Source organism: Neoarius graeffei, chromosome 20 (genome assembly GCF_027579695.1).
Source record: "Neoarius graeffei isolate fNeoGra1 chromosome 20, fNeoGra1.pri, whole genome shotgun sequence".
Taxonomy (NCBI): Eukaryota; Metazoa; Chordata; class Actinopteri; order Siluriformes; family Ariidae; genus Neoarius; species Neoarius graeffei.
In genome coordinates, this window is record NC_083588.1 from 13,404,612 (window position 1) to 13,533,985 (window position 129,374).

At 42.9% G+C, this 129,374-nt stretch overlaps 1 protein-coding gene and 1 long non-coding RNA gene across 3 annotated transcripts; one reads left to right on the forward strand and one right to left on the reverse strand.

The window, feature by feature from the left end:
* The first annotated feature begins 32,044 nt into the window (after positions 1–32,044).
* LOC132869185 (uncharacterized) lies at positions 32,045–33,371 on the forward strand. The gene is made up of 3 exons (XR_009650911.1): positions 32,045–32,104; positions 32,989–33,058; positions 33,152–33,371. It is a non-coding gene; the product is annotated as an uncharacterized LOC132869185 (long non-coding RNA).
* A 9,775-nt stretch (positions 33,372–43,146) lies between these two features.
* nsfa (N-ethylmaleimide-sensitive factor a) lies at positions 43,147–100,657 on the reverse strand. 2 transcript variants are annotated; one of them, XM_060901282.1, is made up of 21 exons: positions 100,571–100,657; positions 90,864–90,949; positions 76,602–76,701; positions 73,593–73,632; positions 73,311–73,477; positions 70,792–70,899; positions 69,536–69,611; positions 69,301–69,456; positions 68,985–69,184; positions 68,642–68,807; positions 63,804–63,878; positions 60,345–60,532; positions 55,535–55,630; positions 55,249–55,405; positions 54,125–54,258; positions 53,095–53,161; positions 52,932–53,011; positions 52,710–52,844; positions 47,768–47,881; positions 47,591–47,646; positions 43,147–44,501 (listed from the first exon to the last, which is right to left on the reverse strand). In XM_060901282.1, exons 1-21 carry the CDS (start codon positions 100,580–100,582, stop codon positions 44,480–44,482), a joined length of 2,235 nt encoding a protein of 744 aa, XP_060757265.1. In that variant the 5' UTR covers positions 100,583–100,657; the 3' UTR covers positions 43,147–44,479. The 2 variants fall into 2 exon arrangements, with proteins under 2 accessions (XP_060757265.1, XP_060757266.1); XM_060901283.1 differs by lacking the exons at positions 43,147–44,501; positions 47,591–47,646; positions 47,768–47,881; positions 53,095–53,161 and having other exon boundaries at positions 52,757–52,844.
* Between the last annotated feature and the right edge of the window lie 28,717 nt (positions 100,658–129,374).

Below are 129,374 nucleotides of genomic sequence, written 5' to 3' on the forward strand. Positions count from 1 at the left end.
TGTGTTTGTGTGTGTCTGATTCCCACAGCTCAGCGTGAGGTCATAGGGATCAATTGCACCAGTAATTTAAGTCTCTAAAGAGCAAAGTAATACTAAACAGACTGTGTGTGTGTGTGTGTTGGGGGGCCGAAGGAGACAGTCTGCCTGGCTGCATTTAATCTCATCATCAGGGACCCCCACTTGACTTTACCTCTCTCTCTCTCTCTCTCTCTCTCACACACACACACGCAATTTTATCTTTACATGAAAAACAAATGTGTTGAAAGTTTTGCTTGACAGACAGGAGGTTCCACACACACTGTGTTTCTGTCTCTCTCTTTAGTGCAGCTTATTTACGACAGAAACTCTTTGTGTGTGTGTGTGTGTGTGTGTGTGTCTCTCTCTCTCTCTCTCTTTCTCTCTCCACCTTTCCTCACCCATCTCCCTCTTCGTCCCTCTCCAGGTATCTCGGAAACTGAAGGCAGATGCCTGTAATGCCTTGCTGCCTCATGAAATCCGTTGTCTCAGAAAGCTGTGTTGTGATCGCTTTGAGCAGTGACAAAAAAGTTAGAATCAACTAAATATCTTCCTATCATGACAAACTATTCGAGTTGAACAGTGCATTATATCACAAGGTCTCACTGACGGCATAATATTCATGACCACTTCTCTCTCTCTCGCTCACACATTTATCATTTCAGTGATGTCACGTCACCTCTGAAAACCAAACATGAAACACTGGCTTGACTGGATTCATACAATCAAAAAAAATAAAGTTCCGGCTTCATCATCTGTCATTTTGTTCAATATGTTCCTTGACTGGACAAATTGTGCATTATCTCATACTGCAACAACTTTTAGTTTCTCCTTCAAAAGCATTTTAGGGAGGGGAGGAAAAAAAACACCACACATGGCTGCCCAAGTAGATAATCCACTCCGTTCATGTTCAGTACACAACTAGGGTTGTCATAATACCAGAATTTTGACTTTGATACTCAAACTTGAGCATCAGGAGGTTTGAGACTCAGTTTAAAACAATGCTTAACCAGCTCATTATCTGTTTATTGCACCGATTAAATATACAACTTGTGAGAAAGAAAAAGAAAAACGCCTCATCAGTTTAATTAACTCGTTCGTTCAAACCTTTGTCCGCCCCCTCGGTGTCTCCCAGAGTCCGTCTTACTTTCTCCACCTGACACTCACTCACTTGGCATCCATCAAACTCAAGCTTTTTCTTTGTCTGATTCTCTCCTTCCACCTGTCTCCAGGTCTCTCCTCCTCTCTGTAATTTATGACCCGGTTCTTTAGCCACAGAAGTTCGAACTATGCTTTGAAAACACAATGAATAAAAGGTTCCAGAAGAATAGTTATGTAAACAGGCCGAATTAAAGTAATTCTGTTGTGCGCGTTACATTACAGGCATTTAGCGGACACTCTTATCCAGAGCGACGTACAACGTACCCAGAGCAGCCTGTGGAGCGAGGTGCACTTCAAGGGCACTTTAGCCATTCCTGCTGGTCCAGGGAATCGAACCAGTAACCTTTTGGTCCCAAAGCTGCTTCCTGAACAATTAGGCCATGGCTTCCCCATGCACACAGATCAAAATTTTTTGTATATTTCAGCATGCTTGAACGTTTTTTTCAGATTTACAAGATTTTAATGTACTCCTATTTGAATGAAGACATGTTTGTCTCTTTATTTCAAAGGTGGATATCAGCTGAGATCAGTTCTCGGAGATCACGGACCTTTTTATGATCATTATCAGTGCTGGAATCAGGAGTTGGAGCAGGACAAAAAAAAATGACATACCAAGAAAAAGTTTGTGGCACTCTAACTTTTGCTATCAAGTGGAGTTAGGGAGTTAAACAGCAAAAAGGAGAAGAAGAAGTTTTAATATCTGTAGTGTATACATGTATTCTGTCTTTGGAACCATGTACATGAGTCACCTATGGCATAAATCATGAGTTTTTTGTTTTTGTTGTGGACAATTTGAATGTTATTCTCCACAATCATTGTAATATGTGGGATTTGAATTCTAAAAACACTATGCATGGTTTTCCCCAAAGCGTTTTAGCGTATCGGGCCCAATACGCTTGCTCTGCCTGCCGATACGCTTTGTCGCTTTAGTTAAAGGAGTACGCCACCCCCAGGTGAAATTGAGTCAGTCCCTGCAATCCCTAGAGTTGGATGAGTGAGCCAAAGCGTTTTGTAGCCGACCCAGCCATTGCCCTGATCTAGAAACGCCCCGGTTAGCTTTAGCTTAGCGTAGTCGCTGTAATCCGGCGTGTCCACCTAGCATGTCGTTGCAAAAGTGAATCAAATAACTCAAGATTTTTTATAATTATTTCTCATGACCTGTACATTCACATCGAGTACACACATCAATGCAAATTAACACGAAGTGATTTACTAGACCAATTTATATATGGAACTATTTTCGGCCACAGCACAGGCAAAGCACCGCTGCAGGCGCAAAGACACCACGCAGCACCTGAAAATCCTGGTTTCCCTGGTAACACTGGTGTATTGACGGAAGTTGTGGTGCTGCGTGGTGTCTTTGCGCCTGCAGCGGTGCTTTGCCTGTGCTGTGGCCGAAAATAGTTCCAGATATAAATTGGTCTAGTAAATCCCTTCGTGTTAATTTGCATTGATATGTGTACTCGATGTGAATGTACAGGTCATGAGAAATAATTATAAAAAATCTTGAGTTATTTGATTCACTTTTGCAACGACAATGCTAGCTGGACACGCCGGATTACAGCGACTAAGCTAAAGCTAACCGAGGCATTTCTAGATCAGGACAATGGCTGGGTCGGCTACAAAACGCTTTGGCTCACTCATCCAACTCTAGGGACTGCAGGGACTGACTCAATTTCACCTGGGGGTGGCGTACTCCTTTAAAATCCGATACGCTTAAATTTAGACCGATACGTTAAATTTCCTACCCACAAGTAACTAGATACATAGGAGAGCAAAAAACAGATCCATTTACATATTGATTGATATTTGTGTGAAACAAGCGGTCTTTTTTTCCAACGTTTGTGTTGATTCTGTCAAAGTAATATGTCTGCGTGGTATGACGTAAACAAACTAATCTGTTGGCTATGTCAAGATCACGTGTTCAAACCGTCCAATAAAAATATCGAAAGAAAACGTCAGACATCCCGGAAATTTCAGATACATTATAAGCGATCTAATTGGCTGCCGATGTTGTCCCCCATCAGACGGGCAAAGCCGACTGATTTTAAAGTGCATATCACGGGTAAATTCAGGAGCGAGATCAATGTAATTCTCCTATTTTATATTAAACTTTGGTCAAATATCTGTAACATTTTGCATTTTGTGTAATTTTTTTTACTTTGTGCAATACCAGAAAAATTCAGTTGAAATCAAGCCATTTGAGTTGAATTGGTCCGCCTCTGAAAAAACTTGGCATTTGAATTTCCCGGCAAACATTGATTTTCGTGACGTCGCGTGCGGGACGCCTCCCTCTGAATCCTACGTCAGCCCTGGTTTGTTTATGAGAAAACGACCTGGTGGTTTTCTGCAAATTTCTTCAACGTTATCGCGTAATTATTAAAATGGTTAACAGATGTATCGTAGGAGGGTGTAGCAACACCAATCTTGATAGGATTAGTACTCATCGTTTTCCAAAAGACCGGACAGTGAGAGAGAAATGGGAGCGCTTGGTCTACACAGGCTGTGCACTGAAACCGTGCAAAGCTCGTGCAGCCTGCTGGCGCTTCCGCAGGTGACGTCACGAATCTGGCTCCAGACTCCCTTGGGATTTTTCCAGACACGTTTTATTTTACTTTTTTCTGCTGCAGACTGATGGCCTTGTGCAAAATTACCCTTCTGGATGAGTGTGTAAAGGGGTATACTTTCAAATTAAAAAAAAAAAAAAACGAAATTGGTCCAGAATATGCACTTTAATCACAAAAGTTTTGACCTAGTCTATCATTCATGAATGTGCTTATAAGTACATAATCTTTCTGCAAACTTAAATGTATGAATAAAGTTTTATTTTCCTTTAAATATGTTTTAATCTTAATCTAGTCCATTTAATAAAGTGCCAAAATTTAAAGTTTATAATATGCAGTTGTCTTACTTTTCTTTTCAGTGTATCTTAGTTCTACATATATTACGGTAATTGCATCAGAAACATTCTAAACCATTGCAGTTATAGTAATACAGCAACTGCTTTTAAGGTGGCAGTTCTTAGGTTCAGGTCCCTTTGTGATCAACAGGAGGTCATGATGATCGATTCTCTTCATTGGATTGCATAAGATGGAGCAAACCACTGTTCATATTTTCATGGACATTTTTGTTACAACACTACTAGATCATAGATAATTAAGGGATCCCCGTAGATTTTCAATCTATCATATACCTCAGTAATCTATTACAAAACAGTTTAACTTGCGTGTTGAACTTTAAGGCAAAATTTCAAATGTGTATACATTAATACTACAACCCCGATTCCAAAAAAGTTGGGACAAAGTACAAATTGTAAATAAAAACAGAATGCAATAATTTACAAATCTCAAAAACTGATACTGTATTCACAATAGAACATAGACAACATATCAAATGTCGAAAGTGAGACATTTTGAAATTTCATGCCAAATATTGGCTCATTTGAAATTTCATGACAGCAACACATCTCAAAAAAGTTGAGACAGGGGCAACAAGAGGCTGGAAAAGTTAAAGGTACAAAAAAGAAACAGCTGGAGGACCAAATTGCAACTCATTAGGTCAATTGGCAATAGGTCATTAACATGACTGGGTATAAAAAGAGCATCTTGGAGTGGCAGCGGCTCTCAGAAGTAAAGATGGGAAGAGGATCACCAATCCCCCTAATTCTGCGCCGACAAATAGTGGAACAATATCAGAAAGGAGTTCGACAGTGTAAAATTGCAAAGAGTTTGAAGATATCATCATCTACAGTGCATAATATCATCAAAAGATTCAGGGAATCTGGAAGAATCTCTGTGCGTAAGGTTCAAGGCTGGAAAACCATACTGGGTGCCCGTGATCTTCGAGCCCTTAGACGGCACTGCATCACATACAGGCATGCTTCTGTATTGGAAATCACAAAATGGGCTCAGGAATATTTCCAGAGAACATTATCTGTGAACACAATTCACCGTGCCATCCACCGTTGCCAGCTAAAACTCTATAGTTCAAAGAAGAAGCCGTATCTAAACATGATCCAGAAGCGCAGACGTCTTCTCTGGGCCAAGGCTCATTTAAAATGGACTGTGGCAAAGTGGAAAACTGTTCTGTGGTCAGACGAATCAAAATTTGAAGTTCTTTATGGAAATCAGGGACGCCGTGTCATTCGGACGAAAGAGGAGAAGGACGACCCAAGTTGTTATCAGCGCTCAGTTCAGAAGCCTGCATCTCTGATGGTATGGGGTTGCATTAGTGCGTGTGGCATGAGCAGCTTACACATCTGGAAAGACACCATCAATGCTGAAAGGTATATCCAGGTTCTAGAGCAACATATGCTCCCGTCCAGACGACGTCTCTTTCAGGGAAGACCTTGCATTTTCCAACGTGACAATGCCAAACCACATACTGCATCAATTATAGCATCATGGCTGCATAGAAGAAGGGTCCGGGTACTGAACTGGCCAGCCTGCAGTCCAGATCTTTCACCCATAGAAAACATTTGGCGCATCATAAAACGGAAGATACGACAAAAAAGACCTAAGACAGTTGAGCAACTAGAATCCTACATTAGACAAGAATGGGTTAACATTCCTATCCCTAAACTTGAGCAACTTGTCTCCTCAGTCCCCAGACGTTTACAGACTGTTGTAAAGAGAAAAGGGGATGTCTCACAGTGGTAAACATGGCCTTGTCCCAACTTTTTTGAGATGTGTTTTTGTCATGAAATTTAAAATCACCTAATTTTTCTCTTTAAATGATACATTTTCTCAGTTTAAACATTTGATATGTCATCTATGTTCTATTCTGAATAAAATATGGAATTTTGAAACTTCCACATCATTGTATTCCGTTTTTATTTACAATTTGTACTTTTGTCCCAACTTTTTTGGAATCGGGGTTGTATATATGTGTGTGTGTCTTACCGGACATGGCGTTGAGGGGAGCGCTCGCGCTGTAGCCCTGCTCTCCATACGCGCGCCGTGATTCGGAGCAACTCCGCGAGCTAACGGAGCCGAACAGCGCGCACACAAGTACAACACGCACGAGCTCCAGGTGCCCCAGGACCACCACTGTCTTCCTCATCCCCATCCTCATTCCCATCCTCATCCTCATCATCATCCACCATCCACACTCACACAGCGGGCTACTGAAAACTTTTCTCTTTGCTCATCAGTCTGGACGGTAAACACGGTGTAAATCGCCCTCACGGTAATAAAACACTTCCACAACTCTCACCGCACCGCACGCGCACTGCACCGGACAATAACGGGCCCTTCATCAGTTGGTGTTTTCGGGGCTTGTTGATGGCGAGCTCCTGCTGCTGCCGCTCTTTGTCTGAGCGCGTCAGAGATCAATTCTCCAGCATCCCTCCCTCTCTATACAGAACAATGGGACAAAGAGAGAGAGAGAGAGAGAGAGAGAGAGAGAGAGAGATGGTGGGACGGGGAGGAGAAACAGATGGAGTCAGATGTTTAATTAAAAGAAAATCTGAATTGCATTGCATCTGGACCTAAAGCCTGCTTTATGTGTGTGTGTGTGTGTGTGTGTGTGTGTGTGGTGTCCCCCCATTCAGCACACAAAAACCCATCATTGTGCAAATGTTGAAGAGGAATTGCCTTATAATATGGAAATCCTGGACATCAGATGAAGTAAAAATGTACTATATGTATAGATTTGTCAGGTTTTTGTTTAATACTTGTGTCAGATCAGTTATTCATGATGCCCTTTGAGTTCCTTAATTTACTCATTTAATATTAAATACAGTGGTGCTTGAAAGTTTGTGAACCCTTGAGAAATTTCTATATTTCTGCATAAATATGACCTAAAACATCATCAGGTTTTCACACAAGTCCTAAAAGTAGATAAAGAGAACCCAGTTAAATAAATGAGACAAAAATATTATATTTGGTAATTTATTTATTCAGGAAAATAATCCAATATTACATATCTGTGAGTGGCAAAAGTATGTGAACCTCTAGGATTAGCAGTTAATTTGAAGGTGAAATTAGAGTCAGGTGTTTTCAATCAATGGGATGACAATCAGGTGTGAGTGGGCACCCTGTTTTATTTAAAGAACAGGGATCTATCAAAGTCTGATCTGCACAACACATGTTTGTAGAAGTGTATCATGGCACGAACAAAGGAGATTTCTGAGGACCTCAGAAAAAGCGTTGTGATGCTCATCAGGCTGGAAAAGGTTACAAAACCATCTCTAAAGAGTTTGGACTCCACCAATCTACAGTCAGACAGATTGTGTACAAATGGAGGAAATTCAAGACCATTGTTACCCTCCCCAGGAGTGGTTTACCAACAAAGGCGTGTAATAGTCAGCGAGGTCACAAAGGACCCCAGGGTAACTTCTAAGCAACTGAAGGCCTCTCTCACATTGGCTAATGTTAATGTTCATGAGTCCACCATCAGGAGAACACTGAACAACAATGGTGTGCATGGCAGGGTTACAAGGAGAAAGCCACTGCTCTCCAGAAAGAACATTGCTGCTCGTCTGCAGTTTGCTAAAGATCATGTGAACAAGCCAGAAGGCTATTGGAAAAATGTTTTGTGGACGGATGAGACCAAAATAGAACTTTCTGGTTTAAATGAGAAGCGTTATGTTTGGAGAAAGGAAAACACTGCATTCCAACGTAAGAACCTTATCCCATCTGTGAAACATGGTGGTGGGAGTGTCATAGTTTGGGCCTGTTTTGCCACATCTGGGCCAGGACGGCTTGCCATCATTGATGGAACAATGAATTCTGAATTACACCAGCGAATTATAAAGGAAAATGTCAGGACATCTGTCCATGAACTGAATCTCAAGAGAAGGTGAGTCATGCAGCAAGACAACGACCCGAAGCACACAAGTCGTTCTACCAAAGAATGGTTAAAGAAGAATAAAATTAATGTTTTGGAATGGCCAAGTCAAAGTCCTGACCTTAATTCAATGGAAATTTTGTGGAAGGACCTGAAGCGAGCAGTTCCTGTGAAGAAACCAACCAACATCCCACAGTTGAAGCTGTTCTGTATGGAGGAATGGGCTAAAATTCCCCCAAGCCGGTGTGCAGGACTGATCAAGAGTTACCGGAAACGTTTAGTTGTAGTTATTGCTGCACAAGGGGGTCACACCAGATACTGAAAGCAAAGGTTCACACACTTTTGCCACTCACAGATATGTAATATTGGATCATTTTCCTTAATAAATAAATGGCTAAGTATAATATTTTTGTCTCATTTGTTTAACTGGGTTCTCTTTATCTACTTTTAGGACTTGTGTGAAAATCTGATGATGTTTTAAGTCATATTTATGCAGAAATATAGAAATTTCTCAAGGGTTCACAAACTTTCAAGCACCACTGTAGGTGTTATAATATTAATATAAAAAACCCAGAATAAACATTCTCTTATATTTGAGAATTGCACAATCAATTTGGACAGAACTTTGGATGAAATTATCATGTTTAAAATTTTCACTTTAAAGCTCCTCAGTGAACGGTGAACATATAGATATTTAATGTCGTGTTTTATGATGATACAGACTCTCTCTCACACACACACACACAGAGTTAATACTGTTATTAATATTTCACATGTTCATTCATGTCTTCATCCACTCTTGTTTCTCTGTCATGTGCACAGCCTGAGATACCCAGTGCACTCTGTTCAAACTATATTTTGCATATGAAAATGTTTAAAATATTTATAATCCTCTATACCTTGCATTCCAGGCTCCAGGTTCTTTTAGATCAGTGCTTGTAAAAGGACCAAGCAATTTCAAAATCGTGATTTATCCAAACAAACCACACCCATTCACTCCATGTTTCAATTCAATTCAATCCAATCCAATTCTATTTTATTTTTACAGCCCCAAATCAGAAAATGTTAGGATGGTAAGTTGAAATTGAAATGAAACCTGTAAACAATGATTTGTTCATAATCTTTAATCTGTATTGCACTCAAAACAATACAACAGATCGTTATTTGATGTTTTACTTCATGAATTGTATTCTTCTTTCAAAATAAACACATTTCAGTTTTGATTCTTGTAGCACATTTCACAGAAACCCTGGGATGGTAAAGCATTTACCATTTTATAATGTTTCCATTCCTTCTCACAACACTTAAAACATGTTTAGGGGCTGAAGACATCAAGTGATGAAGCGTGTTATTTTGTCCCATTCTTCCTGCAAACAGGTCTTAAAGTGTGCAACGGTACAGGGTTGTGATTGTCACATTTATTTTTCATTTCAAAATTCACCACACATTGTCTACTGGGGACAGAAGGAACAGGCACCCTCTTCTTCCACAGCCATGCCTTTGTAATGTGTACAGAATGTAGTTTTGAATCGTCTGGTTGAAATATCCCTGGAAAAGATATCGTCTTGAAGGCAGCACATGTTGCTTAAAAATCTCAACTTTTCTGCATTAATTCTGCCATCACAGAAGTGTAAGTTACCTTTGCCAAGGGCACTGACACAACCCCATACCATGATAGACCCTGGCTTTTGGACTTGTTGCTGGTAACATTCTGAACAGTCCTTTTTGTCTTTGGTCCAGAGCACACGGTCTTCATTTTTTAAAAAAAGGCCTGGAATGAAGACTGATTCATCTGATCCTGTTTCCACTGCTCCATGCTCCATCCCAGATGCCTCTGAGCCCAAGTCGACGGCGCTTTTGGACACAGTTAACATAACACTCCCTTGATGCACAGTAAAGTTTTAACTGGTATTTGTGAGTATAACTCCGTATTGTAGTGCTTGATAAAGGTTTGCCAAAGTAATCCTGAGTCCATGTGGTTCGATCAGCTGTAGATGAATGATGGTTCTTGATGTGGTACCAGCTGAGGGATCGGAGATCACAGGTGTTCAGCTTAGGCTTGGGCTCTTGCCCTTTACGCACTGAATTTCCTCCAGATTCATTTAATCATTTAATGACATTATGCTCCCTAGAGGGTGAAATATCCAAATCTTTTCCTATCTTTATTTGAAGAACATTGTTTCTAAACATTTCAATAATTCTCTCATGCATCTGTTGACAAACTGGAGAGCCTTAGCCCATCTTTGGCCCTCAAAGACCGCTTTTGTACTAAATCATGATTACAATCACCTGCTGACATCAACTGTTTCAAATCAAATCATTATTTAATTGATTTTATCTCATTACAAGCCCTAATTGTCCCTGTCCCAACTTTTATTGGAATGTGTCGCAGGTCTAAAACGTAAGAATAGATGTATCTTCACAAATTAAATGAAGTTGACCAGACAAAATGTGAAATGCTGTCTGCAATGAAATACAAGTCAAAGTAAAGTTAGAAATCACTGCTTTCTTTTTTTATTTGCATTTTCCACATGTCCCAACTTTTTCTGATTTGAGGTTGGACAACCCCAATTCCAAAAAAGTTGGGACAGTGTGTAAAACATAAATAAAAACAGAATGTGAAGATTTGCAAATCATGGAAACACTATATTTCATCAAAAATAGTACAAAGACAACATATCAAATGTTGAAACTGAGAAATTTTATTGTTTTTGAAAAATATTTGCTCATTTTGAATTTGATGTCAGCAACATGCTTCAAAAAAGTTGGGACAGGGGCAACAAGACTGGAAAAGTTGTCATTGCTAAAAAACACACCCCACACCTAATTTGGTTAATTGGCAACAGGTTATTTACATGATTGGGTATAAAAAGAGCATCCCAGAGAGGCGGAGTATCTCAGAAGTAAAGATGTGAAAGATTGCAGGGGCAAACAGTGCAGCAGTTTAAGAATAACATTCCTCAATTTAAAATTGCAAAGAATTTGGGGATCACATCATCTATGGTACAAAATATCATTTAAAAATTCAGAGAATCTGGGGAAATCTCTGTATGCAAGAGACAAGGCTGAAAACTGACATTGGATGTTTGTGATCTTCAGGCCTTCAGGCGACACTGCATGAAAAGCAGACACGTGTCTGTAGTGGAAATCACTGTATGGGCTCAGGAACACTTCAGAAAACAGTTCATGACTGCATCCACAAATGCAAGTTAAAACCAAATATAAACAACATCCAGAAACACTGCTGCCTTCTCTGGGCCCAAGCTCTTTTAGGATGGACTGAGGCAAAGTGGGTGGCACGGTGGTGTAGTGGTTAGCACTGGCGCCTCACAGCAAGAAGGTCCGGGTTCGAGCCCCGTGGCCGGCGAGGGCCTTTCTGTGTGGAGTTTGCATGTTCTCCCCGTGTCCGCGTGGGTTTCCTCCGGGTGCTCCGGTTTCCCCCACAGTCCAAAGACATGCAGGTTAGGTTAACTGGTGACTCTAAATTGACCATAGGTGTGAATGAGTGTGTGAATGGTTGTCTGTGTCGATGTGTCAGCCCTGTGATGACCTGGCGACTTGTCCAGGGTGTACCCCACCTTTCGCCCGTAGTCAGCTGGGATAGGCTCCAGCTTGCCTGCGACCCTGTAGAACAGGATAAAGCGGCTAGAGATAATGAGATGAGATGATATATAAAGAAAGGAAGCACAACTTTATTCATCACACACTTGTGAAATTTCCTCTCTGCATTTAACCCATCTGAAGCAGTGAACGCCCACACACACATGAGCAATGAGCACACACACATATCCAGAACAGTGGGCAGCCATGCTAACAGCGCCCAGGGAGCAGTTGGGAGTTAAGTGCCTTGCTCAAGGGCACCTCAGCCCAAGGCCATCCCATATTAACCTAACCGCATGTCTTTGGGGGAAACCGGAGCACCCGGAGGAAACCCACGCAGACAACATGCAAACTCCACACAGAAAGGCCCTCGCCGGCCGCTGGGTTCGAACCCAGAACCTTCTTGCTGTGAGGCGACCGTGCTAACCACTACACCAACGTGTCACCCATATATATATATATATATATATATATATATATATATATACACACAAAGTATGTATGTATATATTAGTATGTCTGTATATATATTAGTGTGTGTGTGTCTATAATATGTATGTATATATGTATAGATATAGTTTGTATGTATGTATGTATGTATATGGATGTATGTGTGTAATTATCGAATAAAATCGTCGATATATGGATATATGGAACATTAAAGACAAATCCATCAGTATTGTTTGTGATTTAGCTAGCATTTTCTGGAAACTTCTTTTTTTTTTTTGGCGCCAGATGGCAGCTGACCAATAATGCACGCGCACAGGGCCTGGTCGCGTTGCTGGGGGGAACTTTATAAAACAACCAATCGCAGCTTAGCTAGTCCTGTTCTGACCAATCAAATTTACTGACTTTTTAACCAATCAGAACGCATAATTTCTGAGGCGATTTTTCCCGAGCGCGATGATGACAGACTGAGAGCGGGAATTGATAGCATAGCTTTGTTCACCAGGAAATAATGTGTGTGTAGTTGTTGTTCAGTTTCTGCGATAAACTCTTTGGCTTGGTGGTGAGGGCCATTGAGGCGATGGATGCGAGCATACTGAAGGGAGAGACGGTGACTGGAAAAAAAAACAAAAGGTGTATCTGTCTGTCTACTCATCTGTTTATCACGGTTATGATTTTAACTTTTTGTGCTTTTGTTGTGTAATACATAGAAGGGCATTCTGTCGATTGCATGCCTCTGCCAGTTAAGTCACATATTCAGATTTACATCAAAATTTAATCCATTATTCCTCGGCCCATCTTCCCTCAAAATTGCATCAAAATCTGTTCACTAGTTTAGGAACAAACAGAAGCGAAAACATCACCTTCAACAAAGTTGGCGGAGGTAAAAAATATTTTAAAATTCTCTGAAATAGAGACGGCCTTTCGAGTTCATAAAATCGGTGAAATTTAGTTCCCTCTGAAATTTGGTCATTGTGAGATGTTTATTTCTGTAATATCTCTACAAAATATCAGATCATTCTGTAGCTGGGAAGTTATTTAATTTGAGGGGATTCCCGAGCAAATAATGCGCATGAAATCGCGCAGTAAAGTAGACCGAGGAAGTCCGTGTGCGCATGCGCAGGTTTACCTTCTTTTGGGTTTCACGGCAGCTGGCATCCACAGTGTTGCATTACTGCCATCTACAGGTTTACCTTTGACGGTGCACTGACAGTTCCATCATTCTGTCGCTAAACGAACAGCTGATGACACCGAGGTGCTCACTGACCGCCGATATTTATTAGTTTGGTCCTGCGTTTCCTTCGCATATAACATCTTTTCTTCTCGTTTTCTGTTACCGTGGTTGGTCTTTCACGTTCCATTCGCACGCTCTCCTTCGTTTTTCTCTCCTGTTTCAAATTTGTATCCCACAATGCCTTGGGCGAACGGGGAAAGCCTACCACGTCATGCATGACGACGTATCTTCAAGATACTATGCAAATTAAAAAAGGCAAAATCACAAAATTATTCAATGATCATAACATTTCAAGTAAAAAGTATCAGTATCGGCGATACTAGCCCTGTATTAACTTGGTATCGGATCCATACCCAAATTCCTAGTATCTTGCAGGTGTGGGCGATACTGGGAATTTGGGTATCGATCCGATACCAAGTAAATACAGGGCTAGTATCGCCGATTACTTTTTACTTGAAATGTTATGATCATTGAATAATTTTGTGATTTTGCCTTTTTTAGTTGATTATGATAAAACACAGGACAAAGATTTTAGGCAAATGAAAATGTTTTTTATTAACTAACTACAATATAAAACAATGTAACAGTATATTAATAATAAAATAATTCCCTTATCACCTTCTGCTACACAAAATTGTTTAAGAAAAAAGTCAGTAGTGCAAAATAACAAAAAAGCAACAATGTTACAAAAAGATAAATATAACAATGTAACAAAAATGTAACAATGTCAACACCACCACCACAAAAAACCTTCCATTGCATGCAAATATTTGTGAAAATTAGTCAGTAATAAAGTAACAAAGTCAGTAGTGCAAAATAAGTAAACAAAAGCAACAATGTAATAAATATAACAATATAAACAACACAACAAAAAAATACCTTCCATTGCACGCAAATATGTGTGAAAAATAAAGTCAGTAGTGCAAATCAGGTCTAAACTACAAGTGGCTTGTAACCTTTGGCTCTTTGCTCACAAAGCCCTCCAAGGAAGTATCCCTTGAGGTGCCCTTTTGGCTCTGTTCCCATGTTGATAACAGATTTAAAGGTTTTTGTTCAGGAACAGTAACATGTTTACATTCTTCCCTTTTATTGCACTTCTTCTCTGAGTTGTTAACTGTCCCGTCTTAGGGAAAGTCCTTTCTGCAGGTACGGATGTTGCAGTTACTCCCAGATGTTTTTTTTGCAATCTTGCTCAGAGAGGGAAATGTAGGTTCATTCATTTTCCACCAAAGAAGTGGGTCTCCATCCCGTGGAATTGGCTTCTCTTCCGTGTACCGGCGCATTTCAATAGTCGCATCAGTGCCAGCTGTGCGATGCTGCTGCGATTCCAGGATTTGAGTGTCAAACTCTGTCCATATCCCGCCTTTTGCTGCAGCTGGGGATGGAGAAGTTCCTGCAGGGTAGTGTGAGGTAGTTGCAGGAGCCATTGCTGAGGCAGTGCTGGTGGCAGAGCTTGTGCTAGGTTGAGGATCTGATTCTGAATAGACTGAGGACTGGCTCAGTGACTGCATTTCAGCAACAAGTTTTTTTTTTCCCCCCACTGTGTTAACATTTGCCATGTCCCGGAACCCAAAGTTTTTAAATCTTGTGTCCAGGTAGGTGCTGGTACTGAGACCATAGTGGGTTTCAATATTCCTGAAATGGTGCTGGCACTGTGCTGACAGCACAGCAGCTAGCTTGCTGCCTTGGGCCTCATGAGATGCAGCTGATCTAAGAAGTAATGTTACCAGGGGGATCACCTTTGAAACTGACACGTGTTTTTCAGATGATATCTCCCTCATGACTTCTTCAAATGGTCTCAAGGCATCAAGGGAGAGATGAACCATGGACCAATCCTCTTCACTCAAGCACAGTGAGCTCTTGCCAAGAAGGCAAAGTACAGTGGTCACTGCTTCCTTTTGCTCACAAAGTCTCTCAAACATGTAAAATAGAGTTACAGCATGTTTCAACTAGGGCATTGACGAATACTGAATTTTAGTATTCTTCGAATACTTCCCAAAAGTCGACTAATAGTCGAATATTCGCCGTTTTTTTTTTTTTAAATCCATGCGGCACTGCTGCTGCCAGACTTGGCTCTGACGCGTCTCGCCTCGTATGCGTAGCAATGCGACTATGTCAGAACCATTAACCCTCTTCTGAGTTTGCCTCTGTTAATGACCATGAAAACACAATGTAGGCCTAATTAAGATCAACATTGCATGTAAATTGTGAAACTAATCAAGCTATTAAACATAATGTCCACAGGTTGTATAAAGTTTATGATGTTTATTGAATAGCACGTTATCCAAATTGTTATTCAGAGTCAACAGAAAATGGCTTTAATGCCACATTTTTGTCAAAATTGTAATTGTTGTTCAGAACAAACAGAAAATATAGGCCTTAATAATCCATCACATTTTATCCAAATCTTAATTGTTATTCAGAATTGACGAAAAATATAGGCTTTAAATGTCTTAAACAAAACTCAGCCTAGCCTACTCACCACAGTGCAGCGTAAGGAAAAGTGCAAAAAAGCTGTAATCCACAGTAATGTAATCCAATTAACAGTTAGCATATTCGCTCTCGTCAAAGTCCTCTTCTTTAATAATCTTATTCTTGCGCTCCTGGTTTGCGTTCAAGAAAACAAGGGCATCCACATGAGCTGGGTGCAAACTTGCTCTCTGACGGGTAATCGTGTTCCCAGCCAGGGAGAAAACGCGCTCACTCGGGGTGCTTGTAGCAGGGACAGCCAGGTAGATTCTGGCCAACTTCGCCAGGCGGGGGAACTGCTTCTCCTTGCGGGCCCACCACTCCAGGGGGTTGCTCGTGGCTCGAAAAAATTGATAATGTCCTTAAAGCCATTTCCAGACACCGCAGCAAGCGGTCGCATATCCTTCACGATGAAATTCACTAACAGACCGGTTATTTTCCTTTTTCTTTGGTCGGATATCTGACGTGTGGAGAAGTCTCTCATTGTTGTCTGTTGGTGCTTCTCTCCGCTAACTTCGCCGCTGCTGTAGCTAGCTCCAGCCAAGTGTAGCTTCAAATGGTTATGCATTGTAGTTGTACTGCCATGGTACTTTATATTGCAGTTGACGGTTTTGTCTGTTTTTGTGAAGTATTTCCAGACTGTAGATACATGAAGGCGGGTATCGCGAGCAGCTTCAGCCATTGCTCCTTTCTCTCTTTCTCGTCTTGCTTGGCGCCCCTTCTGTCGCTGTGTGGACGTCAGGCGCACACACACACCCCACCCCCCAACGCTGCATGTCTGTGGTAGATCATTAAGATGCCCTTTCACCGTTTTACAAGAGCACCGGTCTACTGAAAAAACCGTAAAAAACAAAACAAAAACAAGAAAAAGACGAATAGTCGACTATCACGCACAGCGTCGAATAGTGGTTTTGGTGGTCGAATATTCGACTATTCCGATATTTGGTGAAACCCCTAGTTTCAACTGGTTGGATCAGTTTGTGCTCTGGAAACTTCAATTGTTTCTGTATTTCTTCGAGCTTCTCTGTTGCTTTTGTGCTGTGATGGAAAAAAGCTACAATAGCACTGCATCTGTGTTGGATGTCGAGAAGCTCAGGGAGGATCTTAATGGAGTCTTTCACTACCAGATTAAGGGTGTGTGCAAAACATGGATAATGTGCCCAACCTGCTCTGTGTACAGCAGCAACCACATTGGCAGCATTATCCGTGACCATAGCCTGAATTTTGGCAGTTATGCCCCATTCATCTGTGATTCTTTTTGATTCCGAGCAAATATTATCAGTACTGTACTTTCCTGAGAAACTACTGGTTTCTAGCACATATGCTTGCATTTGCCAGTTTTCATCAATAATATGGCAAGTGACAGTCAAATAAGCCTCTGTGGCTCTTGATGTCCACATATCAGTGGTCGATACAGCACTGTCAGCAGCATCCAGACATTTTATTTTTGAGTGACACACTTCATACAACCCCGATTCCAAAAAAGTTGGGACAAAGTACAAATTGTAAATAAAAACGGAATGCAATAATTTACAAATCTCAAAAACTGATATTGTATTCACAGTAGAACATGGACAACATATCAAATGTCGAAAGTGAGACATTTTGAAATTTCATGCCAAATATTGGCTCATTTGAAATTTCATGACAGCAACACATCTCAAAAAAGTTGGGACAGGGGCAATAAGAGACTGGAAAAGTTAAAGGTACAAAAAAGGAACAGCTGGAGGACCAAACTGCAACTCATTAGGTCAATTGGGAATAGGTCATTAACATGACTGGGTATAAAAAGAGCATCTTGGAGTGGCAGCGGCTCTCAGAAGTAAAGATGGGAAGAGGATCACCAATCCCCCTAATTATGCGTCAACAAATAGTGGAGCAATATCAGAAAGGGGGGCGGCACGGTGGTGTAGTGGTTAGCGCTGTCGCCTCACGGCAAGAAGGTCCGGGTTCGAGCCCTGTGGCCGGCGAGGGCCTTTCTGTGCGGAGTTTGCATGTTCTCCCCGTGTCCGCGTGGGTTTCCTCCGGGTGCTCCGGTTTCCCCCACAGTCCAAAGACATGCAGGTTAGGTTAACTGGTGACTCTAAATTGAGCGTAGGTGTGAATGTGAGTGTGAATGGTTGTCTGTGTCTATATGTCAGCCCTGTGATGACCTGGTGACTTGTCCAGGGTGTACCCCGCCTTTCGCCCGTAGTCAGCTGGGATAGGCTCCAGCTTGCCTGCGACCCTGTAGAACAGGATAAAGCGGCTAGAGATAATGAGATGAGATGAATATCAGAAAGGAGTTCGACAGTGTAAAACTGCAAAGAGTTTGAACATATCATCTACAGTGCATAATATCATCAAAAGATTCAAAGAATCTGGAAGAATCTCTGTGCGTAAGGGTCAAGGCCGGAAAACCATACTGGGTGCCCGTGATCTTCAGGCCCTTAGACGGTACTGCATCATATACAGGCATGCTTCTGTATTGGTAATCACAAAATGGGCTCAGGAATATTTCCAGAGAACATTATCTGTGAACACAATTCACCGTGCTATCCGCTGTTGCCAGCTAAAACTCTATAGTTCAAAGAAGAAGCCGTATCTAAACATGATCCAGAAGCGCAGACGTCTTCTCTGGGCCAAGGCTCATTTAAAATGGACTGTGGCAAAGTGGAAAACTGTTCTGTGGTCAGACGAGTCAAAATTTGAAGTTCTTTATGGAAATCAGGGACGCCGTGTCATTTGGACTAAAGAGGAGAAGGACAACCCAAGTTATTATCAGCGCTCAGTTCAGAAGCCTGCGTCTCTGATGGTATGGGGTTGCATTAGTGCGTGTGGCATGGGCAGCTTACACATCTGGAAAGACACCATAAATGCTGAAAGGTATATCCAGGTTCTAGAGCAACATATGCTTCCATCCAGACAACGTCTCTTTCAGGGAAGACCTTGCATTTTCCAACATGACAATGCCAAACCACATACTGCATCAATTACAGCATCATGGCTGCGTAGAAGAGTCCGGGTACTGAACTGGCCAGCCTGCAGTCCAGATCTTTCACCCATGGAAAACATTTGGCGCATCATAAAACGGAAGATACGACAAAAAAGACCTAAGACAGTTGTGCAACTAGAATCCTACATTAGACAAGAATGGGTTAACATTCCTATCCCTAAACTTGAGCAACTTGTCTCCTCAGTCCCCAGACGTTTACAGACTGTTGGAAAGAGAAAAGGGGATGTCTCACATGCCCCTTTTCCACCAAAGCAGTTCCAGGGCTGGTTCGGGGCCAGTGCTTAGTTTGGAACCGGGTTTTCTGTTTCCACTGACAAAGAACTGGCTATGGGGCCAGAAAAACCAGTTCCAGGCTAGCACCAACTCTCGGCTGGGCCAGAGGAAAGAACCGCTTACGTCAGCGGGGGGGCGGAGTTCTTAAGACCAACGACAATAACAAGACCACGAAAGATCGCCATTTTTAAGCGACGAGAAGCATCAGCTGTACAATTGCAAAGTCATCCATTATTATTATTATTATTATTATTGTTGTTGTTGCTGCTGCTTCTTCTTCCGCGTTGTTTTTGCTTCGATATTCGCGCCAAGGTTTATGCAAACGTAGCGACGTAACTGACGTATACAGCGACGTAATGACGTATACAGTGACGTAATGACATGGCTTCCCTTAGCACCGTGAGCTATGGAAAAGCAAACTGGTTCTCAGCTGGCTCGCAAGTTGAACGAGTTGTGAACCAGCACCAGCACTGGAACTGAACCAGCCCTGGAACTGATTTGGTGGAAAAGGGGTAACAGTGGTAAACATGGCCTTGTCCCAACTTTTTTGAGATGTGTTGTTGTCATGAAATTTAAAATCACCTAATTTTTTTTCTTTAAATGATACATTTTCTCAGTTTAAACATTTGATATGTCATCTATGTTCTATTCTGAATAAAATATGGAATTTTGAAACTTCCACATCATTGCATTCTGTTTTTATTTACAATTTGTACTTTGTCCCAACTTTTTTGGAATCGGGGTAGTACATTGAAGGTATTTTCTCTCCCGTGAAAAATGTCCTACTTGGAATTCTGTAGCGGGGATCAAGTGTCTTGATTAAACTCTTAAAACCCTCTTGTTCAACCACAGAGAGGGGTTGTAGGTCCTTCACGATCATCTCGGCAATGCTCTTCGTGATATCCATGGCTCTTTGTGAATTATCTAGGTGACATAACAAAATGATTAAGATAATGAATTCTGTAACTGTAATCTGCATGTAGCCTAAATAGGAATACTATTTTTCCTTCAACAGTTAACACAAAAGGGTTTTTATATTCAGCCATATTCATATTTCAGTTTTGAGACATATGTAAGTGTATATTTTTTAGTTTCAGTAAAACATTTTTTTTTTCAACTGGCTGAATATATGATAATAGTTTAATTAGTCTGCTGAAATTGCATCTCTGATCACCAATTACGCTGTGAAAATATTACTTTATGCTGGAGATTACCTGGATATTCCTGAGTTTTGGGTTGAAGAGTCTCTTCCAGAGACCTCTGTCTCTGTTACCCCTTTTCCACCAAATCAGTTCCAGGGCTGGTTTGGGGCCAGTGCTGGTTCACAACTCATTCAACTTGTGAGCCAGCTGAGAACCAGTTTGCTTTTCCATAGCTCGCGGTGCTAAGGGAAGCCATGTCATTACGTCGCTGTATACGTCAGTTACGTCGCTACGTTTGCATAAACCTTGGTGCGAATATCGAAGCAAAAACAACACTGAAGAAGCGGCAGCAGCAACAACAATAATGGATGACTTCGCGTTTGTACAACTGCTGCTTCTCGTCGCTTAAAAATGACTATCTTTCACAGTCTTGTTATTGTTGTTGGTCTTAACAACTACCCCCCACCCCGCTGACGTAAGCGGTTCTTTCCTCTGGCCCAGCAGAGAGTTGGTGCTAGCCTGGAACCGGTTTTTCTGGCCCCAGAGCCAGTTCTTTGTCAGTGGAAACAGAAAACCCGGTTCCAAACTAAGCACTGGCCCCGAACCAGCCCTGGAACTGCTTTGGTGGAAAAGGGGCATCTGTCGGAGGTCTGGCCTGGTTTTGGGGATCTCCCCCTTCCTCAACTTTTTTTGCAGTTCAGTGTTCTCTCTGGGGTGAACTGCTTTAATATGTTTAAATAAATTGGTGGTGTTACCACAGTAGCGAATAACTTTTCTGCACACGTCACATGTGGCATTGCCTTTGTCAACTGCAGTGAATAATGTCCATGTCCACGCAGCGCTTCTTTCTTTCCGCCATCACGGCCTGCTCTCAGTCAGTGCTCTGACTCCCCGCTCTCTGACAAAGCGGGGAGGGGCAAGGTGTGAGTGGCAGAGAGAGGTGCGCTGTTTACACAGACAGATTTAGAGAGAAACTACGCTGTGACGAAAGTATTGATCTCATCATGCTAGTATCGATTCGATTCCGATACTCACCTTGGTATCGATACTCTCGATACTCAGATCGATACGCCCACCCCTAGTATCTTGAATCGGGTCATGATGAAGCAGGAAAAAATGGCGGAGAATTTAGGGTCATGTGGCTTTAAATTCAATAATTGTTCTATTTAAAAAAAAAAAACGAATAAAATTGGAATTCTGTGATTCGAATTCAGTAGCTTTCGGTCCACTAAACAAAAATAATTGAGCGTCGGGGGAAAATTATTTTTATGACCTATAGGGCCTCCGATTTTCCGCGATCACGGAAAACGGACGGAAATCGCGGAAATTGGGGTCAGAAACGGAATCTACGGAGCCCCTCTGGTGACATGGGTGAAAAAAAAATATTCCGGGGCCACGAGTTAATAACGCGTGGGAACGAGATCCTATTCTGTGGCCACAAGTGTGGGGACGAGATGATTATTGGGTGGCCACAAATTAATAACAAATTAATAACGAGATGATTCAAGTTCCAGCTTGATGGGATGATGTCCAGTTTTTGAGCGGCTGTCAATTGTGCAATAAATACAGGATTTATCCTGTATGATGAAATCTATAACTTCCCCGAGGTCAGCATATTCTCTACGTTTGAGCCCGTGCTTTTTGAGCAGCCGAATTAAGAGTGTCTTGCTCAGAATTACTCCCTGTCAAACTGCAAGTGATTTAAGGATATCATTATAATTCTTACCTGGATTAAAATAAAATGAAATCAGATCAAACTTGTCCATATTTGCGGCTGAAACTACTGATGCCAGAAAGTCAGCCGTCTCCGTGATGAAATTACTAACACTTCTCGTGGCCACGAGTTATTAATTCATGGCCACCTAATAATCACCTCGTTCCCACACATTAAACAAGTCGTGGCCACGGAATAGGATCTCGTTCCCACGCGTCGTGTGGCCACGGAATATTTTCAAGCACAAAGGAACTCCTAATGCTGTATTATAATGGTGATCTTGAAGGCAGATTTTGAACAGTCAGATTTCCATTAGTAGTTTGCACCAAGGCTTTTCAGTTTAACATTATATAATAGCAACTGATTATTTTCATGATTTAATGGTTTATGTTCTTAAATAAGAAGTTATGTTCCGAAGAATGATTTTCTATATAAAGAGTTTGAAGACTTGTGCATTATTAAATGAACAATTTACAGGCAAAATGTAAATTAACCTAATAATAGAGTTAACCGTTAAATAATTTGAATCATTTAAAGTATAGGCCTATATTAAATGGACACTATCACACACTTTATGTTAGACCTGTCGTTGCACTGAAAACATTGTAAGCATAACAACGAATAGAAGTTTGAAAAACATGGATAAAATGATAACTGAGATTTTTATTTAAATGTACATGTATAAAGAGTAAGGATAACCATAAAAGTATTAATATACAATATAAAGTTTTAAAGAAAATAGCAGGAGCCAGTCAACAATCAAGTTAACAGCACTAATTAATTACAGTCTTAAATAAATGAAAGAAACACATTTTCAGTGAAGTGAAATTTAGTGTTGATTCTAAGGTGCATTAAGATATTAGAATGTGTACAGAAAGTTTAAAGCTTTAGATGAAGTTGTACTACAGCAAGCCAGTAAAGCAGGATTACAGGGATAGCTGCACAAGGACAACAAACATGCAGATGCCTCCCAACACCAGTTACCTGAAACATAAAATTTCATGCATTTATTACATGTACTTAAGAATTCTGATTCTGAATTATGTATTTTATATGTTGAAAATCTAAAAATGCCAATTTAGTTGTCATTTGAGCATATAACTGAAACAAATTATCTGAAACGGAATTAGCTATTCTCTGAAAAGGAATTTAATGTTTTTTGAAACGGAAAATAGGAAGCTCTAGACCTACAGCTGAAAAATCTGAAAGGCAGTCTAGCTTTCAGCTTCTAACCATTTAATATTGAATTGAACTCTAAAATGTCTCATCTCAATAAAACTAGCTCCATTGTTATTTTTGTTCAACCCTTGTTTGTTTAAATCCAGTGCAATCACTTCACACCTTTTTATTTCTTTTCTTTTTTTTTGTCTGGACAGATTGAGATTGGTCTGTTGGTGGGAAACAGTCAGGTGATCTTTGAGAAAGCAGAGAATTCCTCTCTGACACTTGTCGGTACGTTTTGGTTGATGACTGTTTTAAACGCGCGCTTGAATTTCACACACTGAAATATTGTCTATTTACGCATCAGGAAAAGCCAAAACCAAAGAGGCACGTCAGACCATTATTAATCCAGACTAGAACTTTGAGCGCATGGGAATCGGCGGCCTGGATAAAGAGTTCTCGGACATCTTCAGGAGAGCGTTTGCATCACGAGTCTTTCCTCCTGACATCGTCGAACAGATGGGTACAGTCAGTCTTGTTACATTTCAGCTCCTCCTGTACTCTTCACTATTTCGTAGCACTCTGTCCTCGTTGACGTGTTTCATAGCGAGTGTGCTTGCTGGGTCTCACTCTCTGCAGGATGTAAGCATGTTAAAGGCATTCTGCTCTTTGGTCCTCCTGGCTGTGGGAAGACTCTGATGGCGAGACAAATCGGTAAGATGTTGAACGCCCGTGAACCGAAAGTCGTAAACAGACCAGAGATTCTCAATAAGTATGTTGGCGAGTCTGAGGCCAATATCAGAAAGCTATTCGCTGATGCTGAGGAGGAGCAGAAGAGGGTAAGTAACAAATAAAGACAAAAAAAAAAAAACACTCACACACAATCAGCTAACTTCCAAGATTAGGTCACTGTTGGAAGTGTTCTTATTAGATTTGTTGTTTGGGGAAGTTTGGGATGGAACCTTCGTCTCCTTGTAGATTTGTGTTCATAAATTTCTCTTTCTCACTTTGTGGTAGTTGGGTGCGAACAGCGGGCTGCACATTATCATTTTTGACGAACTGGATGCCATCTGTAAGCAGCGTGGCACAGGAGCAAGCAGCACTGTGTCCATGACACTGTTGTCAATCAGCTGCTATCCAAAATTGATGGTGTGGAGCAACTCAACAACATCCTCGTTATAGGTACAACACGACACGCACAAACGCACATAACACTCCTCGAAAGTGTGTAACAGTAAGCAGTACTCCGATTGTATTCTTTGTGCACTGAAGACAACAAAGGAGCTTGATATCTGTCTGTCTGTACTTTATTTTGTTATATCGACAATGAGTGTTTTACTGGGAAATACGCCACTCTTATTTTTCATACAAACTACATCCAGGGCATTGAGTAACACACATTTTTCAAAATCCTCACTCGTGAGGAAATCGGTGCATTGTTTTGATAAATTTGGATACTTTTTGTTGGTGTCTATATCATGAAAATAAACTCACACGTTGGCTTGAAGATCTCATTCTCATCTCATTATCTCTAGCTGCTTTATCCTTCTACAGGGTCGCAGGCAAGCTGGAGCCTATCCCAGCTGACTACAGGCGAGAGGCGGGGTACACCCTGGACAAGTCGCCAGGTCATCACAGGGCTGACACATAGACACAGACAACCATTCACATTCACACCTACGGTCAATTTAGAGTCACCAGTTAACCTAACCTGCATGTCTTTGGACTGTGGGAGAAACCGGAGCACCCGGAGGAAACCCACGGGGAGAACATGCAAACTCCACACAGAAAGGCCCTCGCTGGCCACGGGGCTCGAACCCAGACCTTCTTGCTGTGAGGTGATGGCGCTAACCACTACACCACCGTGCCGCCCTGGCTTGAAGATATGAAGTTTATTTTCTCGTGTTGAAAAATTCATCTGAAATACATCGCGGCTCAAAGTGACATATTTAAATTATACTGGCTGGCGTTGAGTGATGCGAGTCGACGAGTTCAATATCCTGCTTGCTGAATGGAATATATCTGATATGTCACGAAAAAAAAGCCAGCCAATATTATATTTTATTTATTTATTTCATCTCATCTCATTATCTGTAGCCGCTTTATCCTGTTCTACAGGGTCGCAGGCAAGCTGGAGCCTATCCCAGCTGACTACGGGCGAAAGGCGGGGTACACCCTGGACAAGTCGCCAGGTCATTTATTTATTTATTTATTTATTTATTATTTTTTAAAAATTATTATTGTACACCCATTCCTTTCGAGTCTTGACAACCATGCAATATCGTAAACCATATTTAAAACTCATACTGACGTAATGCACATAGGATAAGCGAGATGCAAACAATATTGCATGCTATCGAAGCAAATGAATGAAACCCGCTAGAAAGAAATACAACACATGTTTTTATTCCATGGGAAAAGTGTCCTGTATGTATGATTGTAACAGTTCTCATGAAGGGGTGGAGCACAGAGGACGGCAGGACAGAGATCAGGTTTGAAACTACGATTTTTATTCCCACACTTTTCAGTGAACAAATTAGAACCCAGACACACACCAACACACAACCGGCATCTGGTTCCGGTATGAGCCCTCTGCTCTCTGCTCTCCCTCTTTAAATAGGGTGCAGACACTGGGAAGACACACACACAAACACAGGTTAAAACAGGTGTAGTGATTCTGCCACTTACCTTCCCTGACTCCGCCCTCCTGTCACAGACCGGCGCTTGGCCACGCCCCCGCTGCCACAAACCCCACCGCCCGACTCAGGCCGGGCGGCCGTCCGGCTTGCAGCCGAACCCCCCCCCCACGGGAGAGGAAGTCCGCCACGACCATCTGCGCCCCTGGCCTGTGGACCACCTTGATATTAAAGGGTTGGAGTGCCAGATACCAACGGGTGATCTGTGCGTTGGCATCCTTCATGCGGTGGAGCCACTGGAGGGGCGCGTGGTCCGAACAGAGGGTGAAAGGGTGCCCCAGCAGGTAGTAACGGAGGGCGAGGACCACCCACTTGATTGCCAGGCACTCTTTCTCTATGGTGCTGTAGCGCCCCTCACGCACCGACAGCTTCCTGCTGATGTATAGGACTGGGCGGTCCTCCCCCTCCACCTCCTGGGACAAAACCGCCCCCAGCCCTCTGTCCGACGCGTCGGTCTGTAATATAAAGGGGAGAGAAAAGTCAGGGGAGTGTAAAAGTGGCTCCCCACACAGTGCGGCCTTTACCTCAGAAAAAGCCCGCTGGCATTGCCCCATCCACTGGACCAGATCTGGTGCCCCCTTTTTAGTAAGATCAGTTAGAGGGCTGGTGACGTCCGAATAATTAGGTATAAACCTCCAATAATAGCCAGCCAGCCTCAGGAACTGTCTCACCCCCTTTTTGGTCTTGGGTCTCAGACAGGCCGCAATTGTTGCGGTCTTGTTAATTTGGGGCTGCACCTGCCCGTTGCCCAAGTGGAAGCCCAGATACTGTACTTCCACCCGCCCAATTGCACACTTCTTCGGGTTGGCTGTGAGACCCGCTCGCCTCAGCGACCTAAGGACGGCCCTCAGATGTTCGAGATGGCTCGGCCAGTCATTACTATAGATGATGATGTCATCAAGGTAGGCGGCCGCATAGGTGGCGTGGGGGCGGAGGACCCGGTCCATCAGCCGCTGAAACGTAGCGGGCGCCCCAAACAGCCCGAACGGAAGTGTGACGAATTGGTGTAATCCAAGCGGTGTGGAAAAGGCCGTTTTTTCTTGGGATAGTGGAGTCAAGGGGATCTGCCAGTATCCCTTTGTCAAATCCAGTGTCGAATAAAAGCGAGCCGTGCCTAGTCGATCGAGCAACTCATCAATCCGAGGCATTGGGTACGCGTCAAATTTAGACACCGCGTTGATGTTTCTATAGTCCACACAGAACCAGACCAACCCGTCGGCCTTGGGTACCAAGACCACCGGGCTGCTCCAGTCACTGTGGGACTCCTCGATGATGCCCATTTCGAGCATGGCCTTGAGTTCTTCCTGAACCACCTTTTTTTTTGTGTTCGGGTAGCCTGTAAGGGCGGCTACGCACTACCACCCCTGGGGGCGTCTCTATGTGGTGCTCTATGAGGTTAGTGCGACCGGGCAGGGGCGAGAACACATCCGAAAACTCGGTCTGCAACTGGGCGACCTCCGCGAGTTGGGTCAGGGAGAGGTGGTCTCCACAGGGGACCGGAGGGATACATGACGCCAGTGCCCCTTTTTGGACCTCCGGCCCCAGCTCTGCCTTCTCTGAAACCACCGACACCAACGCCACAGGGACCTCCTCATTCCAGAGTTTAAGCAGATTGAGGTGGTAAATCTGTAGTGCCCCACCCCTGTCCGTTCACCTCACCTCGTAGTCGACGTCCCCGACTCGCCGTGTGACCTCAAAGGGTCCTTGCCACTTGGCGACCAATTTGGAGCTCGATGTGGGCAACAGTACGAGTACTTTATCTCCCGGTACGAACTCTCTAAGGCGCGTACCCTTGTTGTACAGGCGGGTTTGCCGTTCTTGGGCCTGCCGCAAATTCTCCTGGGTTAGGTGGGTGAGCGTGTGGAGTTTTGCGTGCAGGTCCATAACGTATTGAATTTCGTTTTTGCTTTGTGAAGGTCCCTCCTCCCAATTTTCACGCAGCACATCTAGAATGCCGCGTGGCTTACGCCCATATAATAATTTGAACGGGGAGAACCCCGTGGAGGCTTGGGGAACCTCTCGCACTGAAAACAGCAAGAGCTCGAGCCACTGATCCCAATTACGTGCGTCCTCACTTACGAATTTTTTAATTATATTCTTGAGGGTGCGATTGAACCGTTCCACTAAACCGTCCGTTTGTGGGTGATACACGCCGGTGCGGATCGGCTTAATCCCCAATAACCCATACAGTTCGCGCAGTGTCCGTGACATAAACGTGGTGCCTTGATCAGTCAGAATCTCTTTCGGGATTCCAACTCGGGAGATAACGCGGAAGAGCGCCTCCGCAATACTGCGTGCTGAGATATTGTGCAGAGGCACTGCTTCCGGGTATCGCGTTGCATAGTCCACCAGAACTAATATGATCCATCTCAACTCTTTCAAACGGGGTCTTGATTAATGGTAGAGGGCGCAAAGGCGCTTTTGGAATGACCGCTGGATTCACTAACTGGCATTCGCGGCACGCTGTACACCACCTACGAACGTCGCCGCAAATCCCCGGCCAATAGAATCGGGCCATTATTCGGGCTAGTGTCTTATCCTGCCCTAGGTGTCCAGCCATGGGATTAAAGTGAGCCGCCTGGAATACCAATTCCTGGCGGCTCTTTGGAATTAAAAGCTGCGTGACTCGCTCCTTATTTTGAGTGTCCTACGTCACTCGGTATAATCTATCCTTCATAATCGCGAAGTAGGGGAAGGACGGGGTGGCGTTCGGCTGGAGCGGTTGACCATCGATTACTCTCACTTGGTCAAACGCATGCCGCAGAGTCTCGTCTCGCGACTGCTCTAATGGGAAATCTGCGAGGGATTCCCCAACAGAGAGAGGAGGAGCCTGCTGCTCCTCACTCTGATGCGGAGATGACGTAGACGGCTCTGTGACAGCTGCTCCCGCCAAAGCGACACCGGGACCTCCCCCTGTTAAATGGCAGGACCCACTCTTTACTAAGTGTGTCATTAAATCCCGAAATCCCGGCCAATCTGTCCCCAAAATTAAGGAGTGGGTAAGGTGAGGATTAACCGCCGCCTTCACTATAAATTTTTCCCCTCTGAAAAAAATGTGGACCGCCACCAAAGGGTAGCTGTGAACGTTCCCGTGCGCACACAACACCTTTACCCCCTGTGCTCCCCCCAATGCCTCGTCTTGAACCAGGCTTTGGTGGATTGAGGTCTGATTACAACCAGAATCCACCAACGCCTGTTATGTATCCCCATGAATACTCACCGGTATGCGATACGCTCTGGCCCGATCGAGGGCGGCTCCTGGCGCGTCGGGGATCCGAACCACCGTGTCCACCTCCATGACCGTGCACTGCTGTTGGAGGTGGCCCGGCTCCCCGCAGCGCCAGCAAGCTGGCCCGGGCTTCCTCTCCACACCGATGTTCTGGGGCTCACTCATCTGAGGGGGGGGAGAGACAGACACAGAAGGGAGAAACGGGAGGGCACCGCGGGTGCGGCGGGCCGGCCCAGGTGGCGCCGGCCCCCGCCTCCGCGGTGGGGGAATGGGGCGAGGACGAGACACAGGAGGAGAGGGAGAGAGAGAAGAGGAGAGAAGAGGCTGTCTGCTGTCCTGCCGCCGGGACAGCCGCCAGCTCGACTGCCTGATCCAGCGATGCCGGGCGGTGGCACTGGACCCACTCCGCGGTTCCTGCTGGCAAGCATGCGATGAATTGCTCCAGCACCGCCTGGTCGATGATCCCCTCGGCGTCGCGGTTGTTGGCCCTCAACCACCGCCAGCAGGCGTCCTGGAGTTGCTGGCCGAACGCGAACGGCCGGCCGACTTCCTCTAAGCGCGGAAGCGCTGCCGCTGCTGTTCCGGGGTGCGCCCCACGCGCTGGAGGATGGCCCGGCGAAGGTCCATGTAGGCCAGCCGGCGGTCGGCGGGGAGCTGTAGCGCGGCCAGTTGTGCCTCTCCCGTTAGCAGGGGGAGGAGGTGTGCCGCGCACTGCTCCATCGGCCACCCCGAGGTTTCCGCGACTTGCTCGAAGAGCGTGATGAATGCTTCGGGGTAGTCCTGTGGGCCCATCTTTGTTAGGGTGAATGGGGACGGGCCCACGGTGGGAGCGTTGGTGGACCCCACCGACGCGAGGAGGTGCCGGAAAGCCTGTCGATCTTCTTGTTGGGCCAACACCAGGGCCTCGAACCGCTGTTCTTGCTCCTTTCGGAAGGTGAGTAGCGCCTGGTGCTGGCTTTGCTGGGCCGTGGCGAGGGCGTGGACCAGTTCGGCGAACGGGGAGGACTCCATGGGGCTGTTAGGCTGCTGTGCTCCGGTCCCGGGTTTCAGCACCACTGTAACAGTTCTCACGAAGGGGTGGAGCACAGAGGACGGCAGGACAGAGATCAGGTTTGAAACTACGATTTTTATTGCCACACTTTTCAGTGAACAAATTAGAACCCAGACACACACCAACACACAACCGGCGTCTGGTTCCGGGATGAGCCCTCTGCTCTCCCTCTTTAAATAGGGCGCAGTCACTGGGAAGACACACACAAACACAGGTTAATTGACAACAGGTGCAGTGATTCTGCCACTTACCTTCCCTGGCTCCGCCCTCCTGTCACAGACCGGCGCTTGGCCACGCCCCCGCTGCCACAATGATATTTCCCGATATTCATTCCCATGATGTCACTCCCAGTGTTTTCCCGCTGACTTGACGTGCGTTGTCAAAATGGCAAACCGGATTAAAATTCTTTTGATTAATTTGCTTTTTTTTTTTTGCGCATGTCTATATATTATAAAGAACATTACACTGTGGAGCGAAAATATGAAGCTTCTCGTAGTGAAAAATATTTCACTCGTTTGCTTCACTCACTTGTAAAATATGTTTACCACGCAAAGACACACTTCATATCTTCACACAGCTGCGTAATATCCTTGATGTATGCTCCCAGACAGGGCATAACGTCGGTGTATTTCAATCCTTCTTACCTACTAAACATCAGTCGCTTAAAACTCATTACTAGGCTTGGGTACCAAAACTCAGTTCCAAATTAGAACTGGATCTGAAATGCCAATGCCGGATACCTGTGGGGGGGGCAACAAACCAACAACAACAACAAAAAATACCTTAATTTTGGGTATCAGTTATGCTTATTGGTTCTGAAATAACTACAATAAGATCTTATTGCACACCAGGGCTACATATCTGCAAGGACATACAGTGGTGCTTGAAAGTTTGTGAACCCTTTAGAATTTTCTATATTTCTGCATAAATATGACCTAAAACATCATCAGATTTTCACACAAATCCTAAAAGTAGATAAAGAGAACCCAGTTAAACAAATGAGACAAAAATATTACACTTGGTTATTTATTTATTGAGTAAAATGATCCAATATTACATATCTGTGAGTGGCAAAAGTATGTGAACCTTTGCTTTCAGTATCTGGTGCGACCCCCTTGTGCAACAATAACTGCAACTAAACATTTCCGATAACTGTCGATCAGTCCTGCACAGTGGCTTGGAGGAATTTTAGCCCATTCCTCTGTACAGAACAGCTTCAACTCTGGGATGTTGGTGGGTTTCCTCACATGAACTGCTCGCTTCAGGTCCTTCCACAACATTTCAATTGGATTAAGGTCAGGACTTTGACTTGGCCATTCCAAAACATTAACTTTTATTCTTCTTTAACCATTCTTTGGTAGAACAACTTGTGTGCTTAAGGTCGTTGTCTTGCTGCATGACCCACCTTCTCTTGAGATTCAGTTCATGGACAGATGTCCTCACATTTTCCTTTTAAATTTGCTGGTATAATTCAGAATTCATTGTTCCATCAATGATGGCAAGCCGTCCTGGCCCAAATGAAGCAAAACAGGCCCAAACCATGATGCTGTAGATCTGATACTACTTTTACTGATACTACTTTTGCAAACCACTAGTAAAGATAAACAAATAAGTGCCAGGAATCAAGTGTTGATATAGTAGTGGGGATATAGTAGTGGGGATGGCTGTGCCAGGCTAGTAATCTGTACTACACAAGGAGGCCTGCTGGTGGTCATATTTGTCTGGGTCATACAATTCTATGTTCTATAGCTGCCCTGGCCCCCAATCACAGTCAGGAACGACAATGTGGCCCCCAGAGAAAAAAGTTTGGTGATCCCTGTTCTGACCAATCAGAATAGGGAATTCAACAGGACTGTGGTATAAATCCAAATAAAAGCATGAAAATATATAATGCATGTTTTTCATGGTTCTAGATAAGCCACTGTGTGATAGTGGTGTTGACATGTGGGAGGACAGCAGAGTGGAGGACGAGCTTTCCCCTGAGGAAATTCAGATGGTATACATGCATGCGGACGCACAGTTTGAGTCACACAGTTTGAGTCACTCATCATGTGTGTATCTGTGTCCAGTTTGAGCAGGAAAATCGGAGGCTGGTGAGTGAGATGAATAGCCTGGTGGATGAAGTCAGGTAAAGACACACATTATACACACACACACACACATGTTACTGTGTGGAAGCGCCAAGTACTTTTTATTATAAGATATATTCTATCATAGCACTTTTTATTCAAGAGCTGATCTTAAAGCAGCCTGACAGACCTTAGTTAGGTTAAGGAAGCAGGTTTGTTGTAATTAGCAATCGGAAAGGAAAGCCTCAGATGGTAGGAGTAAGATCTGGATGGTGCCTGTAGGATCTGGATTGATGACTGAAGGCTCAGAATGGCAGGAGTAGGATCTGGACAGGGACAGCCAAGATGACTCAGGATGGCAAGAGTGGGACCTGGAGGGAAGGTTGGGGATGGCAGGAGTGGGACCTGGAGGGAAGGCTCAGGAGGAAAGCTTGGGGATGGCAGGAGCGGGCCCTGGAGGGAAGGCTCGGGAGGGCAGGAGCGGGCCCTGGAGGGAAGGCTCGGGAGGGCAGGAGCGGGCCCTGGAGGGAAGGCTCGGGAGGGAAGGCCTAGGAGCGGGCCCGGGAGGGAAGGCAGGAGTGGGACAGGAACAGGGTAGCAGCTTTGTGGGCATCAGAACAGGAACAGAAGCTTACAGTGCTTGGTTTAGCAGAAGTAAAAGCTAATGAGCTTTTGCGTAGTGGATGCTTGAGTGAGTGAGTTTACTTTTTAGCCAGGCTAATCTACACACTGATTTCTGCTTTGTTCAGAACGATATACCTTCCCTGAGCTGTCACTGATTTTGCTCTGAATAAATTAGCTCGCTATGTTAAGCTAAGCAGTGGGAGAATGATTGATAAAGGCAAATGTCATCACTTCAGGTCTTAATTGTTACCAAAACAAATGCCACTGAAGGCTTGAGTAAAGAAAGAGTCTCAAGAAAACTGTCCCTGTGTGTTTGCAGGCAGATTGAAGGTAAGGTGGTGGAGATCTCGTGGCTGCAGGAGATTTTTGCTGAGAAAGTTCTGCAGCAGGTGTGTGGGTGTGTGTGTGTGTGTGGGTGCATGAGCTGAATTAAGAGGCTTAATTCTTAACTAGAATTAAAATGTCTTTTGTGTGTGATGTAGGAGACAGAAATTGATAATATTCATCAGCTGGTTGTTGGAGCCACAGAAAATGTTAAAGAAGGCAATGAAGACATTCGAGAGGTGAGCAACACACATCCAGCATGTTAACATACAGACACAGCAGTTTTCTTCACACTGGTTCTACTCGGTATTACTGACTCATTGCACTTTGAACCCTGAAGATGTAGCTAGATGAGCCCTGCTGTGTGAAAACGGCCCGTTCTTCGGACGTTGATCCTTTAGTTAACTTGATTTGGATTATTGCCAGTTGGTCCCACAACAAGGTTGTGCCTTTAGAAGAATCTAAATACAGAAAACCATGAATGTGGGATGTTCCTCAGTATATTGTGTAGTTATTAAAGCCAGGTCATTTAATTGCTTTTGAGAGTCTGTGAATAAGCTTAAAAATGTTCTGCAGTCTTTAAAAAAAGTGTTCACTACTTGAAGAAGGAGCTTACCCCTGCAGTCTCCACTACTTATGAATAGACATCTTAATTTTTTCGCTCATCTGGGCACAGGCCAGGCCGGAAGAGCTTATGCGATCATGTGTCATCCGTCTGTCATTGTTGTCCGTCCACAATTTACAAAAATCGTTCCTCCTCCGACGGGATTGTTCGGATTTCGATCAAACTCGTATACAATGGTCCACAAGTGAGCTTGCATACAAGTTGTCAAGATGGTGGCGCCACCTGTCATATTTACGATTTTATGGGCATCTTGGCCAGTATGAGCTACAGCATCATCGAAGCCAATGTTTTTTTTTTTTTTAAACAGGGTCTCCGCGGATCCTTAAAAAGTCTTAAAAAGTCTTATTTTTAATATGTGTTTTTTAAGGTCTTAAAAAGCATTATATTTCGCTATTTTTTGAGCTATGGTATTAAATTTCACATGGGAGGTATTAAATTTCATCCGGGTAGCCTACGGTAAATGAAAAAAAAAAACATATGTCTGGATTTTTTTTCCGCGCTAACGTTATTTATTCAACCAGCGTCGTTTGTTATCAAGATGCTGAACAAGTAGCACAAGAGCCGTTGTGTGTCTAGCACTAGTTCTAATAGCGCAGGAACCACGCCACAGGGGGCAGTGTGTTCTTTTATCCATGTAGTAGAACCATTGAGAGTAGAGCAGACGAGGAAGAAGTGGTTGAACTTGAACGGAGATGGGGAAGTGTAAGTTTAGTAACAAGTGGCTTGAGGAGCCAAAATACAAAAGTTGGCTAACAACAACAACTTCAGAATATGAAGCGAGATGTAAGGTATGTCGGAAAGACATCAAGTTAACAACAATGGGCTGTAAAGCCCTTGACGCTCACTCGAAAGGGGAAAAGCATATGCGCTATGCTGCTAGTCGGGCAACAACAGTCCCCAGAGGCAGTTCGATCAGTAGTCAAACTTCCTTGTTTCCTCACTGTTTATGTTCATGGCAGTACCCTACTATTAAAATATCGAGAAGGCAGTTAATGTTCTGTTTTGTTAACTGAAGATCAATTTGTTTCCTCACTGTTTATGTTTACAGCAGTACCCTACTATTAAAATATCGAGAAGGCAGCTAATGTTCTGTTTTGTAAACTGAAGATGCACTTACTTATTAAAAAAAATGCTTTGAACTTAACCTAGAGTGTGCTTTTTTTTTTTTACTGCACATATTTGTTCCGCGGTAGTGGTCTTATTTTTTATACTCAGTGGTCTTAAAATGGTCTTAAAAAGTATTATTTTTGCTGGTCAGAAATGTGCAGAGACCCTGTTAAAAAGCTCACTGGCTGGAGGGCGATGAGCTATTGCCATCACACGCCGTCCGTCCACAATTCACAAAAAATTCTCCTCCTCTTTGAGTTTTCAGTGACTTTTGATTCTGAATTCTTTCTTTGGAAGATCTAATCGGTCCGCACAAAACTTACTCCCTGGTTTTGTGACTTCTCATGAGCAACTTGTTAATTAGGCCGATGAACAAATTTTCAGGAAAATTCCGACTCCTCCCTGAGTTTTCAATGGATTTTGATTGTTTTGTTTGGAAGGTCAAATTGTTGGCATAAGCAACTTGGCTAATTATAAATGAGTCTGGTTTCTCATGGTACGGCTGCGTGAGCTTCCGTGTCGCCGACGCTCTTTATTTAATTAGCGTTAGCATGAGAGTGTGAGTTTTATCTGGCACCATTTACAAAAGCATAATTGTCGGTTAGTGTCCTATCCAGCTGAATATGAATAAAGTAGATAAAGCTTGCATAAGTGTTATTTCAGATACTGATTCCGTATCTCGTGGCTACTTTAGTGTTAAGTGTGCGGACCTCACGACAGTATTTGTAAGGAAAAGACGGGGGGAAAAAAGAGAAACCTTGAGATGGCTTCTCCAGGCTTCATAAGCGAATCACTGACTGACGATGGTCTCAGTCTGGCCTTTTTCGGCGAACTGGGAGAGTGCTGTAAACTTGTCCACCCAGTATGCATGAAGTCCACAGGTGATGAATTAGAGAGGGGGGGGGGGAATTGGTGTGTTTTTTGGAATGATCTTGACCAGTAAATCCAGCATACTTTGTTATCTTGGATTTGTTAAACAAACACCCTGCCTGCAAAGCAAGTATTTATTTTTACATCTGCCACTCAAAACTGTTTGGGATTCATTCTCATGATCATATTTGTGAGAAGAAAGATTATATGTACGTGACATAAAAATCTAAATCTATCTATATTAAGCAGACCTGACAGTATGGTACTTTCCCACACAGTTACACCAGGCCCGGCGCCAGGAACAGTTTACTAAGGGGGCAATTAGAAATCGCAAGGGGGCAAATATTTTTCATATAGTGTGTAGTAGTGATGGCGGTCTGACAACGTGTTTCAAACAATTAACTGCGCCAACCACAAAACCACGGCCCCGAAGGTTGCTTTAGTCCGGGAAAATCATGTGACATATTACCAGGGCAGTTGCGCTTTATCAACCCCCGTGCCCACCTGTTAACCCTCCCCTCCAATTTTCTCACAGACACACGTTACAACCGGAAAGATGCCAAACATAAAACAACACACACAAACCTACAGGCAAGTCCTTTACATTTAAAATACATACAAATAGCTCCACGGCATGAAAACAAAACGTCAATGCAAGTCTAAGGTACTTGGCTCGGCGGCCAAAATCAATTTAAAAAAATCAACAGACCCCGCGGCTGCACCAGTAATAGCCTTCCTGACTCGCACCGAGTCAACGCTAACCACTTAATCCGCGATCCCAGTTTAGGCGCGTAGGGGACTAAACACTCTGAAGTGATGAATTTTCACCCCCGCTGCATGGGGGGTGACGTCAACGACACATATTCTTACGCTATTTGCGCACAAAGCGGACCATATATGAACACATACACCAACATAAATGGAGATAAACTTAGCCTACAAAGAAAGAAAATGGATTCACAATATTATGATTGAATTCGTTTAATTCGGAAGGGGAAAGACTACTCCCGTAAACTGACTGCATATTGCAGGATATTGCAGAGACAGTGCACTTGTAAGTGTACATGTAAAACCCCCGCCCGCCCGCACGACCCTTGTCCTTATCACAGGTCTGTGTGTGCGTGGCTGTGTCAGCATTTCACACATACACCCACAATAACTAGTAGTCCCCAGTAGTTAGGATTGATACATATGTCTAAAACAGGGTTAATATTAAATTCAGGCTTTTTGAAATAATCCTACCTTAATACAGTTGAATTCTACGATTGCAGCGTAAGAATCATAACAACCAATCAGATTTGTTCTACCGTGCCAGTTTTAGTAGTGATTTATGTGAAATGTATTTTTGTGCAATGCACAACCACTTAATATTTCGTATTTGAAAATGCAAATTATTAATACGTCTATAATACATTATATTTTCATAAGAAAACAATTAAGTGATCTGAGTCTCCGTTGAGGGGGCGGGGCTGTAGCCACGAGGGGGCGACGCCCCCTTTCGCCCCCCCATGGCGCCGGGCCTGAGTTACACACACACACAGAGATCTATCTATTGACGACAGAATGCAGACCCCATAATTTTTAACCAGGTTTCAGGATCCCATTTTAAAAACCTTCCACGCTCGTTAGAGTTTCATAAACTTAAAAACCCAATAACACATGTGAAAGCATTGTCTATTCTGAAGTATTACACATTAAAGTGAAAATTTTCTCCTTCGTCCTTCAGGCAATTAAGAATAACGCAGGTTTCCGTGTCTGGATCCTCTTTTTCCAGGGCCCTGTACTACGAACGGAGGTTAACCTACCCAGAAGTAACCCAGGGTTCCCCCGCTAAACTGGGGTTGACAAAACCTGGTTATCTTGTTTGGGGTTAAACGGTACTACGACGCCAGTTATGAAGTTGATTTGTTGAACCTGTGTTAACCTAATCAGGGTTAATGCGCGTTCACGTGAAAGGGGAGGTTATCAGCGCAAATCACCACTGTTCACAATGGCATGGTCGCCGTGCTTACGGAGGAAGAATGCGCTGTCATAATGCAAAGCTACGAGGAGTTCAAAACAACATTAAGAGCAAAATCTAACACAGCGGCTGCCAATAAGGAGCGGCAAGCATGTTGGCAACGAATTGCTGATCGGGTAAATGCGCAAGTACATTCTCCCTTCTACATGTTCCAGAACAGAAGTATAGGATGAGAGAGCTTCATGATCAATCACAAGTCACAGAAAATGGTCCTTCGACGTGGCCCCAGTCATATATAACTTGTTTAATGTCCGAAAAATCCTGAATAAAATTTGGTATGGTAAATTCATGGAGTAGCCTACTTAAGCTGATATGTGCACAGAGTCACATGAATTAGGATGACTGACTGTTCAGTCCCTTTGACTAAGTTGGTGTATGTCCTGTGAACATTTCAGAGGCAACAGCAGTGCCAAACGCACCTGGCAACAGGTGAAAATGAAATATAAAAACATCATTCATAATGGTGTGTGTGTGCGCGCGTGCAAGCAAGCATTCATTTGCCTTTTATTTATTCAAGTTTTATCTGTTTGCCTAATAGTTCAAATTGTTTTGTATATAGTTTATAATGTAGTTGTGTGATATTAATGATAATATTGTGGGAAAACTACTTTGCACGGACGTTCATTTAATTTATTCTATCGTCATTTTGTTTGTTCTATTTTTGTGTATTTTATTTATTTATGTTTGTCTAGTTGTATCTATTTTTCTAATAATAATATATTTTTTGCATTAATAGTTTGTTTTTTCCTATTAAAATAATCTTGTGTTCTTGTTATAACTTTAAATTATTTATCTGACTGTTTAGTTGTATCTATTTTTGTTACAATTTCAATATTTTTAATATAGAAAGTTTGTTTTTTTTCTATTAAAATGTTCTTGTGTGATAACTAGTTCTTGTGTTATATTTATTGTAGTTGTATCTATTTTGTATCTCAGACTTAAATATTTTTGTAAAACAAGTGTTTTTCTATAAAATATTCTTGGGTTCTTGATAACTATGTTCTTGAGTGGGTTCTTTTTTTTTTTTTTTTACAGAAAAGCCGTTCTGCATGGACATTCATTGAAGCCCTCATTGTTTTTTAATGGTTATTTATGAGCGTTTAGGGGTTACAATAATGTAAGTCTAGGTTGCTTTATATAAAAGGTATGTCCAGAAATATTGAGGTCACTGTCTAAGCAGAGGGATCTGGCTTCTTTAGACGCTGTCTTCTTAAAACTGAATAAATATTTAAAAAGAGCCAAATGAGCCAGTCTTTTGAACGGCTCTTTTCAAAGAACGGATCACAAAGATGCGGATCCCATCAAAGAGCCATAAATCCCATCTCTAATCTGCGCTCCGATATCGCACGGGTCATCCAGGTACGCTGGCATTGTCTCTAGAGGAAATGTCGGTGGAGAGGTGGTGTTTAAAAAGGGTGTGGTTAATCGGAAACCTCGGGTTAGCCAAGAACATAACCTGAGACGAGCAGGTTTGAGATGCAGCGCAAGTTGCCATGGCAGCATACCTCGGTTTGAACATAGCCAACTTTCGTAGTATGGGTTAATCGGGAAGTTACGCTGCACGTGATCAAGTTACTCTCGAAGTTACCCTGGTAAGCCAGAAAACCTGCTTCGTAGTACAGGGCCCTGGTCATGTGCTCCTTCTCTCTGCTCTTCCTGGACTGGTATGACAGCTAATACCTGAAAAGACAGGATGTGATGTCGCATGGGACGGTAACACCATGAAGATGCTGAATCAGACGCCACATGTTGAGAGTTGGAATACACAAGTGTTTGTATGTGTGTGGAGGGGGGGGGCATTGTGAACACGCGGACTTGTATACAAGTCCATATATATATATTAGGGATGAGCGAGTACAGCATTATCTGTATCTGTTAACCATATGAATTATCCGTATCAGTACCCGGAAGTGGGCGGGACCTAACCCGGAAGTGGGTCTGGTTGTCTTGAAACGGGCAGGGCTTTAACCAGTGTGTTATTTTAAGCATGCAATTGATACGGGTTGATTGCTGATTAGAAAACTATTTCCAGGACAGCATCAGCATTGAGCTTCAGATCAATGGTTTTGATCACGACAGCAAACAAACTATTTACAGAACAAGTTTTGCAACAATGAATACAACACATGTGGTTACAATTATGAAATGAACAAGAGTTTTCATACTCAATAACAACTTTTTTTAACTTTTTTTTATGATCAGTGTGGGGTTTTTTTTGTTTTTTTTAATTTATTTATTTTTTATTTCCACACCGTGTGTGTGTGTGTGTAGTTTAATTTATAATATTTATACCACTACTACCTGGAAAGTGTCAGACACTCAGCGCGTCAAGTAAAATAAAACTGGTTAGAGCCAACTGACGGTTTAAAAAAAAACTCTGACGACCGGCAGAGAGAGAGTGAGTGTGTGTGTGTGTGTGTGTAGCTTAATTTGTAATACTTATACCACTACTACCTTTATTTTTACATGAATTACAGCAAGGAAGTGTCAGACAATGTGTGAAGTCAGAAAAAACTGTTTTTAACCGACGGTTAAAAAAAGAAAAAAAAATCTCTGACAGGCAGAAACGCAATGCAAGTCGCTTTCTACCAAGCACCACGTCTGAACGAACCTACGTTTACCAGAACTCTACTGGTTATAAGTAAGTACAAGCTGAAATAAAAACAAACTTGAAGCTGAAGAAACCCGAAACGTTAACGGAAAAGCCCCGTGAACCGTAGAGACAGACAGCTGTTCTCCGTGTGAGTGAGCAGAGCGGTGTGTGTAGGGGAGGGACGCTGTGTGAGGATTTTCATTCAGTCCGAGCACAGATCTTGATTCATATTACTTGTATCTGGCTCAACTCTAATTAATATATATAAATTATATGAGAGACATATATGACGCGCACAGTCAACGGCCACTTTAAGAGGAACTTGTTGATTCTAAGATTCCTGTTCTCGGCTGGCAAGAGTGGAACCCAGTGTGGTTTTCCGTTGCATGCTGAGATGCTTTTCTGCTCACCGCGGTTGTGAAGAGTTGCTGTATCCTTCCTGGCAAAAAAAAAAAAAAAAGCTCAAACCAATCTGGCCCTTTTCCTCTGACCTTGCTTATGAACAAGGCATTTGTTTCCACCCACAGAACTGTCGCGCACTCAGTCGATGTTTTTTTGTTTTTCGCGCCATTCTGTCTGTGGAGTCTGGTGTGTGTGAAAACCCCAGGAGATCAGCGGTTTCTGAGAGACTCAAACCAACACCCATGCTACAGTGAAAGAAAGCAAGTCACACTCTGAGATCACAATTTTTCACATTCTAATGTTTGAAAGTTAACTGAAGCTCATGATTTGATGAATTGTGCTCCTGTCAAGGGATTGGCTGATTTGGAGAACTGCGTAAAACAGCAGGTGGATGGGTTTTCCTAATAAAGTGGCCGGTGTGTGTCATTTTTATGCCTCCGCCACCTTAAGGTGCAGGAGGCATTATGTTTTCGAGTTGTCCGTGCATGCTTGCGTCCGTCCCGAAACCTTGTGAACGCGATATCTCAAAGGCTAATGAAAGGAATTTCACCAAACTTTCACCATTTGTGCACTTTGGGACAAAGATAAACTGATTAGATTTTGAGATCAAAAGGTCTAAGGTCAAGGTCACTGTGAGGTCGAATGTCTGTCCGAAAACCTTGTGAACACAATATCTCCAAGGCTAATACAAGTAAATTCACCAGGTCAAGATTACTGTGAGGTCAAATGACCATCCCCAAATCACAACTTAATAAGGCGTGTAGTCTACCTAAGGCGTCGAGTTCTATCTATTTTTTTTTTCTTCCACCGTGACTGTTGAAATCTTCGCTGCTTGTACTGTGAATCTCCATAATAATGAGCACAAGGTGTCTGCTTACAGGTCAAGCAAAAATAAGACCTCGACTTCTCAAATATACAAATCAAACAGTATAAGGGTTGGCTGATGGAAACTTAAACCAAACCCGACATTATTTCCTGTTTTTATTCCATTTGTAAGAGCGTTTTGATGTTTTATTTGCGATAGAAATAATTCAAATGAGTGTAAACAGTCTAAACAGAAATGGACAGCCTTCTCCTGGTCAGAAATTGTAGTACAGTCAAAGCCTGTCTTTATTTATTTAAATAAAAAAATGATCAATTGGAATAAAACCAACCTGGAAACTGAAGTAAAATCTATAAAAAAAGTGAAGCTCCATTCAAATTTCAGTGGAGTCGCTGGTTGCGTTGCCACGTCATAGCTCCGGGGTCCCAGTTTGATCCTCTGGTCTGTCCGGAGTTTCGCATTTTCTCCTCCTGTTCACATGGGTTTCCTCCAGGTTCTCCAGCTTCTCACATTTCCCAAAAAAAAAAATGTACTGGCTATGCTGAATCGACTCTAGTTGTGAAAGAATGGAGTCGATGGACCAGAATGACTTCCTGCCTCATACTCTGTGATCCACCACGATCCTGACCAAGAAAAAACGTTTACTTGAAGGTAAGCGAGTGAGTAATTGTTTGGTTGTTTCATCATTTAATGTGTCTCTGTTTAGCAATGGCTTTCTTTCTGCAATAGATTTGTGACTTTTGCTTGCGATAATAAAGCACTTCAGTGATGTAAACCCAAACTCTAAGCCTTTCGTTTTCATAAAATCTGTGAAATTTAGTTCCCTCTGAAATGGTCATTGTGTGATGTTGATTTCTGTAATATTGCACTAAATATCAGGCCATTCTGTGGCTGGAAAGTTATTTAACTTGAGGGGATTAAAGCAAATCATGTGCATGAAATCGCTCACTTCATGCAGACAGAGGAAGTCCGTGTGTGTATACATGTGTAGGTTTACCTTGACCGTGCGCTGACAGTTCCATCATTTTGTCGCTAAACGAACAGCTGATCACACCGAGGTGCTCGCCGACCGCCGATATTTATTAGTTTGGTCCTGCGTTTCCATATATAACAATGTCTTTTCTTCTCGCTTTCTGTTACTGTAGTCGGTCTTTGACGTTTCATTCGCGCGCACACGCCTTCCATTTTCCTCTCCTGTTTCAAATTTATACCTACAATGCCTTGAGCAAACGGGGAAAGCCCACCACATGACGCATGACGTCGGATCTTGAATTGGGTCGTGGTGAAGCAGGAAAAAATATCGGAGAATTTAGGGCCACGTGGCCCTTTGAATGGCCGTGGAAGTTTGTGATTCAAATTTAGTAGCTTTCAGTCCACGAAACAAACAAAATTGGGTGTCAGGGACCGAAACTTGAAAAATCTGAAAGGCGGTCTACCTTTAATTCCCCCAGACATTTGACTGGGTAAAAGACATTCCTTCATCTTGAGTGACAGCTTGAGCCTGGTCTGGGTGGCGGTGGATCCAGTGCTTATTCTTGGAATTAGATCGGACATGACGTGGTTGGGCAGTGCGACTTATTTATTTTATTTTTTAAACATAAAACTTATTTATTCCCAGATTGCATCTAGAGACTTCCTATTCAACGCACTCAAAAAAAAAAAAAAATTGCACAAACTGAAGGCGATTTGTTGAATAACTGAGTCGAGCCATGGTCTGGGTCTGTGTGTTTATTGCAGTTATACATCATTAATATTCACAAACATCATTAATATTCACAAACCACATCTGTAAACGTCAAGCACGATATCACCGAGCTGTACACAAGCTAAATAAATAATTTACGAAACAATATTAACGCACACCAAACAACATACAGTCCCGGTCACAAGTACGTTGGATTTAGAGAGCGAGAAACCTAGCGCAAGACAGGGAGAGAGATTTCTCAGATATTTCAGAACGTTTATTTTATATACACTCATCAAAAGGCCGGGGTGATGAACACTGGCTTCAAGAGACGCACACGAGCGCTTGAGCTGGCTGTCTAAACCATTTGTTTGTCAAATACTTGTTGAAAGTTTTCCCATCTTACCACCTAAACGAACACGCACAGATTTGCCCGACAGGTCCGTCAGTGCCCAAAGATTACTCGGTAATAAAGCTCAGAGAGCACGTCCGAGCCGAAGTTAAATCATAAATTTAAATGAAAACCCCAGAACTTGAATACACTGATCTGTAGTTCGATATAATTATCAGACGTGCGAGTTGTTGAAGGATGATAATGCTGTTTAACAGCTCTGCCCAATTAGCAGTCTACTTTAATCTAATCTAATCGAACTAGAAATGTGCTCGTGTGCCACGTCGACGTTGTTTACGCAGTTACTCAGATGTCGGATAGTATAGAGAGCCGAGACTAATTAACCTTGTCGCATAACGACCAACTGTAGCGCATGAACACTGCTAGCTAACACCTAATAATTAACACATGCAAACAACTGCGATTCTTGCGACTTTTAAAGCAATGCGTTTTTAAAAAAAAAAATTTTGCCTCTGTGGTGTTTTTGGTAAAAAGATGAGAAGAAAGAGTCTGGAAAGCTCTACTGAGAGCTGCGTTTGGTTTTAAAATTGGCTTTTTGATGACTTGTTACTCAGATTAGATCGGTGTGGTGAGCCAGGTCAGATCAGATACAATGCGACCACGTTCAACTGTACACCACAATTTCCACTCCACTCCAAGTCATAAATGGAACAGTACATCGTCGGTGTGTGTTACAACACAACGACACACTTAGATTTCAAGGTTTTACTCACGGATTGCACATCTGTATGATCGAGAAGTTTGAAATAGACATTCTCACACACACACACACACACAATACAGAATAGTGTGTTTAGTGAGGAGTTTGTACATCTTGGTATTTTATTTATTTAATATCCAGAACAGTAGCTCACGAAGCACAAGACGCGACACTCGCACTGGTGTGTGAAAGAGGGGAGTTTACGATGAAGGGTCGAGAAGAATGACGTGTGAAGTCGGAGCTCCACTTGTTACTCGTAGAAGCCGCGATCTCTGAAGAGAGAAAGAAAGAAAGAAAAGTGGTCATCCTCTGCATCCCTTTTTCTACACAATTTTGCAGTTTCTTGTACAATATTTAAATCCGGTCATGACGCCTAATCACCAACTTCCTGTGTTTGTCATAAAACACAACAAACAAGGACAATCAATTCTGTGTAACATTGCTAGCAGTTGTGTTGTCGGACTCGAGACCGGTCTCAAGACCACTTTCTGAAAGTCTTGTTCTCGGACACGGAGGACTCAGGATTTTATTTCAAGACCACAACTGCAGGGATTTTACGAAATTGCCCAAACACAGTCTGATTTTATTTCTTAACATTATTCCTGTGATTGGTTGGAGAACTTCCTGCTTCAAATGCAACCAATTACGTGACTCGCTGCAAATCCGAAATTTTCATGACTGTTAACGGCCATCATCCCTCCCGACCCCATTCTCGCGCACTGGTGTTGGTCTTGACTTGGTCTCATCCCCTCAAATCTTGGTCTCGGTCATGACTTGCTCTTGGTTTACGTGGTCTTGCCGACAACACGAGCTAGCAGTGTTTGGTTCAGCTGTGAGGCTACAAACAAAGCAGTAGTGATGTAACGGAGAACCTGAAGCTCCGAAGCGTGTTTGGAAAACTACGAAGCAGTGATTCTAAGCTTGTCTCGAAGTGCCAAAGTCACCTGATGACCAAGTGACGACCAAAGCTTCGTTCTATCCGCACCCGTGTGACCGCGTCATGAGTGGTTCAGAAACATATAACCGGTTCAGACCACTGTTACCCCTTTTTAACCAACAGGGAACTGGTTCTTGAACTGGTTTTGTTCAGGATTCTTTGAACCTTGGTGCTCACGAGCGAAACAGCCCACGTATGCACCAGTTTTGAGCGAAACCACTCTAATCAAGGATGCATCATGAACAGAGGGCATTGCACAATTCACAACGGAAGTAAACCATCATGACAAGATCATGGAGCTCATTGATCACCTGTGAGCTTTTGTTCTGTTATTACCTCACCTGGGACGGAGTCCACCAAGGGGCAAGGTATTGTTTTTGGTGGGGTTTTTGTTTGTTAATGAGGTTACGGAAAAACAGCTTGACCAATCTTCATGAAACTTTCAGGATAGATGGGCATTGGTCTTAATATATTCTCCAACATTGAGTGTCATCCAACCAAGGTCACCAATAAGGTCAAAATTGTTCCTTCATATTCATTCAGATGTGTTCTGATTGGCTGAGAGCAGTACGGTGTGTGAAATGAGAATCAGAACTATGTTTGTTGGCCAAGTATGCTCATACTCAAGGTCAAAGTCAAGTCACCAAAAAAGGTCAAACTCGTTTTGTCGCGATCTCTTCCTTCATATTCTCATCCTAAGTGTTCCCAGGCGAGGTTTGTTTTGCCTGGCAAAGCTTGTTGCAGATGTCTTTGGTCAGTGATCTAATCACAATGATCTAATCAGATTATTTTCTATTTCTATTTCTACTATATCTATTCTAAAAGCACAGCTTTTCTGTGATTAGTCATCTTACCGGAAGGGATGCAGATGTTACATTCGGATGAGATTGCTTTCATCCACCCTGATGATGATGATGATGACGACGACATTTGTGAAAACAAACCAAGAACGTTAAAGGAGCAGTTTGTCATTTTTCACAAAATATGTGCAAGGTGGAATCGGAATGAAAACACTGACGAGCCTTTCTCGCTCTGAGGCAACCGTATCACGTCGATTAAAGTGACGCATGCTTTTTGTCCTGTCTGGAGGCGGAGCTTATTTCTGGGCCAGATTAAACTTCATGCTACAATCTGTGAGGGTCTTTTTTTTTTTCTGTGAAAAATGAAAAAAATATTGTCGAGTTTGAAAAAACTCCTCGAGCACATGTGATTTGAAATACATGTTTGGCACGCTTGAAACTGGTACAGGCTCTTCTGATTGCTACTTGTTTTGGGTTGTTAAATCCTTGAGATTTCTCTTTGCTCTCTGCTTAACGAAGGTTACTTTGACCAGGAATGTCTTCCTTCGTAAATTCATAAGACTATAATCCCTGATGGGTGATGCAATGGGACATAAATGTTGTTGGGTTTTTTTTTCCCAGAAAATAGTGTAGTCTAAATCAGTAATGTCATGTTTACGTTACCCTGTTTATACATGGATAACTCAGCTTCGTCAATCACGTCATCATCCAATCATACAGTTACAACACACTCTTGAATGTGGAAAAAGAAATTTTATATATATTTATTTATATTTAATTAGTTAATTAATTTATTTATAGATAGATAGATAGATAGATAGATAGGGCGGCATGGTGGTGTAGTGGTTAGCGCTGTCGCCTCACAGCAAGAAGGTCCTGGGTTCGAGCCCTGGGGCCGGCGAGGGCCTTTCTGTGTGGAGTTTGCATGTTCTCCCCGTGTCCGCGTGGGTTTCCTCCGGATGCTCCGGTTTCCCCCACAGTCCAAAGACATGCAGGTTAGGTTAACTGGTGACTCTAAATTGACCGTAGGTGTGAATGTGAGTGTGAATGGTTGTCTGTGTCTATGTGTCAGCCCTGTGATGACCTGGCGACTTGTCCAGGGTGTACCCCGCCTTTCGCCCGTAGCCAGCTGGGATAGGCTCCAGCTTGCCTGTGACCCTGTAGAAGGATAAAGTGGCTAGAGATAATGAGATGAGATTGTGTGTGTATATATATATATATATATATATATATATATATATATATATATATACACACACACACACACACACTCCTCCTGTTTGTCCGACAATAAACTGAGGAGCAGCTGTGTCTGTCTCGGTGACTGTTTGCTCCCAGATCGATCTATAAGGCAGAGATCTACATTCCGACATCATACTTTGTCAATTCAACCTCCTTCGATATTCGATCCAGACAGAAAACCAAACGTTATTCCTTTGCTGCTGAGAATCATCCGGCTGGTAGACACAAACGACGGATTTACGAATAAGCAGTACAGCCAAGGACCGCCCCCAATATCGGGATGTAACAAGAGTGTTTGTTTGTGAGACGGTTGATTTGATTTACAGCTCGTCAGGTCACACTGTAGAGGATTAGATTTCAGTAAAATATTTGGAGTACTTACGCTCCCTCGTCCCGCAGCAGAGAGAGGAATTTGCCGACACGGTACTCCTGATCCATCTGCAGACAAAAACAGGTATATAATCAATCAATCCACTGCAGATTAAACTCTGGGCTTAATGTTTGCTTGTCTGATTGAAATAGTGGTTTACTCAAGTTTGCGTAAAGATTCATAAATTACCTGCAGCGACATCTCGATGAGCATGAGGAGTTTCTTTATGCCAATCCACACTCTCTTTCCCTTCACCTGCTGGGCGATAGTTGCTCTCTCTGCATCCGTGAAACTGCCCAACAGCTATACACACACACACACACACACACACACACACACACACACACACACACACACACACACACATTGCTCATTGTACCACCTTTCTGAGGACCTTGCATTAACCATACTCTCAGAAAGAAGGTGACAAACTATCTTTGGGTCTTTTGTTCTGGAAAGATGATCAATGGACCAGAATTAAGTCTTAAAATGTGCAGTATACACCGATCAGCCATAACACTGTAACCACTGACTGGTGAAGTGAAATATTATTATTCTTATTATTATTATACATCCAGGACACTTTTTTGATGGAATAAAAACGAGTTCTGTCCCCTTCGAGCAGATTTCATTCATTTGATTTGACAGCATGCAATATTGTTGGCATATCGCTTGTCCTACGTGTATGAGATCACTCTACCCAATGGAGAATGAGCGTTAAACGAGCGTTGACTATATTCCATGGTTGTCAAAACAACATGACGCCACACTTTGGCGCTGATATGAATATTCAGTGAGACTTTTCTGCTGCTCGTGCGCAGAAGCATTTCATTCTGGTGGCATCGGAAGTAAACTGTCGCGGTTTATGTGACAGGAGCTCTTCTGTGGGATTGGACCATATGGGCGAGCCTTCAACACTGGTTGTCCTTCCTTGGACCACTTTTGGAAGGTACTAACCGCTGCATACCAGGAGCACCCCACAAGATGTGCCATTTTGTTGATGTTCAGACCCAGTCATCTCCCCGTCACAATTTGGCGCTTGTCAAAGACAGTCAGATCCTTACGCCTGCCCATCTTTCCTGCTTCCAACACATCAACTTCAAGAACCGACCGTTCTCTTGCTGCCTCGATTATCCCAGGACATTCACTGGACCTGTCAGTGGTCATAATGTTATGGCTGATCAGTCTATGTACACCTTTTCAGGTAAAAGATGCACTCGGGTACACCTTTACCTCCAGTGTAGTACCCTTTCTTTCTGAGAGTGCATCTGATCAGTGCTATACATACATACTTAGTTACTTACTTAAACCCTCACTTTAACCTCAGTAAGCAAAAACAAATGCTGGCTCTTTTCTTTAAGTAAAAGCTGCAGTTTTTGTAAAAATAGTATTTATTTCCATGCATATATTTTTGACACACTTCAATTGTAAAGACATTTTAATCCGTTATGGTCCTCATAAAAGGCTAAATGTGTGTACACACCCTCAGATTAAAAAAAAAAAAAAAGTACAAAATTCAATAAATGATAAAAAGGTTTTTTGTGGATTAATTCATTTGGTTAAAAGTACTGACTGCAACGTCATCTGAAATTTTAATCAATTTTTTTTTTTTTTTTGTGCGTGGCCTTTTCTTATGTCCCACCAGAACAATATCATGTGAACGAGGTGTGATCATTTTGCTGTGCTGAGAGTCACTTTCCTCCATTTTTTTGCATCCAAATATCCTTCTACTCGGAGCCAACAGCATGGCCCCACGGAAACAGCCGAACACGAGGAATTGAAATAATTAGTATCATTATGGAACTGCATCGCACCACCATGGCGATGCATGGAAAACATTGTGAGACTGCATCGACCTCAGAGAGTTTTGAGTCGCAGGGATGTAATTTGTAGTTGACCATCGCGAATAGATCTTTTCTCCGTTACTGCTTTTGTGTTGTCGTTTCTTGCACTGCAAGATCAGAACATTAGGTGTATAACTCCATACTCAGACTCCCCAATCCCAGACAAGCGCTGTTTTTTGACGCACTTTCTGGCTGATTCGCTTTCATATTTCCCTTTTCCTTTCCACTGGTGGGAGAGCGGAGTCTGCCATGTTTGCCCATGCCGGCTTGTTTTGGTTAAACGGCACATCTTGGGTAAATTCAGGGGCAAGATCAATGTAATTCTCCTATTTTATATTAAACTTTGGTCAAATATCTGTAACATTTTCTGCATTATCTGCAATTTTTTTTTTTACCTTGTGCAATACCAGAAAAATTCAGTTGAAATCAAGCCATTTGAGGCGAATTGGTCCACCTCTGAAAAAACTTGGCATTTGGATTTCCCGGGAAACATTGATTTTCGTGACATCGCGTGTGGGACGCCTCCTTCTGAATCCTACTTCAGCGCTGGTTTGTTTATGAGAAAAACGACCTGGTGGTTTTCTGCAAGTTTCTTCAACGTTATCACGTAATTATTAAAATGGTTAACAGATGTATCGTAGGAGGGTGTAGCAACACCAGTCTTGATGGGATTAGTACTCATCGTTTTCCAAAAGACCGGACAATGAGAGAGAAATGGGAGCGCTTGGTCTACACAGGCTGTGCACTGAAACCATGCAAAGCTCGCACAGCCTGCTGGCGCTTCCGCAGGTAACGTCATGAATCTGGTTCCAGGCTCCCTTGGGATTTTTCCAGACGCATTTTATTTTTATTTTTTTCTGCTGTAGACAGATGGCCTTGTGCAAAATTACCCTTCTGGATGAGTGTGTAAAGGGACATACTTTCATATAAAACACGAAATTGGTTCAGAATATGCCTTTTAAAAGTACCAAACCCCCACCACCACCACCCCGGTGGTCACACGATATTGTTGCTCACTTGCTTCAGCAATCTCCGGAATTATAAAATGCAGTACGCTTTTTATCTCAGCAAACCATTTACGCACAGGACACACGGCCTGTGCAGCAGCGAAACATCTCGAAACTCCAACAGCAATAGAAACGGAAGATTTTTGCCCAGAATTCAACTTTGCAGTCAGAACCTTTTCATGTTTTAATGTTCACACGTGTTAACTGATTGCTTTTTAATTTGTTAAAAGGTTTGGGGTTAATTCCCCCCCCCAAACAATTTGATTAACTGAGTTAACTTGTTTCAAGTGTTTGGATTTGAACTCATTGACTTCATTGGCATTGGTTCCATGACATTTACTTCTTGAGTACATGTGATTAGTTGGATGTGGATTCGTTTATTTGGTTTTGTTTAAATTGGATTTACCTTTTTATAAAGTGCTTTGCATTTCCTGGAACGGGTTACACCTGGAAATGATGGGATCACTTATTATATTTACACCCAAACAAGTTAATGTGCAGAGCTGTACTCAAGACCACCTTTGTTGAGTAAAGACCAGGACTAATCAAGACTGACTCCAAAGAGGTTCGAATCCAAATCGAGACCAAGTCCAAATGAGAGAAACAGAGTCGAGACTGAGACAGAAAGAAAATAATCCTCTTTGAGACAACTTGCTTCTAAACAAGCTTGCTTAATCAGCGATTTTGTCTGGAAGGAGGAGTTACTTGAGAAAAAAAACAAACAAAAAACATTTTCAAAGGCAACTCTACTTGCTGTTCATAGACTTTTTAGTTCAGCATTCAACACGATCATCCTTCAGCAGCTAACTGGAAAGCTGAGCCTGCTGGGCCTGAACACCTCCCTCTGCAACTGGATCCTGGACTTCCTGACTGAGAGACCTCAATCAGTCAGGATTGAGAGTAGTACTTCCAGGCCCACCATGCTGAGCACTGGGGCCCCCCAGGGATGTGCGCTCAATCCACTGCTATTCACACTGCTGACTCATGACTGCGAACAACTCGCAGCTTGAACCACATCAAGTTTGCTGATGACATGACTGTGGTGGGTCTCCTCAGTCAGAACGACGAGTCAGCATACAGAGAGGAGGCTGGTGCAGACTCAACAACCCGTCTCTAACCGTGGACAAAATGAAAGAGATGGATGTTGACTTCAGAAGAACACTGCGTGACTGCTCTCCATCGTGGAGAATGCCAAGAGCACCAAATTCCTTGGTGTTCACCTGGCAGAGAACCTCACCTAGTCCCTCAACACCAGTCAAGAAAGCCCAGCAGTATCTCTACTTTGTACGGAGGCTGAGGAAAACCCATCTCCTATCCTCACTAGATTCGACAGACTGACTATTGAGGGCATTATGAGCGGCTGCAGCATGGTCTAGTTTGGGAATTGCACCATCTTGGATCGCAAGACCCGACAGTGGATAGCCGAGACGATCGTCAGAGTCTCTCTTCCCTCCATCACGGACGTTTACACCACACGTTGCATCTGGAAAGCCACCAGCACTGTGGGTGACCCCACACCCCCCTCACACAATCTCTTTGCCCTCCTGCGTTCGGGCCTTCAGAGCCCAACTCTGTAACAGTTTCTTCCTTCATGCCATCAGACTTGTCAACTCTGAGGAAGTGGACTGATTCTCACGTCCTGTTGAACACACCATTCACACTGCAGTTTTTGCACAGTGGCCAGTAATTCACTATTGCTTTACAATGTATCACACGCACAAGGATTTCATTTATTCCCTTTTCATACCACCTCAATATGCACACTCAACACTGCACCTTATGTTGTGTCGTTTATTGTCTGCAGTGTTGCATTCTTGCACCTTGTACAGTAGATTGTGGTCCTGTGATGTTTGATGGAGCACCATGGTCCTGGAGAAACCTTTCGTTTTAACTGTGTACTGGACCAACCTTATATGGTTGAAAAGACAAATAAAAAAACTGAACCTTACTCTGTGAAACCAACTGGAATATTTGGCAAAACTAATGGCCGAGTCCGAGACAACAGGAAAAAACATTTCAAGTCCAGACCTGAGAACTCCAGCTCTGTTAATATGTAATTTTCATGGTACACTGTATATCATCCTACATCTTAGACTTGTTAGCCAGTTCCCACCTACTCGGTAATTCCTTGCGATTGCATCTCGTGTTCTTCTGATATGTGAAGAAACTGCTTTTTTCTGGTATTCGTGTTACATCATAGACTTCGAGGATTTACTCTTTTAGGTATACGTGAACTCACAGATACCCTCAACTGGAAGCAGGGTAAGGTTCATGACAGACCTCTAGCGCCTCCACCAGGTGACCTCCGGTGCTGATGTTGGGGATGTGGATGGTGGTGCTGAAGGCGTTGAGCATCTCCATCTCCTGCAGGACGTCTTTACGACTCGTGGTGCCGATGATGAGCAGCTTACGGCCCTGCGCACATGATTCACATCGACACATTATACACACACGCGCACATGTATATGCACACTAAATCTTAAAGAGCAGTGTGATGCACACATGAGGCGGTGCTTTCTTCAGTAAAACCAGCAGTGCTTGGAGGACGAGGTTCGAGAATCTTGGGCCAATGGGAACGTAATCTGTGGATCGTTGTACGGAAAATTAGTCATGCAGCTTTTCACAATGAAAACCACAACACCAACACAGTGTGTATGCGACTCACCCAGCAGGCGCTCAATGTCGTCCACCACCACACAGCTGAGCTGGGACTTATAAGCGTCATCAAAAATCTGTATTGTAAAGTGCACACACACACACACACATAACGATCTGATGTTTCCATGTCGGAAGTGAGGATTTGACCGAAATTGTGATCACCGTATGTGAGATGAGAGAATTTTTTTTTTTTAATTGTCGTTTTTAAAGGAGAACTGAAGTCATTTTTAAACTTGCTTTATTTCTTAAATAACGTGTTATTCAATTACGTTTTCGGTTTTAGTAACCTTATATCGTGACTCGTATTGGCAACTAATAGCAATTAAATATTATACTTATCGGCCTATTCGGTTTTTAGCCGTGTTGAATTTGGTTCGTTTGGTCCACGGCAGGCGTCGCTTTTCCGCACGATCTTGACGAGACTTGTGCGAGACCTCGAAACGTGAAGTGTCAGCCAGGTGTCAGCGCTGCCATTTTGAAAACTGTTTTCCAAATGAAATGTTGCACAAAAAGGAGTTTAAATGACGATTACTGCCTATTTTTTTTTTCAAACTTTCCTGACTGCGATCAAAACAAACAAAAATTCCAGCTTGATTACGTCAGCGTTCGAAAGAGGGCACGCGCGTCTTTTGACAACGTTGGCAGATGTTGATCACTTTGATTTCCGCTGTACGTTTTACTTCCGTCCTACGATGTCTCGCACAGGTCTCAAGGAATCTCGTTTACGGCCATTGCTTTGACATATGGACTGATCGATTACATAGCATATTTCAAACACTCATAACTTGCTATAGCAGCGACCTCAGTAGCAGTCAAAAATGCATTCTGATATTTAATAAAATGAGATGAATAGAATTTTGATAAATTTGCCTTCAGTTCCCCTTCAAATCCCACTTTCGCTCTTTTATTCTCACAATCTTTCTACCTTTATTCCTCTCCCTTTACAAAAAGTTAAATCACATTCAGCTCCTTTGCATAAAGTATTGGACATTTAAATGCTCAAATAATTAGTTATTATATTACTGATAACAACAGACCTTTTTGATGGCTTGGCATTTCGAAATCTCGGAGTGGCCGATCATCTTATCGGGGCTGCAGATCTTAATGAAAGGAAACTCTGAATCTTCCGCGATTTTCGCAGCTAACGCCGTTTTCCCGCTGTGAGGAGGACCTGCAGATCCAAAGACACAAAAGGTTCTGTGAAGATTTTGGTCAGCCAGAATATTTTTGTCTAGTGATGAATCTGTACAGAGCATAAACCTGGACGAAATCAAATGTTTCATTGTCTGTCTTCAAAACAAACTTTATCGTCTGTTTTGTTTGGATTTATTTAATGCTTGCCAGCAGCTTTAATGTCATGAGGTCAATTATTATTAGTTTATAAATAAACACCAGGTCAGACTTGGTATGTTGTGTCTGGTTTGTCGAACACATGGTCCCCGGGATTAAAAACGGTCCTTCCGTTCATGGGTGTACACCTGAACAGTGAGTCGAGTCAAGCTCCAAAGCATACGGGGAGAGCTTTGGCACTATTTAAAGTGATAAGATGGCTCTATGTCCAGTAACATCAAGCTAATCTAGTTAATGACTGTCCGAGTTGATGTTTTTGTGCGGCGTTTGCACAGATATCTTCCCGACTTCTGCGCTGGATCTCATTCACATGATATTTAAATACTGCTGGATCTGAGCGACTTTGAGGCCTTTCTGTTTCAGCCAGCATGAACTTTTCCAGCGGTTTGTGCTACAGTAGGTCGTCTGTGGGATTGGACCATACGGGCAACCCATTGTGCCACATGCGAATCAAGAAGCTTTTGACACCCGTGACCCTGTCGCCGGTTCACCATTGTCCTTCCTTGGACCACTTTTGGTCGGTACTAACCACTGCATACTGGGAACACCCCACAAGATGTGCCATTTTGTTGATGCTCAGACCCAGTTATCTCGCCATCACAATTTGGCGCTTGTCAAAGTCGCTCAGATCCTTACGCTTGCCCATTTTCCCTGCTTCCACCACATCAACTTCAAGAACCGATTGTTCTCTTTGCTGCCTAATATATCCCACCCCTTGACAGGTGCCACTGTAAGGAGAGGTCAGTGGTTTTCATGTTATGGGTGTACATGTTTATAATATACATTTTTCTTCACGTGATTTTATCCTGACCTTCAAGTAGCACGGACACCAGCGGAGTTCTGTCGCTGTTCTTGGTTTGCTGAACAAGCAACTCCCCGTCGTCCAGCACGTGACTCACCGGATCACCCCATTTAATAATTCCGTTTGTAATGTAGCTTGAATAATCCTCCTGATTGGTACCGAATGCCTGGAACGGACAAAATTCATGTCGCAAAAAAAAAACAAAAAACCAGCCACTGAGCACTGTTCACTCAGCGAGTAAACGAAAACAAAAGCAGATTAAAATGCGGGAGCTGGAATGCTCCGATCTACTCACAGGTTTGATGTCGTTGTTTAACGAGCCCATAAAATCGTCTCTGCACACCTGCAGCTTCTCGGCTTTCTCGAGGTCTACTTCCACGGTCGCTGTGGCCTAAACGCACACGTCAGAGATTTGACATCCTCTGTAAACCGGTGGAACACTGAGAAACTTTCAGCTGAGCCACATACAGCACACAACTACTGAGTAAACAACATAGTATGGACCAGAATTATTACACACATTTGTTCGAGACAGTTGCGCATATTCCTAAATGCCAAACAGCTCTTCAATGTAGCTCAATTATCAGATAATTGCTGGATAAATATTTAGTTTGGACATGACCAAACCAGTTATGGCAATGTACAGTGTTGTGGCCCAAATACAAGCAGCTACATTTCCCCAAAATTGCCAAAATTATGATGCAAGGCAAATTCGAGATTTCTATTAATTCGTCTGAATATATTACAACCCCGAATCAATCAGAAGAAGAGACAAACTGTAAGTGTCTTTTCAAATGTTAAGAGTGCTGGCGTAACTATCAGGCAACTGTGAAAGCTGCTAAAACTAAACATTTCTCTGATTATTATTTTGTCAAACTGTCATAAGCCTTGTGTTCTGTTTAAGACTATCGACTCTGTTCTTAATGCTCCGCAGACCGTCTGTATTGAGGCTTCGCCTGCTGTTTGTGAAGACTTTCTTCATTTTTTTTTATTGACAAGGTTGCTGGCACTAGGGCTCTAATCTCACCTTCTGCATATGACCCTTCAGTCTCTGTCCCCTGGTCAGCTGTCCTTGATAGGTTTGAGTCTGTGACTGTCAGATTTACAGGATACTGTTGGTCGTTTAAAGCCCTGAGGCTCTCCTAATGATGCTGTCCCCTCTCGATTATTTAAAGAGGTTTTTCCTACTGTGGGTCCATCCGTGCTTGCAGTTATTAATAGCAGTTTGTCCTCAGGTGTAGTCCCTAAAAACTTTAAAAAATGCAGTAGTGCAACCTTTAATTAAAAAAACAGGTTTAGATTCTGCAGTTTTGGCTAATTATAGGCCTATTTCTAAACTGCCCTTCCTTTCAAAACTCCTCGAAAAGACAGTCTACAATCAGTTAATGTCCTGAGGTTTTCCAGTCTGGTTTTAAATCACTGCACAGCACAGAATCGGCTCTTAAGAGTTTTTAACGATGCTCTTTTAACTTGTGATTTCTGGTGAATATGCTGTTCTTGTACTTTTAGACCTAACTGTTGCATTGGACACTGTAGATCATGACATTTTAATTTCACGTTTGGAGCAGTGGGTGAGCATCAGTGGCATAGCACTGGAGTGGTTCAGGTCGTACTTGGCAGATCGAACTTTCTGTGTGAGCCTTGGTGACTCTATAGCCTCCTCTGTCATGTGGTGTCCCACAGGGCTCAGTCCTAGGCCCTCTTCTCTTTTCTTTGTACCTGCTCCCACTTGGTTCCATACTTAGGAAGCATTCTCTGTAAGACCCTTACTTGAATGTCTTGACGACATAAAGGCCTGGATGGCTCTAAATTTTTTAAATTTTAACGAAAAGAAGACAGAAGTGATTGTTTTTGGTGGCAGCTCCAAGACCCTCTGTCTGGATCTAGGTTCCTTGGCTCAATACCTAAAATCCAACATCACTAACTTGGGAGTTAGGGTGGACTCTGACCTAAGGCTTGACAATCGGATCAAGACAGTTGTGAAGTCAAGTTTTTACCAACTGAGGCAGCTAGCCAAAATAAAGCCAATTCTTTCAAAGCAGCACTTTGAGACAGTAATCCACGCCTTTGTCACCACACGGCTGGATTACTGCAATGCACTTTATGTGGGGGTTAGTGGGTCCTCCATCAACCGTCTCCAGATGGTACAAAATGCTGCTACACGTCTTTTAACTGGCAAACACAAACATGACCACATTTCCCCCATTTTATCCTCACTCCACTGATTGCCCATACATTTTAGGATTCATTTTAAAATTCTTTTATTTGCTTTTAAATCTCTCAATGGTCTCGCCCCTCCCTACCTCTCTGAATTGCTGCACCTATATTCACCCACCCGCTCTCTCAGGTCAGCTGATCAGATGCTCCTGAGGGTGCCAAAAACTAAGCGCAAGCTCAGAGGGGACCATGCTTTCACTGTGGCAGCCCCTAAAATGTGGAACGATCTGCCTCTGCACATTAGACAGGCGTCTTCCTTGTCTGTTTTTAAATCCCTTCTTAAGACCCATCTATTTTCCATGGCCTTTGACACTCTAAGATGTTGATTTTGTTTTATTTACCTTATTTTTTGTTATTTATTGTTTTGTTTTATTATATATCTGTTTTCATTGATGTTTTATGTCTTTTAATTTATCTTGTATTTATCATTGTATCATGTACAGCACTTTGGTACCTTCTGGTTGTTTTTAAAGTGCTTTATAAATAAAGCTGGATTGGATTGGATAAGTTGGGATGCCATGTTGAAATTAAAACTTTTTTAAAAAAAAATGTCGTGAATTTTATTGGATATTTTTTCCAAAAATAAACACATTTCATAAAAAGCTGGGATTATAAAGCACTTTTTGTAATGTTGCCGTTCCTTCTCACAGCACTTAAAAGATAGTCATGGACTGAAGACACCAAATGATGAAGTGTTTCAGGTGTTTTGCTGTCCCATTCTTCCTGCAAACCGGTCTGAAGGTGTGTGACGTCATGTCATGTTTTTCGTTTTAAAATTTGCTACACGTTCTCGATCGGGGACAGAGGGGACAGACACCCTCTTCTTCCACAGCCATGCCTTTGTAACGTGTGCAGAATGTGGTTTTGCATTGTCTTGTTGAAATATAAAAGATGTCATCTTGAACGGACCTTATGTTCCTGCAAGATCTCAATGTACAACCCCAAAGCAGAAAAAGTTGGGATGGTATGGAAAATGCAAATTAAAAAAAAAAAAAAAAAAAAAAAAAAAAAGATAGAAGCAGTGATTTCTAAATTTACTTTGACTTGTATTTCAATCCAGACAGGATGAACCCAGGGCATTTCAGGTTTTGTGAACTTCATTTCCTTTGTTCATATACATCCGTTCCTGAGTTTCAGGCCTAGAACACATTCCAAAAAAGTTAGGACAGGGCAATTTCGGGCAGGGAATGAGGTAAAACGATTAAATAATGATGTGATTTGAAACAGGTGATGTCAACAAGTGATCGTAATCATGATTTGGTACAAAATCAGTATCCAGGTAAGGCCGAATCTTTGAGGGGCAACGATGGGCCGAGGATCTCCAGTTTAACAAACGCACGAGAAAACGATTGTTTTTAAACATCAATGTTCCTGAAAGAAAGATTTGAAGGGATTTGAATATTAGGAACTTCAGTGGGTAAAGGGCCCAAGCCTAAGCTGAACACCTGTGATCTCTGTTCCCTAAGACGGCACTGCATCAAGAACCGTCGTTGATCTCTAGCTGATATAACCACATGGGCTCGGGATTACTTTGGTAAACCTTTGTCAAGCATTACAACACGGAGTTACACCCGCAAACGCCAGTTAAAACTTTACTGTGCAAAAAGGAAGCCTTGCGTTAACTGTGTCCAGAAGCATCGTCGACTTCCCTGGGCTCAGAGGCATCTGGGATGGACCATCGCACAGTGGAAACATGTATTGTCGTCAGACAAATCAGTATTTGGTCTTTTTTTTGGAAGAAATGGACATCATGTGCTCCAGACCAAAGATGAAAAGGACCATCCAGACAATTACCAACAAGTCCAAAAGCCAGGGTCTGTCATGGTATGTATGGGGTTGTGTCAATGCCCTTGGCAAAGGTAACTTCAACTTGTGTGACTGCAGCAGTGAAACGCAATTCAAAAAGATTATTTACGAATAAACATGGTCAGACAAATCAGTATTCCAGGCCTTTCTCGGAAGAAATTATGCCATGAGCTCTGGACCAAAGATGAAAAAGGTACCATCCAGACTTTTAATTGCAAGAAGTCCAGAATCCAGGATTTGTCATGGTATGGGGTTATGTCAGTGCCCTTGGTAAAGGTAACTTACACGTCTGTGATGAGGCCAAAGTCAGGTGAGCCACATAAACCGCTTTTTAAATACACGTGTAATTGCTGACATGGTGATTTTTTTTTTTTTTGCGAGATGTTTATTCAGCATTTTCAGAAGGAGGCTCCAGCGTGAGAGCTTTGTCAGAACTGGAACTTGAAGTTCCAACAAGGCAAAGTCTTGACATCAAGAGAGGAAATGGCTGTTTATAGCTGCTATAATGAAGTGAAACAGGAACTAACATTTCATGGACTGACTGGACAAGAGTTCATTGTTATGGGGGCAACCATGGCCTGTAGGTTAGAGAAGCAGCTATTGGCCCAAAAGGTCGCTGGTTCGATTCCCAGGAAAAATGTGAAGGGAGTTGAGTGAACGAATCGCGCTTTCCTCTCCTGTATTATAGCTGAAGTGCCCTTGAGCAAGGCACCTAATCCACAAATGCTTCCTGTATAGTGCTGTAGCATAGCTGCCCGCTGCTCTGGGTGTGTGTGTGTGTGTGTGTTTTCACTGCTTCAGATGGGTTAAACACAGAGGAGGGATTTCACTGTGCCCGAGTGTGTATGTTACAAAGGCTGCTTCTTCTATTTCATAAACAACATTTTACTGTTGGCAAATGTTTGCAGTCATAAAAGAAGAATAAAACACTTTGGAATATGCTGTTTTCGAAAAGGTAGTAACTTTGCGGTGACCTTTGACATCACCTTATTGTGTTTTGTTCCTTCCTATAGTTCAGCTGAGCTCCATTTCTTCGTTTCTGCTTTGTGTACGTCACAGTGTTCGTGTTCTGTGTTATTCACCTTGATGTGTCGGTTCATGGCGGTTGATTGTGCAGCTCTCACTAATCCCTCCAGTTCAGCACCGCTGTAGTTCTTTGTTTCAGCTGCCAGCTCCTTCAGGTTCACGTCCATCGCCAGCAGGTTAAACTCACGCATTTTGGCTGTGTGAATGCTGAGGATCTGGACACGACCCTTCTCATCTGGCAGACCTGCAGGAACGAGAGAAAAAGACCTGGCGAGTCGGATTATACGATGGAGTCATGGAGGTGGTTTGTAAGTAATCAGTCAAAAGTAGGTAAGCATATTCTGAACTTTATTCAGTTTCAAAAGCTAATTAGAAAATGTTGATTCAAAGCATTTCTAAATTATTCAAATTCAGTTGCTTTAAATACTTGGGCATATTTATCACCAGGACCCTAGCTGACACTTTCAATAACTAGATAGAACGCGACGCCAATGGCGTCGATGGGGATGCCTCCGCCCGGTAGACTACACGCCTTATTAAGTTGTGATTTGGGGATGGACATTTGACCTCACAGTAATCTTGACCTGGTGAAATTACTTGTATCAGCCTTGGAGATACTGTGTTCACAAGGTTTTTGGACAGACATTTGACCTCACAGTGACCTTGACCTTAGACCTCATCTCATCTCATTATCTCTAGCCGCTTTATCCTTCTACAGGGTCGCAGGCAAGCTGGAGCCTATCCCAGCTGACTACGGGCGAAAGGCGGGGTACACCCTGGACAAGTCGCCAGGTCATCACAGGGCTGACACATAGACAACCATTCACACTCACATTCACACCTACGGTCAATTTAGAGTCACCAGTCAACCTAGCCTGCATGTCTTTGGACTGTGGGGGAAACCGGAGCACCCGGAGGAAACCCACGCGGACACGGGGAGAACATGCAAACTCCACACAGAAAGGCCCTCGCCGGCCCCGGGGCTCGAACCCAGGACCTTCTTGCTGTGAGGCGACAGCGCTAACCACTACACCACCGTGCCGCCCCACCTTAGACCTTTTGATCTCAAAATCTAATCAGTTAACGTTTGTCCCAAAGCACACAAATGGTGAAAGTTTGGTGAAATTCCTTTCATTAGCCTTTGAGATATCGTGTTCACAAGGTTTCGGGACAGACGGACAACCCGAAAACATAATGCCTCCTGCACCTTACGGTGGCGGAGGCATAAAAATTTTGTTCCCTTACTTGGTAAAGTTGAAGAAGACTTTGGCAGATGGTCAACTTGACCCCTGTCTTTAGCTGGCAGGGTGAACCTCATCAAAATGACTGTTCTGCCAAAATTCCTTTACCTTTTTCAACCTATTCCTGTACTCGCCTCAAAAAAGTTCTTTGCTAAGTTGGACAAATCAGTTTCAAAATTTCTTTGGGCCAGTAAACCTGTGCGCATGCAAAAAAAAGATATTGCAGCTCCCTAAACGAGTAGGGGGTCTTGCTCTCCCCAATTTTTTGCACTGCTACTGGGCTGACAAACATTCATAAATTGCTATACTGGACTGACAAAGTCCTGACCAATCAGCCGGCCTGGGTCCAAATTGAAATTTCTAAATCTCAGACCTCACTGAGGGCGTGGCTGTGCTCTTCACTCTCTGTCTCGACCGCTAATGTAAGCATTAATCCAGTAATCAACCAGTCGCTCAAAATCTGGTTGCAATTCAGGAAGCATTTTGGCCTGCGAGACTGCTCTGTTTATGCTCCAGTGTTGCACAACCACAATTTTAAACCATCAATTATGGACTCTGCCTTTCAATTTTGGTCTGAGAGTGGCATAACTTCTATTAATGATCTTTATGACAATGGTACTTTCATGTCCTGTACTGACCTGTCAACCAAATTTAAGCTCCCCCCCCCCACCTTTTCCGTTCTTTTTTCAAATTAGACATTTTATCCAGAAAAATTATCCTGACTTCCCAAATCTCCACACACAGACTTTGATACTCTTCTTATGAGAAACCCCAATCACAGAGGGAATATTTCATGTATTTTTAGTGCCTTGGACTCCATTACTTCAGTCTTCCCACAACAAACAAAAAACTATGGGAACAAGATCTAGGGCTAAATCTTGAACCAGACCAATGGGACAACATTCTTGAGTTAGTGTACAATTCCTCTATCTGTGCCCAGCCTGGGCTAATCCAATGCAAACTCATACACAGGATCTACTACACTAATCATAGATTGTCAAAAATCTATCCCAATGTTGCAGACACTTGTAATAGGTGCAACCAGTCCCCTGCCGATCTCATGCACATGTTTTGGTCATGTCCAAAACTGATAGAATTTTGGTCTAAAATATTCGATACCCTTCACATGGCCTACAATGTTGCGGCCGACCCCCATCCCTTCCCTGCCCTTTTTGGTATTCCACACACCAATACTTTATCAGCTGAAGCACAACACAGTATGGCTTTCTGTACTCTACTGGCCAGGCGTTTAATCTTGCTTAACTGGAAACACGCCTTACCCCCATCATATAGCCGATGGGCCACGGAAGTCTTGTTCAGCTTAAAGTTGGAGAGGCTAAGGTTTTCTCTCAAAGGCTCTCTGAGGAACTTTGATAAAACCTGGAACCCCTGGTTGTCCATTATAGACTCTAAATATTCCACCTGAGGAGCCAGATATCGGAGTCCTTGAGCATTGCAACTTTTTTTTTTTTTTAATTTCCCCTGTTTGTGTGTTCTTGTCCTATGGTTGTGTGTGTGTTTTTTTTTTTTTTGGGGGGGGGGGGGATTCTGAAAAATGCAAAACTGAAAATGAGCATTCTGTGTTTCATGTAGGTTTTTTTTCCCCCCTGTTTTCAATCTGTAGATCTGTATTGTTGATGCTCAATAAACATTACAAATTCAGTTGCAAAGTGTATATTTACAACGGTATTTTCATGAACAACATTAATTAAAACGCAATGCCTCTTTGACAGTTTTCAGTATTTAATCAGTTTGAAGATGGTTCTGCCATGTTTAACAAACAGCAGCAGTCACTCCATTTGCTTCTTCGTTGCAGTGATGGAACTGAAATGACGCACATTCGAATTTGCATTTACACCATCAATGAGTCAAACACTGACTGGTCAGCCTCTGAGGCAGGGTTTCTTCTCTTAGCCAGGGGATGAAAACAATTCTGTAGAGGTCCAAATGACGTTTGGGCCTCAAATTATCACACCTCCAAAATGTCCACCCACTTGGTCAATCGTTTCATTCGATCTCAGCCTGGGCAAGTTGCACCCGAGGATGTTTTTGGCTAATGAAATAAGTGTAAAGTCCTGCCGACATTTTGGTCTTATTTGCAATTTAAATCTCAAGACCACCCAAGTTAACATTGTGGTATGATCAGCTACCAACTTCCTCGGTTCCACAGCGGAAAGCCAGCTGTTGTGATTCATCACCAAACTAAAAGATGTTGATTTTTTTTATTTTTTAATTGTTCTACCTGATAATACAAGGATGTTTTTAAGATCTTACCGATCTCCATTTTCACTTCAAACCTGCCAGGTCTCATCAGAGCATCGTCTATTAGATCAGGTCTATTAGTCATTCCTGTACAATAAAAAGAGAGGAAAACAGGAAGTGGGACATGGAATCAGTCGGGTTGAGGATCGTTTGCCATCTATCGATTCCGATTCTTACATAACACAACATAACTTTTGATTTTTAAAGCGTGTTGATTGCATTTTTTTTTTAAATCTGGAAATTGGACAAGTGCAATGGAAATTTAATATGAATATGTACATACATAGATTTGGAGAGGGGGAAAAAACAAACAAAAAAGGACCGCTTTTAGTGACCACCATGAAAATGCTATCTACTTTTGGATAGCCATGTACAGTGGTGCTTGAAAGTTTGTGAACCCTTTAGAATTTTCTATATTTCTGCATAAATATGACCTAAAACATCAGATTTTCACACAAGTCCTAAAAGTAGATAAAGAGAATCCAGTTAAACAAATGAGACAAAAATATTATACTTGGTCATTTATTTATTGAGGAAAATAATCCAATATTACATATCTGTGAGTGGCAAAAGTATGTGAACGTCTAGGATTAGCAGTTAATTTGAAGGTGAAATAAGTCAGGTGTGGGTTTTTTTTTTGTCATTTACTTTTTATTGTTTTTTGATTTTGTATGTAAATGAACGAGTCAGGTGTTTTCAATCAATGGGATGACAATCAGGTGTGAGTGGGCACCTTGTTTTATTTAAAGAACAGGGATCTATCAAAGTCTGATCTTCACAACACATGTTTATGGAAGTGTATCATGGCACGAACAAAGGAGATTTCTGAGGACCTCAGAAAAAGCGTTGTTGATGCTCATCAGGCTGGAAAAGGTTACAAAACCATCTCTCAAGAGTTTGGACTCCACCAATCCACAGTCAGACAGATTGTATACAAATGGAAGAAATTCAAGACCATTGTTACCCTCCCCAGGAGTGGTCGACCAACAAAGATCACTCTGAGAGCAAGGCGTGTAATAGTCGGCGAGGTCAGAAAGGACCCCAGAGTAACTTCTAAGCAACTGAAGGCCTCTCTCACATTGGTTAATGTTCATGAGTCCATCATCAGGAGAACACTGAACAACAATTGTGTGCATGGCAGGGTTGCAGGGAGAAAGCCACTGCTCTCCAAAAAGAACATTGCTGCTCGTCTGCAGTTTGCTAAAGATCACGTGGACAAGCCAGAAGGCTATTGGAAAAATGTTTTGTGGACAGATGAGACCAAAATAGAACTTTTTGGTTTAAATGAGAAGCATTATGTTTGGAGAAAGGAAAACACTGCATTCCAGCATAAGAACCTTATCCCATCTGTGAAACATGGTGGTGGTAGCATCATGGTTTGGGCCTGATTTGCTTCATCTGGGCCAGGACGGCTTGCCATCATTGATGGAACAATGAATTCTGAATTATACCAGCGAATTCTAAAGGAAAATGTCAGGACATCTGTCCATGAACTGAATCTCGAGAAGGTGGGTCATGCAGCAAGACAGCGACCTTAAGCACACAAGTCGTTCTACCAAAGGATGGTTAAAGAAGAATAAAGTTAATGTTTTGGAATGGCCAAGTCAAAGTCCTGACCTTAATCCAATGGAAATGTTGTGGAAGGACCTGAAGTGAGCAGTTCATGTGAGGAAACCCACCAACATCCCAGAGTTGAAGCTGTTCTGTACGGAGGAATGGGCTAAAATTCTTCCAAGCCAGTGTGCAGGACTGATCGACAGTTACCGGAAACGTTTAGTTGCAGTTATTGCTGCACAAGGGGGTCACACCAGATACTGAAAGCAAAGATTCACATACTTTTGCCACTCACAGATGTGTAATATTGGATCATTTTCCTCAATAAATAAATGACCAAGTATAATATTTTTGTCTCATTTGTTTAACTGGATTCTCTTTGTCTACTTTTAGGATTTATGTGAAAATCTGATGTTTTAGGTCATATTTATGCAGAAATATAGAAAATTCGAAAGGGTTCACAAACTTTCAAGCACCACTGTATGTCCTTGCAGATATGTTGCCTTGGTGTGCAATAACATCTTATTGCAGTTATTTCAGAACCGATAAGCATAACCGATACCCAAAATTAAGGTGGTCCCCCCCACAGGTATCTGGCATTGGCATTTCGGATCCAGTTCTAATTTGGAACTGAGTTTTGGTATCCAAGCCTAGTAATGAGTTTTAAGCGACTGATGTTTAGTAGGTGAGAAGGATTGAAATACACCGACGTTATGCCCTGTCTGGGAGCATACATCAAGGATATTACGCAGCTGTGTGAAGATATGAAGTGTGTCTTTGCGTGGTAAACATATTTTACGAGTGAGTGAAGCAAACGAGTGAAATATTTTTCACTATGAGAAGCTTCATATTTTTGCTCCACAGTGTAATGTTCTTTATAATATATAGACATGCCCCCAAAAAATGCTAATTAATCAAAAGAATTTTAATTTTAAACCGGTTTGCCATTTTGGCAACGCGCGTCAAGTCAGCGGGAAAACACTGGGAGTGACATCATGGGAATGAATATCGGGAAATATCATACATACAGGCAGGCCCGCCGACAGGGGGGACAAACGGGTATGTTGTCCCGGGCCCAGGAATGGGGAGGGCCCAGAACTGGGCTCTCATGAAGTTGCGATTAAATTATTTTATTTCATTTCAAAATGTGTTGATTTGGGGGAGAAATGTGCTATATTTGCATTCAATAAATGATTTCTAGATCTTTTGCCTTTATTGTCTTTGAAAAAGGCGTCAAGAACCCCCTACCACCCCTAATGCAAAAATGGTTTGGTCTGACTCTTTGATTAAGGGGAAAAAAATGACATCGTTCGATCATAGCGCTTCGACAATCAGCGTGCGTGCCATTTGCCAACATGCACAAGTCAGGAGCACAGAAAAGAAAAGAGAAAAAGAGAGGAAGAAACCAAGAGACTCAGGGGCTCACTGCATAAATATTTTAAAAAAGATTCGGATGATGCAGCAGGTACTAGCAAAGGCAGTGGGGCAGCTGAGCCAGGTGATACACAGCCAACTTTTTCCAGCCCCGTAAAGTAACCCCAACCAAGGCACGCACAGCACGCAATTAATGTTACAAACGAGGGGAGAGCAAGTCACACTGAACACCATATCAAACGCACAGGGCATTGAATCATTTCATAACCACAACGGCTTAATAACATTGTTTCTCATATATCTGATTGAAGCTAAGAATATTCACATTAGCCCGCAATCATATCCCACCGTTTCTCGAGCGGTGTGTTCTTCTCTGCTTTTCACACTGGACAGTACGCACGCACAGTATACTATGTTCGCCCCCAGCCCTGCCCGAAATCCCCCGTCCATCACTGCTCCTTCAAGAGCACCCCAATCGCGTGATTATAGTAGACTATCCACGAGTTTAGGAAGGCATTGCGGGGGCTGTCGCATGCAGGCTTGGGGCATAACAGAATACATGGCGTTCGGTTAAAGGATACAAAATAACAGTAACCGCTTATTCCGTTACAGTACAGGGGGGAAAGATTCAGTGAAATTGGGGATTACTTCACAGGATCACAATGTGTGTGAGGTTGCTGGTTTTGGGCTTTTTTTTTGGTTAAAATGTTAAAACTGTAAAAATGTTGAAATGCTAAAATGAAATGGTTGCTGACCGGTTGAATGGTTTTTGAATACCTGTCATTTAAGGGTTGGAGTGAGTAGAGACTGGGATAAGAGAGGTGTGTGTGTGGGTTGGCCCCGGGGGGGGGTTGTTAGGGGGGGCCCATTCAGAGCATTTTGTCCCGGGCCCAGCCAAAGCTGTCAGCGGCCCTGCATACAGGACACACTTCCCATGGAATAAAAACGTGTTGTATTCCTTTCTAGCGGGTTTCATTCATTTGCTGAGATAGCATGCAATATTGTTTGCATCTCGCTTATCCTATGTGCATTACGTCAGAATGAGCGTTTAATATGGTTTACGATATTGCATGGTTGTCAAGACGACATGACGTCACCCGTCGGAGCTGATGCGAGGATTCAATGAGAAACTTTTCTGCTGCACATGCGCACAAGCATTTCTTTATTTGCTTGGAAAGAGAAAGACGCATTGAAGACCCGAAAGGCTACCAAACCTTTGTTAGATTTCCAAGAGAAAAACATACTAAAAGGACATCGAAAAACTGGAAGAGAGACGCAGGAGATGTAAAACTTCCGTGCTCGTGAGCAACTGTTTACAAATTCTAACAAACATGGCCGCCAGGTTTGCTTCGTTAAATATGGAAGATTTTGAGAGAATTTTGAAAAAGACGCGTTGAACACTTGAAAGGAATAATTAAAAATAATTTAAAAATAATAATAATAATAATATTGGCTGGCTTTTTTTCGTGGCATATCAGATATATTCCATTCAGCGAGCATGATATTGAACTCGTCTTCGACTCGTATCACTCAACGCCAGCCAGTATAATTTAAATGTCACTTTGAGCCGCGATGTATTTCAGATGAATTTTTCAACACGAAAAAATAAACTTCATATCTTCAAGCCAACGTGTGAGTTTATTTTTATGATATAGACACCAACAAAAAGTATCCAAATTTATCAAAACAATGCACCGATTTCCTCACAAGCGAGGATTTTGAAAAATGCCCTGGATGTAGTTTGTATGAAAAATACGAGTGGCGTATTTCCCAGTAAAACACTCATGTCGATATAACAAAAAGTACAGACAGATATCAAGCTCCTTTGTTGTCTTCAGTGCACAAAGAATACAATCGGAGTACTGCTCACTGTTACACACTTTCGAGGAGCGTAATGTGCGTTTATGCGTGTTGTGTTGTACCTATAACGAGGATGTTGTTGAGTTGCTCCACACCGTCAATTTTGGAAAGCAGCTGATTGACAACAGTGTCATGGACTCCAGTGCTGCTTGCTCCTGTGCCACGCTGCTTACAGATGGCATCCAGTTCGTCAAAAATGATAATGTGCAGCCCGCTGTTCGCACCCAACTACCACAAAGTGAGAAAGAGAAATTTATGAACACAAATCTACAAGGAGACGAAGGTTCCATCCCAAATTTCCCCAAACAACAAATCTAATAAGAACACTTCCAACAGTGACCTAATCTTGGAAGTTAGCTGATTGAGTGCGAGTAGTTTTTTTTTTTTTTTGTCTTTGTTACTTACCCTCTTCTGCTCCTCCTCAGCATCAGCGAACAGTTTTCTGATATTGGCCTCAGACTCGCCAACATACTTATTGAGAATCTCTGGTCCGTTTACGACTTTCGGCTCACGGGCGTTCAACATCTTACCGATTTGTCTCGCCATCAGAGTCTTCCCACAGCCAGGAGGACCAAAAAGCAGAATGCCTTTAACATGCTTACATCCTGCAGAGAGTGAAACCCAGCAAGCACACTCACTACGAAACACGTCAACGAGGACAGAGTGCTACGAAATAGTGAAGAGTACAGGAGGAGCTGAAACGTAACAAGACTGACTGTACCCATCTGTTCGACGATGTCAGGAGGAAAGACTCGTGATGCAAACGCTCTCCTGAAGATGTCCGAGAACTCTTTATCCAGGCCGCCGATTCCCATGCGCTCAAAGTTCCAGTCCGGATTAATAATGGTCTGACGTGCCTCTTTGGTTTTGGCTTTTCCTGATGCGTAAATAGGTAATATTTCAGTGTGTGAGATTCAAGGGCACCTTTAAAACAGTCGTCATCAACCAAAACGTACCGACAAGTGTCAGAGAGGAATTCTCTGCTTTCTCAAAGATCACCTGACTGTTTCCCACCAACAGACCAATCTCAATCTGTCCAGACAAAAAAAGAAAAGAAATAAAAAGGTGTGAAGTGATGGCACTGGATTTAAACAAATAAGCGTTGAACAAAAATAATAATGGAGCTATTTTTATTAAATTGTTGAGATGAGACATTTCAGAGTTCAATTCAATATTAAATGGTTAGAAGCTTAAAGCTAGACTGCCTTTCAGATTTTTCAGCTGTAGGTCATAAAAATTATTTTCCCCCGACGCTCAATTATTTTTGTTTAGTGGACCGAAAGCTACTGAATTCGAATCACAGAATTCCAATTTTATTCTTTTTTTTTTTTTTTTAATAGAACAATTATTGAATTTAAAGCCACATGACCCTAAATTCTCTGCCATTTTTTCCTGCTTCACCATGACCCGATTCAAGATACTACAGTACGTCATGCATGACATGGTAGGCTTTCCCCGTTCGCGCAAGGCATTGTGGGATACAAATTTGAAACAGGAGAGAAAAATGGAGGATGTGAGTGTGCGAATGAAACGTGAAAGACCAACCACGGTAACAGAAAACAAGAAGAAAAGATGTTATATGCGAAGGAAAGGAAACGCAGGACCAAACGAATAAATATCGGCGGTCAGTGAGCACCTCGGTGTGATCAGCTGTTCGTTTAGCGACAGAATGATGGAACTGCAACACTGGATGCCAGCTGCCGTGAAACCCAAAAGAAGGAAGGTAAACCTGCGCATGTGCACACGGACTTCCTCGGTCTGCTTGAGTGTGCGATTTCATGCGCATTATTTGCTCGGGAATCCCCTCAAATTAAATAACTTCCCAGCTACAGAATGATCTGATATTTTGTGAGATATTACAGAAATAAACATCTCACAATGACCAAATTTCAGAGGGAACTAAATTTCACCGATTTTATGAACTCGAAAGGCCGTCTCTATTTCAGAGAATTTTAAAATATTTTTACCTCCGCCAACTTTGTTGGAGATGTTTTCGCTTCTGTTTGTTCCTAAACTAGTGAACAGATTTTAATGCAATTTTGAGGGAAGATGGGCCGAGGAATAATGGATTAAATTTTGATGCAAATCTGAATGTGACTTAACTGGCAGAGGCATGCAATCGACAGAATGCCCTTCTATGTATTACACAACAAAAGCACAAAAAGTTAAAATCATAACCGTGATAAACAGATGAGTAGACAGACAGATACACCTTTTGTTTTTTTCCAGTCGCCGTCTCTCCCTTCAGTATGCTCGCATCCATCGCCTCAATGGCCCTCACCACCAAGCCAAAGAGTTTATCGCAGAAACTAAACACCAACTACACACACACACGTATTAATTGATTTTTATTTTGTACCATTGACCAAATAAGAAAAAAAAAACAACCAACACTTAAGACCTTAACTGATCATTCATACCATCCATGAACTGAATTAAATCAACATTTGTAAAATTATAACTGGCAAAATTTCAATATTTACACCAGGAGACCAGAGTTCAGTAAGTTATCAATATATTGGAACTTAGTCCAATTTAATTTTTGCTTGTTGATGCTTTTTTTTTTCATGGATTCAATTAACATCATTAGTCTCAATGCATTTCATTAACACTTAAACAGTAATTGGCACATATGATACTTGTTAACATTTGTTAACTTGTGGGTTATTAATGCTGAAGTTCATGATTTGTTACTAGAGCGGCAGCTCCAATTATCGACACCTTAACGATCTGTTGGCCGTTGCAAAAGTAGAAAAGACTTTCGATACGCAAATTGTGCATGAATAATTCCTCAAACGTCCACTGGGAAAAAAAAAAAAAAAAAGAGTTGATTTTCCGATTACTTAGCGTATCAGATCACGTGACACTTTTGTCCACAATTAGACATCCAGATGATTTATTAAAAAAACAAAACTGTATGTGGTATTAAGTTAACAAAACATCGTTTTTATTTAAAATTTGTTTTACATAGACTTTAATACAAAATATCTTTTACATAAATATGGATGTCGGTGTTTACGTAAATGAAGAAGTAATTCTCAAGCTTGTAAACAAATGACCTGATGTTTAACCTGGGTCACAAAATCTTTTTGTTCCACTTGTGAAGTATTTCCATAGATCACGTTTTGTTAATCATTTGTTGTTGTTTGTATTAATTTCTAATTTTGTAGTTTACCAATAAACGTCAAACAGGCAATTGACCTTGTAACTGCATGAAAATCCAGGTCAAAGGTCGCATATCATTCCTCAAACCAAAATATAAAATGTCTCCTGATATAGTAATACGTGGTAAATATTTACAACAAACTGCAAAAAAAAAAAAAAAAAATTCTGAATAGAATAGAAAAATTTGAATATATGTTTTATATGCTGGGAATTAAATTCTGCTCGAATTCTATTTACTGCAATCGGATTCCAAATACTCTATAAACATTCCATTCTGTTATGAATCAGAAAAAAAATGTATTATAAAATCGCAGCACTTTTATTCTTATTTTTTTTTAAAAAGTACTTCATCTGCTTCAACAATGTTACACAAAGATCAATCCATAACAGTTGTAAATGTCCCTTAATTCCACAGGGTGTCGATAATGGTGGACACCGGTGAAAGTGATCGCCATTACCGACACCTCACGTGACGTCTCAAACGCGCGTTTCGATACAAAATGGCGACTGATAAATGAAAGACTAAGAAACAAAGTAGGTTTTGACAACGAGATCATGAAATATCGGTGAATTTAATCAGTAAAAACACGTCCGTGATCTTTCCACCATGCTTACCTGCGATGATTGATAACGTCCGGGTTTTCTGTCTCAGGTAACGAGCTGTCATCAGATGACGAGATCAAAGGATAAGGCGGGTCTTCCGGTTGATTGATTAACTGATAATAACTGTTGTAACTGAAACTCACCTTTTATAAAATTGTTCTTTATTGGTAAATCTGAAAAGGTGTCGATAATTATAGTTGCTGCTTGATTACTTAAAAGAGTAAATGTTAGTTAAGGCACCTTTAACATTCAGCATTCTCATAATAACGACATCTTCATACAGCTTATTTATTAAAAAAAAAAAAAGCTCCACATGCTTTATAGTACGTCCAATAAAACTAAACCCAGAAATTACTTTCACAAGACCCTCCGGTTTCATTTCCTGGTCTTCAGCTCTGGACTAAACATACCCTTGATAACCTTGCTATATTGATCTGAGCCAAAAGGTATCTTCTGATTACGGGTTACATCATCTTCTCCTCATCATTGTCTTATTAATCCGTGCATTTATACTCCTGTGTGGTTAACGTGTCAGGGTCTTGAATGTGTGGAATATTTCAAGACAGTTTCACCCTCTTCATTGCCAAGTTTTCCTTTTTTTTTTCTTCGTCCTCTTCAATCGCTTTTACGTTTCTGACCTGGCTCTTGGCTTGGACTGTGAGGTCTGATTTCCCCATCTTAAATTATGAACAATGTTCAGATACGAGGAGACTGAGATGACGTCCAACTGATACTCATTTATCACTAACAATTAAACCAAAGCCTCAATTATGGATCATGATCATTAAAATAACTATCAGAATAATAATAATAAAAAAAATAAATGGAAAATTGTGTCCTCTAATATATAGATTTTGGAGAGACAAACTGTTCAAAACCTTTTTTTTTTTTCATAATTAAACATTTGTTTGACCATATTTTTGACTGTTTTAAAAAGGATACGAGATATAAAATATTCTGTACCTGCTGTCCCACAGTGAAGGCCTGGTTATTGAACTGCTGAATGAATTCGCTCGCCATTTTATCTGAATCATATGGCGAGGAGTCCATGCTTTTCTTCTGCAGGAAGTCAATCTCGATCATTATTGCGCCGATACACTGCTTCGATTTATCAAAATTATAGTTTGATACTAAAAACAGGGGAGAAACAAAACACTTTTAAAACCAAAAAGATAGAAAAGGACTCGAAACCAAGAATTTTTCAATAAAATCATGCCAAAACGTTCGCATTCCTATTATTGATACCTTCCACTTCCTGTCCAATAGAGAGTCCGGCCCATTTCCTCTGTCGGAGAAATAAAGCGCAGTGTAAGTGCCGTGAGCTTACATATAAAAAACACATTAACAAGCTTACATTGAGCGCCGTATTCGGGATTGTCAATATGTGAGGAAAGTTACTCGTGTTCAGAGTCGGGTAACGGAGCTGCGTCAGTTTTCTGGGAGCCGCACTAGGATTATGCAATTCATTTGTGCGTAGTTCACACCTCAGAAAAAAAAATGTCCACAGTTTGAAGGATACACTGACCAAGCATTCATCAGCGACACTTGCAGCTAATTTTAGGTGTGTTATTTTAATCAAAGAAATCCAGTCTTCCACATAAGCAGTGTCTGATTAATACTGACCTTGAATGGTGTTTCATAGTTTTGAGTGTATTTACAGCCCAAAACACAAGTTTTACTGTGACAGATTTGTCAGACAGTAGCGCTAGACTTAACACAATGCTTCGCTCAGGCAAATATCACAATAAAAACAGTCGAAGGTCAGAACTTTCAGAATGTACCCGAAACACACGTTCAGTCTACACAGAACAGTTAATTTTTTACTGGAATAGCACGTTTTGGATTGTTATGAGATTAGTACTGTTTATAAATCAGAACATTTGAGACAGAACCTGAGTGAGGCCACAAACTAATGGCACCTACAGACTGGGAAACTTGAGCAATCGTATAAGTTTACTGCCAGCCACATTGTGTGACATCGATCTGCATATGGTGGTAACACCTACTGAATTGTAGACTCTGACGAAAGCCGGTATCTAAGAATAAATCATCAGTTTTATTCTTGTGCGTTATACAGCTGCGCTGCTATAGTGGTAAACAATGAAGCTAAGCAAGAATGGGTTTGGTGCCTGTGTCACATTGATCAGTGCGTCATTTCATGCTGGTACAGCCAAGCCGGAAAGTCTGCACACCCCTTTCACCTTCTCCAGGTTTTATTATGTTACACACTTATTCTACAATAGATCGAGTTCATTTTTTGTCACAAAATAGCCCATAATGACAGTGTTTCTACAACTTAATTGGAGTCCACCTGTGGTAAATTCAGTTGATTGTACATGATTGGGAATTGCCAACACCTGCTGATACAAGGTCCCACACTTGACAGTGCATGTCAGAGCAAACTCCAAGCCATGGGGTCAAAGGAATTATCTGCAGACCTCAGAAACAGGATTGTGTCAAGGCATAGATCTGGAGAAGGGTACAGAAAAATTGCTGCAGCTTTACAGGTCCCAAAGAGCACAGTGGCCACCATCATTCGTGAACGGAAGAAGTTTGGAACCACTGAGAATCTTCCTAGACCTGGCCGCCTGGCTGAACTGAGCGATCGGGGAAGACGGGCCTTGGCCAGGCAGGTGAGCAGGAACCCGAGGGTCACTCTGACAGAGCTCCATCATATCCTTGTGGAGATGGGAGAACCTTTCAACCATCCAGGCAGCACTCCACAAATCAGGCCTTTATGGTAGAGTGGCCAGACGGAAGCCACTCCTTAGTAAAAGGCACATGACTGCCTGCTTGGAGTTTACCAAAAGGCACTGAGAGGACTCTCGAACCATGAGAAACAAGATTCTCTGGTCTGATGAAACCAAAACTGAACTTTTTGGCCTGAATACCAAGCGTCACGTCTGGAGGAAACCAGGCACCGCTCATCACCTGGCTAATGCCATCCCTACAGTGAAGCATGGCGGTGGCAGCATCATGGCGTGGGGATCTTTTTCAGCAGCAGGAACAGGATGACCAGTCCTGATAGAGGGAAAGATGAATGCAACCAAGTACACCGAGATCCTTGAAGAAAACCTGCTCCAGAGCACTCTGGAACTCAGATTGGAGCAAAAGTTTACCTTCCAACATGACAACGACCCGACGCAGACAGCCAAGAGAACAAAGGAGTGGCTTCGGAGAAAGTCTGTGAATGTCCTTGAGTGGCCCAGCCAGAGCCCAGACCTGAATCCAATTGAACATCTGTGGAAGGAGCTGAAAATGGCTGTGTACCGATGCTCCCCATCCAACCTGACAGAGCTTGCAAGGATATGCCAAGATGAATGGGCAAAAATGTCCAGAGACAAGCGTGCCAAGCTCATAGCTTCTTTCCCAAGACGTCTTGAAGCTGTCATTACTGCCAAAGGAGCATCAACTAAGTATTAGGCTAAGGGTGTGTACAGATATGTAACCCCTAAATAACCTATTTTTGTCAGTAAAATAAAATTTCATGTTTTCTAAAAACCTGCTTTCACGTTGTCATTATGGGCTATTTTGTCACAAAAAAAATATGAACTCGATCTATTGTAGAATAAGTCTGTAACGTAATACAACGTGGAAAAGCTGAAAGGGGTGTGCAGACTTTCTGGCTTGACTGTACAGTAGGTTGTAGTTGCAATCACATTGTGAGATGACCATCGTAAATTTCTGACACGGTCAGAATTTTGTCTCAGGCTATCTTCGGTCACAAAACCATGACAATTTTTTTTTTTTCCAGCCATGACTAAAGATATTGCTGTTTTTTTTTTTTCACGTTTGTCATCTTTTGTCTAGGACAGCCCAAAATCACACAGCATATACCCACCCACCATTGTGTACTCAAAACACACAATGAATCTATAATAAACATAACAGAAGCAAGATAATCTTACTATTTATTTTCTTATGCAAACATCTCAATGTTACATTTGTAATCTGACAGGGAGGAAGTCTGAGAATTTAGACCAGAGCCTTCCTTCAAATGGCCGATAAACACTAACTAGAGCTACGACGTAAAGCCTAGGAATTGGCTTCAAAAGCTGGAAATGACTAATATTCTTGTGAAAACACTGGCAAGGAATGAAGTCTAGCATCTAGGACACAGTCTCAAAATGGCTGATTAACTCGGAAAAACTCTAAGGAAAGGTAAAGCCTTTTTTTTTTTTTTTTGTTAAGTAGCCTCAAGTTGGAATCCAGTGGATTCAAGTGTTTTTGTAGGAAATGTATGTGTTTATTTACCTGTGGTAAGCTGAACGCGATAGTTCCAGGTGTGACCGTGTGATGACTCTTCACCGTGAACACAAACTTGTGGTTTGGAGTGGTTTTAATACTCACGTGCCTGCAGAAAGATGAGAAAATCACACAATAACTAATTCATTCATTCAGCTTTATGTAGTAACTGCTCGTGGTGAGGCTCGCGGTAGATCCGGAGTCTATCCCGGGAAGGGGACACATCTTGGAACCATGCACACACACCAGTTAAATTTGGCGTAACTAGTCCACCTACAGCATGTTTTTGAGAGATGGTAGGAAACCAGAGAACCCAGAGGAAACCCACGTTTCCTCAGAGGGGAACCGTCAGGACCTTCTAGGCCTTCAGAGAAGCCCAAACAGATCAGCATTTCAAGTGTTACATTTAATTTCTTTAATTTTTCATAATTTCATCCTCAGTATTCTCTTCTAATTTAATTTGGCCTCATTTTCTATCAAATTTGCTTCAGAAACAAAAGGGTTACTGTCCTGAAAACATGAAAATAAAGTTATCCAATGAGATTTTGTTTTGTCTCGACTGAGAAGAGTTTCGAGCTGCTCACTCATTGGTTATGACTTTGTTGCTGGGACAGAAGGCCATGGCAGTGTACGTTTATGTAGGAAGTGACTGATGAATTAGCCAATCAGATTTTGATTTATAGTGGGAGGGACCAAAAATTTGTCACCCTAGGCCTACTCGAAGTCCAACGCGAGCTGAACTGTGAGCCGGAGAGCAAGTAGCACAGGCTAACGACTGAGAAACAGATTTCTGTCTCCAGACTCTTCTTCCATGCACATGTCGCAATGTCACTTCATATGAAAAGGGTTTTTTTTTTGAGAACTTCCCCAAATCCCTCTATTGTAAAATGTTAATTTGTTGGGTTCCGTTAATGGTTCCATTATTGTTTCTGATGGGGCGTTAATTAGCGTAACACACCTGTGGACATTATCGTGCTTGGGACGTCTGGAAAGGAGAAAGCTGGTGTCATGAATCCTGCATGGACAGTATTCATTAATACAGTTTATTTTTTTCGCAGTGCGGTTTCCATCAAATCATGCACTCTGATTGGCTGGTGAGCGGGTCCGTATCCTATGGTACGGACCCCAGTTACAGACCTCTGGCGACTCGCTCGTTCACAACAACAAACATGGTAGCATTTTTTTGTCAACATTTATCTTTTTTTTTATAAGATTTATTTATAATATCAAAAATCTTGTTAATTTTTGCCAACATTTCTCAGGAGAATAGCATTAATTTTACAGCATGGATCGCGATAACGACAGCGTTCACAGCGAAAGCGAGTTTTACTACCCTGAGGAAGAAGAAATAAAAGAAAACATTTCAGGAGAAAGCTAAAACCTGGAATTTGCTAACACCGAGCAAAAACATGGCTGAATCCTGAATGGTTTAAGTCAAACACTGCATACTACACTGCATACAGTACAATTCGTTTAATATGTGCCAAACAAAAAATACGAAATACAGGTGTGAAAAATAGAAAACGTTTTAGTTTGAAACATACCAAAATACAAATGTAAAACATAGAAAAATACAAAACTTAGTGACCGCTGGCATCACTGGTGCTTGGCTGTGGGTCATCTACATCATCAGCTGTTGCAGCGCTCGGGTTGGCGGGAAGATTTGCTTGTTTCATAAACCAGGAGCTGGGGTGGAAACTGTTGTACGCGGTGAGAGGCTGGATGCTGGGCAGGAGCTGGGGCGGAAACTGTTGTACGCGGTGAGAGGCTGGATGCTGGGCGGGGCCAGGAGCTGGGGCGGAAACTGTTGTACATGGCGAGAGGCTGGATGCTGGGCGGGGCCAGGAGCTGGGGCGGAAGCTGTTGTACAGGCTGGATGCTGGGCACTGCCAGGAGCTGGGGCGGAAACTATCATACGATCAGCTGGGAAACACTTGCCAGTCATAACCAGACGGTCGTAAAGTCGATCGGTCGTAAGTTGCATAGGTAGTCGACGACTACCTGTGTGTGTGTGTGTGTGTTTAGTCTATGTCTAGTTCTTATCTAGAGTGTTTTATACTGTTTTTATATTGTTTATTTCAATTATTCTATTTTTATTTATTGCATTGCCTGTTTGCACCGTGGGTCAGAGAGGACTGAAATTTCATCTGTGCTGTATGTCGAGCATGTATAGCATATTTGACAATAAAGTTGACTTGACTTGTTAGAACGACTTGTGTGCTTAGGATCGTTGTCTTGCTGCATGACCCACCTTCTCTTGAGATTCAGTTCATGGACAGATGTCCTGACATTTTCCTTTAGAATTCGCTGGTATAATTCAGAATTCATTGTTCCATCAATGATGGCAAGCCGTCCTGCCCCAGCTGCAGCAAAACAGGCCCAAACCATAATACTACCACCACCATGTTTCACAGATGGGATAAGGTTCTTATGCTGGAATGTAGTGTTTTCCTTTCTCCAAATATAACGCTTCTCATTTGAACCCAAAAGTTCTATTTTGGTCTCATCCGTCCACAAAACATTTTTCCAATAGCCTTCTGGCTTGTCCATGTGATCTTTAGCAAACTGCAGACGAGCAGCAATGTTCTTTTTGGAGAGCAGTGGCTTTCTCCTTGCAACCCTGCCATGCACACCATTGTTGTTCAGTGTTCTCCTGATGGTGGACTCATGAACATTAGCCAATGCGAGAGAGTCTTTCAGTTGCTTAGAAGTTACCCTGGGACTTCCGGTGTAGCGACTAATGGAGTAGGATGCATTTCTCTGAGCTCCTGCAACAACCTTTAAAAAAAAAAAAAAAATACTTATTTTAGGTACACCTTTTGTATCGTTTTTTGGTGTGTGTTTTCCCCACCATCATAATTCGAATTTAACACAGTCTTTTTTTGCTGATCAAAATGCCTCCAAAACCTAAAGTACCTGTACAACCACAGCGGCCTGCTTCGCACATTGCATCCCCGCCTCGTAGTGACTCCCCTTCTGGCCTGGTCGAAGCCGCAGGCAGCACTACTTCCCACGACTTTAAGGCCGAGCTGCTCTCGTTATTCCGCGTTGAGATGTCAGCTATTTTCAAAACTGAGCTTCAGGCTGCCTTGACCGAAAACTTGCCAAACATCAAGACTGAGCTACAGTCAGTGAAGTCGGAATTATCTAGCAGCATTACAAACATCCAGTCTGATGCGTGCACTCTGAAGACCACCGTAGGTGAAATAGAGACATCGCTGTCCTCCTGCGCCGATGACATTACTACCTTACAGGCTAAAGTGGAGCATCTGTCCACTGAACTGACGAGATTGGACAATAAATGCGAGGATTTGGAGGCGAGATCGCAGCATATAATCGCAGCCATAATCGCTCGTCTGCACTACCATACAGACTGTGTGGACATACTGCGCCGAGCCAGGGCTCAGCAATGGATCAAGATTGGAGACATGAGTTTTTCTGTCTTCCCCGACCACACTCCGAGGACAACCCATGCCCGAGCCTCCTTTAATGATGTCCGACACAGGCTCCGCGAAATACCGGGGATTCGCTTTGGTTTGCTCTACCCGGCGCACCTCCAGGTCACTCATAACGGTGCAGAGAAGGAGTTTAAATCACCAGAAGAGGCCAGCGCATTCATCAGGTCGCTCAATATGTGAGAGGACCGAGAAATGATGCACAACTTTGAGGAAGCTGTGATAATATTGACAGTTATTACTTTACTTCATTTGTTTCCTCTTTTCTTTTCACTTTACTATTCTCATATACACACACTATGTGGTTTTCAGTTTTCACTTTAACTTGGACTTGATTGGTTGTACCGTTCTGTCAAATGTTGCTAGGCCTGCAGGAGCTCAATCCGAAGCTCGATGGTCATGCTTAAAGCCGTAAGTTTTTGTTTTGGGGGTCTGACTCCTTGTGGAGTTAGCACTGGGTTCTCCATTGTTTGGGGATGGGGTCGTTGTAAGTGCGGTGGGGTGGGGGTGGGGGGTTCGATCTGCAAGTGTGGTGTTTTTTTGTTTTTTTTGTGTCCCCCCCCCTTCCTTCCCTGGGGGTCCGCATTCAGTCTATTTCTATCTCTAGGAACTTAACATATGTCCACCAACGCTCGTACTTCCGATATTCCACATATTGGGTCCTCTGTGAGATTCTTGAGCTGGAATATTAAAGGCATGGGGAGTCCAATTAAGAGATCAAGGATATTTGCTCATTTGAAACGTCTTAAAGCTGACCTAGTGTTTCTGCAGGAAACCCACATGCGCGTCAAAGATCAGGTCAGACTTAAATGTTCCTGGGTTTCTGAGGTGTTTCACTCAAATTTCAACTCTAAAGCCAGGAGGGTTGCTATTTTAATTGGTAAGTCAATTCAGTTTTCAGCTTCTAAGGTGATATCAGACAAAAACGGCAGATACTTAATTGTTACAGGCACGCTATTCCATACTCCCGTTTTATTAGTTAACATATATGCCCCCAATTTTGACGATCCACACTTTATGAATAAACTTTTTGAATGTCTTCCCTCATTGAACAACAGCCTTCTTATAATTGGAGGGGACATGAACTGTGTAATTGATCCCAACCTAGACCGCTCTAACCCACGAACTCTGACCCCTTCTTTAATGTCGAGGTCATGTTCAGATTTTACAGTGGTGCTTGAAAGTTTGTGAACCCTTTAGAATTTTCTATATTTCTGCATAAATATGACCTAAAACATCATCAGATTTTCACACAAGTCCTAAAAGTAGATAAAGAGAACCCAGTTAAACAAATGAGACAAAAATATTATACTTGGTCATTTATTTATTGAGGAAAATGATCCAATATTACATATCTGTGAGTGGCAAAAGTATGTGAACCTCTAGGATTAGCAGTTAATTTGAAGGTGAAATTAGAGTCAGGTGTTTTCCATCAATGGGATGGCAATCAGGTGTGAGTGGGCACCCTGTTTTATTTAAAGAACAGGGATCTATCAAAGTCTGATCTTCACAACACCTGTTTGTGGAAGTGTATCATGGCATGAACAAAGGAGATTTCTGAGGACCTCAGAAAAAGCGTTGTTGATGCTCATCAGGCTGGAAAAGGTTACAAAACCATCTCTAAAGAGTTTGGACTCCACCAATCCACAGTCAGACCGATTGTGTACAAATGGAGGCGATTCAAGACCATTGTTACCCTCCCTAGGAGTGGTTGACCAACAAAGATCGCTCCAAGAGCAAGGCGTGTAATAGTCGGCGAGGTCACAAAGGACCCCAGGGTAACTTCTAAGCAACTGAAGGCCTCTCTCACATTGGCTAATGTTAATATTTGTGAGTCCACCATCAGGAGAACACTGAACAACAATGGTGTGCATGGCAGGGTTGCAAGGATAAAGCCAGTGCTCTCCAAAAAGAACATTGCTGCTCGTCTGCAGTTTGCTAAAGATCACGTGGACAAACAAGAAGGCTATTGGAAAAATTTTGTGGACGGATGAGAACAAAATAGAACTTTTTGGTTGAAATGAGAAGCGTTATGTTTGGAGAAAGGAAAACACTGCATTCCAGCATAAGAACCTTATGCCGTCTGTGAAACATGGTGGTGGTAGTGTCATGGTTTGGGCCTGTTTTGCTGCATCTGGGTCAGGACGGCTTGCCATCATTGATGGAACAATGAATTCTGAATTATACCAGTGAATTCTAAAGGAAAATGTCAGGACATCTGTCCATGACCTGAATCTCAAGAGAAGGTGGGTCATGCAGCAAGACAACGACCCTAAGCACACAAGTCGCTCTCCTAAAGAATGGTTAAAGAAGAATAAAGTTAATGTTTTGGAATTGCCAAGTCAAAGTCCTGACCTTAATCCGATGGAAATGTTGTGGAAGGACCTGAAGCGAGCAGTTCATGTGAGGAAACCCACCAACATCCCAGAGTTGAAGCTGTTCTGTACGGAGGAACGGGCTAAAATTCCTCCAAGCCGGTGTGCAGGGCTGATCAACAGTTACCGCAAATGTTTAGTTGCAGTTATTGCTGCACAAGGGGGTCACACCAGATACTGAAAGCAAAGGTTCACATACTTTTGCCACTCACAGATATGTAATATTGGATCATTTTCCTCAATAAATAAATGACCAAGTATAATATTTTTGTCTCATTTGTTTAACTGGGTTCTCTTTATCTACTTTTAGGACTTGTGTGAAAATCTGATGATGTTTTAGGTCATATTTATGCAGAAATATAGAAAATTCTAAAGGGTTCACAAACTTTCAAGCACCACTGTATGTCCAAGAACGGTTGCATTGATCCTTGGAGATTTTATAACCCTTGTACCAAGGAATATTCATTCTTTTCTCAGATGCATCAGTCTTTCTCTTGGATTGATTTATTTTATTGATGCTAAACTAATTCCCAAAGTACTGTCCGTCAATTATCACCCTATTGTTATTTCTGACCACGCTCCTCTTTCTTTAGATATTCAGTTCTCTTCACAACCCCGGTACTCAACACCTTGGAGGTTCAATACATTACTTCTCTCAGATGATAAGTTCACCAAATTTATTGCAACTAAAATTGATGATTATATCTCTATAAATCAAAATGATATGGAACCTGTTTCTTGTTCACTGCTGTGGGAATCATTAAAAGCATACTTGCGGGGACAAATTATTTCCTACTCTGCCCACTTGAATAAGTCCCGTAAAACCAAATTGCAAGAACTCCATCAAGATCACCAAATTGGACCAACAACTCGCTACTTGCCCCTCTCCCAGTTTACTTAAACGTGTTGATTTACAGACTGAATTTGATCTCATTCACCACTAGTGATGCAGAGCGACTTCTCTTACGATCACGCTCCACATATTATGAACATGGCGACAAGGCAAGTCGGCTCCTGGCTCATCAACTACGTCGCCAGGCAGCCTCACGTATGATCCCTCAGATAAAAGATTCATCTGGCTCATTGCATAAGGATCTCACCACCATTAATTCTGTTTTTCACTCATTTTACTCCTCTTTATACATGTCTGAATCTCCACCTGACACCACTGAAGTGAATTAATTCCTAGATAGCCTCAATTTTCCTGTGTTAAGCTTAGATGCTGCTAAAAAAACCTTGACTCACCATTAACGGTAGAAGAAATCACTCTCGCTGTGAGTAGCATGCAAAATAACAAAGCTCCTGGCCCTGATGGATTCCCAGTTGAATTTTTAAAGAGAGTTCAGGAAAAACTGTTCCCTTTACTGCATCCTGTTTATAAAGAATCACTGGAACATGGCACTCTCCCTCCCACTTTAAGGCAAGCCTCCATAGTCTCCTCTTAAAAAAAAAAAGATAAGGATCCAAATCTCTGCAGCTCATACAGATCTGTCTCTTTAATAAATGTAGATGCTAAGATCCTTGCTAAAGCTTTGGCCTGTCGCCTGGAAAACATTGTACCAATTATTGTCTCACATGAGCAAACTGGATTTGTTAAGGGGCGGCAGTTATTTTTTAATGTCCGCACACTCCTAAATATTATTTACTCTAAAACTACCACAACAACACCCGAAGTAGTAATCTTGGCTGACGCCGAAAAAGCATTCGACAGGGTTGAATGGGACTATTTATTTACTGTACTAAAGAAATTTGGACTGAGAAAAGGGTTCATTTCATGGATACATCTCCTTTATACATCTCCACAAGCAAGCATCTCCACTAATGGCATCCAATCCAGTTTTTTTTCACTCTAACCCGTGGTACCAGACAGGGGTGTCCCCTATCTCCTCTATTGTTCGCACTCGCTATAGAGCCCTTGTCAATCTTTCTGAGGTCCTCCTCCACTTTGAGAGGGATCTCACGATTGGGCACAGAATTTGTCACTTTATGCTGATGATTTATTGTTATATGTCTCATATCCTGTCCTTTTCCATTCCCACAATTTTATCTGCTTTCCAGAGATTTGGATCATTCTCAGGCTATAAAGTGAATATCTCTAAAAGTGAATGCTATCCTATTAATGCTTCAGCATCACAGCTTACACAGTCAGATGTCCCTTTTAAGATGAATCTGTCTGGCTTTAGGTATCTTGGGATCAGCGTTACCAGAACGTTAAAGTCACTTTTTTCTGCTAATTTTTTACCTTTAATGTCTAAAATTAAATTTGACTTTCAAAGATGGAGAAGCTTGCCTCTCTCGTTAATTGGAAGAATTCATGCAGTTAAAATGAACATCTTGGCCAAATTTCTATTTTTGTTCCATTGTCTCCCACTTTTCCTGCCAAAGCAGATTTTTAAAACAATTGATCAAACTATTTCTGAATTCTTGTGGTGTGGAAAGGCTCCCAGGATCCGTAAATCCACACTTCAGAGATGTAAATTCAATGGTGGATTGACACTTCCGAATTTCCAACTGTATTATTGGGCGCCACGTATTCACAATTTCATTTTGGTTCAAATCTATGAATCTGCCATGGTGCAACTTGGAGGCACAGTCATGTGTTTCATCCTCCTTACCTGCTTTACTTACCTCTTCTATTCCATCTAACCTCTCTGGCTTTACAAATAATCAAGTGGTTTACTCCACACTTAAAATTTGGTATCAGTTTAGGAAGCACTTCAAATTCAAGTCAGCATCTACATTAGCTCCTTTACTGAAGAATCATTTATTTCAACCTCCGCTTACAGATTTAACCTTTCTCGCATGGCATAATAAAGGCCCGACATGTTTTAAAGACCTTTACAAGGATGGTATTTTTCACAGCTTGACAGATCTCTCAAGAGAATTTCATCTCCCACCTTCTCGTCTCTTTCGATACTTTCAAATTAGACACTGCGCTAAAGCTTTGTTTCCAGTTTTTCCTTCCTCACCACCTACTCTACACTGGGAGGTGTTTTTAAACCGTGACCCACTTCAAAAATCATTTATTTCAAAAGTTTATAACGAACTACTTTCTTTTGATTGCTCACCAGTTACTAAAGTTAAGACTACTTGGGAAGATTAACTGGATCTAAACTTGGAGGATGACTGGTGGGACACTGCTCTTAAGAAAATTCACACAAGCTCATCCTGCGCTCGTCTCACACTTATACAGTTTAAAGTACTCTTTAGAGTCCATTTTTCTAAAGCTCGATTGTCTCAAATCTATCCCAGTATTGCCGACAAATGTCATGCCTCATCCTGCAGTTTAACCCATATGTTCTACTCTTGTCTGCTACACTCTTGCTTCTGGTTGAATTATTTTGATACCATGTCAAAAATACTTTCAGTGACCATAAAAGTCTCCCCCCATGTTGCCATATTCGGGCTCCCAGAGGACCATAATCTGTTTACCTCTCATCAATTAGATATTTTAGCTTTTACTTCCTTACTGGCAAGACGCCACCACCTTCTCCACTGGAAGTCGACTAAAGCTCCCTCTAGTAGTCAGTGGCTCAAGGTAGACCCCGAAGCCGCCGCCAGGCGCCGCTAAAACCGCCATTTAGAATTTGAGCCGCCGCCAGCCAATAATTTTGTAAGCCAATTTGAGCCGCTATCTAATAAAATTTGGCTGAGCCACTAAGAATTGTGTACATCAAATAATGGGTTTATCCACATCATGAGCTACAAGAAAAGTGACACAAACATGATCAACTGTACACACTAGTAGTAACACAGTAGAGACGTATAGGCATACACTGTAGAGATTTAGAACTGATATCACAGCACAGAGTCACCACAAGCTTGCCGTTGTGACTACCTGTCTGGCTTCCCGCCCCTCACACCGTTACCACGATACACTGGGGAACCCGGGAACCCACCCAGAGCATCAATCGACTCCGATATCGACGAGATGGCTGCATTCTTTGCCGCTGCTGAGGGAAAGTGTAAAGGTATTTTTTTGTTTGTTTGTTTCACATACTTCGAGATTGATAAAAAAAAGTACTCCACCACTCTACTTTCATCATAGTAAGATAGCTGCCAGTCCTTCACTGGTCATTGCTAGTGAGAGTAGATAGCTAGATGCCTTCCTCGAACAATCCAGATTAGCTTATTATTAGCATTGAACTACAATCTTGCTAGATTTATATTTACAATGAAGTAAGAGACCAGGGGACCTGTGGTAATTTGCTATTTATTCCCCCCATTTGTTTGATCCGTTCGCCCGGATATATGCCACACAGTGACGTCCAGTATCAGCCATTTGTAGCCATAAACATTTTGGTGGCTGCAGCAGCCATTAAGGTTTTGGCTGAGTCAGCTAGCCAGCCAATAATTTCATCAGCCAGCCATTATCCTGAAAACAAACGGCTTCGGGGTCTAGCTCAAGGACACCATGTCTTTTCTAAAGTTGGAAAAGATCAGATATTCAGTGAAAGGGAACTCTGCTAGATTTTATAACAAGTGGCTTCCCTTTCTTACATTCTTCCACTCTCTCCAGTCCCTGCCCCCTGACTTACAGACCCTCTCTCTCTTTTTTGGTTTTATTTGTACTGTGCAGCTTTAATACTTAATTACTACATAATAGAACTTCCATTTATTTATTATTATTTTCTTTGAATTGTGTAATGTCTTGTTCGCGTGAAAAAAAAAAACCATCCTAGGAGGTAGACTGTATGCCTTTCTTTTAATTCATCGAGATGCACAGTATTTCTGTGGTATCAGTGTGTGTATTTTGTAGATTGTTGTGCAGGGATGGTGTGGTACTTAATGTAGATTTGACATTGATTCCTGTTTTGATGTGCCTTGCCTCCTAATAAAATTTTTTTTTTTTTAAAAAGTTACCCTGGGGTCCTTTGTGACCTTGCCGACTATTACACGCCTTGCTCTGGGAATGATCTTTGTTGGTCGACCACTCCTGGGGAGGGTAACAATGGTCTTGAATTTCTTCCATTTGTACACAATCTGTCTGACTGTGGATTGGTGGAGTCCAAACTCTTTAGAGATGGTTTTGTAACCTTTTCCAGCCTGATGAGCATCAACAACGCTTTTTCTGAGGTCCTCAGAAATCTCCTTTATTCGTGCCATGATACACTTCCACAAACATGTGTTGTGAAGATCAGACTTTGATAGATCCCTGTTCTTTAAATAAAACAGGGTGCCCACTCACACCTGATTGTCATCCCATTGATTGAAAACACCTGACTCTAATTTCACCTTCAAATTAACTGCTAATCCTAGAGGTTCACATACTTTTGCCACTCACAGATATGTAATATTGGATGACTTTCCTCAATAAATAAATGACCAAGTTGAATATTTGTCTCATTTGTTTAACTGGGTTCTCCTTTATCTACTTTTAGGACTTGAGTGAAAATCTGATGATGTTTTTGGTCATATTTATGCAGAAATATAGAAAATTCTAAAGGGTTCACAAACTTTCAAGCACCACCGTATCTATAGTAAGAATGTGCACAGGGACTATTAAGTGAACCACATACACTGATTTAAAAGTGTGTTGAACTGTTGATATGGTGAAGCTTTCTCTAAAGAGATGTTTATTTAGCATTTTTGACAGGTGTTTCCAGTTTCAAAGTTTTGAGCCAAATTTCAAGCATCCAAAATGTAATAAATTCTGACATTTTGGACTTTGTGCTTCCATTCAACAAACATGGGTTCCTCTATACAGCTGACTGAGAATCTCGGTCCAAAATAGGACATAACTGGAACATCTCAATTTTTTTTATTATTTCAGTTGTTCATTAGTTCTTGTTTATTTTTGCTCAGCACTGATTTTCAAAAGATCCAAAAAAAAAAAAAAAAAAAAAAAATTTTTATGACCTACGGTTATTTAAATGCCTTCTTCGGTCCAAATCTTGTATCAGTGTCCTGTTTAAAGGACATGGGACATGAAACATAAATGCACGCTATATCAGTTTCTTTCCATTAAAAATATGAAATAATTGCATCAACAAATACAAAATTATCTATTAAATTCAGCAAAATCGTTATATTCGTGATGATTATATGGCATTTCTGCTCGAGCTCCGATGTGCATGTTTTACAACCGGAAGAGCCGCTGTCACGTGATCATCCGTCACAAAAACTTTCGGGTACAGCACAAGCGGGTAGATGAATATGGAGAAGTGTGAATCGTGATGATGACGAATGCGACAAAATAGTTTTTGTGTCTTGGATCAGGGGCGTCACTAGACCCAAGACCATACTGGGGCACAAAAGGGGCACAGGAAATGTATGCGAGCGCGCGAAGCGCGCGAGCTAAAAATTTTGCACTATATTTATATTTATATTTTTTATATAATATATTATATTTTATGTAATATATATTATATTTTATGTAATATATATTTATATATTGATATTTATATTTAGAAACGGCCTGCTTAAAACTAGTCACTAGAGCTGTAAAACTCAAAATGATTACGAGGACACTGAATCCAGGTCAATCATTTAATAATAACAGTATGAATATTTGCAACATTTGTGATAATAGCAATGTAATACTTATACTGTTGGTAATATTGTAAAAGAACATATTAACATACAATACAACACCGCCGAGTTTTTAAACTCAACCAAGAGTACTTAATGGCCAACAGTATTCACACTTGATACCTTTTAAATCACCAAACATATCTTTGTAAGCACACGCATTTTCAGCATTGAACATCTCTAAACACAATCCAAAAGCCTCTAAAAGCACCACTGTGTGTGTGTGTGTGTGTGTGTGTGTGTGTGTGTGTGTGTGTGTGTGTGTGTGTTACAAAAATGACAGTGGAATTACTGTCTACTAACCTGTAAACAGTTGAAAAACACGGAGAGATGGTTTCCCCTGCTCTGAATTTCATTGCATCTGAGGGCTGCTGGAGTCTGCGGTCCCCATAGCAACCAAGATGTTACTCATGTCACGCGCACACTTTTTTCACATTGCTTAGTGTGCGCGAGGCCAGCCAAAACTACCAATGTAAAAGCATTGTAGATGGTCTTCTTCGCGCATCGGTTAGCCTACCCCACGTTATGAATTAATTAAATTGCAGCTATTCCCAAGTTTAAAATTCAGAGCGTTTCGTCACTGGATTTTTTTTACTGGGGCACTACAGATCTATACTGGGGCACGTGCCCCAGTAAAATACCCCTGGCGACGCCGATGTCTTGGATGACAAGAAAATTGTTTCGTTTTTAGAGTGTTTAACGTACATTGAACATCATGGTGTATTGCGACCTCCCAGTCAGTCAGACGCGCTGTCACTCCTGTTAGCAATGTAGCTAGGCTCAGCATGGCCAATGGTATTTTTTGGGGCTGTAGTTAGATGCGACCAAACTCTTCCACGGTTTTCCTGTTTACATAGGTTTATATGGCCAGTGACATGAAAAAGTTCAGTTACACAAATTGAAACGTGGCGATTTTCTATGCTATGGAAAGGCCGCACTATAATGACAGGCGTACTAACACCTTCTGCGCACTTCGACAGCGCATTGATACCTTCACTCGGAGTTGTACCATTATTTTTTAGACAGGGCGGACGGACCAGGGCATTCGCCCGCCTGGCCATGCCCGACAAGGAGCGCTCTCGGCCGGCTTGGGAGGCAGACGGCAGCCCCTCCTGGAAGTGTGGTTTTACCATGGGACTCATGCGCAAAAATGCCGAGGTGCATTCGCTAAGCGACTGAAAGCCAAGGTAAGGATTAGTATTATAATTTTGGGTGTATCAATTATTGATTATCATAATTCTGACTCGTTTTGCCATTTTGAATGTTTTCATCTCGGACTCTGCAAGCATTGTATCTCAATCAATCTCGAAAAATATCAGAAAAAAAAAATAGCTTGCAACGGACTTTAGCTAGATCTATGATGAACTTTCAATGTATGATACAAAAATAATACTTCTTTCAACAGATCATTAGCCTTTGAGCAGAATTGTTTTTAACTTACCAGGAAGTGTTATCGAGCCGACCGCTTTCAGTTTCATGGGGATTGAATGAACTCTCACTCTCAGAATCATCTGACCCGTCAGAGTAAAGACAAGATCCATGTTCATGTGAATTTCCAGCTATCGGTTCGAATTGATAGGGTCTAACTTCACATCTCTGTGAAACATCGGGAATGTCACTGTCGATGGTGTCCATTTCGGTAACCTGTTTACATTAGATACCCAAGCGCTGGCTCCTTGGAAAGTTTTTGTGACATCACGGGTCACGTAACCACCTAGCTAATTAACAAATCATTGTTTTACGCTGATGTATAAAAAAGTTGAATAATGTGATGATTTTCACATTTTTGATGCCCTGCAGTGATTTAGATGGCATTTCTTATGCCCTTTATACATAATTATACCCAGAAAAAAATCCATGTCCCATGTCCTTTAATAAAATATGCCATGTCATCTTAGAGTAATACTCACTGTCCAGACTGCAGGTCCTTCTCACTCACCACTGCACAGTTTGTTAGCGAGAGCTCATCAGTGGGGCATCGTGCTGCTTGCATCGTCTGAGAGAGACACAAAGGAAGCGAGTGGGTGATATGGAGGGGGAGGAGAAGGTGAGCTTTTATTTGCAATAAATGTCATCACTTCCCACACAATGTAATTATATTTATTGAATATTAATTCAACGAGTAAAAAGGGGCTCACTGTTCTTAACCTCAACAGCCTCAGAGCAGATTCTCGGTCACAAACCACACCCTGTTTACGATTCAGCACACTGCACCATTTTGTTACGACGACTGTAAGCTTGGGAGACAACGGAATCTTAGATCCCCACTTTTTTCTCCCCAATGTGCCACTCACCAGCTAGCTCTCCCCGATTATGAGAGAACCGGCGGGGGGACATCTCGCGTGTGCTTCCACCTCCCTTCTTATAGCCAACGACTTCTTTTCAAACAGCTTCTCATGCAGTGGAAGAAAGCACTATCTGCCCTCTTCTGCATACATGAGCTTCCGACTGGCTCGGGTCATTGTGAGTGACAGGGAAAAAGTGTGTGTCATCCTTTCCACCCAGTCAGTTTTGCTCCCTTAGCTCCCACCCACGAATGTTGTGCCACGGGAAAAACACCGGATGCGTACTTTTTTAAATATCCATCATCAGGTGCTTTGGTCCAGTAGCTGACAGATACAATGCATTTTTGAGCGACAAATTAAAACAATATTTCTATAAAAAGGTCTATATTTTCACGTAAACTGCATATAAATTCACTAAATAAATATATGTGCTGTGAAATGGCATAATAAAGAAATGCTGCTTGGAAAGGACCCCATTTTGACGAGCAGCAATACTGCATCCCAGCTTCATAGGAGAAACATTTCTGACTTCCTGGAATGTAAGAAATCCACGGAGCCATATTCTTCGCGACTCCAAACTGAACTAAATAAGGTGCATCTGTTTGCTTTGATTATCTAGAAATGTCTCGAGAAGGTCTCCATGACCAAGAACCCCATGGCTACTCGACTAGAGCTTCACATGTCCTCGGCAGAGATGCGAGAACCTGCCGGAAGGATGACCAGAAATCCTCCATCAAATCAGGCTTTTATGGTACAGTGATTAGACAGAAACCGCTGCAGATTAAAAAGCACATGACAGGCACTTAGGCTCTGAGAGCATGAGGAAAAGTGAGATTGAGGAGATGAAAAATGTAGCTCTTTGGGCTGAATTTCAAGTGCGATGGCTGGCAAATGCCAGGTTGTGCTCATCAACTGGTTAATACCGTCCCCATGGTGAAGCATGGGGGTGGCAGCATCATGCTGTGTGGGTGCTTCTCAGTAGCAGGGACAAGGAGACTGGTCAAAATTAAGGAAAGGATGAATGCAGGCAAGTACAGAGATGCTCTTGAAGAGAGTACACACAACCTCAGACTGGGGTGAAGGTTCGGTTTTCTGCACAACAACGACAGAAAGCATCCAGCCAAGACAATGCTGGTGTGGCTTTGGGACAACTCTCTGAACATCCTTGAGAGAAGTCATGGCTTAATGGTTCGAGAAGCAGATTTGGGACCAGAAGGTCACCAGTTCGATTCCCTGAACCAGCAGGAATGGCTGAAGTGCCCTCGAGCATGGCACCAAACCCCCAAGGCACCGAGTTTCAGAGATTTTTAAATAAATTTGCAAACATTTCGAAAAGCTTGTATTTGCATAATCATAATGGGATATTGTGGGTATTGTGTATCTCTATAAATCAAAAAGCAGAATTGAGACATCCCTCTGTACTTGTTGTGCATGCCGTGTGCACATTTCAATGCCACGCCAAAACAGGAAGTGGATATCACTTAGCAATGCATGGTTTGATCAGCCTCTAATTGTGCATGGTTACTCATGGCCTAGTCCTGTCCTGTCTAAAGGGATGGCATCAACCACATATGTAGATCTGTTATCAAAATGAGGATGGGCTCCCTTTGGAGTCTGGTTCCTCTCAAGGTTTCTTCCTCATGTCATCTCAGGGAGTTTTTCCCTGAACATCGCCTCACCCTTGCTCATTAGGGATAAATTTCTTGGTTCAGATGGTAAAAATCTATATTTTTCTGTCAAGCTGCTTTGCAACAATGTCTGTTGTTCAAAGTGCTACACAAATAAATCAATTTGATATTTTGTGCTCATGAAAATGGAAAATAGTTTACCAAGATCCTCCACCCTTGAAGACCTCAATAACACCACACACTTGACATGTCCCAAATCATGTGGTACTGTTATGTATCGTATGTGTGTGGTGCTCTTTTAACGATTCCATCATGTTGATGGAAATGCACTTTCACCACCCCTCAGATCTGCACTAATTGAGCAAGTAAACTGTGCACGGATGGAAACATAATTTGTGATCTGAGGGAGAAGAGTCATTTAGGCAGAAAAGCTAGAAATCCCAGAAGAGGAAATTACTGCAGTAGTGGCAACCAGCCAATCTCTCCATTAAATCTCACTTCATACGCAGTCCCAGTTTTGCAGACAAACGGGCCTTCGCCGGCCAACAAGGGTCGGGTTTAGGATCAATTTGTTCAATCAGTTGCAAATTGGTCATGTGATACCACCACAGCAGTTTCCCCAGCGTACTCCAGCCAATCGGCACCACTGTCTTGCTCAAACATCTTCATACTCCATCCTATCATGTCCATACGCTAACCTACAGATCCATACTCCATCCTATTAGCACCATACTTGCTTATTAGATCTGTACTCCACCCAACAAGATCGAAGGAATAGGACACTTATTATGAATGTTGACTTCAACAAATAATTAACCCTGAAACAAATAAGTAAAGAGCAGTGTTCTCCCCAGGGATTTCAAATAGCATTGTGCTTCTTCAAGTAGCGTCAAAATCCACCCAACATGTTTCGTAAAGACATTCACTCGGTAAACAGGAAATCGATGTGCGACAAACCTAAAAACGAGATACACGGTATAGAACCCCAAGCTGAAGCTCAGGACCAAATATCAAGCAGTTGTGATTTGTAGTTGCTGAGAAGTGTTACAAAAGTTTTGTAAATCCACCCTATACGTTTCGTAAATACATTCAGTCGGTAAACAGGAAGTCGATGTGCGACAGACCTGAAAACAGTACACGCGGTATAGAACCCCAAGCTGAAACTTGGGACCAAGTGGCTATGATTTGTGGTTGCCGAGAAAAACGGTGTTTGGGACGGACAGAGGTAAACCAGGATTTCCCCCCCACACACACACACACTTTGGAGCAGGGGTATAGTCAGCTCCACATATCTCCTTTTTACAGCCATACTCCACCCTACCATCCCTATATTCCATAGTCATTTTCACCTCCTTCCACCTACATATTCCAAGTCATCCCATCAGCAGCATAGGCCACGCCCATCAACTCCATGCTCCACGCTATTTACCCCACATTTCGTCTTATCAGGCCCGCTCTCCTCCCCATCATTCCTATATAACGTCCTATTGCTCCCATACACCACCCTATGAGTCCACACTACCCCCTCACCCCGTTTCTCTCAGCAGTTACAGATGATAAATCCAGCTGTGGTCAGGTCTCGACAGGGTTAAATCGAATTGGATTTAGGCACTTCAGTCTCAAACGCTTGTACTCATGCCTAATTAATCATTCATACCGTAAAAAAAATAATACCACCTTGAGGACCAATGCAGCAAACCAGAGAAACAGAAAATGAGATTGAAAGAATAATAAAGCTCGGTCTCAGTTCTGTGTTTTGTAAGCACACATCTTTATAAATGCCACTGGAACAGTTAACTAAATGTATGTAATAAAAAGCTAAAAGATTTCCTTGCAGCTTTTAACTTGAAGAAAATACTGTAAATCTGACTGAAAAGGCGTGTGCAAATATTTGACATTCATGCAGGATGAGCAATATGCTCACTCTGTTCACTAAATAAGACTGAATCTTTTGATATCATCTGCCCTGATGAGACGCTGAACGATGAATTTAGAAGGAAAAAAAAAAAACAGCAACAAGAAAGCAGACTGTCTGTCTGTGGAACTAAAACAATCCAAAGGGCTGCAGTTTATGATCTGTCGTAAAAGGATGAGACGAGTTTAGGATTAGGATTTGAGGATTCGGTTTTCGTGTCAGGATTTAGTTTTTGGGCAAGTGCTGGAGTTCAGGGTTTAAAATAATGGATTAGAATTTCAGATCAGGATTTAGGATTTATTTTACAGCTGAATAAGTGTGACTACTGTAATAATTTTTTTTTATTATGTTATTCTATTAAAGGGGCTGGCTCACTTCCCAGAATCCAATTTGTTGCTTGGGTTTCCACACAAGCCATTGCATTTTGAAAGCACATGACTGGTACTTCTGTTCACTCTTGGTGAGCCATTTGAAACCTGTCTCAAAATTTTTCTTCATCTATAGTACGTCATATGCAGGCTTGTAGTACTCCAGTCCAGGACTCGGACCCTAATTTAAGGACCCGGACTTGAGCACTGAGGACTCGGACCCGGACTGCTGAGGTGTTACTGAAGCCCAGGTTGCTTTGATAGCGGCCTTTAGCTCGTCTGTATTTTTGGATCAGGCGTTTCTCATCTACTTCTTGACAATACTCCCAGAGATTCTCTCTGAGGTTCAGGTCAGGCGAGCTGGCTGGCCAATCAAGCACAGTAATATCATGGTCAGAAAACCATGTGGTAGTAGTTTTGGCACTGTGGGCAGGTGCTAAGTCCTGCTGGAAAAGCAAATCGGTATCTCCATAAAGCTTGTCAGCAGATGGAAGCAAGAAGTGCTCAAAAATCTCCTGGTGGATGCTGCGTTGACTTTGGACTTGATAAAACACAGTGGACCAACACTAGCAGATGACATGACACCCCAAATCATCACAGACTGCGCAAACTTCACACTGGACGTCAAACACCTTGGATTCTGTGCCTCTCCACTCTTCCTCCAGACTCTAGGACCTTGATTTCCAAATGAAACACAAAATTTACTGAAAATCGGAAAAGAGGACTTTGGATCACTGAGCAACAGCCCAGTTCTTTCTCTCTTGAGCCCAGGTCAGACGCTTCTGATGATGTCTCTGGTTCAGGAGGGGCTTGATATTAGGAATGTGACAGTTGTAGCCCCTTTCCTGAAGACGTCTGTACATGGTGGCTGTTGATGCACTGACACCAGCCTCAGTCTACTCCTTGTGAAGCTCTCCCAAGTTCTTGACAGTCCTCTGAAGACTGTAGTCATCCCTGTTGCTTGTGCACCTTTTCCAGCCAGCCTTTTCAACGATTACCTTCTGCAGCTTACCCTCCTTGTGGACGGTGTTGATGATCGTCTTCTGAACGACTGTCAAGTCAGCAGTCTTCCCCATGATTGTGGTTGTGTGTACTGAACTAGACCGAGAGATGCACTGTATTTTTATACCGTTTTACTCAAACTCGAAATGAAACATTTGATAATATTTTGAGATGTTTATTTTAGGCCATAATTATCAAAATCTAAAACAGAAAGATGCTTGAAACATTTTAATTTGCGTGTCATGAGTCTCTAGAATATATTACATTTTCACTTTCTTAAATAACTGATGGAAAATATTGAACTTTTTTTGTGATATTCTAATTGTTTGAAATGCACGAGTATAAACCGTTGCCAAAAAAGTGGCACATACATAATTGTATCGGATGTCTTTGCATGCTGTCGTGTTAAATTTCCCTTCACTGGAACTAACCCGTGGCCCAGACCTGTTCATGACAATGCCCCTGTGAACAAAGCAAGCTCCATGAAGACATTGTTAGCCAAGATTGGTGTGAAAGAACATGAGTGGCTTGCACAAATCTCTGACCTCAACCCCACTGAAGACTTTTGGTCTGAACTGGAACACCGGCTGCGCGCCAGCCTTCCTCACGTGACGACATTGCCCGACCTCACTAATACTCTTCTGTGTGAATGGGCAAATCCCAACAGCCATGCTCCAAAATCAAGTGGCAAGACTTCGCAGAAGAATAGAGGTTATGATAACAGCCAAAGGGGACGAGCTCCTTTTAATTTTGGAATGGAATATTTAACAAGCACATATGGGTGTGATGGTCAGGTCTCGACGTACGTTTGGTTGTGTGTAAGGTTGTGCAGCTGCATAGTTTGTGTGGTAGCGTATTTGTATAGCTGGACAGTTTTGTAATTGTGTGGTTCAGTTCTTGTGGACATAGTCTGAGCTGTCAGAGAAATGCAGACAGTTTCTGGTTTCTTGATACTCTCTCTCACACACAAAATGCTGAAATGGGAAACAGTGCATCGATCAGCTGAGACAAACCCTGCAGTTTGTACTACATATAAAAGAAATGATTCAGCCTTTTACAAGAACACACACAATTATTTGGAGGAGGCTTTTCATTGAAAAACAATTCAACAGCAACCACTGACGTTAAAGAACTGAAACTTCATCAATGCTTTTTTTTTGATGATATCTAAGTCAAGACAAATTCCTTTACCAATATTCATCCCCTTATGACCAAAGAATTCATTAACATGAGATTTTTGTTTGTGAAAGCGAAATCAGGCCAAATGTTGAAGAGTGGAAACAGATTTGACTTTTACTTGTACCTTTCGTTTGATTAAATGCATGTAAGACAACTTAAGCTGGATTTACACTGTGACGTGCTCACAGATGGCCAATTTGCGACCAAAGACAGGCGATGAAAAGTCCTGGCAGTGTCAGATGTGTGTGTGTGTGTGTGTGTTTTTAAATAAAAATTTGACTGGAATTTGATGGCTGCTCCAACGCTCATCTGTCCTCTGTCTGCTTGACTACGCAAAGTGAGCGAGCGATTTCATGCACATTATTTGCTTTAATCCCCTCAAATCATATAACTTCCCAGCCACAGAATGGCCTGGTTTTTTTTTTTTAAAGATATTACAGAAATAAACATATCACAATGACCAAATTTCAGAGGGAACAAAATTTCACTGATTTTATTTCATCAAAAGGCCGTCTAGCTTCAAGTCTCAGGTTAAAGAATTTTGATTCAATAGTTATTGTTCTCAGGAGTCTTCAGCCTTCATTCAGTATTCAACATTTACTTACGTTATTTTTATTTTGTTGACTATATAATTTTTAACCCCGCTTGTTATTGCACGCTAACTTGCGTTCCCATGTCGATCATGAAACTTCTCTTAGACCACAATGGAAATAAGTGCTTGTACTTTGTGTTATCCATTTATTATTAGGCTATTGTATAATTTCAATACAATGTCATTTTAATAATTAATAAATCAAATCTAAAACACATCAGTTTTCTAAAAATTAAGCCATTTCTTCAATCTTTGATTGGTAATAGAGCAACGGCTACAATTATCGACACCTTTTCAGATTTACCAGTAAAAAAAAAAAAAATTACAAAGGTGCGTTTCAGTTACAACAGTTATTATCGGTTAATTAATCAACCGGAAGACCCACCTCACCCTTTGATCTTGTCGTCTGATGACGCAGCTCGTTACCGGAGATGGAAATTTTTTTTTAGCACAATCAGCAATTTGCAGAAAACCCGGACGTTATCATCGCAGGTAAGCATGGTAGAAAGATCATGGACATGTTTTTACTAATGTAATTCACCAATATTTCATGATCTCCTTGTCGAAACCTACTTTGTTTCTTACTCTTTCATTTGACAGCCGCCATTTTGTATCTAAACGCGCGTTTGATAAGTCACGTGAGACGTTGATAATAGTCATCACTCTCACTGGTGTCCACCATTATCGACACCCTGTGGAATTAAGGGACATTTACAATTGTTATGGATCGATCTTTGTGTAACACTGTTGAAGTAGATAAAGTACTTTCCTAGCATATAAAAAATTACAAGCTTGAAATATTCAGATTTTTATGCCTCCGCCACCTTAAGGTGCAGGAGGCATTATGTTTTCGGGTTGTCCGTCTGAGTACTGTAAATGTAATACTTTATGTAAGCCATTTATATTATGTTTCATATATTCAGTTCATATTTTGTATTTGTTTCTTTAATTCAGTATTAAATATTTTGAATGTGCAATTTCTTTATTTAAATGCCTTTAATTAAGTATTTTGAACGTGCAATTTTTTTTGTTTAAATAAAAGAATGTTTTAAGACAAAGCTATTCCATTTCTTGTTAGTATAGATACACTATCAGTGGCTTTAACTGGTGTTGGGGAGGGGGTGCCACCTAAAATCTTGCCTAGGGTGTCAAATTGGTAAGGGCCGGGCCTGCATAATACACAATATTTTGTAAAGTGTCAGATCAATCAGTTAAGGCGTTGCCAATTTCTGGCACATTTCCTACTTGGCCGGGTGGTGCCGCTATAACAGGCAGGCCCATTGGGCGTCAGGTTATCATAATAATCATATTATCTATTGAAGTAAGAAGTGTCCGACCATACAGTCAATGCACTGTGGCTTTCTGACACGTTTCCTGTTGATGTGGCAAGATATTAAAATCATAAGGCCATTTCAACATATTACAAGATATCAAAAATCCCTTCGCAATTTAATATCAGCGACATCTTAGCATCACATATAACAAATTTCACATGAATCTCATGAACCGTCTAGGAGGAGCATGTTAAAATTCATCATGTGTCAAAACACACATATTCAAAACCCTATTCTTTCCTTGGCCAGTTGGTGGCGCTGTACCAGACAGGCCCATAACGGCTAACGAGTATCAGAATCAGATTACAAGATATCAAGTTCAACATTCAGCAATATCTTGGCATATTATATGTTATAATATTTCAACATATCAAAAATCCCTTAGCGATTCAACTTCAGCAATATCTTGGCATCATGTTTGGCAAGTTTGACATGAATTTGATGAACCGTCTAGGAGTACGTTAGAAATGACCATGTGTAATTTCACTCCAAATGGCCTTATGACATCATTCCAAAGTTCTACCCATTCATTTCAATGGAAAAGGGGCGCTATGAAGTCCCTGGGCCATGCCCGGGGCCAAAAGTTTGTGGCTGAGTAGCGAGTACAATGACTGATGTGTGTATCAAATTTCATGAGTTTTCGTGCATGGGAAATGCCTCAAATAAGGCCAAACGTGACATAATAATAATAATAATAATAATAATAATAATAATCCTTCCAAAAACAATAGGGTCTCGCACCGAACAGTGCTCGGGCCCTAATAATAGATCCATAATAAACTTTGACTTGATTTTGTAAGGAAAAAAAAAAAAAGTAGAGGATATTTTTCTGACCAGAGGGAACATAATACTAGGGATTTGATAGAGTGCAGCACAGATGACACACAGTTTAAGGCATCAGTTTGGGACAAAGCTGTGAATTAATAATTGATCCATAATAAACTCGTTCATCATTAATTCGGCTTAACACCACGTGACGTAATCAGCACAAAATGGCAAGCACGCGCGACGGTACTGCAGCAGCAGCATCTCCTGATCCAGGATGCAGACAGATGGACACGCGCACAATTAGCATTAACATCTTAATACAGTAACACTATTTAAAAAGGTCATTCATGACAACACAACTGATGCGTGTTTCATAATTACGGCACTTCCGTTCCTATCATCCGAGCTGCTGAATAACACCTCATCTCGGTCCTTTCCATCCGCGCACTCACACACACACACACACACACATTATATTCCTGTAAATAGATTTCAGCTCAGACACACTGCTGAGTGCTCAGTTTCGAGGTGAGTTCTGGGTCTTACCCGGGTCGCCATCTTCGCGCTGAGTGTCTCAGAGTGCCGCGGCTCCTAAACTGCGCTATTTCACTTCCCACCGCTGCTCAGACATTGCTCCGCCCCCCCGGCGCCCCTCGGCGCTCTGATTGGTTCGCGGCGGCGTGCGAGGTGGAAGAGTCACCCTGAGCCGTCAGGATTCATTAGAATGGAGGATGGAGAGAAAACGGATTTACATAACACACTGCATATTTTTCCCCCCTTCAATCACGCTTCAAAAGTGAATTTTATATTTTAAAATGTAACATGCATCATTTATTCAGTCGATGTCCGACATTGCTCTTGACATGTCCTTTTAATTATAGGCGACAGACATTGAAAGGAAATTAAATTGCAAGATAAAAGATTCTTTATTTATCAAAATTAATTGAGCACAACACAGCCTAAACAGAAATATTATAAGCGGGTTTATTATTATTATTATTATTATTAATTATTACTTTAGAATTTGTTATATGCCTAATCCTTTTAACAATAGGTAACTGGTTGTTAACACTTTCTCGCATTACTGCATTGTAATAATTTCGTTTCGAGACCCAAGTAAGGTGACGTCACTTGCGCGACACTAACATTCACCAATCAGAACTCGGCGCGTGCCTTTTCAGAGCGACAGCCGCACGAAAGTGCAGCGCGAGGCGAGATGCCATAATGCCTCTGCACGCGCGAGACCCATTCATCAAGACACACACACGCATGCATGCCGCCATTGAAATGCACTGCTTTATTATAATATTTTAATATATTGTGTGATATATCGAAGGTGTGTGTGTGTGGATGAGAGATATTTTCTCATTGCATGCGCAGGTGCTGACGTCATCTATGCGCCATTTTATCATCATCATCCTTCTATCAAGTGGATGCGTTTCATTTCTTTAATTCTTCTTCCGCGTTTCATTCCCTTGAAAAAAAAGAAACTTATACATGCCTTCATCTCTAGTAGGGTTGATTACTGCAATGGCCTTTTCACAGGCCTGCCAAAAAAGACTATCAAACGACTTCAGCTGGTTCAAAATGCTATAGGGTTCTCACACGAACAAAAAGAAGAGAGCACATTACTCCAATTCTAAAGTCCCTTCACTGGCTTCCAGTAAGCTACAGAATTGACTTTAAAGCATTGCTGCTGGTGTACAAATCTCTAAATGGTACAGGGCCTAATTACCTCTCTGATATGTTGCAGCGGCCTACCAGATCGCATCAGCAAAATTTACTGGTAAAACCTGTTGTTAAAACAAAGTGTGGTGAAGCAGCTTTTAGCTACTATGCAGTACAGCTATGGAACCAACTCCCAGAGGACATCAAAAATGCTCCTGCTGTTGGCAGCTTCAAATCTAGATTAAAGACCAAGCTGTTTTCAGATGCTTTCTGCTAATGATAAATATCATCTTTACATGTTTTAAACTTTACTTAACTTTTACAGTCTCTGCATGTTTTAAACTTTAACTTTTATTCTATTTTATTCTGCTGTTTTTACTGAACTTTTCATTGTATTATTGTATTTCTACTATTGTTTAATTCTTATTTTTTCTCTCTTCTTCCCCCTTTATTTTATGTAATTTTATTTTCTATTGTTTACTGTTTTGCTTTTACCTCTGTAAAGCACATTGAACTGCCACTGTGTATGAAATGCGCTATATAAATAAACTTGCCTTGCCTTGCAGTGCCTTCCTGGATTCCTCGCCCCTCCCTCTGAGGAAAGAAAGGCAAGGAAGTATGAATGAATAGCAGGAATATCAATATAAATTCCAAAAAAAAAAAACCCACACAAAAGCAATAGAGCGAGTAGTCCATTATTTTATCAGTATAAAATGATACAAACATCGTGGTTAATAAACAAAAGACAAATAAATATAAAGGAGAAAAAAAATAAAAGGAAGAAATCAACTAAAGAATCCACAAAACACAATCTAACGAACGCCAGGGGGAGCCCAAGTAAAATTAAACAGGTGCTAGAAATAAACCAAACGTTGCTACAACTGATTCGTTATTCAAGATGGCGGACTTCGATGCATTTCCGGATCATGAGCTGAAAACCTGAGGATAAAGGATATAGCACGCGCACAGACAGCTGCTGAACCTCTGAGTGGTCGTTAAAAGCGTAAAGAAAGCATGTGCTGTGAGCCTGGAAAAATAGTTTCTGTCTGATTTAAATGAGTACTGGGTCTCTTTCTCTCCATTGCATACTAAATTATGTGTTGATTGATTGATCTAAAGCAAATATTTGCATGTACAGCATAGCCTATTTAAAAATAAGAAGTGCTACATCATTGTTTACTGCTGATGCTCGAGGCAGCCATGTTGATATGACGTCACTTGCTAAACTTGAAATTGAGAAGACTATCCTGACTAGATCTGAACTGGAAGAAAATTTGGTGTCTTCCCTTTAAATATATGATTATTAATAATAAGTTCAATTTATATAGTGCCTTTCACAAACCCAAGGACACTTTACACAGGAGTTACACGCACACAAAAAAAGGCCACGCTAGGAAGAGTAGTGTGAGGTAAAGAAAAAAGTTTTCAAGTTAGCTTTGAAGGAAGAGAGTGGAACAGTCACGAAGTGATTGTGGTAATGAGTTCCAAAGTTTAGGAGCAGCAACACTGAATGATCTGCCACCCATAGATGCCAGTTTAAAACGTGGGACAGTCAAAAGTCCACAGGCAGAAGATCTGAGGGAACGGGAGGGACAGTACAAATGAATTAGCTCACAGAGATGGGAAGGGGCGAGACCATGAAGAGCTTTATAGGTTAAAAGCAAGATTTTGTATTTAATCTGAGAGATAACTGGCAACCGATGCACTTGCTGTAAAACAGGAGTAATGTGAGCAGTGCGCTTGGCGAGTGTGAGGACTCCAGCTGCTGAGTTTTGGATGTACTGCAGGCGATTGAGCAATGTGGCAGGGAGACCAAAAGAGAGAGAATTGCAATAGTCAAGACGAGAAAAGATAAACGCATTGACCAACATTTTGGCATCAGTTTCAAAGAGAAGAGGGCAGAGACGTGCAATATTGCGGAGGTGAAAGAAAGCATTCTTAGTAATGAGTGTAAAATGGGGTTCAAACGTAAGGGTGGAGTCAAAGAGAACTCCAAGGTTTTTTATAATTTGGGAAGGACTTATAGACACAACATCAGTAGTGAAATTGGAGAAGTTCAGAACCTGTCTTTTGGTACCTACTAATAGAACCTCCGTTTAGCTAGCATTAAGTTTAAGGCAGTTCTTATGCAGCCATTGCTTAAGGTCAGTGATGCAAGTCCTTAGCAGCTGAATAGAGGCAATGGAAGGGGTGATAGTGATGTAGATTTGAATGCCATCAGCATAACAATGAAAGTTAAGGCCATGGTTGCAAATAATCTGGCCTATAGGAGAAACATCTCATTATCTCTAGCCACTTTATCTTGTTCTACAGGGTCGCAGGCAAGCTGGAGCCTATCCCAGCTAACTACGGGCAAAAAGCAGGGTACGCCCTGGACAAGTCGCCAGGTCATCACAGAGCTGACACATAGACAACCAGTCACCAGTTAACCTAACCTGCATGTCTTTGGACTGTGGGGGAAACCAGAGCACCCGGAGGAAACCCACGCGGACAACATGCAAACTCTGCACAGAAAGGCCCTCGCTGGCCACGGGGCTCGAACCTGGACCTTCTTGCTGTGAGGCGACAGCGCTAACCACTACACCACCATGCCTCCCTAGGAGAAACATATAAAAAGAAGGGGACCAAGGACAGAGCCCTGAGGCACACCTTGAGCAACAGTAACAGTGGATGATTTATGAACACCAATAGAGATGAACTGTTGCCTGTTTGCTAGATATGACTGAAACCAGGCATATCTGAAACTGAAATAAAATCTATGGGGCGCCGTTTGTAAAGCATGTCCGTGCTGAAAATTGCAGCAACATTTTGTCACATTTAGCTTAAAACAGTGTTTTAAAAACGGTGTGAATTTTTCAGACTCCCCTTTTTGCACATTTATAACAATATTTGTCATCTTAGAGATATTTTAAATAGTTATATCTAAATGTTAAATGTTACAAATAAATGTTAAATGTTAAACCTAAATGTAAAAATATATGTTAAATTTAAATATAAATATAAAAATTAAATCTAAATGTTAAAAGTAAATGTTAAATCTAAATGTTAAATCTAAATCTATATTTAAATATTAAATCTAAATGTTATATCTAAATGTTGAATCTAAATGTTTCTGCTGAAACTAAATATTTAGCTAATATGCAAATAATTTAATATGCATAATAACTAATGTGCAAATTCCAGATGACCACAATAACCAGCCACAAGGGGGCACACTAGTACCGACTTTGACACGAGTTCTTCTCTCTCTGCAGTCCGCTGGTCTGGAAACAGAATCTAGCAACCCTCTGCAGGGACGACAGCGAATGGCGAAAACAATGGCTGATGATGATGAATTCAACTACTACTTCCTCGTAGCACTAATGAATGGCTCTGTATTCAGTACCATGTAAACAAATGTCAGGGTCTTACCTTTTTATACTGGTGCTCTGAAAACAGTTGTTAAATCTCAATATCAAACGTTTGTGATCTCACTTTTTTTTTACTAAGTAGTACTATGCATATTAAGGTACATGTTTCTTATAATACATTAAAACTTGTTACTCAGGGTAAAATTCAGGAAAAGAGTACTGCAATGTAGTTGTCCATCTTTTTTTCCACTTTATTGTAGCACTATTATTGCGTTCTTCATCTCCCTGTCAGCAATACGTAATGTATAAAATATACTTTTTTTTACGAAGTAGTGTTACTGTGCATATTACGGTACATGTTTCTTATAATACTTTAAAACTTGTTACTCAGGGTACAATTCAGGAAAAGAGTATTGCAATATATCAATCTTTTTTCACTTTCTTGTAGCACTATTCTCGCGTTACATTCTTTATCATGCTACACATAAAAAACTCATTTAGTGGTTGTCCAGTTTGAGATCACACATTTACAAGTTTATCAAAAATAAACTGTTGGGCTCTCTGAAACAATGTTTTGCCACTGTTGTCATTTTCAAGAGGGTTAATAGCAGCACTCAGTTCTTGCAAATCCCTGTCATTCAGTGGGGAAAATCCTCTTTGAGAGTTTGGAGGTGGGGAACAAAAAACTACCCCTGCTGCTGGAAGTTCTGTGTTTTGAAGATACTGCAAATCACTTTCCAGAGTAAAAAGCTGTACTGGTGTTCTATTTCTTTCAGATGACACTGAGTGATTGTTATACCCAGCTCTGAATTCATCTAAAGTGCGGTTGATTCTGGGTACAAAGACATAATGGAGACAAAATAGGTCTGTTGCATTGTCTATGTCTAGGATACCCAGGGATTCCAGTTCATAAAAATGGGTGCATAAATCTGGCTGCAGTTTTTGTTCAAATCTCGGTTAAAATGCTCTATCCGCTGGTTGTGTACAAAGCTTCCTGTTAAGACAGAGCCTTCACCCCTGCTCGCATGCATGTCCTACCAAATCTTAACGTTCTCTACTCCGTGATCAGTCCTGATGTGTAGTGGTCTGCCAAACTGTCCAACAGCTGCATGAAAGAGCTCTCTCACAGTTTCAGAACGGTTATTGTTGGAGCAGCGAAGAAATATCAACATCCTACTGTAGCCGTCTATGGCACCATGAACAACCAATTTCCACCTAATCAACTTATGATTTCCATCCACATGCCATATGAAATTTGGATGTGGGACAGAGTATACTCGGCGAGCTATTGCTGGTCTTCTCCTGGCCAGGACACCAATTGGGTCTATCCTTCGCAATGAATCTCTTAGACGGTGTCTTTGTACCACAATGTTTTTGGAGCGAAGATGCCCCATAAGCATTACTTCTCCAACATTTGGGTGTTCAGTTCTTATTTGTGACACTTCAAGATCCAGTTGTTGATCAGTGATGTTATTACATTTTGAAGTCGGGATATTAAAGTCTTGCAGTAACTTGTAGAAAGTTGGCCTTGAGATTGAAAGAATAGATGCTGCTTCTGTGAAGGTTGTTCTTAGTGAAAGAACATTTTCAAGCTCCTCTTGGGAAATCTGATGTCTTACTTGGAAGTCATTCTAGAACAAAGCAAAGAATAAGGTATTTGGCATGGTTCTATAACAAAGAAGGACAAGGATGGTTTATTGTCACATGCATAGACATAGTGGGTAGAGTAGGACATGCAGTGAAATTGGTTAAAAGGGTAATTAAAGGGGAAAAAATTATAGACGGCAGCACTCCCACCATCTTTCTCTTAAAATTATACAATGACTCATAGATCGTAGGCTTATTTAAGTAATGTTAAACAAAATAGAATGGACTATCAAGAGATGAGAGATACATGAGAAGTAAATCAAACCAATTTGAATATGAATATTAATAAGTACCAAGATACAGGTCATTGGGGCAAGGCCTGTTGCTGGTGAAGGTATGGTAGCACCGGTGCTGGGGCCCTGGGGAATTTTAAAATATAAACAAAACATAAAAGACGTTAGCTTGTCACATGTTAGTGTTTTGTAAAATATCCCATCATGCAGAAAATGACACCACACAGATAAAAAAAAAACAAAAAAAACAGCCAGCTAGGTTAGAAAGTATATTATACAGAGTGGTGTGATGCTGCAGTGGAGGTGGTGGGTGTGGCTGGCCCAGGTGTGTAACTGTCGCTGGTGGAAGCCTGAAGAGACATTAACAAAATATTAGGAACATTATCTTTCATGGGTTTATACACAAAGCAGTTAAAAACACGAGTATGTGTTTGGCAATGGACAAAAAAGCAAATATAGGAAAATCTAGGGGAAAAGAGACACTGTTCATGTTTGTAATGCCTCCTGGTACCTTCTTCATATTAAATTAAAAGTTGTTACCAGCGTGGCAGCCTATGCCCCATCCCCATTGCCTCGCAGGGCGGTGATACTGTAAGTAACCTGCATGCCTCGTAGGCTATATTACCAGTGTTTTACTAGCCAGTCACATTGTGCAGCAATGGTCCCAAATTCTAGTCTGTATTGCCCAGGATGCACAAACAGTAAACCGAACGTTCTCCGGTCTAGACCGTGAGCCAGAGGGGTTGGTCGTTACCGAAAAAGTGGCAAAGGCTACCATACCTTTTCTGAAAGCTTGGAATCTCAGCTTTCCAATGATGTATGATGGCCTTCTGACAAGAGTAGCTGTTTTGAGTTATTACACATAATGTAAACTAAGGTTGAGAAAATAATGGGTATAAATCAAGCAGAACACTGCCATAGCTGATAATCTATATTGGATATAAAGGACTGTGGTATTTTGTTATGCTTGGTATCATTTTAAAGGGGAGCCTCAGAGCTTTCATTTAAGTCCTTTTGTGAACATTTTGGATAAGTACAGCCAACACTGGAGCTCTTCAAACTTTTAATCACACATTTTCCTGCCATTTCCGCCTAAGTCATCTTCTGTCATTTAATTCTGTAGCACCAGGGAGTATCAGAGAAACAAAATCCAAACACTGAAATACTGGCATGACCCTAAGGAATCAGAAAATGTATCATTTACCCATATTATCTGATTTGGAGGGGGTGGTTTTCAGTTTTATATCAGACATGGCGTTTGAGAAAATAATGTGTATAAATTAAGCAGAACACTGACATAGCTTAAAAAAAAGTGAAAATGGTATAAAAATGAACAAATGAGACATGGATTCCTATGTTTAAAGGTGTGGTAAACCCAATTATGACATGCTATTACTGTAGAAGGTCAAGGTCATGACCTTTAGGCATGGTTAATGACATTGTATGACATTTTTGCACACATTGCATTATTCAAGGCCACAACACTAATCAAACTCCTCATTGGAATGCTCATCAGAGGATTGTTTCTCATCAGCAAAGTCATTCTTCTGGTTTTTGCACTGTCTTGCATGGCATAGATCATTGTAGGCCAAGTTGTTGGCAACACACTGACATGATGGTGTGACACAGTCCCTCTTGCATGAGCAGGACAGAAACTCAAGTACTACTTGTGGACCAATGTAGACATTGAACCAGTCTATGGAGAGCTGCAAGTCACCATTTTGGTCCACTCTAGACCACCCATGCTCAACTAGCACCTTCATATTTAGCTCTGAGACAGTGCTTTACTGATGTTGGCGATTTTGGACTTTGAGCTGTACATTTGACCTGTGTTACGGCTGCATGTGTTTTGTTATGTGTTCCAGTCCCTCAATGTGAATAGCTCTTTTTGTTTGCTGGCTCCTGAAAATACCAATCATTTATTTTGGTCAAGTCCCTGCTTGTCTGTTTTTTGGCAAGGTGTTTGCACATTTATTTCCCAATGTATTGATTGTCATTTCTCACCAACCTATGAAAATGTATTGTTTGGCTTTTTTTTTACATACCTTTCCTTAAAAACAAAGCAGTTCTATCTTATTAATCTGATCCTTTTACTTGCAAAATCACTAATCTGTTAATCCAAATTCTCTAATTATAGACCATCTTTTCAAATTTTCAAAAAAGAACTCAAGCATCTGAATGGAAAAATCTAAAAATAAGAAGGCTATTTTAACACTGAATGTATACAAATACTTGAAAATTTTTAACATCTGAGTCCTCAAATGTAAGACCATCCTGAGTCCCTGGGTAGGAATTTCAGGATGAGGGGCTTTTTTTTTCATCGTAGGTCGGAACATGGGAAATGACACGTTATGTACATGAGGTGAATACAGCAATATTCCCATTTTAACATCTTGGTTCCAGATGAAAAGGATTGAGGTAATGGAGTGGCCAGTTCAACCCTCTGACCTCAACCCCATTGAAAACTTATGGGGTGACATTTAAAATGCAGTTTTGGAAGCAAAACCCAAAAATTTACAGACATTGTGGAATGTAGTGTTAGGACTGGGACTGTTTTGGCCTCTAGAGGCCGCTGTTATTTCCTTTTCTTGTCATGTTTGTTTTGGCCTCTAGAGGCCGCCACTGTTTCTGTGTTTTATGTTTGTTGTTTTCCATGTGTCTTGTGCCCCGCCTAGTCCTCATTAGTGTCACCTGTGTCCTATTTTAGTTTGTGTATTTATACCCCTGAGTTCAGTCCTCTTGTCACGGAGTCTTTGTGCTGTTATGTTTAGCTCCAGTTACCTTTGTACCGTGTTCCTTGCCTTTGTCTTTTTGGTTTTGCACTTTGCTTTGCTTTCTGGACTTTTGGACTTAGTATTTACTGTTTTTTGGATCTTCTGAGCATTGGTATTTTTGCCTTTTCTTTTCTGGTTTTTTTGGCTTTTGTATTTACTTTGGACTTTTGGATATTTTTTATTTTTCCCTTCATCTTCTGAGCGTTTTGGATTATTTCTTTTGGACTGTAAATATTGTAAATAAACCTTTTGATACTTTTCTACTTCCGCCTCACGCCTCTGCACTTGAGTCATTCCCCTGGTGGCTTAGTGGGGGTTTGCTGGATTATCACACCAGCAACCCAGGTTCGAATCCCAGCAAAACCCTAACAGAAAGACTCCATCATGACCGACTCAGCAGAGGCTGCTTCAACTGTCTACTCGGCCAACCTTCAGGGAATTATGGCAGCTTTGACATGCTTTGGAGCGACCATGGACACTCATGGATGTACGCTCACAAGCCAACGTGAGGCCCTTGCTCGCCACGAGGTACTTCTTCAGCAAATTGGGAAAACCCTAGCACAGCTGACACCTCTGCCTGCATCTCCTCATCCTGATCCAGCTCCTGTTCTTGCTCTAGTGCCTCCCGCCACACTGTCTCCTTCACCTCACGAACCCAGCCTTCCTGCACCACAGAGGTATGACGGCAAGCACAGTGAGTGCCGGGAGTTCCTTACCCAGTGCCAACTCACCTTTGAGCTCCAGCCTACCACCTACACTATGGATCACCGCAAGATCGCCTTTGTGATAACCTTGTTAGCTGGTAAGGCACGAGCTTGGGCAACAGCTATCTGGCAGAGACGGGGACCCGAGTGCTCTGATTTTGAACTGTTTACTGAAGAGATGCTTCGGGTCTTCGATCAAGCAGACATCAGTAAAGATGCGGCCAGAAAGCTCACGTCCATCCGGCAAGGAGGAAGCCTCGCAGATTACGCCATCTCGTTCCGGACGCTCGCAGCAGTAAGTGGATGGAACGAGACTGCCCTGGTGTCAGCCTTCCACCATGGTCTGTCTGACCCCATCAAGGATGGCCTGGCCTCTATTGGATGCCCAAGTGACCTCGAAACTCTCATCTCACATTCTACTCGTCTGGACAACAGGATGAGAGAACGCCGCCAAGTCCTGAGCCTCCCCAGCCTCCCTGCCTCTACCTGGAGCCCGTCTACCTCCTCCAGTGACTGTCCAGAACCCATGCAAGTGGGTCGTACTCGCCTCTCCGCATCTGAGAGGGAGCGCAGAAGGAGGGACAAGTGCTGCATCTACTGTGGCAAGCCTGGTCACTTCTGAGCATCATGTCCCGAACTCTCGGGAAAAGGACCACCCCGTCCAGCCGAGGGAGGGTTGTGACGGGGCCTACCCTCTCTCCCGGATTCCCTGGCCAAGGAATCTACATCCCGGTCTCCATCTCCTGGGTTGAGTCTGTCCACTCTTGTCAAGCTTTGTTAGACTTAGGGGCGGCTGGGAACTTTATGGATATTCACTTCGCCCAAAGTATCAATGTCCCGACTGCACCTCTTGAAGTCCCACTGTCTGTGTCTGCCCTCGATGGCCAAGCGTTAGGTGATGGAAGAGTCACCCAAGTTACTTCTCCAGTCTTCCTCCGGTCTCAAGGTCACAAGGAAGAAATATCCCTGCACCTGATTCCTTCACCTGAGTTCCCAGTTATTCTAGGCCTTCCTTGGCTTACTCGCCACAACCCTCGCATAGACTGGGTAACAAGCCAGGTTGTGGAATGGGGCCCTGCATGCCATGCCTCTTGTCTGCTCTCTAGGTCTCCTGTGTCTCCTGCCAAGCCCCCTGATCTCACAGAGTTATCTCAAGTTCCCACAGAGTACTGGGATCTCAAGGAGGTCTTCAGCAAGAGCAGGGCCGCCGTTCTTCCTCCGCACCGGGCCTATGACTGTGCCATTGACTTGCTCCCTGGGACTACCCCTCCTCGTGGCAGACTGTTTTCCCTCTCTCAGCCAGAACGCAAGGCCATGGAGGAATACCTCAAAGACACCCTGGTCTCTGGGTTCATTCGACCCTCCACCTCACCTGCTGGTGCCGGCTTCTTCTTTGTCGGCAAGAAGGATGGGGGGCTCCGACCATGTATTGACTACAGGGGCCTGAACAAGATCACTGTGCGCAACCGATATCCCCTTCCGCTGATGTCCACAGCATTCGACCTGCTCCAAGGCGCCACCGTCTTCACCAAGTTGGACCTACGGAACGCATACCACCTCATCCATATCCGACAGGGAGACGAGTGGAAGACTGCCTTTAACACCCCGTCTGGGCACTACAAATACCAGGTGATGCCCTTCGGACTCACCAACGCACCAGCTGTTTTTCAGGCCCTAATCAACGACGTCTTGAGGGACATGATTAACCTGTACGTTTTTGTCTACCTCGACAACATCCTTATCTTTTCCAAGACCATGCAGGAGCACCGCCACCATGTCCGCCAGGTTCTCCAGAGGCTGCTACAGAACAATCTGTTCACCAAGGCCCAGAAATGCGAATTTCATGTTCCCGAGGTCTCCTTTCTGGGTTTTATCGTACGGACAGGCCAACTCCAAATGGACCCAGCCAAGACCCTGGCCGTCCGGGACTGGCCCACTCCCAAGTCTGTCAAAGAGGTTCAGCGGTTCTTAGGATTTGCTAACTTCTACCGCAAGTTTATCAGGAACTTTAGTTCTGTAGCAGCACCCATGTCGGACCTCACCAAAGGGACAGGTGGATCTTATGCCTGGTCTCCTCAGGTGGAAAAGGCGTTCAAAGACCTCAAGGACTGCTTCTGCACGGCACCCATTCTGGTCCTCCCGGACACCTCCCAACCATTCATCGTGGAGGTGGACGCCTCGGACAGTGGTGTCGGCGCGGTGCTCTCTCAACGTTCGGAAGGAAAGCTGCACCCCTGCGCTTACTTCTCCCACCGCCTGAGTCCTGCGGAGTCCCGGTACGATGTGGGGGATCGAGAACTGCTAGCAGTCAAACTGGCCCTTGAGGAGTGGAGGCACTGGCTGGAGGGAGCGCAACATCCATTCCTGGTTTGGACTGACCACAAGAACCTGGAGTACCTCCAGCAAGCCAAGAGACTGAACCCACGACAGGCTAGGTGGGCCCTGTTTTTCAGTCGGTTTGACTTCACCCTCTTGTACCTCCCCGGCTCCAAGAACACCAAACCTGACGCACTGTCCAGGCTGTTCTCTGCCACTAACAGGGAGAGTGAAGTCGGGCCTATTATCCCTGTGTCCCGGATTGTGGCCCCTGTCCGCTGGGGTATTGAGGAGGCCGTCCGACGAGCCCAACGCCAGGACCCCGGTCCTGGGACGGGGCCACCGGGCCTCTTGTATGTCCCACATCAAGCCCGGGCCAAGGTTCTCCAGTGGGGTCACTCTTCCCCTCTCACCGCCCACCCGGGAGCTCGGAGGACCCTGGACTTCCTGAAAAGACGCTTCTGGTGGCCTAACATGGAGAAGGAAGTAAGGTAATTTGTCCTGTCCTGTGAGGTCTGCACCAGAACCAAGAACCCGCGACAGCGTCCCCAGGGTCTCCTGCATCCTCTGACCATTCCCCGGTGTCCCTGGTCCCACGTGGCAGTCGACTTCATCACGGGTCTCCCTGAGTCTCAAGGTAACGCTGTCATTTTGGTTATAGTCGACAGATTCTCGAAGGCCTGCCGCTTCATACCACTGTGCAAACTCCCTTCTGCTCTTGAAACAGCCAAACTTATTTTTAATCATGTCTTCCGAGTCTTTGGTCTCCCACAGGACATCGTCTCAGACCGAGGGCCCCAGTTCTCCTCCCGAGTGTGGCACAGGTTCTGCAAGGTCATCGGAGCCACTGCCAGCCTCTCCTCTGGGTTTCACCCACAGTCCAATGGCCAGACGGAGAGGCTCAACCAAGACCTGGAAACCACCCTGCGAGGCCTGGCTATGGATAACCCGACATCGTGGAGCACCTGGCTGCCATGGGCAGAGTACGCTCACAACACCCTGCAGTCATCGGCCACCAAGTTGTCGCCATTCTAGTGCCAATTCGGGTTCCAGCCACCTCTGTTCCCGGACCAGGAGGAGGACGCGGGGGTGCCCTCGGTCAACCAATATGTGAGACGGTGTCGCAAGACCTGGAGCAAGGTCAGGAAGACCCTCATCCAGACCTCCAGAACCAACCAGACTCAGGCCAACCGCCATAAAAGACCTGCCCACGCTTTCTGCCCTGGGCAGCGGGTTTGGCTGTCCACTAAGGACCTTCCACTGCGGGTGGAGAACCGCAAGCTTGCTCCTCGCTACATTGGCCCCTTCAAGGTGGTGCGCAGGGTGAACCCTGTCGCCTACCGGCTCCAGTTGCCCCGGACTCTGAGGATCAACCCCACATTCCATGTTTCCCTGTTGCGGCCCGTACTGATGTCCACGTATGCCCCTGCCCCTAGGAACCCCCCACCCTCCCGCATCTTCCAGGGTCAGACTGTGTTCACTGTGCATCGCCTGCTTGACTCCCACCGGGTCCGCGGCGGGCTTCAATATCTAGTGGACTGGGAGGGCTATGGTCCTGAGGAGTGCTGCTGGGTTCCCGCTCGGGACGTCTTAGATAAAGAACTGTGTCGGGACTTCCATTCGGCCCATCCGGATCGCCCTGGGAACGTCAGGAGACGCTCCTGGGGGGGGGGGGGGGGGGGTCCTGTTAGGACTGGGACTGTTTTGGCCTCTAGAGGCCGCTGTTATTTCCTTTTCTTGTCATGTTTGTTTTGGCCTCTAGAGGCCGCCACTGTTTCTGTGTTTTATGTTTGTTGTTTTCCATGTGTCTTGTGCCCCGCCTAGTTCTCATTAGTGTCATCTGTGTCCCATTTTAGTTTGTGTATTTACAACCCCGATTCCAAAAAAGTTGGGACAAAGTACAAATTGTAAATAAAAACAGAATGTGATAATTTACATATCTCAAAAACTGATATTGTATTCGCAATAGAACATAGACAACATATCAAATGTCGAAAGTGAGACATTTTGAAATTTCATGCCAAATATTGGATCATTTGAAATTTCATGACAGCAACACATTTCAAAAAAGTTGGGACAGGGGCAATAAGAGGCTGGAAAAGTTAAAGGTACAAAAAAAGGAACAGCTGGAGGACCAAATTGCAACTCATTAGGTCAATTGGCAATAGGTCATTAACATGACTGGGTATAAAAAGAGCATCTTGGAGTGGCAGCGGCTCTCAGAAGTAAAGATGGGAAGAGGATCACCAATCCCCCTAATTCTGCGCCGACAAATAGTGGAGCAATATCAGAAAGGAGTTCGACAGTGTAAAACTGCAAAAAGTTTGAACATATCATCATCTACAGTGCATAATATCATCAAAAGATTCAGAGAATCTGGAAGAATCTCTGTGCGTAAGGGTCAAGGCCTGAAAACCATACTGGGTGCCCGTGATCTTCGGGCCCTTAGACGGCACTGCATCACATACAGGCATGCTTCTGTATTGGAAATCACAAAATGGGCTCAGGAATATTTCCAGAGAACATTATCTGTGAACACAATTCATCGTGCCATCTGCCGTTGCCAGCTAAAACTCTATAGTTCAAAGAAGAAGCCGTATCTAAACACGAGCCAGAAGCACAGACATCTTCTCTGGGCCAAGGCTCATTTAAAATGGACTGTGGCAAAGTGGAAAACTGTTCTGTGGTCAGACGAATCAAAATTTGAAGTTCTTTATGGAAATCAAGGACGCTGTGTCATTTGGACTAAAGAGGAGAAGGACGACCCAAGTTGTTATCAGCGCTCAGTTCAGAAGCCTGCATCTCTGATGGTATGGGGTTGCATTAGTGCGTGTGGCATGGGCAGCTTACACATCTGGAAAGACACCATCAATGCTGAAAGGTATATCCAGGTTCTAGAGCAACATATGCTCCCATCCAGACGTCTCTTTCAGGGAAGACCTTGCATTTTCCAACATGACAATGCCAAACCACATACTGCATCAATTACAGCAGCATGGCTGCATAGAAGAAGGATCCGGGTACTGAATTGACCAGCCTGCAGTCCAGATCTTTCACCCATAGAAAACATTTGGCACATCATAAAACAGAAGATACGACAAAAAAGACCTAAGACAGTTGAGCAACTAGAATCCTACATTAGACAAGAATGGGTTAACATTCCTATCCCTAAACTTGAGCAACTTGTCTCCTCAGTCCCCAGATGTTTACAGACTGTTGTAAAGAGAAAAGGGGATGTCTCACAGTGGTAAACATGGCCTTGTCCCAACTTTTTTGAGATGTGGTGTTGTCATGAAATTTAAAATCACCTAATTTTTCTCTTTAAATGATACATTTTCTCAGTTTAAACATTTGATATGTCATCTATGTTCTATTCTGAATAAAATATGGAATTTTGAAACTTCTACATCATTGCATTCCTTTTTTATTTACAATTTGTCCCAACTTTTTTGGAATCGGGGTTGTATACCCCTGAGTTCAGTTCTCTTGTCACAGAGTCTTTGTGCTGTTATGTTTAGCTCCAGTTACCTTTGTACCATGTTCCTTGCCTTTGTCTTTTTGGTTTTGCACTTTGCTTTTCTTTCTGGACTTTTGGACTTAGTGTTTACTGTTTTTTGGATCTTCTGAGCGTTGGTATTTTTGCCTTTTCTTTTCTGGTTTTTTGGCTTTTGTATTTACTTTGGACTTTTGGATATTTTTTATTTTTCCCTTCATCTTCTGAGCGTTTTGGATTATTTCTTTTGGACTGTAAATATTGTAAATAAACCTTTTGATACTTTTCTACTTCCGCCTCACGCCTCTGCACTTGAGTCATTCCCCTGGTGGCTTAGTGGGGGTTTGCTGGATTATCACACCAGTGACCCAGCTTTGAATCCCAGCAAAACCCTAACATGTAGATTGTTCATCCTGGGCTGAAATACCTGTGCCAGAAGTTGATTGACTCGATGCAAGGCAGATGCGCAGCAGTTAGCAAAAACAATGGTTATGCGACTAAATATTAGTTGAGTTTGAACAGAAAAAATGTCGACACTGCTACTTTTTAAAAGATGAATCTTCCTTTTCTTTGCCTCCTGTCAAAGAATAACGTAGACTTGATAAAATTTGTTCGTGCTTTGATTTGGAATTGAATGTGTAATGTTTCCACTACATTTGAAATATGGAAATAAAAGCTATTAAAAATATTTCACTTTCTTCACTTTTATTGAACACACTGCTATTTATTTGAACACAACTTTGACACAGCATCCCAACTGTTTTTGGAAACGAGGTTGTAGACGGCATCATTATCTAGAAATACTGAAGCAACACCTCAAGAAATCAGCCATAAAGTTAAAACGTTGTTACAGTTGGGACTGCAGCAGGACAACGAGCCAAAGTGTGTCTCCCAAGTCGTAACAAAATGGTTTAAAGACAATAAAGTGAAAGTATTGAAGTTGGCCATGATAAAGCCCTGACCTAAATCTCAGAGAAAATTTGTGGACTGAACTGAAAGAGTGGCGTCTGAGCAAGGAACCCTATAAACCTCATTGAGTAACAGCAGTTCTGTCAGGATGAATGGGCAAACATTCTGGCCAAGTACTGTGAGAAACTTGTGGAAGGCTACCCCAAGCGTTTGATTCAAACTAAAGCGATTAAAATTCAATGCCACCAAGTACTAACAAAGTGTATGTAAAAGTTTGACTCACTGAAAATCTGATAGTCAATAAAAGCTGAACTGACATAAAATCGGAAATGTATGATGACATGAAATGCGTGGAGTTGAAATTTAAATTTCTTGAGCCTAGGCGTATGTAAATCTGTAGTGTAAAGACGAATCCGGTGACCGATTTGTGTGTTCCACCATTTTGCAGCACCGCCATTACTGCAGTGGTAAGTCGTCGTGACGCAGTGTCTGCTGCTTCCTGCTTACAGTGACAGTTTCCAATTACTGATGAAGGTACCTTATGTGGATGGTGATCTTAGCATTATTCAAATTTTACATGAGTTCAACATTAATTGCAACAATAGCCAGAAATAAAAATGGAGAAATCGAGGGAAAAAAAGAAAAAAATCCCACGACTTTCCGCCATATTTCAAATGAAGTGTAATCGACTGTACTAACATCACTGGACTAGCTAGCATAATCATTCACGAGTTGCATTTAACCATTACAGCCCAGTTAGATTAATCAATAAATAAGCTCATAATATTATATTAATACAACCCCGATACGAAGAACTACTTCGACAGATTTAACATGCGTTTCACCTGCGGAGAATTCACCACGAGTTGGCAGAGGCTAGAGGTGGGCATCGTCACTGGCTGCACAATTTCAGTGATTCTGTTTTCTGCAGCGATGAACCTTCTCGTCAAGTCAGCAGAGAAGTTGCGTCGAGGTGCAGTCCTGGCAAGCGGCATGCAGATGCTGCCTATAAGAGCGTTTATGGACGACCTCACCATCACAGCAAGATCAGTGTCAGAAGGAAGATGGATTTTGGAGGACTTGATTGAGCTCATAAATTGGGCAAGAATGGAGTTCAAACCGGCAAAATCCAGAAGCCTAGTTCTGAAAAAGGGGCGTGTCCAGGAACGATTTCGCTTCAAGATTGGAGAGGACATTCCATCTGTCCAAGAAAAACCTGTGAAGTGCTTGGGGAAGTGGTTTAGGTCAGACCTCAATGACAGACAGAGCGTGAAAGAGATGCTTAACCAAGCAGAAACCTGGATGACATCTCTGGAGAAGAGTGGTCTGCCGGGTAATTATAAGGCCTGGGGCTACCAACATGGGGTTCTCCCCAGACTGCTCTGGCCACTCCTGGTTTATGAGGTACCTGTTTCCACAGTGGAGAGGCTGGAGAGGAAGCTGAACACTTACTTGAGGAGATGGTTGGGTGTCCCAAGAAGCTTCTGCTCCATTGGCCTGTACAGCTCAGGCAGCAAGCTACAGCTACCAATAACATCGGTGGTGGAGGAGTATAAGGTCGCAAAGATACGGCAGGCCATGATGCTACGAGATAGTAGAGATGAGAGAGTGCGGCAGGCGGGCATTGTTGTCAGAACAGGCCAGAAATGGTCAGCCAGTACAGCACTGAAGGAGGTGGAAGATCGACTGCATCATGCTGACATCATTGGGTCAGTAGCCCAGAGAAAGCTTGGGCTGGGTTGCTTCACCAGAACAAGCTGGAACAAAGCCGATCCAAAGGAGCGTCGAGGCTTGGTGCAAAGGGAGCTGCGGAAGGCAGAGGAGGAAAGCCGGCATGTCAAGGCCGTGGCCATGAGCAAACAAGGCAGCTGGACTAAATGGGAGGGAGCGAGGGAGAGAGCTTTATCTTGGCGGGACAACTGGAGCATGGAAGGCCACCGGATTAAGTTCCTGTTGCGTTCCACATATGATGTCCTGCTGACTCCATCGAACCTCTACACCTGGGGAATGGTAGAGAGCCCGAGCTGCAAGCTCTGCGGAAGGACAGCTAACCTAGAGCATGTCCTCTCCTCGTGTCACTCAAGCCTTGCAGACGGGAAGTTCCGATGGTGACATGACCAGATCCTCGCACAGTTGGTCGATGGTGTTGAGCAGGCGAGGAAAAAGGCAAGACAGCTTTCCAGGGGGCCTCGCTTCATCCATTTTGTCAGAGCGGGAGAAAGCTCTGTAGCAGGAGGGAGGAGCAAAGGGGTCCTTGCCACAGCAAGCGACTGGGAGATGCGGGCTGACCTGAAAAAGCAGCTCAAATTCCCAGAGGAGATAGCCCACACTAGCCTGAGACCAGACATTGTACTGTGGTCTAAAGGTACCAAACAGGTGGTGCTCATAGAACTGACGGTTCCCTGGGAAGAGAGGATAGAGGAGGCATATGAGCGTAAGCTTAAAAAATATCAAGCCCTCATCCTCGAGATCCAGCATAATGGATGGAAGGCCTGGAACTTGCCGGTGGAGGTGGGCTGCAGGGGTTTTGCTGGGCGGTCGCTCTGGAGAGCCCTTGGACTGTTGGGAATTGAAGGGTCAGCTAGGAAGCAGCTGGTGGCCAACACCACCAAGCGGGCAGAAGAAGTGTCACGCTGGATTTGGATCCAAAAGGAGGTGCGGTGGTAGAGCCGGCCTACTGAAGAACTGAAGGCATAGAGTTGGGTGGCGTTCAAGCGGGGGTAGAGCCAGGATGCTGGTTCTGCCGTCGAGCCCCTCCGAGGTGTCATGGGCTTAAATCGATGAAACACCAGTGAAGGGGGGTGCCCATTTGACAACCTGCTGAAGCCAGCCAACTCTTGTCTAGTTGTGGCATGCAGTCAAGCTTCATCTTGGCTTAGGGAGGAGGGCGCCCTGCCACGCAGAGCCCCGCTGGTGCCTTGAGGGAAGGAGAAAGAGAGAGCGATGCCACTGGCTCACAGATGGTGCAGGGCCGAGTACCTGTAGAGGTGAGCCAGGTGCGATACCCCTATCGTATTTTGCATATTAATACAACCCCGATTCCAAAAAAGTTGGGACAAAGTACAAATTGTAAATAAAAACAGAATGCAATGATGTGGAAGTTTTAAAATTCCATATTTTATTCAGAAGAGAACATAGATGGCATATCAAATGTTTAAACTGAGAAAATATATCATTTAAAGAGAAAAATTAGGTGATTTTAAATTTCATGACAACAAAACATCTCAAAAAAGTTGGGACAAGGCCATGTTTACCACTGTGAGACATCCCCTTTTCTCTTTACAACAGTCTGTAAACGTCTGGGGACTGAGGAGACAAGTTGCTCAAGTTTAGGGATAGGAATGTTAACCCATTCTTGTCTAATGTAGGATTCTAGTTGCTCAACTTGTTAGGGTTTTGCTGGGATTCGAACCTGGTTCGTTGGTGTGATGATCCAGCAAACCCCCACTAGGCCACCAGGGGGATGACTCAAATGCAGAGGCGTGAGGCGGAAGTAGAAAAAGAATCAAAAGGTTTATTTAAACTATATACACTATATACAGGGCAAAACAAAAGACAAAAAAAAAACCAAAGAGTATAATCCAAAAGAAAAGCAAAGTGCAAAAATTCAAACGCTAAGAAGATCAAAAAACACAGTACAAAGGAAACTGGAGATAAACATAACAGCACAAAGACTCCGTGACAAGAGGACTGAACTCAGGGGTATAAATAGACAAACTAATTAAGGACACAGGTGAAGATAATTAGGCAATTAACACAAACACAAAACACAGGAACAGTGGCGGCCTCTAGAGGCCAAAATAAACACGACATGAAAAGGAAATAACAGCGGCCTCTAGAGGCCAAAACAGTCCTAGTCCTAACAGGACCCCCCCCTCTAGGAGCGTCTCCTGACGTTCCCAGGGCGATCCGGATGGGCCGAATGGAAGTCCCGACATAGTTCTTTATCAAGGACATCCCGAGCAGGAACCCAGCAGCGCTCCTCAGGACCATAGCCCTCCCAGTCCACCAGATATTGCAACCCGCCGCGGACCCGGCGGGAGTCAAGCAGGCGATTCACAGTGAACACAGTCTGCCCCTGGAAGATGCGGGGGGGTGGGGGGTTCCTAGGGGCAGGGGCATACGTAGACGTCAGTACGGGCCGTAACAGGGAAACATGGAAAGTGGGGTTGATCCTCAGAGTCCGGGGCAACTGGAGCCGGTAGGAGACAGGGTTCACCCTGCGCACCACCTTGAAGGGGCCAATGTAGCGAGGAGCAAGCTTGCGGTTCTCCACCCGCAGTGGAAGGTCCTTAGTGGACAGCCAAACACGCTGCCCAGGGCGGAAAGCGTGTGCAGGTCTTCTATGGCGGTTGGCCTGAGTCTGGTTGGTTCTGGAGGTCTGTATGAGGGTCTTCCTGACCTTGCTCCAGGTCTTGCGACACCGTCTCACATATTGGTTGACCGAGGGCACCCCCGCGTCCTCCTCCTGGTCCGGGAACAGAGGTGGCTGGAACCCGAATTGGCACTGGAATGGCGACAGCTTGGTGGCCGATGACTGCAGGGAGTTGTGGGCGTACTCCGCCCATGGCAGCCAGGTGCTCCACGATGTCGGGTTATCCATAGCCAGGCCTCGCAGGGTGGTTTCCAGGTCCTGGTTGAGCCTCTCCGTCTGACCATTGGACTGTGGGTGAAACCCAGAGGAGAGGCTGGCAGTGGCTCCGATGACCTTGCAGAACCCGTGCCACACTCGGGAGGAGAACTGGGGCCCTCGGTCTGAGACGATGTCCTGTGGAAGACCAAAGACTCGGAAGACATGATTAAACAAAAGTTTTGCAGTTTCAAGAGCAGAGGGGAGTTTGCACAGTGGTATGAAGCGGCAGGCCTTGGAGAATCTGTCAACTAAGACCAAAATGACCGTGTTACCTTGTGACTCAGGGAGACCCGTGATAAAGTCGACTGCCACGTGGGACCAGGGACGCCGGGGAATGGTCAGAGGATGCAGGAGACCCTGGGGACGCTGTCGTGGGTTCTTGGTTCTGGTGCAAACCTCACAGGACAGGACAAATGACCTTACTTCCTTCTCCATGTTAGGCCACCAGAAGCGTCTTTTCAGGAAGTCCAGGGTCCTCCGAGCTCCCGGGTGGGCGGTGAGAGGGGAAGAGTGACCCCACTGGAGAACCTTGGCCCGGGCTTGATGTGGGACGTACAAGAGGCCTGGTGGCCCCGTCCCAGGACCGGGGTCCTGGCGTTGGGCTCGTCGGACAGCCTCCTCAATACCCCAGCGGACAGGGGCCACAATCCGGGACACAGGGATAATAGGCCCGACTTCATTCTCCCTGTTAGTGGCAGAGAACAGTCTGGACAGTGCGTCAGGTTTGGTGTTCTTGGAGCCGGGGCGGTATGAGAGGGTGAAGTCAAACCGACTGAAAAACAGGGCCCACCTAGCCTGTCGAGGGTTCAGTCTCTTGGCTTGCTGGAGGTACTCCAGGTTCTTGTGGTCAGTCCAAACCAGGAATGGATGTTGTGCTCCCTCCAGCCAGTGCCTCCACTCCTCAAGGGCCAGTTTGACCGCTAGCAGTTCTCGATCCCCCACATCGTACCGGGACTCAGCAGGACTCAGGCGGTGGGAGAAGTAAGCGCAGGGGTGCAGCTTTCCTTCCGAACGTTGAGAGAGCACCGCGCCGACACCACTGTCCGAGGCGTCCACCTCCACGATGAATGGTTGGGAGGTGTCCGGGAGAACCAGAATGGGTGCCGTGCAGAAGCGGTCCTTGAGGTCTTTGAACGCCTTTTCTGCCTGAGGAGACCAGCCATAAGATCCACCTGTCCCTTTGGTGAGGTCTGACATGGGTGCTGCCACAGAACTGAAGTTCCTGATGAACTTGCGGTAGAAGTTAGCGAATCCTAAGAACCGCTGAACCTCCTTAACGGACTTGGGAGTAGGCCAATCCCGGACGGCCAGGGTCTTGGCAGGGTCCATTTGGAGTTGGCCTGTCCGTACAATAAATCCCAGAAAGGAGACCTCGGGAACATGAAATTCGCATTTCTGGGCCTTGGCGAACAGATTGTTCTGTAGCAGCCTCTGGAGAACCTGGCGGACATGGTGGCGGTGCTCCTGCACGGTCTTGGAAAAGATAAGGATGTCGTCGAGGTAGACAAAAACGTATAGGTTAATCATGTCCCTTAAGACGTCATTGATTAGGGCCTGAAAAACAGCTGGTGCGTTGGTGAGTCCGAAGGGCATCACCTGGTATTCGTAGTGCCCAGACGGGGTGTTAAAGGCAGTCTTCCACTCGTCTCCCTGTCGGATACGGATGAGGTGGTATGCGTTCCGTAGGTCCAACTTGGTGAAGACGGTGGCGCCTTGGAGCAGGTCGAAAGCTGTGGACATCAGCGGAAGGGGATATCGGTTGCGCACAGTGATCTTATTCAGGCCCCTGTAATCAATACATGGTCGGAGCCCCCCATCCTTCTTGCCGACAAAGAAGAAGCCGGCTCCAGCAGGTGAAGTGGAGGGTCGAATAAACCCAGAGACCAGGGCATCTTTGAGGTATTCCTCCATGGCCTTGCGTTCTGGCTGAGAGAGTGAAAACAGTCTGCCACGAGGAGGGGTAGTCCCAGGGAGCAAGTCGATGGCACAGTCGTAGGCCCGGTGCGGAGGAAGAACGGCGGCCCTGCTCTTGCTGAATACCTCCTTGAGATCCCAGTACTCTGTGGGAACTTGAGATAACTCGGTGAGATCAGGGGGCTCGGCAGGAGACACAGGAGAGCTAGAGAGCAGACAAGAGGCATGGCATGCAGGGCCCCATTCCACAACCTGGCTTGTAACCCAGTCTATGCGAGGGTTGTGGCGAGTAAGCCAAGGAAGGCCTAGAAAAACTGGGAACTCAGGTGAAGGAATCAGGTGCAGGGATATTTCTTCCTTGTGACCTTGAGACTGGAGGAAAACTGGAGAAGTAACTTGGGTGACTCTTCCATCACCTAACGCTTGGCCATCGAGGGCAGACACAGACAGTGGGACTTCAAGAGGTGCAGTCGGAATATTGATGCTTTGGGCGAAGTGAATATCCATAAAGTTCCCAGCCGCCCCTGAGTCTATCAAAGCTTGACAAGAGTGGACAGACTCACCCCAGGAGATGGAGACCGGGATGTAGATTCCTTGGCCAGGGAGTCCGGGAGAGAGGGTAGGCCCCGTCACAACCCTCCCTCGGCTGGACGGGGCGGTCCTTTTCCCAAGAGTTCGGGACATGATGCTCGGAAGTGACCAGGCTTGCCACAGTAGATGCAGCACTTGTCCCTCCTTCTGCGCTCCCTCTCAGATGCGGAGAGGCGAGTACGACCCACTTGCATGGGTTCTGGACAGTCACTGAAGGAGGTAGACGGTCTCCAGGTAGAGGTAGGGAGGCTGGGGGGGCTCAAGGCTTGGTGGCGTTCTCTCATCCTGTTGTCCAGACGAATAGCATGTGAGATGAGGGTTTCGAGGTCACTTGGGCATCCAATAGAGGCCAGACCGTCCTTGATGGGGTCAGACAGACCATGGTGGAAGGCTGACACCAGGGCAGTCTCGTTCCATCCACTTACTGCTGCGAGTGTTCGGAACGAGATGGCGTAATCTGCGACGCTTCCTCCTTGCCGGATGGACATGAGCTTTCGGGCTGCGTCGGTACTGATGTCTGCCTGATCGAAGACCCGAAGCATCTCTTCAGAAAACAGCTGGAAATCAAAGCACTCAGGTCCCTGTCTTTGCCAGATAGCAGTAGCCCAGGCTCGCGCCTTACCAGCTAATAAGGTGATCACAAAGGCAATCTTGCGGCGATCCGTAGTGTAGGTGGTAGGCTGAAGCTCAAAGGTGAGTTGACACTGGGTAAGGAACTCTCGGCACTCACTGTGCTTGCCGTCATACCTCTGTGGTGCAGGAAGGCTGGGTTCGCGAGGTGAAGAAGGCAGCATTGCAGGAGGCACTGGAGCAGGAGTGGGAGCTGGATCAGGAGCAGGAGATGCAGGCAGAGATGTCAGCTGTGCCAGGGTTTTCCCAATTTGCTGAAGCAGTTCCTCGTGGCGAGCGAGGGCCTCACGTTGGCTGGTGAGCGTACGTCCATGAGCGTCCATGGTCGCTCCGAAGCGTGTCAAAGCTGCCATAATTCCCTGAAGGTTGGCCGGGTAGACAGTTGAAGCAGCCTCTGCTGAGTCGGTCATGACGGAGTCTTTCTGTTAGGGTTTTGCTGGGATTCGAACCTGGTTCGTTGGTGTGATGATCCAGCAAACCCCCACTAGGCCACCAGGGGGATGACTCAAATGCAGAGGCGTGAGGCGGAAGTAGAAAAAGAATCAAAAGGTTTATTTAAACTATATACACTATATACAGGGCAAAACAAAAGACAAAAAAAAAACCAAAGAGTATAATCCAAAAGAAAAGCAAAGTGCAAAAATTCAAACGCTAAGAAGATCAAAAAACACAGTACAAAGGAAACTGGAGATAAACATAACAGCACAAAGACTCCGTGACAAGAGGACTGAACTCAGGGGTATAAATAGACAAACTAATTAAGGACACAGGTGAAGATAATTAGGCAATTAACACAAACACAAAACACAGGAACAGTGGCGGCCTCTAGAGGCCAAAATAAACACGACATGAAAAGGAAATAACAGCGGCCTCTAGAGGCCAAAACAGTCCTAGTCCTAACACAACTGTCTTAGGTCTTTTTTGTCGTATCTTCTGTTTTATGATGCGCCAAATGTTTTCTATGGGTGAAAGATCTGGACTGCAGGCTGGCCAGTTCAGTACCCGGACCCTTCTTCTGCGCAGCCATGATGCTGTAATTGATGCAGTATGTGGTTTGGCATTGTCATGTTGGAAAATGCAAGGTCTTCCCTGAAAGAGACATCGTCTGGATGGGAGCATACGGTACAGTGACTTGCAAAAATATTCATCCCCCTTGGTGTTTGTCCTGTTTTGTTGCATTACAAGCTGGAATTAAAATGGATTTTTGGAAGGTTAGCACCATTTGATTTACACAACATGCCTACCACTTTAAAGGTGCACACTGTTGTTTTATTGTGACACAAACAATAATTAAGATAAAAAAAAACAAATCTGGAGTGTGCATAGGTATTCACTCCCATTCATATGAAACCCCTAAATAAGAGCTGGTCCAACCAATTCACTTCATAAGTCACATAGGCTAATTATTTGATTAAGATCACCTGTGTGCAATCAAAGTGTCACATGATCTGTCACATGATGTCTGGACAAATCAACCTGTTCTGGAAAGACCCTGACTCTACAACACTACGAAGCAAGCAACATGAAAACCAAGCAGCACTCCAAACAGGTCAGAGACAAAGTTGTGGAGAAGTACAGACCAGGGTTGGGTTTTTAAAAAAAATCCCAAACTTTGAATATCCCACAGAGCACCATTAAATCCATTCTCACAAAATGGAAAGAATATGGCACCACTACAAACCTGACAAGAGAAGGCCGCCCACTAAAACTCACAGACCAGGCAAGGAGGGCATTAATCAGAGATGCAACAAAGACACCAAAAATAACACTGAAGGAGCTGCAAAGATCCACAGCAGAGATGGGAGTATCTGTCCATAGGACCACTTTAAACCGTACACTCCACAGAGCGGGGCTTTATGGAAGAGTGGCCAGAAAAAAACAACATTGCTAAAGATAACATGTTTGGAGTTTGCCCAGCAGCATGTGGCAGACTCCCCAAATACATGGAAGAAGATTCTCTGGTCAGATGAGACTAAAATTGATCTTTTTGGCCATCATGGGAAACGTCATGTGTGGCACAAACCCAACACTTCCCATCGCCCTGAAAACACTGTTCCTACAGTGAAGCATGGTGGTGGCAACATCATGCTGTGGGGAAGTTTTTCATTTGCAGGGATAGGAAAGCTGGTCAGGACTGAAGGAAAGATGGATGGCACTAAATACAGGGCAATTCTGGAGGAAAACTTGTTTGAGTTACACTGGAGTGGTTTAAAGGGAAACATTTAAATGTCTTGGAATGGCCTAATCAAAGCCCAGACCTCAATTCAATTGAGAACCTGTGGGATAACTTGAAGATTGCTGTACACCAACGCAACCCATCTAACATGAAGGATTTGGAGCAGTTTTGCCTTGAGGAATGGGCAAAAATCCCAGTGGCGAGATGTGCTAAGCTAATAGAGACATACCCCAAGAGACTTGCAGCTGTAATTGCAGGAAAAGGTAGCTCTACAAAGTATTGACTTTGGGAGGGTGAATACCTATGCACACTCCAGATTTCTGTTTTTTCATCTTAATTATTGTTTGTGTCAAAATAAAACAACAATTTGCACCTTTAAAGTTGTAGGCATGTTGTGTAAATCAAATGGTGCTAACCCCCCCAAAATCCATTTTAATTCCAGATTGTAATGCAACAAAACAGGACAAACACCAAGGGGGATGAATACTTTTGCAAGACACTGTACATCCTACATCTATAGACCTTATGCACATGACATTATGCATCACATGATAATTTCACCTGGAGGACAAACAGACACCGTCTTTCCTGTAAGCAAGGCTTAATCTGTCTTAAATATGGTTCATTTTTGCACTGTTTTTGGTTGTTCCAATCATTCAAATAGAGAAAGTGTTAGGGTTTTGCTGGGATTCGAACCTGGTTCGTTGGTGTGATGATCCAGCAAACCCCCACTAGGCCACCAGGGGAATGACTCAAATGCAGAGGCGTGAGGCGGAAGTAGAAAAAGTAACAAAAGGTTTATTTATACTATGTACACTATATACAATCCAGGGCAAAACAAAAAAACAAAGAGTATAATTCAAAAAGAAAAAGGCAAAAATGCAAAAGCTCAGAAGATCCACAAAACACAGTACAAAGGAAACTGGAGATAAACATAACAGCACAAAGACTCCATGACAAGAGGACTGAACTCAGGGGTATAAATACACAAACTAATTAAGGACACAGGTGAAGATAATTAGGACTAACAGGCAATTAACAAAAACACAAAACACAGGAACAGTGGCGGCCTCTAGAGGCCAAAATAAACAAGACACGAAAAGGAAATAACAGCGGCCTCTAGAGGCCAAAATAGTCCAAGTCCTAACAGAAAGAGATAAAAGGTATTACCGCTATCAAGAATATATGAACAAAGAGAAGCATATGCTTCAAGAACACCAAAGAAATGAGTGGTTAAAGAGAATACGATGAGAGGATCTAAGCCTGAAAACTCCAGAGAAATTCGCGAATACCCGCATTTGAAGCAATTGTTTTATTTCAGGTAAGAACTTGTAAAAAATAATAGAAAGTCATAAGTGAGTATGGCAGAGTTTGCATAAGAATCTCGTTTTATTATTTCTGTTCACAATCGAGTTGGCTTCTGAATGAAAGTGTTTGATTTTCTTACAGGTGAACCAGCTTCCTCATACGACATGGAAAACCCAGATTGGGCACCAAGCAAACAACTCGGACATAACTCAGTAAAAACAACAACAACAAGGGAGCGACATGCGCTATATATCCTGAAAGAATAGAAAAGATTAAGAGCAGAGAGCGCCAAAGTTTTACTTCTGTTATCAGAGGAACCCTGTCCTGTGCAAAATGTTACCATGGAGCCAGAGTGTAGTAATAAACCTCCAGTTTGAGAGAGTTCTACACAAACAAACTTCACTTTACAACAGCTGCATGCATGTGAAATGGAAATAAAGCGACTAAGGCAGGAAAAACTATTTTGGATAAAATTGTTACCAGGGGCGTGTTTAGCCTATTTTGGGGGGTGCTCAAGCACCCCAAAAAACGAGCTCAGCACCCCCTAGCTCAGCACCCTCAAAAACACTGCTTTTGGACGTAATTTTCAGAAATAAGTGCCCTTGCGCACTGCGCAGTGAATGTGTGCGCGGGCGTGTGTGTTCTTGAATTCACCTGTTAGGTGATAGTTCTATAACCAGTAAAATACCTCTCCTCCTTGCGTCCCCTCTGATTGGGTTGCCTGTCCGCGCGAGTGCTTGCTACAACATGGTGTTTTTTTTAACTGGATTCCACGCCGATGAGGAACTCGAAGTAGCACCTGAGTATTACTGGCATAGCGAGATGTGAAGGTACGGACTGGAGTTACAATTGTTAAACACGACACAATAATATGCATAATGCAATATTGATGTTCCCTGGACAGAATGATAAAAACGACATTTATCATCCATATCGAGATACTTTTGTGCAGAGCTGTACAAGCGCTACGGTGCTAGACCACCGTGTGTGTTAGTCAATTTTAT

Bases quoted from the DNA above. Each gene is read 5' to 3' on its own strand.
- nsfa (XM_060901282.1), bottom strand. The intron at 73,478-73,592 runs GTATCAATAATA...CCCTGTTTTTAG, and splicing joins TATTGGACAGGAAGTGGAAG to TATCAAACTATAATTTTGAT. The intron at 69,612-70,791 runs GTGTATCTGTCT...TTGTCTGGACAG, and splicing joins CGACTGGAAAAAAACAAAAG to ATTGAGATTGGTCTGTTGGT.